Raw genomic sequence first — 140,430 nt, forward strand, 5'->3', positions numbered from 1 at the left:
ATTAGGAATCGGTGATCTCTACATTTTCCATTCTTTGGATCTAACCAATGGCAGGTGAACTTTGTTGCAACATCTTGGTTAAAAGAAGGGCGCAGCTGACCAGCAGGAAACCAGAGTGGGGTTACGGTATGTGGGCCAGTTATTAATAACGGTGCATGTGAGAGGTGGGCATTTGTGCCATCTTCTTTTTGTGAGCACAAAGACCCCCGAGTAAGGAGATTCAAATCTGGAGAGAACCCCTGAGAGGGTTAATCTCCAAGCCAGAGGAATTCCAAGCAAAGGTAGGTGTGGACAGAGACCCACAGCAGTCGTCCTGCATAAATCCCACATTAATTACATTTATTTTACGGCCACAGAGAGGAAAAAAAAGACCAAACAAATGTTATTAAAAACTTTTTATTTTTTCCATTTTTTGTTGTTTTCCAATAATTTCTTTTCCCCCCACACAATTGACCCATCCGGCCCAGTCACCCCCCACCCCACAACAGTCTGATTAAATCATCTGCACTGATTTTTCTTTTCTAGTTATATACAACCTCTATCCTCCTCTACAATCAAAACAACGTCCCCTGAAGAGTCTATACCGCAGAACAAAATGATGAAAAACAGGGACACGTCCCGAGAGGTGGGGATTAAAGCATCTGTCTGACATACTAACAGTGAAAGTAATGTTTGAAGAAGAAAAAGAAACCTCAAATCCAGCTGGTATCCAAACTACAAACATGGAGTGTTTGACAAACCCAGACCTTAAAGAGCAAGCTTGAAACATTCAAGGGATTCCCCAGAAAAAAGAAAAAAAATACGGCACCAGCTTAGCAAGAAACTGTGTATTTACAAAATAGCTGCAGCTTTTGTTCGTTTTGTTCCTTGTCAGAAATACACAGCAACCAGTGAGACTGACCTTTACAGAAAATGTAAACCCGAACTCCACCACCCACCAGCTGAGGAACTCACTGTGGTTCTTACAAGCAAATGATCGCATTGAGCTCATACATTCAAGCTATACATATATATACCTATGTACACAAAGTATAAATAAAACCACAACATGAGAACCCACACTATATTTTTATACATATCAAACACCCCTCAAAAAAACAAACAGGGAGGGGGTTCTTTATCTGCTACAGGGTGGGAAAACCAATCAAGCAAGTGCTCACTGTTGAGTAGACGATGTTTAAAGCGCTTTCCTGTGATGACAAAGTCAAACCTACGCTAAAAATACAATAAGTCCCTCCCATAATCCCACGTTTCATTCAAGCTTGCTTTTAAAGATCACACGGGCTGCAAATTCCAAACACCCGCCGGCCAAATGTACATTACATCTTCTTCCATTCTCGTTAAGACCTTTCAAAACCCCATAAAAAAAAGAAGAAGAAAGAGTTAGCTGTCGTACGTCTACACAAACGAGTTATTTTGATCGTAGAGGTAATACAGGTCAGCTATTGGACAACAAAAGGAGATCACAGATTTAAAGGGGCAGTATCTTTTAAGCATATTTTTAAAAAAAAAATTTTTTTTTAAATCAGATTGCACACTGTTTTACTAATCAGGACCTTGTTTTTTTTAGCTGGAGTGTTAGTAAGTGGGAGTGAAATAAACAGATGAGATTTGATTGCATAGAAGAAACATAAGTTAATTTTTTTTTCCCCCGGACTTTTACTCCAGAAGAAAAAGAATAGTTGGCTAAAAGCAGCAAATGTTTAGTATATTCCAATTAAGCCTTTTTTTTTTTTTTTTTTTAAATGGCATTTAGTTTACTTCCATGATTCCCTTTGAATACCTCTCTGCTTACTCATAAGTCAATGTTTGATGGGAAACACTCAAGCAGACGTAGCTTGAGCCTATCCAAGGTTGAATGTCTGTGTTTGAAGTTTGCTCCATTCTTGTATTAAATGTGCAGATACAACAGGAAATCTCGTCAGCGGCTCACTTAAACGTTTCATCGCTAACGGTGTGACAAATTAAAAGGCCCTTCTTAAGTGAAATAGCATTAAAAGCATACTGAATCCCGTTAAATCCCTTGGGTTGGAAAACGACGTTGGGTCAACTGATGTCTGCCTTCTGATGTTTCTGAACCTTCCTACCCTTCTCACTAAACGCCCAGCTCCTCTCAACCAGACTTGGATCCAACCAGAGACATCAATCCGTCCGTGCTCATGGACTTGGGACGCTCCAGAGGGAAGCCCAGCGCCCTACTCCACACGAGCTGGGCCAGGACGCCGAGGGCGCGAGACACGCCAAAAAGGACAGTGTAGTAGTTCATCTCCGTCATTCCATAGTACTGCGCACACGGGGAAAGCAGAGTCAGACACCCCTCAATCAGGATTAGCCTAATCTTCATCTGATGAAGATTAATGAGATGTCTCACCTGCAGAAGAACACCGCTGTGAGCGTCCACGTTGGGCCAGGGGTTCTTCGCCTTCCCCTGTTCCAGCAGGACATTGGGCACAATCTTGTAAAGCTGGGCAACCAGTTTAAACATGGGGTCATTGGGCAGATGTTTCAGGGCAAACTCGCGCTGACAAGTGTAACGCGGGTCGGTCTTTCTCAGGACAGCATGGCCATAGCCCGGCACCACCTACAGTGAGGAAAACGAAAGGACGATCTTGTCATTTGGGGAACTTTCTGTGGATTACAGCTAAATGTTTGGAAGTATTTTCTAAACTCCAGACAACAGATGAGGCCAGAACTGGCTTTTAAACACAAATGTATACTGGAAGTGTGAGAATCCAGTTACCCGTCCAGATTTGAGGGTGTTCCAGATGTAGTCCCTCATCCTTTCATCAGAAACCTCCCCGCCCAGCTCCTTCTGCAGGGCGGTCAGCCACACCAGCACCTCCTGTCCACACAAAACCACACAGGCAGCAGGGATGCATGAGGAATCCTCATAATGACGGATCTACATTAAATCCTGATCAATAACGTCAACCGACTCCTGAATGATGAGTCAGCTATTTTAGTAAATAAAGAACAACCGGGCAAATATCAAGTAAACATGTTTGCTTTGGAAATACAAAATGTCAGGGTTGTTGCTACAATCAACAAACACGACACTTTTGCTGTGAGGAGAAATGGACAACGACGCAGAGGAAGGAAGTACCGGTAATCTTTACTTTAACAGAAGTACATTTGTGTACCATTCCATTCCAAAGACTAGTTTCACAGAACCATACTTTGACTTAAAGTAAAAAACAGTTACAAACGTATGAATCAGTTTATATATTTCTTCTTTTTTTTAAATAACATTTGTTTTATGAATTTAAGAAATGCTTGACAACATTGGAATGTGATTGATATCATCTGAAACCACAAAATGATGATTAGCCGGCATAAATATTTCTGCTGAGTCATTCAGCTTTGACTATCCAGCATTAAATGAACAAATCATGTTAGTGCAGAAAACATAAAAATATAGTTTTCATTAATTTAAAGACTGAAGAGAAACTTGTTGTCTGGGTAATTGATTTTAAAACAATGGTATCATTGCTTTTTCCATTTTTATTTGCATCTTCCACTGTATGAGAAGGAACTTTATTTTGGAAAACACTTCTGCAAAAAGAGTTTTTAATAAAGGTTGGTGGAAAGATGTTGATTTATTTGAAAATAGGATCATTTGCTATGATGTGATCATATTTTATATAATTTGTTTGAAAATATTATATTTTATAAAATCTCAACAAATACAGAGCCACAAGACCTTAAGTATACATTTCCTTTTTCACTCTCAGCTAATCGGAAAACCAGATGTGTTTTCAGAGGCAACATTAGCCAACCTGTATTTTCCCCCCCAACTACCGGTAGCTAGTTTGGGAAAAATACCAGTTAGACAAATAACTCTCAAAGTTAACACAAAACTATAAAGCTTATCTGCATCCTTACACTGAAATTGGTTAATGATTCTTACGTTTGTAGTGTTTTTTTTTCACAGACTTGCTGTGGCTGAAACAAACACACAACATTTGTGTTGTTCTGGAGGGAAGGGTGTGTGTGAAAGTTGAGTACAAACCTGATTGGCCAACCCGTGGAGAGGACCGGCCAGACCATTCATGGCGGCGCTGAAGGACAGATAGGGATCAGACAGGGCGCTGCCTACGAGGTGGCTTGTGTGTGCACTGACATTGCCGCCTTCATGGTCACTAAAGAATGAAAAGACAGAGGAAACACCAAAGAAACGTAAATAAATACATTTAAAAAAAAAAACATATGGAATTTGATTAAGCAAACACAATTTCCATGATTTCTAATTCATATTATAGCAAAGTAACACAATGTCAAGAAAAGAAAAGAAATGAAGACAGACATGGGTTTAACCATTTCAGTTCTAAAGCACCAGCTGTTTAGGAACCATGTTTTCTTTTATACACCTTATTTATACTAAATATTACTTTAAGATAAAGTTCTGAATATGTGTCTTAAAGTAACAAGAATTTTCCCAAAAACTACTCTGATGAGAAACCAACTGTCGATAGAAAACTTCGAAACTTATGGGAAAATGATTTGTGTTACTGCCTTTAACAAACCTATTTTTTTTCTTTCTAATTATAAAATATTTATTTAAATTGACAGGGCTTTCAAAGTAAGGTGATAATTTTTCCCCAATTTATTTAAAATTTTGATTAAGGCTTCAAAATTTGTTAATGCTTCAAAAATAAAGTGCAAAAACATCTGGATTTAGCTAAATTTAGGCTAAACATTGTATTAATTTTTAAATGTAGCACATATTTCACCTAAAAACTGTTCTGACACAAACTTTCTGTTTTAAATACAGTTTCTCTGATGTAGGTGATTTAACAACAACACTAAAACCTTCAAAAGTACAACAACATCCAAAAGCGTGGTGTTGTGTTTTGAACCTGTGGATGGTGAGGTAGAGCCTCATCAGCTCAGTGAACTTTGCATCATTGTAGCCCAGCATGTTGGTGAAGTTATGGGACCAGTCCAGGTTGGAGTCGATGGCTCCGATGCTGCTGCCTTCGCGGTATAAGTTGCGGTAGATCTTGGCAGCAATGCAGGGCAGCTTGGCAATCAAATCCATGGAGTCTTCATAGACGTACTAAAAATGAATAAATAAAATAAATCAACAGAACCGAGTAACAAAAAACGATTTTAGCTCTGTGTGAAGATGGAAGATAACTTATGTGATGAACACAAAAAGGATTGCATTACATTTTTTTTCTTCATCTGTTTGAATACTTTCTAATCTGGTTAACGGAAACGGACTTGCCTCCCAGTACTTGGACTTATGGACTCCCTCAGAATAGGCCCGTGCAAAGCTGCTCTCACTGTTCAGAGCTGTGATCGCAGCACTGAACTGAGACATGGGGTGCAGGTTTGTGGGGAAGTTATCCAGCATGGTGACAACGTGGGAGGGGAGTGCTGCTCTCTTTGCCCACTCTTTGGACACCCAGTTGACCTGGAAAAAAACAAACAACATGCAATAAAAGTTCAGCTCATTGGCCGTTAGCTTCTGAAGACGACAAAACCCCCCGCTATAACAGTTAAACACATTCAGCAATCTGAAATGTCATTTTTTATTTTCTAAGTCAATAATTTACAACACCTTGTTCCTAAAAATGACATGCTGTTCATGCTAAGTGCAGCACGTTTAGTGTAACAGAAATGTCCAAGATTCAAGTTAAAATGTAACTTTGTTTTTGGCTAAGCACCTTGCTGAAGTCAATATCCAATTTGTCTAAATTTGGTATGAAAGAAGAAAAGCTCAGGAGGTTAAAGTGTGTATTTCAGCAGAAAGTTACAACCAGACGTTATCTTATCGTTCTTTAAGGAGCCTGCAGGAATCACGTTTCCCGTCATCAGACTGTCTCGTGTCTGAGCTTTAAAACTGCAGACAGCATACTTGTCCAGTTCTGCCTCTGTTGTGCTTACTGTGGATCCCTTTAGCAAATATAATATTATTTTGTGTGATATATTTCAGTCATTGCTTTGATTTTGATGCTGGTTACATTTTATTTTCTTCCCTATAGGAAAATAAAAATGTTTTTAAGTACAAATAACATTCATTTAATTTGACTTAAAGTTAGAAATGTATTTTTAAAATGTCTGTTACTGAAAAACACAAACAGCCAAAGTAGCTAGTTTATTTTTTACTGAGGTTTGGGTCATCCAACTTGGATATCTTTTTAAAAACTTGATTGAGCAATATTGATTCAGAAAATTCAAGAATTCTTTTTTGTTTAAAAGGGTATTGTTGTTTTTTGCTAGTTTGTCCAAAAGCCTCAGAAGAACCGCCACAGGAAACCATCTTGCCACACGCCATGAAGAATCATCCCTGTGCCAAAGTCAAACTGTAACTTGCTGCTGATTGATGTTTCTGCACCTCAAACCTCTAATATTGTTATTTTTTACTGTTTGTTGTACAAACTAATGCCAGTATGAAGCTGCTCCAGCAGCCAAATTTCCCAGTTTGGCTTTAAAGTATCTTTATCTCATCCGTTCATGTAAAAATTATGATTTTCTCAATGAAAGTTAAACCCTTGTTCCGTTTATATCACTACTTATATAAAAAACGGCTTTTTATTACTGAATAAAGTTAGTTTTAAATGAAAATAAAAAAATAAAAGATTTAGACTGAATATTTTTGAAGTGATAACCACTTTCATCATATTCTAAATAGAATTACCTCACAGTACTTCTGCTGTGACTATATTATTGCTGTGTTCGTCCCAGGCCTTAAAACAATCAGATTGTGTTTTTGAAGTTCCTAAAAAACATTTTGAATTGGAGGCAAACAAAGTTGTTTAAACTTTTATCTATCTTTGAGTAGCTGTGATTCTGCTTCTTATTTGCATTTTAGTCAGTTTGTGACCTCTGGTCTGGAATGATATCAACTGGTAAAAACAAAAACTGCTTAAATAAAGATCAATTCCTGTTCATTCATTGCTAATAAAGTAATTCTATATCTCTCCAAAGACTCTGGGAGCAACAAAAACACAAACCGATAAAAACCTTAAACATTTGTTAACCGATCCGTTCTCCTCTCCCTGAATCACCTGCTCCTCACTGGGGACCTGTCCTGTGACCAGCAGCCAGAAGAGACCCTCAGGCAGAGGCTCCTCACCTCCTGGAGCTTTGGGCAACAACTTCTGACACTCTGGAATGCTGTATCCCCTGAAGCGGATTCCCTGTGCAAGAACACACAGCAGGTAAATTAAAAAGAAGTCCTCTTCTTTGTAATTTAGGAGTATTCCAACTGGTAAAATGAATAAGCCTCGAAGAATTAACAAAAATGTTAGTACTGCACGTTTAACAGATGTTACAGTGCTGCAAACAGCTCTGACTATCACCAAGAAAACAAGCATCAAGGTGGTAAAGTTTGTGTCATGTTCATCCACGCTTTGCTCCTGAATAAATGCATCAACTGTGAGGCAAATGACAGAAATACAACAGACTATCCTGAGGATAGACATACAAAACGGTGTGGAAGAATTTACATTTCTGAGCGGGTTCAGCCCTCATCGACACTCACCTCGTCAGGATCCAACACAGAAGTTTCATAGACCAGACCCTTCATCCCCCTCATGCCTCCATAGACCTATACAAACAGGAAAAAAAGCATACATTTACAAAACATGTGCCTATATCACACTAAAATGTCACACAAGTTAACACAAAATAACACTTGTCTAAAAGCAGAGTTAACTTAGACATTTAAAGTGCAAATGCAGCTGACTATTTTTGCAGGTTTTTGCATTTACAATAAAGGACCCTACAGGCTAGGATGCAACATGTCGAGAACAAGTTCCAGAAGAGGGTTTGTGGTTCCATTTGAAACGGACATGTTACAGAGGAGCTGCGACATGTCTGATGGCGAGAATCGGCTCATACTGTGACCTCTGAGGGAGACGACCGCTCAGTGATACCTGACAGAGTAAACAACCCTGGGCAGGCCTAAACGGATTATGTGTGGCTACCATGCCATGCCATGCCTGAACTTCATCACCATCTATGGAGTAAATGCTTTTGCTTAAACCTAATAAAAAAAAAATTACAATCCACCATTGATTCTTGATAGATGAAAACAAAACCAAAATAAAACAAAAGGCATTGCTCAAAACATTTGCAACAAACTGCTTTGGAAAAGAAATTGCAAAATGCAAATTGAACATTTTCCAAATGTACTCACCATATCTACAGTAATCTGGCCTATGTTGGTTTTGCCATACTGTTGTTTAAAGTTCTTGATCCTAGTTTGTTCTTTTGGGATGAGGTCTGCCAGAACATCCTTTAGATTCTGTAAAAATAACAAGATCAGGAAGTCAGCAATTCCGCTCATTTAATTTTTAGGCTAAAAATAAAACCCAGTGACTCATTTTGTGCGGATATTTATGTAAACATAACAGAGAAAAACCAAAACTGATGAGGACATGCAGCTTCACAAAAGGTCAGAATGTTCCGTCGCAGTGTAAACCCATGCTTCTTCCTACTAAAGTTTGTTTTTTCCATTTTAACTTTAAACGGCGAAGAAATGATTCAACTTACTGTTGTGGATGCGCTTGCATTTCTGGCAGCCACAAACAACAAAGTGGCATTCTGCAAATAAAACAGGGGGAAAAAAATACATTTTCATTATTAAAACCTACAAATCCATGAAATTCATTCTAAATTACAACAGCTTGAAAATTAGTACCTGTTGAAATAAAGAGATTAAATCCAGAAAGAGACAATGCAGTAAATATTGATCATGCAATTTTCTCAATTCTTCTGTAATACTTCACTCTGAGCTGTGATAGGTAATGTACATTTATCATGAACCCGATCAAACAGTGTAAATAGTGTGTATTTACAGTATTGATCCAGGTTTCCATTTTTATCCCACTCCTCTGGATTTGGCCAAAGGATACGTTAAACGGAGAGGTCATCTAAAACTGATTTAGTCATGAGTCAAGAGCAAATAGTGAATTCTAACGGCAAATCCAATCATTTCCTTTTCTGCCACATAAAAAAATACTGTCATCACAAAACCTAGAGGTTTTATAGTTTTCCATTAATGTTTAGGATTTTCTTTATTTTGCAAAAACGTTTTAAACAAGAGTATGAAACAACTATTAAAAGAAAACAAAATCCACAGCAACGTCTACAAAGTCTACAGAGTGAATGACGAGTTAAGCTAGGATTGAATTTTTCCCCAAACATCTTCTCTCAACAAGCTTCCATTCCGGGGCAATTTAAGTCCTAACCAAGCTATTTAAAAAAAGCAAAGGTCATCACATTTTGGGGAATAAAAAGACTTACTTTGGTATACTTAATTTACTGGCAGTAGCACGGTAGGTAGAATTAAGAGGATAATTAGGTAAAATTTCCCAAGTCTTATAAATCTAACACTATCTGGACTAAGTATTGAGTATTAAGAATAAAGTTTGGATTATGTAATTAAAAATTGGATTAAATAAAGACAAAAAACTGTTTTTGAGACGTTCACCCCTGAATGGGTTATTAATGAACGAGGGCAGAGCAGCGGGGCCAGATCAAGATTCCTTCCGAGATTCCTTTGGAGCCACAACTTCATAGGATCAAGTCAGGGTTCCCCAAAACAAAGGATGTGTTGTTGCGTCACTGCACACTCCTCACACTGCTGAACAGTACAACAGAAGGGATTATGCAATACCTAATAGTCTTACATGAAAAGTAGCATCAGTTTCATAAGAAACCAATTTTAGCCTGAATATCAATGTGATTTTCCAGATATTGTGTCTTCCAGACTTCATATTCATGTTATGTAACTGGAAAAAGGCTGTTCCAATAAGCGTCATGAATGGTGATAACGAAAGATAAAAGCAAAAGTTGAGTGTGTCACAGGTCAGCTACTCAGGTATGATGCACTGCAGTTCAGACAAGGTGAGAAACCGCATGAAGATCATACTTTTTTTTTTAAATGTATGTCATTTTTAGGGATACATGACATGGTTGTTGTACCAGAGAGGTCTAAACTTGGAGGACAGTGAGTTTTAGTCTCTGGAAGAGTAAAGAAACAGTAAAACCCTCTGAATGGGAGTGTTTCAGCAGGTAGGGAGGTATAGACATTAAAACCACTGATTAAAATTGGGAAGAAAAGTCTATTCTCGGATTACAATTTAGACAGGAAGGTTGTTCTAGTTCTACCAGCTCTGATCAGATGGAGATAAGAACAAACAATAAACATTTTTCTGCAGTATTCTTGAAATGTTGGGTTAATGCGAGTTGCTGATGCCCATGTAAAATATTGACACACACTTAGAAATGTGGTTAATACACTAATAAGTGAAGGTCAGTGGGGTTGAGGAATCCACACACAGTTGGAATTGAGCAATCACAAAGTTAGCATAAGGCTGAGCACAATTCATCTTAAGAAATATATCATCTATATAAACTTGTGTTAGCCTGCAAATGTCACAGCCTGGTGGTATCCGCAGGAAACATGACAAGACTGTGACGTTCATGACAAGGCCAATCGCCCCGAAGCTAACCTCAAGACCCAAGTTCACATAAAACGGACATCTACAGCTGAACAATCATGTAGACGGTTAGAAACGTAATCGCATGTTAAGACGCTTAAAAAAGCAAGTAGAAACTTGTGTGTCGTGTTGTATAAGGGGTTTGGCAGACAGAGCAAAGCCACATACTATTAACACGTCTGCCATGATTACGTTAGCTTGCAAGCATAAGGTTAGCTTCTGTGTTAAGTTAATGTCCAAGGATTGGCTAAAGGCAAACATTCGCTTTTTTGTTCTCTTACCTTTGAACTGAGAAGTTTGGGCGCTAGCCTGCTGACTGAGAGAAAGGACATAATGTCTGTGTTTCGGAGTTATTTCCACTCTACAACAAAGAAAAGCCACTGCCAGTGCACCGCGGAACTGGTTGAAGGTGCCCCTCCAGAAAGTAGAAGGTTGAAGAGGGATTCGGGCCTGCAACTGGGAACGGTTTGGATTGGACGATGGGCTGGGTCGACGAAGTGACGTAAAATAATCTGATTGGTTAAGGGACGAACGAGGGCCTTCTGATTGGTCGTGGATTCTTAGCTGGAATCTGTGAGGAAAGTCGGAAGTGGCGAGGTGTTCAAGAGCAGACCTCAGCCATTTAGCGGGAAAAACCAGTAGCAGTGGATATGGTTTCCCTCATGACCTTCGTATGTGTTGTAAACGGGATGAAGGGACTTCGCCTTCAGTTTAGACCAGAGGACTGCAACCTTTTACACCTAAAGAGCTATTTGTGTCGATTTCTTACTAATTTGTAGGAGCTACAAAGTCCCATTTAGATAAACAAGACACTGATTTGTATTTATTTTATTGATTCTTTTGCGATATAAATTAATAAACAAATTTTTGGCATAAAAAGCATAAAGTGAAATAAGCCTTTTAAAAAGTTATGTAATAGTTTATTGCTTTTCACAGGTTCACATGACTTTTTTTTCAAAATAAAAGATGCCCTGTGTCACAGAAGATCATCTCATTGCGGTGAATTAGAAGAAGCAGATAGAGTAATGTCAGCAGAAATGAAAGAAAAACAGTTGATTTTAGAGTGTGGGGCCAAAAATATGTAAATCTAACTAAATAAAATGAAATCAGAGCTAATTCAGTGACTTTTACTAAATTTTCTGAACAATATAAGAAGCACATGAAATAATTGAATTTGTTCAGAAATATAAAATCAGCCTTATAATACGGCGCGCATTAAGTATGAATTTTGGTTGAGTTTACTGACCTTAGATTTATTTTCTGTGGTACACTGCACTCATAAATCTATTAGTGTTTTAGTTTGACTTTGGTCAACTATGAAGTTTTGATGCAATTGTTAGTAAGAATGAAACGCGTACTGTTCTTCAGATATTTGTGATTGAGCTGAAGAATTAAAGAATTGGGTTACTTTACTATACTTTTTTTTTAACTTTACTGTTTGCTTATTTCACATGTACTTTTTAAATCAATTTTTTTGAATGTATTTTAATTTTGTTTTTCTTTATTTATTTATTTTTTCTTTAACCGGCTGGACGGTGGTGCAGGGGTTAGCGCTCTTGCCTCAAAGCGAGGCATGGGTTCAAGTCCCAGCTGGTGGACCTGGAACAGAATCACCAATGGGAGACCTTTCTGTGTGGAGATTTCATGCATGGGTTTTTTCTGGGGACTCTGGCTTCCTCCCACCATCCAAAAACATGTTTCATGGGTTAATTGTTTACTTTAAATTGTCCCTTAGTGTGAATGCGAGTGTGTATGAGTGTGCGATTGTGGCCCTGCATCAGACTGGTGACCTGTTCAGGGTGTACTCCACAATGCCGGGGTAAAAAAACACGGGGCTCTGGAGCCTCAGGTTGCTGATGTCGGTCTAGATGATTCTGTTCTGTTCTATTCTGCTTGTCCAAACTAATCTTTTATAAACCATATTACACCACTTTGACCAAAGAAAAAATTTATTTCTGCAATCCACAACATATGGTTTAAATGGTGAGATTTCAAATCAGAAATGCCATTTTCAAATACAGCAAAAAGACACCTACACGTTCTTGTAGACACTTCTGAACTGGAGTTTCATGTATAAATAGTTGCATACTCATTGTTAATCACAAAATGCAAACAAAAGCAGTTTATAAAGTTCACAGAATGAATTTGGCACATTTAGAGTAATCTTTATCTCTCGATTTAACTTCCTGTAAGCTGGGAACACACTATAAAGACAATAAAACTGGTACTGATAGTACAGTTGCATCGCCGGGGACCAGGATTGAGATTGCAGTGCTGTCTTAAGCACTTTGTTTGTAATAAAAGAGTATACTTTGTACTAAAGATCATTTTTTAGTGTGTAGATTCAAGGAAAGTATTAAGCATTCAAAAAATGAGCCTTGTCCTGTCAAGTATTCTACAAAGTCTTGAAATGTGTTCCTGGCTGTTGGTTTATCTTTCTCTTCTAAACCTTGTGGGTGAAACACAAAATGCAGTAATCATCATCATGCAGCCATTACGACATGCATGTTTCAGAATCTTTGTAAACCAGTGGCTGAATCATTGGCTGTGTTGTCCACATCATCTTCTGCAAAAAATTGTAAACAAACCAGGCCTTGAATTTTCAGTTAAATTGCAGAAATTACTGTGCCCAACACATCATACAGTACATAGATTTTTTTTCCATGTCTAAAAAGAGATGTCCTCTGCGTTTGGTCCCCACCTTGCTACTCTTGTGCCAGAAAACCTGTAAATAATTGCATACAGTCCTTTTCGAGGGTCCATCCATCATAGGCGAGGCGGTAAGTCTGAGCTCAGTCATCTTCCTCTTCTTCCTCCTCTATAGGATCTGGAAGGGTGCTGTGCTTCAGGCAGCTTTGGAGGTAGTTCACCACTGTGCGCTGGAAGTGTTGAACGCTGCGGGATTCCCTCAAGATGTGGCCCTCGTCTGGGTACAGCTGCAGAGAGTAGTTGGCCTCCACCTTCACCAGGCGGCTCAGGAGCTCAGCACTGTGCTGGAAGTGTACCCTGGCTTTGAACAAACACAAGCATTTCACAAACCGATTTGAAATCAATACAATGATAAACTCTACAATATGTACAGATAACACCTCACCATCTGCAGTTCCATGAAGAATAAGAAAGTTCTCTTCTTTCAGCTTGTTAACTTCCTCCAGAAGAGAGGCAGTCTAAAATAATACCAATCACCACATGAATTATTAATTTGAAACAAGTCACAAGTACTTTAATTAGGCTTTAAAGCCTTACATCTTGTTTAAAACAAGATTTATATGAAGTTTTATATGATTTCAGTTGGAGGGATTGCAATTTACAAATGAGCGTTTAATCACACTCATTACTACTGTAAACATACATAACTACTTAGAGTGGACTATAAACAAATATAGCTACTTAAATTAGACTATAAACATATAAAATTGATTTGAATCTTACAGAATAAGCATGCTCCTCCTTTGCTGGGTGTCCAAGATACCTTTCTGAAAAAGCAGCACCTGTAAGTAAAAAAATAGAAAACGTTTTTTCATCTTAATGTCTCTTATTTTTTTAGTAGAGCCTCCATGGCTTAGCTATGCTTCATCATTTTATCTCACTATAAAGCCTGAAGTCAGTAATTGGTGCCACAGCAGCTGCACACTGGAAGAGCTTATCTGTTGCTGTTAGCATTTTAAGAGTCAGGTAACCTCCAAATGCCTGAAATGAAGAGCGAGAGAAAATAGTGCTAAAGCTTTGGTGACTTTAACTGGATCAAGTTGATGTTTAACTTCTAAAAAAGATGTTTGAACCTTTCCATAGAGGGCTATCCGCCGGTCATCAATGTAAGGCAGCTGCATCAATAACCTGAGAAAAGAATCAGAAGCTATTTAAAGTTCAGCTTTGTTCCAGGGTTAAGGGTGTTGTGCTTTGTTCATGTGTGCTTTGTTCATGTATAACTTTACTAACTCTACAACTCCTAGGTAATCTTTAACTCTCAGCGAGCCAAGTTTCCGTGGATCCAGGATGCCGGTCTTTTGTCCACGCCCAACCCCGCTCCGGCCGTCTACCCAGGCTAAGGCCACACCTTGCGTGCTGCAGAGGACCTCAGGCCAGCCGAGCGCAAACTCCTCTGTCACGGACTGACTTCCAGGAAGACCATCTCTGCATGACAGGACAAACAGAACCCATGAGTGGGGAGAAATAGTTTTGAATTTCAGGAGAAAAAAAAGTTGTGAGTCTGAGATGGAATCTGTTTAGGGAAACATACACAATGACGAGGAGTGGATGCAGGTTGGACTCATAGTTCTGAGGCAAAGACAGCTTCAGATGCAGATCTAAGGAAAGAAAAAAAAACAACCTGAGCGGCTGTTCAAACATTTCTTTGCATTATTCCATCATACTTATGCCTGAAAACACCATAATCTTTACACTTAGAAAAAAATGATACATTTAAAGCCAAAATTACCCACATCATCAATGCTGCACTCTTGTTATCAATAACTCTCAGTACAAAAATGAAAATAACAACAAGCAAGACAGAAATGTAGTCATGTATTTGTGTGTTGTACCGTGGTTTTCTGCAGAAAGTGTCCTGAACAGAGTCTCTGGGAGCCTCTTGTTCTCTAGAGCTCTAGACAGAGGGCTGTTATCCTCTAAGATGACATATCCTACACAAGAAAAAAAAAATTATCAAGTTCTTTTAGAAATGTATGAGGGATCATTCAAAAGTAGGGGTGCAACTATTCATTTAAACAATGATTTGATTCATGTCATAATTTGTGGTTGCTCATACGATTGATGGTTGACATGGGTTCAATTAACTGACCTAAATGGATCAAGGACATCTTTAGATAAAAATTCCACCATGTGACCCAAAGATTAATATCTTAGTACTGAACAGCGCAGTTTTCCAGATTCCTTGTATTTCTTTCAGGATAATAACTATGTGTACAAATAAACAAGTAAACAAGAAATAATGGACAATCAATTCACATTTTAGTTTCCTAAAGTTCAGTCCACTGTTGTTTTTCCACATCAAAATAATACAAACAGAACATTAGTAGAACGTTCTCTGTACAGTCACGTCTTTGCTAAATTCAGTGTTTCCACACATTCGGCTGTAATGATGGCTTGATCCTTTTTTGCTGTCATCACATGTGTGTTGTCTGCTGTGATGCTTTTGCTCGTTTTTATGCTATAGTAAAATAAACCTATAGTTCCTCAGTCCAATTGGTACTTTCCAATTTCGATTATAATCGACTGATTTAATTTTGAAACGATTTTATAATGGTATAGGTCAATTTAATTAACAACTTGCTTTAGACAGATTGATCTGCTTGGATCGTAGGAATAAATCAGTTCGATTGAGTCAATTAATCGTTACATCATTATAAGAAAGTGGTTGAAACTTTTCTTGTTCTAACAGGGAGCCACAGACAGAGGGCAGTGTTAACAAACTTCCTACAATTAGATGGAGGTGTTTCTTTCAACAGGATGTCAGATGAAGCTGCTGACAGCCTGGGAAGAAGGGTGGGAGACTCACTGGAAGGGTCCTTTGTGATGTGAACTGTCACCTTAGGGATTCCTGGACCTGGGAGATTTTTTAAAAGACAGTAATAAAAAACTGCTCTAACAGTACACCGTAAATCTGCATTTTTATTTTGACATATGTTATTTACCCAAACAGTAGAGGGTGAAATGAGTCTGATTGGGACTGAAAATAGCTTTGAAAAAGCTGCATCCATCAATGAGGTTACAGGTGATGCAGTGGCGCTGAAATACTCCATACAGCTCCACGCTACGAAATAAGAGAAGAGGGTTACTGTACAGCAAAAAACTGAATCTTGAGAAAGTAAAAAGACACTTTTTTCAAGGAAAAATGTCTTAACTTCTGTATGGTAATGGAAATAATCTTATTAAGAACGTTTTATCAATGGCAAAATACTCTTAGTTTGAGAAAACATGTCTCAATGACTAGAACTTTTTTCTTAAAATAAGAATTTTTGGTAAGACCATTTTCCTTTTGGTAGATTTTTTTTGTTATTTAAAGAAAATCTGACAAATCGAAATAAGTTTTGACTTATTTCTAATAGGCCTGTTTTTTGCAGCGTTACACCTTTCAAAAAGAAAAGGGTTTTGCTTCAGGAGAGGGTCAAAGTGATGAATACAACATGGAGAAAGTGTCTGAGGACAAACAACGTAGGGGGAGGGTTAACATTTCAGAAACAGTTTCTATATCAAACTGGACATGAAATTCATTACACAGATTGCTTTCCTGGGTTCCTTAGGGTCTCTAAATGTCCCTCTTGACTCCACTTTCTTAAGGTCTCAGACTGGATCAATCCTGGTCTGAGTTTAATAATGTCATCTTCTCTGCTCCACAACACTAAGCTGTTTTTGAAGCCCAAAGCTTTGTGAGCTAATAGAAATATTAAAGCTGCGAGGCTACAGAGGGACAGACAGGTGTGTTTATAACAGGCAGCTCCGGGTGCAGCAACAGGCAAAAACTTTGTTTTACTCATCTTCTTAAGAATAGTTTTAGTGTGTGTCTCAAAATATAAGCTAATAATTGCTCTAAAGTGGGTCATAGTGCTTGCTAATGCAGTTTTAGACACAGAAAAAGTTATTTTTTTCACAATAGATTTTATCACGTCAAAATTGGCTAATACAAGTGAATTAAAAAAATGTCCAAGCTTTTTAGAATTAAGTATTCCAGAGAGAGTACATTTTGGTAATCACAAGTAGGTCTGCATAAGGAAATTGTGCAACATTAGGAATTAATATTGCAATGACGATATGACTTGCAATACTTGAACAATTAGCAAAACAAAACACCAATAATACACCGTTTCCATTTCACTGCAATATTTTGTTTAAATGAAAGTCGACATAACTTAAATTATACTCCAAATGAGGCTCCTCTGCATAGGAGGCGGGCAGCTAACATGAAAGGGCTCCATTTGATTTGTCAACAATGGGTCCTTCCGATTGGTTAAATGGGTAAAGGACTGTTTTAGCAGATGTATAAACATTTAAAGTCGCACTCTGATCATCTTTTGATCGATTGTAAAGCCTTTTAACTATGATGATGCTGTTTTTAGCCCAAAACAAAAAATCGGTGTCATTTTCTAGGACATAGTTTCTGCAGAGCGGCAGTAGTTAATTAGAAATTCACCTCTGAGTTGAGGCAGGACTATTGGCATAGAGTGTGCTCTCACTTATCATCATACGTTTGTTTAAACTCTCTCCCAATTGCTTACAGCCCCTCACAATCCCAACTTAACATTAATAGTGCAATAAAAACAGCGAGCAATATTGGAGCTATTCAGCCGGACAGTTTTGAGTCAAATGCCAGATGAAAACAAAGACAGACATGGATCTATTTGTCTGCAAGTGGATGCATAGAAATGGAGCAGAGCAGGGAGGTTGTGGCCTGCTGACTGTAGGTTTTATGTAACAACTACAATCTATTTCAAAAAGCATTTTTATGTCTGCTCCTGATCTACAACAATTTAACGAAAGTAATACTCAGAAATGTAATTTTAAGCTTAAATTCCTTCATATATGGAGGAAAATGCTGCAAGAACATGTTAAAAACACAATTTTCATTGGAATAGGCCATTCATCACATTTATCTATTGTACGTACTGTACAGGTGGATATGATGGAAATGATAATAAATCGGAGATTTATTGTGCAAGCCTAATGCTAAAAAATCTTTATTGGTTAAAAGGGTGCCGTGCTAATTGCAGTGCAGGGTCCTTCAGTGTTTTGTTATCTTTTATATAAGTTAGTCTTATTTTGAAAGGTTTACCTGTACAGGTGTCTGCTTTGTCTTGACTCCTCTGTGCTCAGGAAATAACTGAAGGTTAGACACAAACACAACTTGTTACTTTATGATATTATTGTTCATACTTCATCTTGAATTAGTAGTGAAAATAATCTGTTGTTCTATCAATAAATATTCTTTTTTTTTAATCTGTCACATTCTGTTGGAAAAATGACAGTAAATCCACTTGTTTCAGACATGTTGACCGCCTCCTTTCTTATTCAACTAGCTGGTGTCCTACAGTCGAGGATTTTCCAATGGTAAATTGGAATGCGAGAAAGAGCAGTCCGGGTTCAAAGGGAGCTTTCTGTGCTCATTTGTGATGCTGACGCCTCAGTCAGTTGGTTCGTGCTTGCCCCCACAAGGATAAAGAGAGACTTATCGGGTAATCTGCTCTGCTCAAGTCTGAGTAATCCTCGGTTCTCTTTCAAGTCAATGACTTTTCTACCTCAAGTTCAGGCTTTTCCTTTTGCTTTTAGTTTTTAATTAAAATGAGTTATTTTAATTGAAAACATTCATACGACTCCACAGGATCTGACCAAAACATGGATTTTTATTCGTCACAGTTGGATTTTACACCCAATTTACAGCAAGGGGGATGATGGTTGTAGTGGTGATCATTATACAAGTCTGTCCTCACTGTCACTTGTGTGTTCCTATAAGTGAGAGTCGCAGAGTGTGGCTCTCACGAACATTTTTCCAGCCTTCTCGTCTAAGGCGCAGAGCGAGCTGACGTCCCAGCTCCCCGATGTCAGGAAGCGAGGGGGGACGGAGGGGATGGCAGTCTGCGTCAGACACAAACACACAGGGAAAGAGCAAAGCAGGAAGCAGTCACATACACCGACAAAAATAGGTGCAGCAGCACAGCGAGGATTTGTCAGACGGTGAGAACATAAAATTCAATCAAGACACTGGTGGCAAGATAGCAGCTTCAGAAAAAGCATTACTATTTAAATAGAACAAGAACTTTCAGAGTGAGGCTTTGCAGACATTGCTACTCGGATATGGATCTCATCAGAATCAGATCATCCTGATCACGATCTTGACTTACTGGACAATTATTCCACATTTATTTATACTTGTTTAATGCTCCATGTCTGAACATAGCAATAAATCCTGTAAAAGCTAAAGGTGACAAGCATACAAGGCTGTTGGCAATATGGTGATTTGATTCTGTTACAAACAGCAACCTGAACAGCACTAATACAGACTCACTGCTTTAAAAGCTTGTAAATGTTAAAAAGAAATGAAAATTTGTTTTTATTTGAGCTGTGGATCTCTCAGAACTAAATACAGATTCTTCTTAATCCTCTGGTTAGAGGAACACAATTAAAAGAAAAAGATATTTTGAATTTGATGTAAATCTAATAATTTTAGAGAGAAAATAAAGTTTGAAGCAAAAGATTTTGAATGCTTTGGCAGGAAAATAATTCGGATTGCTCACGGAACAACCCAAAAGAAGGGATGGAGAGGAAAGCAGCACCCTTTGAGCTCAGCATGAACGTGAATTTACAGTAGCAATCATGGACAGATGGTACTTGTGAATGGTTTGGCTCAGTTTTAGATGCCCTTTCTTTGTCATTTATCCTTGAAAACACATTTAATATAAAAAAAAAAAACATGGTTTGTGATTGCATATACTAACCGTAACAAAACTGTTACAGTTATAACTCTTTTTTTTAAAAATCAGTTTGGTGATTTCTAACATAGTAATTTAGTGCTGTAGCAGAATTTATTTTTAAAAAGATTAAGTAATCTATACTTTTAAGGGCTAAGCTGTAATATAAGTCCTCTAAAGGAAACAGAGTGTGTAAATATACAGTCAAAAAAAAAAAAAGCATTTTAATGCAATTTAATTTAGGAAAAAAATGTATCATTTTTGCACAAAAAAGGAAAGCAAACCTGGGCCGTGAGACCAGCAATGTGGTGAAACTCTCCGCGTGCGCCTTGTTTTGCAGGCAGGACCGTATAAAAGAGTGAGCCGTCTGATGTAAACAGTGGCACATCCTGGAAAAAAAAGAAGTCCCAAGTCCAACAACCACACACAGGTGCACAAACCGTTTCTGAACAGTTGCTTCACATACCTGTCGTTGGTTTTGCATAATGTCCATGACAAGTTTGTGTTTCTAGAAATGTTTACAAAATAGAAAAAATATCACAAACGATAGAATTCAGTAAAACGGTTTACTTTTATGAAGTCTCAAAGCAAGATTTGAAAGGAAATTTTCTTCAACAGCAACTGACCTTAAGTTTTTTTTTTTTAGTCAAGAGGATTATTTTTACTAATTATTATAATGTTGCCTTTAAAACAAAGTCTTATGGTTTATAAAATAATGTAACGTTTAAGCAGAGGTCAATTAGTTCACCTCCGACCTCTCACCTCCGAACATGCTCCTGTGGTGGCTTCACACACGCAGAGCACTGATTGGTTCTGGGCTCGGTTCAGCCAGCGAACTGCAAGTCTGGTGCTGCTGATCCAAGTCACCATGGAGATGTAGCTGTCTCTGAGGAGGTGATGCAGAAAATGATACCCACAGGGAGAGCCGGGGGGAGCAAAAGAAAAGTGGCACAAAGAAAGAGCAGCAGCGACAGGCAGGCAGTTATTTTTTTATTTTTTTTACAGGTGGTTTTCTTCAAATTTCACAAAGATGTACCTGGCTCTGAGGGAATCTAAGGGAGGCATCATCTCCAGAGTGTGAGCTGGACCGTAGAGATTCACCACAAACAGACTGACTGATGGGATGCTGGAGCCCGCCTGTAAGCACAAACAACATGGATATTCTCGTGAGTGAGGTTCTACAAGTTGTTTTAAAAAAAATATATATATTTTTTTCTCCCTGCAGTTCAGTTTATGCTGATAAAAACCATAGAAATCTCAACTAAATACAAAAGATCAAAAAGAATATAGAATTGATTATAAATACAATAAATTAACCACCATGAGGTTCACTTTTTGTTTTCAGAGTAAAATCTGCAGAGCTGCATCTAATTTTGGCTCGCAAGTATGAGAACTTACAATAAAATTGCATGACCAGAATTAAACGTTACTAACACATTTAGGGAAAGATTACTGTTCGCAGAAGCTGAAACTTTAAAGATTAAAAAAAAAGGAAAATGTTCAGTTCTTTTGTAAATTTTACAGCTGGGCTAAAGAGGTTCAAACCAAAGAAAAGTGAACTTTTTTCAGCTGCGTTCCTCTCAGACAAAGTAATGTTTTGATTGTAGTAAAAGCAAAGGGGAAGGTGTCCGAAGCATTTACGTTATTGCTGTCAAACAAAAATAATATTCCATTCTGTCTATGTTTTTTTAAAGATAATTGACAAAATATTACTTGCAAAGTTATTCTTCCAGTAAAAAAAAAAAAAAAAAAACAGTAATCAACAAACCCAAACAACCACCAAGATAAAGTTTCAAGCCATGGGTCCAAACAAAATGTAGGTAATAATTCCAACCAGTTTCACATATATAGTTCAAGGAAAATCTGCCCAAATTTACTTCTAAAATAGTTATGTTCACTTTATCTGCACATGTTATGAAGGACAGGTTAAAGCTTGGAGTTTTACCAACTTTTATAGTATGTAGTTTACATTACAGAACATTTTTGCTACATTTGTTGTAAATATATTAATCACAAATTGTGATTATCAAAGTGTTTAAACATGAAATAAATTAAATATAATTAAAATATTATTCACATTATTGACACGTGAAACTTTTAGAATGTTTCTTAATCATGTCTGATCTTTGTCACCAGACATTGTCATTAAGATATTAAAGAAATATGTTAACATCCATCCATCTTCAGAACCCGCTGTGTCCCTTTCGAGGTCACTGGGTTGCTGGAGCCTATCCCAACTACTGTTGGGTGAAGGTGGGGTACACCCTGAACGAGTCACTGGTCTGTTGCAGGGCTCCACAATCACATGTGCACCTAGGGGCAATTTGGAAACACCAATTAACCCATAAAGCACGTTTTTGGACTGTCGGAGGAAGCCAGAGTGCGCAGAGAAATCCTACACATGCATAAGGAGAACATGCAAGCTCCACACAGAAAGGACTCAGACAGGATTTGAAGCAGAGCCTTTTCACAGTGCCAACCACTACACCACCATGCAGCACAAATATGTTAACAATAGAAAAAAAAAAAGTACATTCTTCCATAAAATGTACATTTATGTTAAAAGTGTCCAATGTTTTATTTGAAACTGAGCTAAGAGTGCTTTAGAGTTTCTAGTTAGTTTTTGTTTTTCTGCTGAAAAGTGAAAACCCGACTTCTCTCCTCACTGCCGTCTTTGCTGCAGGGCTGACTTTAGCAGACAAGCAGAGTAAGTGGAAATGCAATATCACAGCGTTTACCTGTAAATGGTCACAATCTCCAAGAGTCCCTTATATTACATCTATCAGACCATTATTCTGTAAAATTATATCATTAAAAAAAGTTTAAATCCACCAGGGACAGTCCAGGTATTGGGTAAAAACTAAGACCAAAGTCTGTGAGGCCAGAGGCAGTTTAACTGTTTTGGAGATCTGATCAATTTTTATCATCTTGTGGTTTCAGTTTTTTCTTTTTCAGCTCAGCTCAGCAAAAATACTTTCAGTTTCAGGTCTAGACATACTTAAAACTGTTTTTTTTTTTTTGCCTTATCTGCCCAATGCAAATAATGACAACTACTTAGGCTTCATGAAGCAGTAAGTTTGTGATTCAGCATCATCAGTGGAAAAAAACTGTAGGTGATCCCCGGAATAGAATATCTAACTTTTTCTACTGTCTCATCTGAAATCAATTGAACATTCATGCTGAAGTTCATGTTATTACAACGAAGATCATTATTTTAACTGTCAGTGCTGATGATATTATTTAATACAAATGTATTCTTTTTTATATCTGGTATTTTTAGAACAAAAATGTGTAAAAGAAAAAAAAATTAAGCAGAAACAGTTATTAGGCTTATATATTTTTGATTATCTTAATTATTCTTCCACAATATTATAGAATAAATACTATCACTTGACAAAATAAAAAGTTATTCTGAAGTTAAAATAAAGATGAAGGACTTAAGGAGCGAAAGTCACGGGAACTCTGAAATTTTGAAAATGTTCTAAGCATAACTTTTTCTTCAAAAACAGCTAATTCTTAATTAGATGCTGTAATAATTTTTGTCTGTATTTTATATGTGAAAAAGGAAGTGCAAAAAGCTATGGTGTGGTGCCAGTCTTTACCTTTGGATAGTGGTAGAGCACATTGGATGGGTAGAGGCCACCTATGAAGTGAGGGATTTCCATCATAGGTGTCGCAGAGTTGTTGATGCTGAGGTATGCAAGCCGAGCGCCGTCCACAGACCACCAGTTGGCCGGGTACGTCAGCAGCACCTCCTCTGTTTGACAACAGCCGTTTTAAAGGATTTTAACCAGTGCGAGCTGAAATCTGGACCGCGTCTTACCTTCATACGTCCAGTCGGAAAGCCCGTTTACTATATTTAGCTGTTTGTCGGTTGATGTGAGACGCAAAGGTTTACTTGTCACGTTTGGCTTGTAGTAGATATTTCCATCAAAAACGAAGGCCTGCAAGCATAAACAAACATCAAAACCGGCAAACACTGCAAAATCAGGCCCCACTTGTTAAATTTCCTACTAAATATTGTACTGTGCATTTCTAATGATTGCATTTGAAGTCACATTTATCTGGTAAAGAGGAGATTTGCTCACCAGCTGGTTCCCCTGTGGTCCCCAGGAAGCATACTGCAGCTCTGCCTTCTCCCTTTCCGGAGGATCAAGCTCCAACAGATCCCTGAAACACACAAAATGTCAGACATAACCCCCTCTTCCATTAGAAACGAGTGTACGGTTCATGGGCCTCTGAAGTCCGTCCATGCTCTGCCCCTGAGAGAGCCACAGAAGGTAAAAAGAGCAAGATGCAGAAAGGGAGAACCAAACTGTTTCATGCAGGAATGCAACCTTTATTTCTTCATGTCTCCATCTGATCCAGGCAAACAAACTTTTCTCAAGGCAAACTCAAGCAACGAACGATGCTACAGGTCTTCCTGACATCCTCTCCTGAACCCTTCCTCAGATGCTCCGGGGATCACCTACAGTTTTTTCCACTGATGATGCTGAATCACAAACTTACTGCTTCATGAAGCCTGCAAAAGGCACTGATGAATAAATGCATGTCTGATAGAAAACATGGAGTTCTGAGTCAATGAGCTGCACTTTCATCTGCATGTCCTGCTTGCATCGGGAACGCTCATGCCCAGTGCATCTCATGCATTAGCATTCACAGTTGCACCTACCCATTAGCCACACTGTAGATAGCATAGGACGCTGTGAAGGACTGAGAAAACACCTGAAAGAGGTAAAGGACATCATGCACACAGGTGTGCCACATTGATGAAAACACGCTTTATTGAAATCTCATTCCTACTGACGTTTAGAGTAAAATGCAACTGAATTGCATATTTTAAGTGGTGAGGAAAACTTCTATTAACCCTATTTAACCATACAAATCATATTTGATAAATGCATTTCTGAGAGTCCTATTTCACTAGCATGATCCAAACTTTCCTTTAAAACCCATCGTGTAGAACTTGGTCCACGTTTTCTGCCCCGTAGTTCATCATCATTCCACTAGGGGCAGTAGAAGGGCTTTTCCTGCTCATTTCTAAATGGCTGCTTCCATGAAATCCCAAAAACCTTTTGGCAGGAAAAGTTTTGCTAATTTTCACAACTTTAGGTGGAGAATAACTCATCTATTGTTATTCATTTTATAATTGACTACTTGCTGTATTGAGAAAAAAATACATATTAGTTGATAATTAATTCTTTATTAAACAGTTACAACATTTTAAAAATCAGATTTTAGACAAAGGGGCTTTTCCCCCTGAATACTCATGTCAATACTTTTCATATTCAATATACCTTTCATATTCTAACATTGTTGTGAGTAAAAACTTACCAAATCAGCCAATGGATCATATCTGATTCAATCTATTTCTCTTTTTTTAAAATTGCTTTTTTTATCAAAGGGTTTAAAAACATCTTAATTAAGAAAGTAAGTTGATTTTTCAGTCAGTTCTTTGACGCAGTAGAGTTTACGGGTTAGTTAATTCCTTAATGCCCAGTTATCCTTAAGACATAAAAATGTAATTATTTTCTGGATATTAGAAAGAAACAAAACACACCAAAAGGCAACAAATCCATTTTTTCTGAAATTGCTTCCTCTGAGCAAACCAAGTGACTGCAGCAAAAGGTCAAACTGTTAACGTTTCTACTTTGATGAACCATTTTTGTTATGGTTTTGCTGAGCTCTGACTTTTAATGAGACAATCTTAATCTGACTTACAGCTTTCTGCTAAACGCATTAAACCACTGGAAGCAATTTCACCCGTGTTACATCATTAGGGTGATCACAGCTGAATGAAGTAAAGTTTGAGACAAAAAAACCCCACAAAATCTAAGTCGCACACTCTTATTAAACTGATTCATTAGAACGCCCAGTATTCATCCCGCTCAGCTGAATTGTGGCTGGCAGTTCTAGTACAAGCATCAGCACCTCCGAAAGATTGAATTAACGCGCCGAAAAGACTGGGAGAGCAGAATCAATGATGAATTTGTATGTGTGTCTCTGTGTTAATCGTAACACATCAAAGCACTGCCCGATGAACTTGAGGTAATGCATTGATTTCTCCCAACCCCCCCTTCTTTTTCAGGCAAAAAGGACTGGATTTGTGCCCGCTGGCCTCTGAAACCTCAGCCACTTGGAAAAACCAGTCCCTACAGAAATTAAATGTCACATCCTCCATGCAGCACACTTAGCAATGAAATTGGATTTTTTTTCTAGTGTTGTTTGAAAATGCACAGTTGGGGCGACACGTGTGTAAAGTTGCAGGGATAAGAGGAGGGGAGGGGGTTGATAAATTCCAAGGCTGCCTAAACGAAATAGAAATCTGATCGAGGTGCCAAAGCCTGGCTGTTTTTACAACACAAATAAGCAGGCAGGATATGGGGGGAAAAAACGGGGAGGCGTGAAATGGTCAAACACAAAAGGTGACAAAAGGCAACTGGATGAAATGAATAAAACGGAAAGGTACATTTTGCATCACACAGAGGGAGAGAGGCACAGGATGACTAGCACAAAAGAGGTAGCCAAAAAGTAGGAAATAACAACTAATCTTATCAAGAAAATCACTAGAAAGTAGTAAAATGATTTCCCCATGAAGCAATTTTTGCTCCAAAAGAAATCATGTAATACAATATCAACATCTAGAAACAAGGACTTCCAAGTTAAGTTAACTATCAGTTCTAATTCAACGTTATACAGCCCAATAATGTCAACACGATCTTTATGCAAGCTGGCCCATCTCAATAAACATAACATAAAACAAGCACTAATTCTTAGAATAAAAATCTACTTTTTCCCCCCCAAAATAATAACAATGCCTGTCAGTCTATATTTTATCAAACTTTAAAGTAACCATTGAACCCAAAATTACAGTGCAATTTCAGTTTTTCTGAGTCCTAAATCAAGTTTTTCTATTGTCGAGAGTATGAAGCAAAAGGATTTTGACTAGTTTTAAAAACAATTTCCTTATTTCTAAATTTTAGCTATCAAAAAGACAAAAACATATCTACTGTGCTGATTTTGAGAAAAGCTGTAGAGCAAAGGTACGTTAAAAGAATTGAAAACATCTTGAATATCTATAAAACAAGGCTTTTAGCAGGGATCAAACAGTTTGCAGTGCCATAGTTAGTCATCTTTTGATTTATTTTGAAAAGCCCGCACTGTAACAGTATGAGGCCTTTTGGTTGAGTCTGCATGCTCCTGTTGCTGCGTGTGTCTTCAGGATAAACAGAAAGGGAGAGCTACAGCATCTGTCCCGAGGAGGCAGAGGGAATTTGATGGCCGCTAACATGTCATAAATCATGCAGTTCTTGGGCTTGTCACTCCGTTTTAGTACTCACATCCTCCATTCTGCCAAAACAGATGAGACAGGGCACTAGGCACAGATTAAAGAACTGACAGATAATGTGACAGACATGGTAGGCAGAGTTTACAGCTATTTGCTGCACTATTTAATCTCTCAATGCAGAGATAAAAGAAGGCTTCCTATCGTTGCTCCCGCCGCACACCTCCACATTGCTCCTCAGTGTTGGCTGCGCGCTGCAGACACATCTCCTTTTATTTGTTCCTAAACTGCGCAGTCTTGGCAGGCTCCAACTCGGTTGTTTTAGCTCATCAGTTCCAAAAAAATAAAACCTCCACTGAGGTCTAGCACAGATTTTCCCTCTCTTCTCGTGGAAATTCTAAATACAAAACCTAGCTAATTAAGATTAATTCAAGGAGATTTATTTGTTTTCCTATTCAAATAATTTTGCTTTTTAATTTTCGCTGAACCAGCTCATCCCCCCCTATTTCAGATTGTTATCTTTGATCAGCAGATTGAACCTGAGATGAGGATAAAAACAAAAAAAAACGGCTCTCGTTTCTCCTCTGCTTTGTGTTTGTCTCTGCCACTCTGATCTGCTCCCCATCTAAAGCCGGTGGCTGCTGCAAAACCTGCCTCCGTCAGCACAACCCCCCCACCTCAGAGACAGACAGAAGAATGTGAGTGAGGAGGATGAGGGAAGGAGGGGAAAGAGGTGGCTCACCCCTGAAATCTCCCAAATGTTTCTAAAGAATCCTCTGATATCTCACTTTCTCATTCTGGGATGTCTCGGCTTCCATCAGAGTAAATATGCAAAGCAAGCCACAAATTGGGGCAAAGATTTGAGCCATTTTTCTACAGCGATTCGTGAAAACAGATTGAACGCAAGCCGGCTACTCAATAATTCAGTTAGCGTGGTTGCAGTGTGTTTGTGACGAATGCAGTAACACAGCAACAGGCTCATTTTGCCTCCCCACACACAGTGAAATGATATGCAGTGATTAAAAGAGAAGCCCGTCTCTGAAGGAGATAAAGAGGTAAAACCTCAGATTTCTAACAAAACGGAATAAAAATGTGCTTTTTTTTCCGTCCTTAGAGGTGGAGGTCGGAAACATTTAAGGACGGTGTCAAACACGAAAGGAGCAGAAAGAGCGAACGTTTTGCCTTATCTGATAACCACCTGCAGTTGTGATTTTCTGAGAGCTCCTTATTAAAATTCTGCACAGAGCGAGCGGGGCAATTTCATCACTGCCGCTCCAAATTCACTTCTTCATCCCACCTGATCTGTCCTGTCTTCCTTGACACCTATCTGCCACACACCTCCCAGGGATTCCTCCGTCTTTCTTTGCTCAGGGCTCCACACTAGATCCATCAGCCACTTTAAATATTCCATCTCTCATATGTTACCCCAGTCGTTTAGAGTGCAGCATTATGGAAGTGTAGACTGCTGCAGTGGCAGGAAGGGGGGGGGGGGAGAAAAAGCGCTCCAAAGCATAAACACACATTCTCCTTCATGCTGATGTTCTGTTGTTCCAATAAAGCTCTGATCAAAATTGCATGCAAGTGTTGTTTAGTGGCCACAAGTGGCCTGTTAGACACGTGGAGGCCTGTTAGGGGGGGGGGGGGGGGGGGGGGGGGGGGGGGGGGGGGGTTTGATAACCTGTTCTGCACATTAGTGGAAGCTCTGTGGCTGAACGTAAAGCCTATAATGGCACAGCCTTTGGGGCAAATCTGAGGCAATTTTGGGTTAAAGACAGTGAGACTTACCGGCTGAATGTCATACGCCAGGAGGACAAACATCTTATCTGCCGACACCTGGAATGTAGCTGCGGTCAGGTCCTGCAGGAAAAGATAGGAGCAGTGAAGGAAGTCATGACATTAAGAAGTAACACATTATTTATGGGTTTTATAAGAAAAAAATCTTAGCAGGTTTAAAAACCACCTCAATACTTTTTCAGAGTAATGTGTTCTTTTTCAGAACACATTACTTTTAAATTGATTTTTTTCACTGAACAAACTCTTTTCTGTGTATATTTTTAATGCATTTGGCTCCAAGATTATAATTTTTGCGATTTGTTTCTTCACAACTGGATCAGTAACCTACATGTTGTAATTCCACTGAGCTCAGGCAAACCTGACAGAAAGATATTTTTCAGTGGAAGGACTCAAGTGAAGTCTTAGATTTGCTTTTCAGGTCAACACCTCAGACGCTAAATTATTGACACGACAGAATTTCAAATTCCACAACATTTTCCTGGAAAGAAAGGTTTGTGCAATATTTTATGGAGCATTTGTTTTCATTGATTTGACCAATGTCTTTTATTACTTAAAGGTCACCTGTTTGTAGTTTCACTCTATCTTCTTCTTTATGGATTTCGGTCAGACATTTGCTGTTTCTTTTCTTGCAGATGAAGTCTTTAAGGTTTTAATAAGAATTGGGAAACAGCTTGCATTTTTTTATAAAGCTGTCACAGTACAGCAGACTGTAATGCATCTTGTGTTTCTTAATCAGACATCTGACATATTAACAAAAGGGGGGAGGAAACATGCTTGAGTTTAGGCTTGAACAAAGACCCATTCTGATGAAATTGTGTTTTTGGTGTTTGTGGCATTTTTCCCATAAACATATTAAGAAAATTAATCTTATAATTCCATTTCTGAGTATTTCTTTCTTTAAATTTTGGTGTATCAGGAGCAGACAAAAAAACTGAATGTGATGTAGGTGCTACAATCAGCAGGCCATGAGCTCCCTGCTCTGCTGCATTCCAAGTCATCCACTTGTAGAGAAATAGATCCATGTACGTCTTGGTTTTCTTCGTCTGAGCTGGCATCTGGATCAAAACTGTACGGCTGGATAGCTGCACCAGTACTGTTAGGTTGGGGTTGTGAGCTGTTAGCTAGCGGGAGAGCATGTAAACTGATGGATGACAGGAAGGGAAGGCAAATTTCTAAAAGTATGGTCACACCGGGCATGTGATGTAAGTTCAAAAAAACGCTAAACACGAGTTCTTAAATGCGGATTTAGCTTATCGTGTTCACACTGAAAAGCAGGGAGGGGCTTCTTCTTCTTTTTCTACCGTTAACTGACTCATGTCCACCACATACAGTTAGAAGAGGCTTTGCGCAAAATGTCGAAGCGTTGCAAATCTTGCAAATCTTCCTCCAGACGTTTTCTTTCACAGCTCTATTCTGTATATAAAATATTTGGTGTCATTAATTATTAATTTCTCTTCCATGATCAATCTTTCAACGGTTGGCACTTTAAAAAAAAAAAAAGGAGACGACATCCATGGGTCACTACCAAATCTGAGTCTCTGATTGGTCACAGTTTGACCTCATTTAACTTTCAGTGGCTGCATGTTTTGTACATAGATCCTGAAAACAGTTGTAGAAACTTGAGTAGCTATGCATGAGCGCCAGAGTTGTTAACACTGAAGCCAGAAGTGCGTGTTACCTAGACTGCTTGAACGTGCATTGCCGAAAGCGGTGTTAACATAGCTTATTGAACTTCTGTCGCTCTGCAGAAACTATGTTCTAGAAAACAACACAGGTTTTGTCTTAAATAAGAAATAACCATAATTAAAAGATCACTGGGAATGCTTTTACAATAGATCAAAAGATGGTCGGAGTGGGACCTAAATTCAGTTTTATGGTTTCTATGGAATTAATGAAAACGATCAGTTTTTGTGCTGTAAAAGATTAAAATGTAAATGTTGTTTTTGCATTTTGCCAATATTAATCTTTGACAATGAAAACACTTTTTGTGGTGTTTTAATATCCGCCACACAGCAGCAATTTTGTCTTCCTCTTATATCTACATTCAAGAAGAACAGCTTTGCCCGTCATCACTTTTCTTTTTTATTTTCTTTTTTCCTCCAAATTTGAAGCGGTATATGAGTTTAGGGGTAAAATACATTTTTATGCAAATTTCTTTCGCTGACGCACTATTTCCTGCCACCCTCCCCCCTATTTATCTGTGGATCCTCTTGTGGTTTTTGGTGTTCATAAAAGGAAATAAAAATATTCTTCTGAATTGGAAATGGCAGTGTGGATGAAAAGCCATATATCAACACTGAGTTCTTTCAGTGTGACAACATAGCTTTGCTTTAAGCCTGCCTGCAATGACCCATATAAGTCTGTCAGTGTTGTGAAGAGGCGGTGTTCAAAATGATGCCCTCGCCTGGAAAATTCTCTTTGAAGACACATGTTAAGGGGCTCATGGAACAGCCAGATTTTGGGGGTGGGGGTAGAAAGATACTGTAACCCTGCCAAATCTGTTTTTGTCTGAACTGTGGGATGTGGTGCACAGGGATTTCACAGCATCAGTGTCTCCTCTCACATTCAATTTTCCTTTTTTATCCGCAAATCAGAGTTAAAATCAAATTCTGCTGCTGCTACTTACCAGAGAGCTGTTGTCGAGCAGAGTTGTGGTTCGGTTATTGGTCAGGCTGAACGTCAGGACATGCCCCTCCCTGGTGCGCAGGGCCACTTCATTTTCTAACAGGGCCAAGACATTTCGGGAAAGAAGAACATCCGTCATTAGGTCAAAGGGTTTTTTCTGCAGAGGCAGAAGCAACTGCAACACGAGGAGTAATCACTGTCAGCTTTTGAATACTGGTGTTTTCCTGATAGCTAAAAATTAAGAAAACCACAACATTTTGACAAACAAAGCAACACCGACCCATTTCACTTGAGTAATGAATTTGGAAACACAATCAATACAAACCAATCAGTAAAAGCTCTGTTGAGATAAAGCATAGCGGGAGGTCGGCTGCTATTATGGTAAGCCATTTTGGAGCCACATAAAAGAACTGAAAATAGCTGCACAACCACAAAGCAGCCTGTGTGTGTGAACTCCCCATATCAGAAAAAAGCGACATGTGAGATCACCATTGAAGTGTCAGAATCAAGATTCACATTATGAAGAGCTGAAAAATGGCAGACCTCTGCAGGGGGGGCACATGGGTTGCACAGGTGACCAATAAATTATAGGAAGTGTCAGATGTGGCAAATGTTAATTCAAAATATATAAATATGGTCATTTACTTGTTTGTTTGCACGAGAAGATTTTTCCTATGTATCTGATAAAGTTTTAGAATAAATTATTTTTTCAAAAATGAGTGTTGGATTTTCCTTGCATTGTTGGCTCGCTACAAGAAGTGGTTGTTTTGGAGGCATATTTCAGAATTTCTCTTCGATGTTGATTTTTAATTGTCCTTCTAAGACGTGATGTTTTGTGCTGCAAGACAGATCCTTACCGTTTAACCAGGAGACACAGGGATCATGAACTTTAAACGTGTTGCTCTCCAGATCGTCCATGGTCACGTGGGAATGCCGTAACAAAAGGGACTCATCTTTACAAGCAGACATAAAGACTTAGTTCAAAACGTTTTTAACAAATGGTGGCCTGAACTTTATTTCCATCTCCCCATTTATGTACAGCCCAATTTGTCTAAAAAAATAAGGATAAACCATATAAGCTCACTGAGAATTCTAAATGGTGCTCCAGGTGATCAAAAATATTTTAAAAAAATGTCATTTCTAAAAAAAAAAAAAACAAATAGAAAATATGAAACACATATTTATATCAATAAATGTAACTGGATAATCAATAGAGTTGACTCCAACATTGGAGTGGTTATTTATTTTTGATAAATATCTTTCCTTGTAGTAGTATCTTTACTGTGAAGCCACTAATTTGAGGTGCACCAGCAATTTTTACTTTTTTTATTTCCAATCACACAAGATTAACTCCATTCCACCCTAAAATCCCCATATTTTGTAACTTGCACAAGACAAAAATTAGACTTAGATATCATAGCGCCATACTTTGATTTAAACAAAAAATTATTTTTGTTGTTTTTTCCCAATTGAGTGTTTTGCTTTTGTCTGTCTGTTTTTCTGTAAAGTCTGAATTCTATCAGGCGATTTCAGTATCTAAACTCTTATACTGTGTTTGGAAAAGTAGGAAATACACCCAAACTGTTTCACAAATGCACACGCTCCAGTTCACAAATATATATTTGTGCAAACACGTAATATAAATTCACAAATGCATCTTTTCTGTTTCACAGATATAATTTTGAGGTACACTCGGGTATAAACTCAGAGATTTTACAAATTATGATACTGAACTGTACCGATAGAATTCCTTCTGTGTATAAATGTTGCTTTATAAAACAAACTCATTAAAAAAGTTGAGAACCACTGATCCCATGTATTGCCAGGTAAAAGTCAATAGTTTGTTCAATATTTTATTAATCTCTCTTCAGTGATAAACCAAAGCCTGCATCTAATTAAGATCAACTACAATGGAAATAGTGGAAACAGCCAAAATGGATAAGAAATAACAGAACTTGTGATCAAAAACAAGAAAATAAAATAAAAAATCTTGTTTTAGGGCTTTTTAAATCCCATTTTTTAAACCAAAAAGTTACTCTTTCTGGGATTATTTAATCTCTCAGAGACTATTTTATGAAGAGGTGGAGTAACCTCCTGGAATCTCCCAGGTTGCTTGGCAACTGAAAAGAGCCAAAAATTAGTCATAGAGATTTGAACCCCATAATAAGTTAAATTGCTTTTTTTTGGGGTGGGGGTGGGGGGTGGGGGGTGGGGGGGTGTTACATAAACTACATAAACACATACATAAACTAAAAAAGAAGGTGATTAAACCAGCCTTTTTTTCTGTCCCAACTGTTTCCCTGAGATAAAAAAAAAACATTATTTTTGATTTCATGCAGTTCATTTAGTGCTCAATACTGCAGCCCATCTTCTTTTCATCTGCTTTGTCAGCAGTCCTACCAGGTGTGAGAATGATCACAGACAGAATGACCAGAGACATCACAGCCAGGATCACCACCATGGCAATCCCTATGCCTTTCCAATTCCGTGGAGGACCGTCTGAACTCCCCAGGTCCTGTTGTTGGAGAAAGCACAAATGAGCACAGCAGCAGAGAAGACATTACTGTTCATTCCTACAGTTACACAGACAATTCTCCACAGCTGAGGGATCAGTGCAATAGAGACTCTGGAAAAGGATTCAGAAGACTGACTGATCGACACTAAATTATACAAGGTTTTTTGCTGGAAAACTGCACTGCTGCATAAAGGAAAGATGCTCTCAAGTGCTGGTATTATAACCATAAATGTTTCTCCATCATCGCTTAATGTCACTTGTTGCAGTGCATGAACGATGGGTGCGAAAAACAAGGCAATGGATAAAAGAATTGTTTGTTTAATGGTTCAAATAAAAACAAATTTAGGAAGAAATTGAAAAGATTGCAGCATGCTGGCTTCCCATTTCCCAATTCCAACAGGTTTGATGTTGTGGAAAATATAAATGGGAACAAAATGCAACAATTGTGCACATCAGTAAAGTTATGTATAGTGGATAAGAATCTTTTAAGAGATGATGTAATATAAAAATGTAGAAACCGTGAGCTTATTACAAACGTAACATCCGGATTATGTTAACGTCACATCTGTTGGGATCATTGACTGTACATGAGAGCTGGACATAAAAGAAGAACCCGCTGGCTCCAAGAAGCCAAAATCCCATTGACGTCTATTGAGAAATAAACAGCTACTCCTCACTCATTCTATTTGTCAGCATAATCATTCTTGCTCTGTTACCATTTTCTTAACATGTTCTTGCTAACCCCCCCCCCAATATTTTATCTCTATTGCAAGTTATTCAAGTTATAAACTGACCAATCAGATGGCCTCAGGAAAAGCACGTGGTGCCCGTTGGCCCACCACCTCAAAAGTTTGATTAACAGATTCTCGCTGGCCCTCTTTCAGTGGAAAGGGTGTTGACTTCTAACAGGCGTACTCATGATTTAGGACAGTAGTTGCCCTGGAAACATGACTCAGACCAACTCAGATCAATCCCCGTCGACTGGCTCCAGGAAGTCGAGGTCCGTTTCGCAAAAAATAACGACTTAATTGACTTTATTTAGCTGGAGCCGGAGTTAAGGCTATTTCTATGGGTGACACCCGCTCTGTCCAGTTCTCAATATACAGTCAATGGTTGTCACACACCTGGTTGTGGGTATAATTGTTCTCCACTGTTGACCCATCCCCTTGGGCAGGGGTCTCCAAACTTTTTGCAAAAAGTGGCCAGATTTCGTGAGGGCCGACCAATCGTTTGCATTCTTTGAATTATTTTAAAAACATTAAATGCAAATGAATTATTTAATGAAAATGTTATTGCAAGTCATATTTTTCATTCCTTCACATAGAAAACCAAAACATCCAATTACCTTTTCTACTAAAAATTTCTGTCAATTTTTCTGTTTTTCACACTGTTCATTCCCAGTTAAACTATAATATAAATTGTCTTTCCCAAGGACTCGGGCAGGGCGCTTACTGAACAACTTTGATCACTTCATTAGATAGAAGTGGAAAGATTTTGCAGGAAAAAAACCCTACATGGTCGATGTTAAAATCCATCCCAGGCTATAGCCGACACAATCAAAAACATGGTGATGGCTCAGAAGAGCGTAATAGACTTAACTAATGAATAAAACAACAGACATCTCATTTTGCACGGGAAAAAAAGAATTCAAATCGTTTCAAAAATATTATAAGATTCAGGGAATGAGGAGAAATCCTTGTAAAAACAAGGGGAAAAAAACCCAAATGGCCCTGATTCATGGGACATTTGTGGAAGTTGCATTCAGGCACACAATAAAAATGATTGCATGGGGTGAAAAACCCATCAGAAACCTCTATCTGTGAACACAAGTAACCACGAATGCATAATAAAACTTTCAAATCACCAAATATAAAAGAAGGGGAATAAACATGCACACAGCTTTTCTAGACTCTAGTTAGAACAAAGTAAAGTATCGGTAGAAAAGTTAAAGCAGAAATCTTCCAATTGATTATATAAAAAATGCAGGCATTTCTTTCTGCTATGCCGTGTCTCTCATTTTTAACTTTCCCCATAGTTGCAGACCCACAAATACATAAAATCCAGTAAAATGTGCTCTTTGAAGGGGAATGCTCCTTTCATTTCATATCCCATAAAACCGAGTTCTGCAGGTAATTCCAGTGTGGCTCTATGACTGAATGGGGGTGCCAAACTGACTTCCTGCAATCCGCTCCTGCCGCCCATTAAAACAAATGGTTGCATTATGAACTGAGAGCCGTTGGGTAGCGGAAAAGGAACCATATCTCTTTAAAAAATATGTAATCCCTCTGCACCATGACTAACACTTAATGTGTTGCAAAAGAAGTACATGATCCTTTCTTGCAGTGATGAAATCTTTTTTTTCTTTTGCTTTTTTTTTTTCCATTTCCCTTCTTATTCTGAAGTGGATTCACATCAAGTAATCATCACGATTTAATGAACTGCTCCGGCTGAAGTTGTTAACAAGGCAATAAAAACAATGAGAACATTGAACTGTATTAGGATCTGACAAATCCAGTTGCTATGAGAGCAGAGTCTCCAGTTTAATCTCCAGCCCTTCTGTTGCCTCTGAGTGCAATCAAGGAGAACTGATGTAGCCTGCCTTAGTATCAGTCACAATTAAACACAACCATGCTGCTCCCAGGCTGAACTCCCCCTCCCCTCGTAATGAGCGGCTGGCTCTGTTGGAACCGGGGCGCCTGCTGGAGTGAAATGACAAAACCCAGCCTTCAGTGTGGCTGCCCGCCTCTCTGGCTCAACCTTGAAAACATCGCTGGACCCGAACACCTTCCTGCAGATCCCGCACAGGCGGACGGGAGGAGGAGGAGGAGCAGTGGTGCAAACAGATTGCCGCTTTTCCGCGCTCCCTCTGTGACACCAGCTGTCCCCAATTATGCTCTGTTGACCGTTTCAAACTTCCACCATTTAATCTCTCTGTACAAATATGTATCTTCCTTGTGCAGCATAGAGCTCTCTGATGACTAAAGAATTTAGTTCTGAAAACATTTGGGTGAAGAAAAACTTAAAAATGAAGATGGAAATGCCTCTTTGAATGCATTTTTTCTCTCTAAACCCTTTCTAGCACCCTCTATTCAACTGAGGTAAACAGGTTTACTGCATAGTAGAGTTGAGGAAAGGACACAGCCTCTCCCAGCACAGAACTCCAGCCAAGGTCTCATCTTTAACAGATCTGTTTGGCTGCAAACTAACAACATGATCAAATCAAAATCAGTACGAGCTGCAACTGCAAGTTGTAAGCGATGCTTGATCTTTCAGGGCAAGCCAAGGCAGGGTTGATAGATGTCCAGGGCTGTGTATCTTTTGGCCTTTAAAACACTCAGCTTTTATATTATCCTCCTCCCCGCTCAGCACACACTCCCTCAGGGAAGCAGCATAATCCCTCTGTCAGAGAAAACCTACAGTCTCTGAAGGCTTTGAAAGAATAAAAGTCCCCCTTGAAAGATTGAAAATACAGAATTTAAAATGAACACCTTCATAACGTAAGCTGGTTGCATGTTGGAACTTCAAGTCGTGATCAGATCAGTTGTGCAAACGGCAAAACTGCACTGGCATTGTGTGGAGTCTCAACAGGAACATTTTAAACTGGATTACTTGCTTGTCTGATTCCAACACCGTGTTTTCATTTCCACATGTGGCTTAGGTATTACTGTGAGTTGCAAGATGCTCCTGGGGGGGATGCATATCTCGTTCCCCAGAAGCCAAGATATTACTTCCAATTAAGGTCGTGTCAGAGAAAAATGGAGAGACGCACAACTGGATGAGGTAAGGCTTTAGTCACTTCCTGATGCTCTGAGCCAATCCCCACCAAGTGGAAGCTATAGAAACTGCTGAGGCTGAGCGGCTGCCAGTCACACTGAATTTGAAAATGTAATGCAGCGTAAACTGCCTTTGCACAGGTGAATGGATGACAGGCCAAGCATCGTAATGAGTTTATGCCATGGACATAAATACCTGGACAGTTAATCTTTGACGTCACCCGAAGGATTCTTAATGGCAGAAATGAGGGCTGAAACTGGGGCAGCCATACTGATTGGAGTTCAGCCGCTTAACTCAATAGCGGGCCAAAAAGCAGGTGATTAAGGGGGAAAAAATAAACTGAGAGTTTCGTTGAGTCTACCCATGAGTCCAACAACCTGCAAATCAAAGACACACTCCCTAATGAAGCAGAAATTGTGCTCCAATAAAATCAAAACAATCCGATCATCTCCGATCACCCAGTGGTCTCTTTATTATGATTTTGGCGTTTTTGGTCTAAATACAAAAAATGTGTTGTTTTCTAGGACATCGTTTCTGCAGAGTGTATTAGAAATTTGCCTCTGAGTTGTGGGTAGGAAAATTGGTGCCCCCCCACTTTTTGTCATCGTTTTGTTTACACTCTCCCGTTAGCTTGTAGCTCCTCACAACCCCAACCTTCCCCGTGAAATGAAAATGGTGAGCAATATCTGAGCTATCCAGTTGTACAGTTGTGGCCAGGTTCCAGCTCAGATGAGGAAAATGAAGACGTACATGGATCTAGTTGTCTTCAAGTGGAGCAGAGCATGGAGTTTGCCGTAGGTTCCACGTCACAGTTACAATCTTTTTCCACTGGCATTTTTTCATCTGCTTCTGATTGACAACTAACTGAATAAAGAAAAACTCTGTGATGCAATTTTAAGTTTCATTTTCTTTTTGTATGTCCTCCATTATGAGAAAATGCCACAAGAACATGTTAAAAGCACCAAAGGCACTATTTTCATCCAAGTGAGTCTTTAAAGGAATACGTTACAAATAGAAAACAAACCAATAAGCATCAAGAGAGTTTTTGAAACTATTGCCTACATATAGTTATTATTGGTGTAAAAGCTGACTTTTTAACCTGGGAGTTAGTGGGAAACTATTACATTATCAAACCTTTCTTGAGTCAAAGTTGAGAAGGGATTGCTAGGCTAAGTTAAAACCAGTCAGCCAAACAAAAAATAGCAGGGTTTTGTCCAAACCCGAGAGGAAATCCTCTTTGTCTGAATCTGCACACAGGTGTCAGAGAGCCTTCAAGACAAAAAAGACAAACATCAAAGAGTGAAACCTGAAGTCATTCCTGTCAAAGTTTTTTTTTTTTTTTTTTTTGTCAGACTTTGCAAAACCAAGTTAGAAAATAGAGAGTGGATCTAGCAACGTCGGGTGGTTTCACTCAAGCAAATGAGAGAATCAATAAGGTGTACAGTTGTAAAAACTCCACAGGGAAACAATTAATATTGGGAATACAGCCTGAGGGAGGCTTGTAGACATTCTCTCTGTGCTCCTTACAAAGAGTAACACCTAATTGAGGAACTCCAACACCTTTCCGCCACTTCAGCATAAAGAAGACACTCTCCAGGCTGTAAGCATTTATTAAACTGCTCACATCTGACATCTTTTTCTCAGAGCCGTAAACAAAATCAATCAGTATCAACCCTATTGATTGAGCTGGCACATTAAAAGCCAAACCCAATTACTCAATCTGCACAGCGTGCAGCACATCGAGGCTGCTCAGAATGCGGGCTGTGTTTAAAATTCATAAATTAGACTCAAGAGACCTCCTTAACTCCATCTACTGTGTCTTTGATGCGTCCAACAATAAATCACATGAAGGGGAAACGAGGAAACCAATCCCGGCTTTCCTTAGATTCTGGTTGCAGATTTGCATGCCTCTTTGGATTTGCAGCCCTCTCTCCACCCCAAATGAGGGCTGATGATGTTTACTACATAAAAATGAAATCAAAGAAACAACACACAACAGAATTGGATGTTGGGGAGACACGTGCTGCACTCAATGAGTTCCTGTAACTGTCCATAAAGGATGCAGATTTGCAAAGTAACCTAATTGAATTAATCTATCAGTATTTTCCAAAAGGAAAGATCTTTTTCTACCTTATTCAAATAAAAGGCTGAGCTCTGCACTGATTCATATCGATGCCGTCTCCAACAGAGGAATTCCTAGCTCCCATCACTGCACCAGAATTCCCACCACTTTGTCATCCTCCGAAACTCAGAGGGTGAATAGCTGGAATCGTCGCCCCGTGGGACTAACGGGGGGCATATATTGTTCCCCCTGAGGCTATTGCCAGACAATGCAGCAAAAGTGTTGGTGGAATGAAAGACCAGCTGCTTTCTCTTACAGCTGCAAGGATTCCCATCACACGCAAGGAAATTACAGTACAAAAGGCGCTGTGACAGAGAGCTCTTCCTTTGACATGTCCAGAGCCTCTCAGAGTGGCTGACTTTATGCCTCAGGAGGTGAGCGGCATCATGGGGGGACATGGCTTTAAAGTGAAATATAAAGAGAATGCCATTCATTGTGGCGGACTGCAGCTAGTATTTTGTAAATACCAAACACACTGCTGCAATAAATGAAGCTCCCTTAATAAATGTAAGTGTTTTTTTTGTTATTTTAAGTTAGCATTCAAACTATTCTTGCAATTTGAGTTGCACGTTCTGTAAAAACACACCACTTAAGTGCATTTTTTAAAAACACTTCTGATTTTTTGTTTTGTTAATTTAGGTGCGTGCCAGTGTTTAGTTGTGCCTAATTTGATTAAAAAGTGTACAACTCTGCTGCAACATTATTTCCACTGAAAAAGATAAGAAATAATTCTATTTTTTTTAATGGGAAGATTAAGCAAAATGTGCTGTTTGGAGCCTGTGGTGTGAGTTGACATTTGGAAAAGGTCATAGGTTTTCTTTGCGTTCTGCACCCATAACAAGTCCAGAGGGGGTAGAAGCATTCTGTGATTGTGAAAACACTACTTTAACGAAATTATTAACCACAAAACTATTTAACCCTTTCATGTCTAAATTTATTTTCAGCAATAAAAAAAGTATGTTTTTGCTTTCAAGTAGATGCTGAATAAAGCCAATGTTGGAGCTGAAGTGGACATTTGCATCAATAGGTGTTAAAGGGTTAAAAAATAGGTATTTGAGCACCACTCATTCATGTTTTATAGGAGGTTTGAAGCACATTTCTCAAGAAAGTTGTCAGTTTAAAATGTCATTTGTGATGCTTTACAGAAAACCTTGTTTTTAATATTTACTGCTCAATTCTTGGTGTGACTTGTTTCTTAAATCCCTTTTTATTTGCTTTACATGAACATGTAGTTTATTTTTCTGCTTTATATAAATAAATGCCATTTAATAGAATAGAAATCCTTCAAATTAATCTGGAGAAAACAGTAAGGAGAGTCTTTATTCATTAACAATACACATGCAGCAGAGAGCAGTTTTACGCGGGGGGTAACTGGTGGAAAGGAGGGGGAGTAATCCCATCTCTAGAAATCCAGCTTTAATGATGCAGAGAGATGCTCAAACTGGACTCAAGGACGATGAGAAAGTGGCACCGCATTGCACACCGTCCAGAGGGATGAGGAAGGGGGATGCGCGCGTGGAAAGTGGGGAATGACCCCCTTCAGACAGCCACGCTCTCCTCCTCTACATCACACGCGGGTGGAGGGGGGATGGAGTAAGGATTGCATGCACGCGTACATACCAGCTCCGTGGTCATATTCTGTTGAGTTGTGGCAATCATTGTAATCCGCAACACGACCCCCCTCCCTGACTGCAGCCTCAGAACCCACAGCCCCAGCAGCTGCACCGTGGCTTTGCGGAGCTTCTCCTGCACGCTGCGCTCTTTGCAAGTTTGTCCTCGGTGGGCTGGTGGTCCTTCCCCCCCCTCCCCCCTCCTTCCCTCCCCCTTTCTCATCCTCTCTGCTGAATGGGTGAGTCCCTCACTCATTCTTTATCTCCATTTCATCTTTTCGTCGTGGGTTTGATCAGGGAAGCACAGTCAAAACCTGGTTAACTTGCAGTTCTTGGTGCATCATTGTTTCAATTAAAATAAAAATCACTCAAAAAAGCAAATTGGGTCTTGGTTACAATAATCTAAATGTTAATAAAACACTTAATTAATTTGTGGTTAAACATTTGTAAATTATGAATGTAAAAACTTAATTTTCTAATAGAGCTTTTGCTAACTCAATTGAATTACGTGTTTAGATTGCAAGCATAACAGGTGGCAGAGGTCTAGCTCCTTTGCATTGTGGGTAATAATGTTTTGTTCTGCTTGTGATTGTTTCTGTGTCCTGGGTGTTAAAGTCCAACTCTGATCATCTTTAAATCTATTGTAAAAGCGTTCCCAATGGTCTTTTTTTAATGATGATGCAGACAGAGGACAGAGCAGAAGTAGTTCATCAGAAATTTCGGGGGACTGTTGGCGCTGAAGGAAGCCTCTGCTCGTTTCCCGTGATCCCCTTGTTTACACTCTCTCCCGCTAACTTGCAGCCCCTCACAACCCCAACCTAACACAAGCGTTGCAACAAAGCATTATGGGAGCCATCCAGCCGTACAGTTTAGAGCCAGTCACCAGCTCGGGCGAGGGAAACGTAGACGTTCATTGATCTAGTCATCTAGAAGGGAATGCATTGGAATGGAAGGAGCAGGAAGGTTGTGATCTGTCAGCTTTTGGTTCTGCATCACATCTACAAGCTTTTTTGAACGACATTTTTTATCTGCTCTCAATTCGCAGTGATCTATGAGAAGTTCTTGGAAACAGTTGTAAGTCTAACTTTCTTAAAATATGTCTTCAAGAAAAATGCCACAAAACCATGTTTAAAACACTAAAAAGACAACTCTCATTGGAGTGGGTCCTTAAGGGTTTTGTTGGTTTTGGTTGTTGCTCTGTTTACTGTTGCGATTGGGATGTTTGGTTGTGTGGTTGTTGTACTTGGCACCACATATTAGAAGGTTCCTCAAAGAAGTGAGATTGCACTGCCATTACACCATTAAGCTGATTGGACATTAAAAGAGGAATGTATGCAGATTGCACTAAAATTTTCCTATTTTGCCATTTTGTACCTCCCTTATGTCTGATTGTCCTGTGGTTTTGAGCATGTATGAGGCAGGGTCAGCAGAAAAACTGTCTAGTATAGTGGCTAAGGGTCACCAATTATAACACACCAAAACCCAGTGAGAGCCAAAAATACCAATTAGAAAAATACACTTTATTTATGTTTTTGGGACCATTGAACTATTCAATGTAGTGTTTATTTTATTTTTATTTTTTTTACAATATCTGAATTAGAACTGTGTTATATTTTTTCATTTATAATTACGATTCTAATTTTGCTTTTTCAAGTTCCTTCCAAAGTTGCCTCCTGTTGCAGCAGATCTGGAAGCAAAAAAAAAGAACATTTCTATCATTGTGACTTTGATGCACCATCATTCTTTTGCACCTTTTATGATTAACATTTAACAGTGTTGGTGTAGAATTTGAGTATCTATCAATGTGAATGCAATTCTACACTTAAATAACTTTGTCTCTCATTCTGGTTTTCAATCAAACTTGTTTTTGCTGGGGCAACACAATGTATTTAAACAACACTGTTAAATTAAGTCGATCCGACCTTTAAAATTCCAGTTGAAATGACCCAAGAGGATCATGTGCACACCCGTACCTTGGTTTGTTACAAATCTAGTAGGACTACTCCTCTGTCATCATGTTACAGCAACACCAATAAAATAATAAAATAAAAAAATAAAAAACTTTTTAACTACATTAACATATTTGATTCTAAGTGGAAATTTCTTCCATAATTGTATTATGTTCAGCCAACAATATTTTTTAGGACAATAGCGGTGTGACTTCCCCCTATAAGGGAGGTGACACAACTCACAAAGGGGCTCATTTGGTTTTTGTCTTAAGATTTTTAGATATATTTGACTGGTGTTTTGCACTGGTCTGGTGGTTTTGTGCATTTGCAGAAGTCATCCTGTTGCAAAATTGCAAAAACAACAGTACCTTTAAGACCAGAAACAAAAAAGAAGTATATTTGTGGCGAGTATGTACAGAGTGGGCCTTTGAAGGAGGAAAAGAATATGTTAGAGGGGCAATATAAACACTACAGGATTTCAAAAGAATTGCTACAGGGAGAAAAACTGTTCAAAGGTGCCTTGAATGAGTTTTGCTCCATTGCAAACAAAGACTGAACAGAATCTCACCTTTGAGGTGTTCCCACTGAAAATAAAAAACAAACTTGAACAGAGCAATTCTTTTTAATAGTGCTGTGCAAGTCACTTCCAAGCTCTACAACTTATGTTACTGATTTTCAAAAGAAATCCCTGACCAAACATTTCTGTCTCTGGATTGTAATGCATTACAGAAAGCACTCACTCTGTCACTCAGCTCCTCAGCACTTTGCTTAACCCTTGCTGGACTGTGATATTCTTTTAAATATTGTACTTCCAATTAATGATAATTTATCTTATTGTAGTTGCTCACCTTTCCACATATGCCATCAGGGGTCGCCAAACCACACAGGTGGTTTGGCTGAGGTTTTTTTTTCTTTGCTTTTGAAATTCTCTGTTTTTGTGGAATCTTATAAATCCACTTTGCAATTATAATCATGAAAACAGTATTATTCATACCCATGGAGTTATAATTTGCTTATTTTAAACAAATGAAGAAGAAAAAAAATAAGAGAAATATTTATACTGAGGTTTTTCAAACTTAAAATAATTAGTCAAGAATTGACTGGAGAGTAAAAAACTATTAAAAAGTAAAAGATAATAAAGAAATACGCTTAAATATCCTAAATATAGCCTAGACGTACACGTGTAGGCCTATCAACATACATTTATAGAAACATACACACGTATATACATCCATATTTATACAACATCATGTACATTATGTAATTATACTTACTCTTCATCAAGAATAGACATGAATACCGTACATGACACAATGAATTCATTAAATATTAGGTTTGTCTACAAAAGTTTAAGTACTGCTTGAAAAGGAGTAGGAAGAAGTCAATATTTCCACCCCTTTATATTTATGCTTTAATTTAATTGCTTAAAGGAGACTATGAGGAGGCGACGTAAATATATAATACCTACCCTTATTATGGGGAAGTCGTCTTCAATTTATATATTCTGATATATTTTGAACACCCACAACTTTGAACAACATTTTGTTTTAAAAATGAATGCAGGAACTTGTGTTTCAATCCTGCCTCTACGCTTATTCTATCGATGTTGCCTTAGTTATGTGTATAGTTTTAGAACAAAAAAACATACAAAATGTTACAATCATCTTGAACTGAAAAGATTTTTGTTTCCCATTAAGGTTCTTACTTCCTTGAAATGATTCGCTTCTGCTTTGTGCATTTTTATTTTGAAAAGAGCGCAAAGGACACCACCGGAAGTGCGATCCACAGTGTACTTCACCGATTGGCTAGCGGCGAAATTTGAAATGCAACGCGCTCGTTGTTACTTTGGCTGCACCAGGATGAGGCTGAAGCTGTTGACCGTTGTGGAAGGAAAAGAAAAATAACCTTTTACTAACTGAAAAGGAAAAAACGAACAGAGAAAAGAAAATCTTCCAGCAGTTTTAGAGTCTTCCATTTCAGGTAAGTTGCTAATGTTACCTATGAAATACCTGTGTTAGCCGGAGTGTTGAAAACTGTTAGCTCGACAACTGCCGTTTGTTTCAGTTATGATACTGTTATTGTTTTTGGGCGAATATGTATTGTTAAAAGATATAATGTGCTGTTGGATAACAAGTACAGCAATGTATGTGAACAGTAATGTAAATGTATGCATATATATTTGAAAGAAAAAGAATTCGAATCTAATCTTAAATAATAACTTACAACAGTGAGTCACCAACTACAGTCTTATTATTATTATTATGACAGAAAAGCATGGACACCACGGCGTTTAACCTCCAAGGCTTCTTTGATAAGCTGATGACACACATTGATCTTCTGAATGACAACATTGAGCCCAGTAAGTAGTCTGTGTCTTTCCTATTGTTTTTAGAGCTTATGGTATATTATTATTATTAATTGGATGACCACCCCTCCATTCTCAGATTTTATTCAGATGGCGCGGAACTTTGATGAGTGCCGCCGCAAATGGCTGAGCTCCGAGCAGGAGCTGGGGGCCTGCAAGGAGATGCTGAGAACCGCAGAGATGGAGAGGGGGGCTCTGGAGGTCAAACTGAAACACGCCCGCAACCAAGTCGACGTGGAGATCCGGCGCCGCCAGAAGGCCGAGTCTGACTGCGACTCACTGGTGTGTTGAATCAAGCAGCAGGGTTTTGGTGCTGAGGTTGTAGGTGATGCGTTCACTGCCGCCTCGTTTAACATTTTTTTTTAATGATGTGCATTCTTTTTTGTAATGCAGGATCGTCAAATTCAGTTGATCCGAGACCTTTTGACCAGTGAGGGGTCCACCAACAGCATACAGCTGAGTGCAGAGCAGAGGTCTGCACTGGCGTTCCTAAACACAAATGGTCAAGTGGGGACCAACCTGAACTCCAGTCGAAGGTGGGGGGTTCACAGAAGGCATATTGTGTTTACAACCACCTTTTTTTTTTTAAATCAATTATAATTGCAAAAATTAGAACAGACCGATAACCGAGTGAGTGATTTTATATATAAATATATCTATAGATTATATTTTACTTATGTGTTTGTCTTTTCCTACAGACTCGTGACCATAGATGAGTCCGCTTCCATCTTGTCAGATATCAGCTATGACAAAAGCGATGACTCTCTTGTAAGTAGTTCATTTTCTTCACCATTGTCTGGGATAAAAGTCAGGATGCTGCACTCTCCTTTTGTGTTGAATCTGACCTCCTGTCTTTCGATCTTTGGCAGGACTGGGACTCTTCCACAGTGAGGACAGTGCGACTCAAGAAACGGGAAAAAAGGGTATTGACAATATTTGTCTTCATTTAACGGCAAACCTGGAATGACCGGTCCATAACAATATGCTACATGTAGATTTATCAGTACAAAAATACTCTTATGTATTCGCACATTCATACAATCGATATTCTAGATGATGGAAGATTATGGATGTTATGTATAGATGGGAGGTTTATGATCTCTATAGTTTTTAAAAAGTGGTTTTGGTGCATTTGAAGTAAAGATGTCTCCTCATTTCAGCGCTCCTCCAGGAATCAGGTTGATGGACCTCCGTTGTCGGCTAAAAGGTCTCGATCTACGGGCAGAGCGGCAGAGAGGGTTGGTCCTTTTCTCTTTGTGTGGGAGTGATGCTGATATACGAATGAAGCTGCCGGAAAATAGAAACAAATGCTTTGTTTCTTTCTTGCATTTTCGTCTTTGTGACTATTTAATTATTGCTTTTTTTTTAGGCCAACGAGACCCTCGTGACGACGACAACAGTCACTGTGCCTGCGAACGGGGGGCCCGTTGAGGCTGTTTCTACTATCGAAACTGTTCCATATTGGACTCGAAGCAGGAGAAAGACTGGTAAGATCGTCTCTTTTACATTGCATTACATCGAGGTTTTTTTTGTTATTTTATTGTAAGTTATTTTGGACATTAAAAGTGATTTTAATCACAAATGTCTTTAAGAATAATTGCTTTCCAATTGTTTAGATACTTATGTTTGTTTTTAAAGTTAAGGATGGATTGTGAGTTTTGTCCTGCCTGTTAAACTCAAGTTTGTGAACATTTCCTGTCTAAAACATCCTCTCTTTTTTTGCATTTACAACGTGACATGAAGATCACCGCAATTGATAAAAGCAATTTCTTAAAGCTGGCATTTAATATGCATTTATTTTGAAAGCATTTCTCCTCGATTGTTATTTTTAAAAGCTGTTTTACTGAGATGCATCTTTGAGCTGCTCTGGGTTGGTGGGGCACACTGTTGAGATCAGTACTATGACGCGGTCACCATTTGTTTTCTTGCAGGGGTTGAAAGGATGGAGATTTTATTCCAACCATTAATTGCAGATTTTTCAATCTTTTTTTTCTGTATTTGCTTCGTTCTGGTCAAAATTGTGGATCTGGAAAGTGCAGATCTCCCAATAAATCAATAAAGAATTAATTTATAGAGGCAATGCAGCTGATTTCATCTTTAGGGGGGGAAAATCTAATGATTTTTTAAAAGCTTTTCAACATTTTTACCGCCTTCAAACAGTTATTTGTTTATTTGTTTGTTCTGTTCAGCTGCCATCCAGGAGGACTCTGAATCTGTCAGGTCTGAGGATGTTTTTAAGGCACCAGCTAACCCTGAGGTAGACGCCAGAGCCCAGCCCAGCACTCCTCAGAGCAAGGGAGCCGTCCGTCCACACGAGTTCGTGTCTAAAACCGTAAGTACATGAAAAAACAGTCTGGTTTTTGTCAAGGACACATTTTCTGTCATTGAAATCCTGATTATTGTGTTTTCTGGACATTTAAAACAAAAAAACCTCTCTGCCTGTAAATAAAGTTTTTAAAGCCTCTCCAAAACATGTCTTCTGTAGGTTATTAAGCCTGAATCCTGTGTGCCATGTGGAAAAAGGATCAAGTTTGGCAAGATCTCGCTGAAATGTCGAGACTGCAGGGTGGTGTCGCACCTTGAATGTCGAGAGCGGTGTCCCCTGCCATGCATCCCCAACCTGGGAGGCACGCCAGTCAAAATCGGAGAAGTATGTCACCCCATTTTTCATGATCATTTATATAAATGAACAGGCTTGTGCATCTTTTTTTTTTTTTAAGTTATTCTTCTGTTTACATGGGTTTTTATCTATTTATTTGATTCAGGGAGTCCTTGCAGACTATGTTTCAGACTCTTCACCGATGATTCCTTCCCTTGTGGTCCACTGCATCAGCGAGATTGAACAAAGAGGCCTACATGAGGTGAGTTTATGCAGTTTTCCCCTCAAAATAGCCATGAAGGAGTCTCAAGGAGAGAAAGGTCCCACATCCTAATAGTTATTCTAAGTCCTTTTCCTAAAATTACAGATGAATAATCTGTTTCGGGATGATAAATGTGAAACCGGACTATGGAAAACCCCTACACTTATTTTTATTCTATTTTTTTTTTATTCTGCATGCTGCATGTGTTAATTTAAAAAAAACTATGTTATCTTTATTTGGCACGGACCCAAGCATGTTTCCACTCTGACCTTCTCAAAAATTATTATAAAACCTTCAAACTTGGGACAAGAGGCTTGAAACGCCACCTAAACAATATCTTATTTTTTTTTTCTCTTGTGTATGAGGTTAATTATTTCTTTCTCTTTTTTGCAGGCTGGCTTATACCGGCTGTCTGGTGCTGATCGCACAGTGAAGGAGCTGAAGGAGAAGTTTCTCCGCAGTAAAACCGTTCCTGTGCTCAGCAAGGTGGACGATATCCACGCCATCACAGGCCTCCTGAAGGATTTTCTGAGGAACCTGAAGGAGCCTCTTCTTACCTTCCACCTCAACCGAGCTTTCATGGACGCAGCCGGTACGTTTGAGTGAGGCCAAGGTTGATGGATCTTGCAAAACAAGTTTATTTCCAATCATAAATATATGATGAATAAATTAAATCCCATTGCAGACACATTCAGGTATTGCCTCTCCACCACGCTTACAGAGAGTCATATGACGTCACATAATTAATTGATTGCAATATATTTGAAATATTCTATATTTTATATTCATTATATTTCTTTTATTAAAATTTTCAACTATATTTGAAACTATTTAGATTTATTATTTATTTCAGAACTTATCTCAGTAAACTGAATTTTGGTCTAATTTTCTTTGTATATATACTGGATAGCTTTACTTTGAAAATGAGAACCTTCATTGACACTTTACTTTGAAGATTTATTTACTTCCTGTGACAGTCGCGCATTCAGCTTTAGTTTATACACTATATTTAAAATATAGCATTATTCTGCATATTAGAGAGATAATTGCATTGCCTGAGTTGTATTTTTTATTAAACTCTCTTAAATTTTCATACTCCAGTTTTCGAGAACAGATTGCGAATATCAAATAATTATTATATTTGTTGCAGCCTTAAAAAAATTAACTGAAAGCTGTTTTTACTTGAACAAATGTTAAAATTACTTTAAAGAAAATTTGACTCTTGGATTTAATGAGTCAATTCTGCATCTGCCAAAGTAAAGGTTCATGTTTAAGTAATGTAGCTATTTTGAAATAACTGCCTTAGTTTGGAATATTACATGCTTTTGGACTATTAAAACCATTAAATAGTTTCTCTCTGTAATTCTCTTATAGCCTCTTAGTTGCTACAAATCCAAATCATGAAAAAATCCTCGTTTTTATTTTCTGCAGAAGTTTCAGACGACGACAACAGTAAAGCTCTCATGTACCAAACCATTGCCGATCTGCCACAGCCCAACAGAGACACGCTTGCTTTCCTGGTCATTCACCTGCAGAGGTAAGCTCCACCCCCTTCTGTTCCTTCAAAGGTGAGGCAACTGCATTCAGGTTTGGTGCTGTTCACCTTAAGAATGAAGGAAATTAGAAAATCCCTAAACTGGTACTCTATTTTGCTCAATTATGATCATTTTGATGTTGAAACAGAAATGTTGTGAATTTATTCTGGGGATTTTTGTTTTAATGATCATAAATATAACCATAACTAGGAGTAAAAACAAAAAAGTATTTTCAACATCCTAAATTTTTCTTGTTTTTTAACACAAAGCAACTATTTAGTGTCTAAAAACGACAGACTTAACTTTGCATTAGACTGTTGTTTTTCTTGTATCGTCTGCTTCAGTCACACTCATGGGAATTGGATTTCTTGCAGAGTTGCAGACAGTTTGGACACAAAGATGGACATCAGTAACCTGGCTCGGGTTTTTGGACCAACCATTGTAGGCCACGCCGTTCCCAACCCAGAACCCATGACAATTCTGCAGGATACCAAACGACAGCCTAAAGTAAGTCCTATACTGACCCTCGATCTCTGTTTTGAGGGTTTGCTTAAATGATTTGACAGTTTTTGACATTCCCCACTGACCCTCTAATAATCTTATCAAAATAGCTGATTCTAGGACCCATTGGATTAGTTTACATTATTGTCTCACTTTACTGTGGACATCAGTGAAACATTTAAGGTGATGCAATTAGTGTTGATTTTATTACAATCAACTCTATTTGTACTTTTATTAGCAATTTTCTACTTTTGAATTTGGTATTTCTGCTGTAAAGCAACGTGCTTTTATTCTGGCATTAAAAGGAAATGGCTCTTAACCAGAACAATCTTTAAATTTGTGGGCGTTTTTCTTATTAATCTTTTATTGTTCCCTTTTTCTTTTAGGTTGTTGAGCGGCTGTTGAGTCTGCCAGTCGATTACTGGGCTCAGTTTGTGAACTCAGAGACCGAACAGCCAAACTTGGACCAATTGATCATTGAGAACGCAAACTGCTACGCCACTCCTGAGAGAGGTACGTCCCCCTGAGTCTTTGTCGAATCACGTCAAATGAGGGCGGAGTCTGAGTTACTGATTGTTTTGTCACAGTGAGCATTCTCGGACCTCTGACCACGCCAGAGCACCAACTAAGCAAAACCCCCTCCTCCAGCTCTTTGACTCAGCGCATGAGGTCCACGCTGACACCCAGGTGAACAAATCACCTGCTTTGACTCTCTTCTTCCTGTTATTGATCCGTTTCTGTTTAATGGTCGCCGTTTCTGCTCATTAACTTAATCGTTCTTGCCTTTTCTCCAGATTTGGAAGCAAGAGCAAATCGGCTGTTGGGTTTTCTCACCAAGGAAAGTTCTTTGCCTCTCCACTCCTCAAATAGCACAAGGCGGCAACACAATACATGGATAGGCTTTATTTCACTTCAGAACATGTTAAGTTGTGGATATTGATTGTTTTTATGTTTTTTTTAAAGGGTATTTTAAAGAAAGTAGAATGTTTTTCTCCATCCGTACACACCAGCACACCATTGCAGTTGATGCTTTGCTCAACGGTAAGGAGGTCGGCCTCATTTCAGATGACAACATACGGGAAATTAACCATTTTCGAGGAGATGTGTTAATTCATTAAATGTACTGTATCCACAGCTTCCATATGCAACCATTTCAGTTTTTCAGCTCATGTCTTACTCAGCAGCTGAAGACGTTACCTTTTTGGCATTTAATTATTGAAGTCATTGAATGTGCGCTTGTTTGTTGCAAGATTTCATTGTTTTGATGTTTGTAAATGTTTTTGTTCATTAGGATCGTCCTTTTTAGCCAGTGATTTGTTTTGTAAATGCTGTAGAATCATATCTTCAAAAGCTTTAGTCACATGTCTAGATTCGGCCCTCTCTTGGAGGTGCAGAAAATTCTTTCTTTTGTATCTTTTGTAAGCTGGGCACTTTTTTTTTTTTTTTTGTCCCAGAAAATGGCCAAAAAAAAGACAATGTCAGACATTAGCTTCATGTTCTTCCTCTGGTGTTTATTGATCCTTAAAATGTTTGTCCTTATTTGCAGGGTTCCCATAGAAAAGGAAATTATTTTGTGTAAGCCAGTTGAGTCATTGTGGCATTATTTGGTTGTACATCATCACATTTTAAAAAGTGTGCTTTCAAAAATGCATGTAACTTATAAAATACATTTCAGACTTAAGCAATCATGTCTCCTGATTTATGCATTTAGTTCTTTCTCCTAAAACTTTTAGGGTAAGAATAGTTTAAAACAATTGCATTAAATTCCATCCATACTTCCTTAGAACCTGCTGTATCCCTTTTGGGTTGCTGGAGCCTATCCCAGCCACACAATAAGCTATGCAGCATGTTTTTGGACTGTAGGAGGAAGCCAGAGAGAATCCATGCATGCACGGGGAAAACATGCAAATTCCACACAGGATCCAGGGGGATTTGAACCAGGGATTTCTTGCTGTGGGGGTAGGGGGGTGCTAACCACTACACCACCATGCAGTCCCGAGACGTTAAATTCATTTTACTAACAGGAAAAACTGCTGCTTTAAAGAAAGGTTTTCCTTAAAAGGAAAAATACATCACATTTTTTTTCTTTAATTGCATTATCAACAGTGCATTCTGGGTAGTATTTTACATCCTTTAATAACAAAAAATTACTCTTAAGCTGGTCTGTTTCTGATGCTAAAATCAGATGATGGATCAAATGCAAACCAAATCCACAGTTCAGAATAAATGAATGATACACTTAACTTGGTCAAGAGTTAAAAGAGTAGAATGAAGGTTCTACTTTTTTGCATTTACTCTTCATAGAATTAAGTTGCATTTGTTGATTTCTGAAAAACTCCTTCAAATAGAATCTAAAATCTTTTGGACTTTTTTTCCTCACCGACATTTTTATTTGCATTCTGATAAAAGATGCTTAACTTATATGCTAAATTAAGGATCTGCATCGGAGGCCACATCCACCTCTTTTTATTCCTCCGTTGTGCACATGATTTGAATCAACTGAGTTCGTAGCCTTAGATGATTTTTTTTAGAGAATTTTTGCCATTTATGTTTAGATTTCTACTCATCAGAATACTTGGCAAAATGATATGTTTAATGCTCTATCCATCCATAATTACAGAAAATTCCATATTTGATTTCGCTTTTTTTGCATTTTTTATTTAAGTAAATCTGCTGCAGCAGGAAGACACAGGATGGATTTTATTTTGAAAAGAACTTGGATGTGCTGCTGTCAAAAGTAAAAAGTCAAATCTGTTGTTTGTTGAAATAAATATAACCCTGTCATGACTTAATGATTAAGTATTTAAGAGCGAAATGTTATAAATGAATAGCTTAATGACCTCGAAATCTTAAATTGTATATTTTCCTAAACATGAAGTGTGACTTTGCAGCTCTTGCTGGGTTTTGGTTTGTAAGAATTGCTCTAAATGGTTGTTTTATTGTGAAAGGTTGCAAACCCGTGGGCTAGGTTCCTAGCCGGACTACATAACATGAGTGGAAATAGAAATTGGCAAGAATATGAGTTACACTAAGTTTTATTATGTAAACATTGTCATTTGTTGAATTTAAATTGTGCACACAATTAAAGAGTGGGCAGTTTTGTGTTCAGCACATGGAAACAAAAAGTGGAATGATCAAAACTTCGGCCATAGCCAGAGAACAGGAGTGTTTTTGACGTATTCTTGAAAGGCTGGATCCGATCCCCACTTCTTCATGGCCTGTTTTTCCAGAAGTGGAATCCCGCTGACGTGGTTTAGCAGGAACCAGACGAACAGAGGCGACACCACGCTCAGGTACTGAGGACCCTTCATCACTGACGAGGCCGACAGCCAGAGCCCAGACCACTGCAGGATCTCTCCAAAATAGTTAGGATGTCTGCTGTAGGCCCACAGTCCACTCTGAATGAACTTCCCCTGGAGATGTGCAGGAAAGGACAGCTGCTCATTAGACGTCTCTGCTGTTAAAAATGTGCCCCGATAGGAATTCTGACTTACAGCATTATCTGGGTCTCGCTTGAAAAACCACTTTTGCTGGTCAGCAATAGCTTCTGTAGCAAAGCCAAGACCCCACACAGTCCAGCCAATGTAGTCCCTGGTCCCCAGAGGCACATTACGCTTCTCGCTGTTCAGCATGAGGGTTGGCAGCAGGGTCATAAATACCCACATGGCTGCAAGAAATCGAAAATAAGCAGAATGCTTTAATCTCCATAAAACAAACGTCGCTGTAAATAACCATTTCTGCTTTGAGCATAAATGTATTTCTAGTGGCAGAAACAAGACAGTGATTAATAAAGGGCGTACTTGGCTTCCCTTGGGCACGTGCTTGGTAACATAAGGGGAAAGTTGAGGCCATTTCCACCAACCTTGAACCGTCCAGTATACGAAGAAAGTCCCCGGGCTGTCTCTGACATTGTTAAACCTGCGATCATGGCCGTCCTTCAAGATCCGGAGAAACAGGAACGTCCCCAGCCTACAAAGAGCACACGGTTAACACACGTTCACATTAACCAGCGCATTATTCATTAACCGGAGTGACCTGACTGAGGTTTTACATTCATTAGTTACTCTTTTGACCTCTGGAAGGACCCAACAAAACTCTGCATGAAGCCATAATCTCTCCTCGCCTTGGTTGGACTTTACAACGCTGATATTTAGGGTCAGGGCTGTTCCGCTTACCTGAGTCCCCACGCTGTCACCAACCCCGTCTGCACCTTTTGACGGGTTTGGGTGGCTCCTCCCCAGATGCGGCTCAGGTGAGCGAGCAGTATAAACGTACCAGAGCCTGCAATAAGACAGATGCAGATTCATCGAAGCTGGGTTATAGGAACGACAGACGACTGAGCCTGCGGCACGGAAAAGGTGTGTCCAATAAATCTTTTACTCTGGATACTGCAGACATTTGGTTCCAAAGTTCAAGGGTAAAACATACAGGAGCTACGCAGGGTGGAGAACCAGAGGAGGACGAGAAAGGAAGAGTGGAACCGAGCACTTGGGAAATTTAGGAAGAATTTATCTACCGCTGTAATCAACAGGTGAGACACACTGTTCTTCAGAGGAAAATAAGAATGCATAAAGCTGTAAAGGTGCAGCGACACCAGAAAGCCTTCATTTTACAATCTATAAATCTGAAAAAAAAAAAATGGTTATTGACTGTGTACTCAGCTCGCCTTGCACTAACTTTAGTCTTCTAAAAAATGTAATGAGGGCAGAGCGGTGTTACTTTCCTATCAAAAAATGTTCTATTGTTCTCCCAGTGAATCGTATGAGAGATAATCAACTTGTTAATTTAAATTTCTGAAACCTATAAGCTACTTTATGTGGCAACAGATTTCAAAATTTTAAGTGATTACGTTCATAAAACATTTACGAAGAACTAAATATTGAAAGAAAACATGATACATGTCAGGAAACAAAAATTACCTTTTATTTTGTTCCTAATTAGCTTTTCATTGCTTTAAATTGCTTACATTCCAAATACTCCCCTCCCCCCCTCTTTTTTCAGTCATCTTTACTCAGTTTTTTTGTTTTGTTTGTTTTTCACTTATATTTATACAAATATTGTGCAATAATTTTGAGTCGGAGAAAGTAGGCAAGCACTTTTACTATGGGCACCTATTTGCTGTGGTCCGCCAAAAAGCTGGGTACGGCCCTGTGCGCGCATGCGCTGTCTGTATTAGCACGCTTGTAAACTGAGGGGAGGAGAGTTGTTTCACAACAACGCTCTTAGATAATGCAGATTTAGTAACCACTTTCAAATGACTTTGCAAAAATCCAACAATTACACAAGTTTAATGTTTAATTGCAGAAAAAAAACTTTTAACTTGAAAAGTGTTATTTTCTTTCCCCCTTGAAGTCGGTTTAACGTAAACCGGGTGCGAACAACAACAACGTGAAGGACAGGGCTGTTGACGTTACCTGCGAGGTCGTAGAACTTCTCGGTTCTAAAGGCTGCAGACAGAGCCCAGCCGGCCCACTGGATCCCCAGGTCGGTGACGGCACACTTAACCACGGTGCTGCCCATGATCCAGTCGTGCAGTCCGGACAGCAGCTCCGCCGTCTGGGAGCTGGTCATAACAGCCACTCCCCCAACTCACAACGAAATTCAAACTATTCGGATAAAGTTCAGCACTGACTTGCGCAGGAATTCTGGGAGTTGTAGTTCCATATAGGTTCTTCAGTCCAGCTGACCTGTGTAATCAGATTACACAGAAAACGACGTCGTTTGCATAACACAGGACACTTTGTCAGTTTGGTTTTTACATGTTAAATGCGTAGGAACAAGCATTTTTATGGGGAGATTATTATTATTATTTACATAAGCTACTAAAGATAAACATATATTATCCGGTTTCTTATATATTGCAATTTTTTGCCCATCTAACTAGTTGTTTTTTTTAACCTTTTTTGGCCATATTAATAAGAATTGTATTTATTGCTGTTCAAAACATTTATGTTTAGCGTAAAGCACATTTTCCATCAGTAGAATAATGATTAATACAAAATACAACATCTTTTCAGCAAAAGTAATAATTGAACCATTCTACATGAAGAAATAATCATTTTTGTGATGAAGAAATAATCATTTTTGTGATGCTTTCACAACAGTATTTTATTCAAGGATAATTTAAATAGGTTTCAGAGAACTTATTTAAAGGAACTAAAACTAGTACTTTGTAACAAAGAAGAGCTCGGACAGTATTCTTTGTGTGTGTGTGTGATTGTTTGTGCACATGAGCAACATCTAAATATCTTAATTCTTTCAGTAACTAATAGTTTAAATATAGAAATCTTGCAGTGAAAACTGTAGTTTTTGTTTTTTTGTTTTTGAACAGAGACAAGACTGAGAATGGCAGAAAGCACAAGTCCAAAAAGCACTTCTGGTGACTTTGCAAAAAAAGTCCAAAGACAGCTGAGCAGAGGCAAAGAAAAGGTTCACAGTCTGTGTTCAAATGTTTTTTAATATCAGGAAAAAGACGGTAAATAAAGATGTGGATTATTGTTTCATGTTATTTGCAGGTTCTGCAGAGGCTGGGGAAGTCAATAGAAACCAGAGATGATCACTTTGAGCAATTACTCCAAATTTTTTATGATCAACAGGTAATTTATCCTCGTGTATGAGAAGCATGGGAAATTAAGCTTTCATGACTGTCAAAACTCTTCTGAGAGGCTGAACCCTAGAAAGGTTTTGACTAAAAACCTCTCACACCTGTTTAATAAAACATCATATAAATACGAGTCACAGCCAACAGCCGCAAGCTTCTTCTGTATTTGCAGACTGATTGTAACCGGATATATAAGGACTTGAGGAACTACATTAATGCAGTGAGAGGTAAAACAAAATGCTGGTGTTGAGATGCTCTAGAGTTGTGGATTTGTGCCCTCTGCAGGTCTGACATAGACAGTTCTCCTTTTTCCACAGACATGCGTGAGGCTTCAAGGCGTCTTTCTCAATCTTTGTTTGATGTTTATGAATCCGACTGGGTTGGAGAAGAGGATTTGGGAGCTATTGTGGAGGTAAAAAAATAAAACGCATCACAAGGGGCACAACATTCCATAATTTTCTTATAGTTTCGCGTATTTAAAGCCACCGCTGCCATTTTTATTGAAGGGAGAGGATCTCCTGTGGAATGACTTTGAGGTGAAGCTGCTGGATCAGGCCGTGCGCACCATGGAGTGCTATGTGAGCCAGTTCCCGGATGTCAAGGTGAGCAGAAGCAAACAGAGCAGAAGTGAAAAGGCTTCGGGGCAAACACACACAACACAAAGCGCAATTGTTAATGGAGCAAACCCCTCGTCCAATGCTTCATTTCGTTTTTGCAGGAGAAAGTGGCCAAGAGGGGAAGGAAACTGGTTGATTATGACTGCTCCCTTCACCACCTGGAGGCCCTGCAGACGGCTAAGAAGAAAGACGACGTCAAGATAAACAAGGTCAACTTACCGTCAACTACACACCCTTTACAAATAGTTAAATTATCGTGGAGAGGCTGTTTTCATTTCTGTAATTTCCTTCATACAATTAAACATTCATAGAGTATAGATTCAGGCCCCACTGTTTAATCGATTTCAAGTATTTCTTTTTACTTGAATTAGGGCTCCAAACCCACAAAAACAGAACATCTGAAAAATGAGAAATCCTTATTTACTTGTTTTGCAAAAAAGGAAACAAAACAGACACCATGATCACGTTGAATCTAGAAAGTAAAGTATTTTCAAAAGGATATGTCCATTTTCATGACATTCTCCATCCAGATCCTCAGCAGAAGGAATCATGAAGTCCTCTTGAACATTCTGATAGACTGTTGCAGGGATTTTGGATTGGACTGCTCCTCACCAGTCTCCCTCCAAACCTTTGGACCTTCATTCCCAAATGACAGACACACTTTATTTTCATCAGAAAACAGGAGCTTGGACCACCGGCCAACACTTCAGTCCTCCCTCTTCTTGGCCCAGTTGAGATGTTTCCTCTGTTGGTCCAGGCTCAGAGGTGGCTTGACTCGAGGAACCTGACAGTTGTAGTCCATCTCCTGAGTGCGTCTGAATGTGGTGGTTTTTGAAGCTGTACCTCCATCTCCTACCATTCTTTCTGGATGTTTGCAGCTTCTTGAATTGTGTCCTTCTGATAATCATCTGAAGCTCACTGTCGCCTCTGTTGCTGGTGCATCTTCTCCAGCCACATGTTGCCCTTACATTAGACTGATCTGCTTTGGACACGGCGCTCTGTGAATAGCCAGCTTCCCTAGCTATGAACATTTGTGGCTTAACCCAGACTATGGAGGGGATCATTCTTTTAGATAGCTGTCAAGTCTGAAGTTTTCCCCACATTGAACCAAACTGAGACAATTGAACCAAATTACTGCCATCTGGAGAACCTGTGCGAGTGTTCAGTAGATGACAATTTGGTGAAACTCAGTTTAACATTCATGCCCTGCAAAATTTGGACAGATTTCTCCACAGTCTGTGATTTTTCTGAAATCCTGTTTTTTTGGGGTTTTATGAGCTGGAACTTTAAATAAAATTAAAACTGAATCTGTATTCTATGGAAGTTTGGATGTATTAAATTGAATTTTTGAAATTAATACACTTTTCCAAGTTACTGTAATTATTGAAATATGATTTTTGGTCATTTAAAAAAAACCAACATATATTGAAATGTTCTACCTTTGTAGGCAAAAGAAGAAATGAAAGCTGCCAAACTTGTCTACGACGGCATCAACAGTGAGCTGAAGGAGGAGCTGCCTACTCTTTACGAAACGTCAGCCCTGACAGACTTTGTGTTATCACTTTGAGATTGTTGTGACACAGTTTTTGTTCTAACTTTTTTTAAATTGCATTTTCTTTGTCCCCCTAAGCCGTGTTGGATGCTACGTGACCGTGTTCTCGTCTCTGTCAAATTTACGAGACACCTTCTATAAGGAACTTACCACGGTACGACGTCCCCACATGCAAAATCGATCATCTTAAAAGAGTGTTTTCTGATTCTGCGTCTTCTCTTTCAGCTCAATCTGGATTTACAGAATGTGATGAAGGAGCTCCAGGCTCAGCATCCAGACAAAGGGTTTGCTCTGAGAGGACTGCAGAGGTCCGATTCTCATTTCAGCTTTCATTTTTAGGTAATAGCTCATTGAAGGCAAGGATTCCACAAACAGATAACATTTCTGCCTTTTACGTTAGGTATGGCTCCCTGAAGAGACGGTCTCTGATGTCCCCCAAGGCCTGGAAAGCCAGTTTTTCTGAGTATCACAAAAACTACAACCCCAGAACTGTGGAGAGGCACAGCTTTAGGTCCCCGGACAAGCCTCGCTCTGGCACTCTGTCCAGAGAGAGCAGCCTGCTCGGAGTCTCCTCACGATCATCACCAGAGAAAGCCCTCTCTGAGTCCAGGGAGCTGGACGCCGAGTCCTGCCACAGCGAGAAGCAGAACTCTGAAGATCTTGCAACAGGGAAGCCGGAAAACGACCTGGAGCCCGGCGAGGCCGAAAGTCAAGCCAAAGACGAGAAGGACTTGAAAGAGTCAGATCAAAAAGAAGAGCCGAAAAAAGATCCACCAAGTGAGAGCAGCTCTGAACTGAACAACTCATGTGATTCAGAGAGTTTGGAGCTCCAGCTGTCTGCAGCCGACAACGGGCAGCTGCACATCGAGGAGGAAGACGAAAGCCCTGTGACCTCTGACCCCCCGAAACCAAACAGACTAGAGAATGGTGCTGTGAGCAGCTCTGACACAGGAGACCTGAGCATTCCTCACAAGGTTTGTTTTCCGAATAAACCACCGCTAAGGCTGGTTATAACACCACTCTTTCAAATGTGTGTCTCTTTTTTTTTTAGGGTGCTTCTGCAGAAAAACAAGACTCAAAAAGCACAGACGTATAAGGTTTTCTCCTTTATAAATACATATATATATGAAACATAAAGTGAGTGTTTTTCATTCACACCTATCTGTTCTTAATGGTTGTGTTTTCTTATGAATCTCAGAATGCCTGACATGATCTGCACATAGCGACTGAAGGCGACAGCTGCTGGAGAGGAAAGAATGTGAGCCCAGCCCCACTCATGACTGTGGATTCAAGACTGCTGCTGTCTGCTTTCTCATTTATCTGTTAATGAAATCACTCTTTTAAGTAAATCACGGTTTATATTTTTTATAGCAAGATAAATTCACAGTTTCTTTAGTCAGTACATTTTGAATGCATTATGGGTTTACACTGTTAAAAACTGGCCTCAACACACACTGTGCAATGATATGCTGTGTTGACGTCCTCAGCTACACTCCAGTCTAACTTTTTTAAAATTTATCTTCTATTTTTAACTTAATTGTATTATATTTTTCCAACTTTGCGGTGTTAAAAAGGGAAAATAATTTAATCTAAATTAAATTTTTGGATGCGCTCTTAGATCTAATAATGACGATTCAATACCAATAGGAAAACCATATAACAATCCAATTCAAGCTCAGCTTGAATTCTGTAATGAAATCTATGTTTAATAAGCAATAAAAATGCTTTAGTTAAAGTTTTTTGCAGTTTATTTGTCTCTCAGCGCCTCTGAAAATGATAGGAAAAAAAATGAGAAGCTCTCACTCAGACCAAAATTTGGGCCGGAGGCCTGCTTCATTCAAATATGTACACTGACCTCAAAAAAATCCACAACCAGTGGTTTATTGATGTTTACAGTTGCAACCAAAAACTTGCACACATCATTTTTTTCCCCCAGGGTGACTACAACAGTCCAACCTGTTTGTGTAATATTTGTGTCTCTGGCATTACTCTGTCTTGTCCATCAATTGATGCTCCCTCATCTTTTTGTGCCCGTCTTGTTCACAAATAAAACTTTTTCTGTCAGGCTAATAAACCAAATCTGTATGGATACAAATATTTGTATCCATCAATAGACTCAGTAATTAGGGTAAACACATACTGAAAATTTGATCCGGATTATCAGGGAAAAAGAATTCTGGTTCACTTTAGGCGAACCAAATGTGTCCAGCATGATTACACTCTCAGACTCATTGTCATCCAGGACGTTCTCCCTTCACATTTGATTCCATCTCCTAGTTCCTCCCAATTGCATCCATGGCTTGAAAGTTTCATTGAAGCGCGTACATTTTACTACGCAGGTCATAATGTGTGAAGTGGTTCCAGTATCGACTATCAAGCCGCTCTCCTTGATGTCGCAAACCAGCCGCTACTGGATTTTAACGTCTGCTCCCTCAGTCCTGAAGTTGGAACCTGTCTGAGCAGTTCCAGATTCGTTGCCACTCTTGTTTGCTCCATCTGTTTTGCCTTGGTGCATACAAATTGTGTCATTGAGTGTGTTTGCCTTACAATGACTTTACAACATCTGCATGCTTTGGCAAGATGGTACACTGCACTTAATTCAGTGTGTCCTCATGTTTCAGGCCCTTTATTATAATGCCTACAACCAATCAGCTTTGACATAACTAGTGGTTTAAAAATGATTAAAGATGGAGTTTTAATTAAGATATGTCCACCTTAAAAACTAACACAACTTGTTTTTTTTTTTGCCAGAAACAAAACATTTACTTCAAAGGGAAAAATAATTTAAAACCACACTCTTCAAATTAGAGAGAGATTTGATTGAAATAACTTTTTAACTCAATCCTGGTTATTTAAATAAAACTAAGTTTTATTAGAAAAATGTGCCTCCTTTGACAGGGTAGAATTGCAACCATGTCAATCACAAATATCTTTACTCTGACTAGGCAATGGGGTGTTTAATTACATTTTGTTACAATCTAACTCTTTCATAATCATCCACATTTTCAGAATTGATCATTTTGTAACTGGTAACACTGACAAAGACACCAGGAGAGAGCGCTGTCATCTCCTTCACACATTTAGCCCTTGTGTTATCCTAGGCACTTTAACATTGGGAGTTGGGTCATCTAGACCCACTAGACAGTGCGTTCAACCTTTTTTCTTCAATGATTTGTGATCTTCACTGGTGTCCATGGATTACATGAAATCTTTCAACCTTTATCCACTTTTGTCATGGTAGGGAGAACACGTCAATGTAAGGGTGGGGTCATCTAAGATAGCACAAGGGTTAGGGAAGCCATGAACCAATGGATTTAAGCTACGGATAAGAAAACCGACTAATTAAATCAAAACAACCTTGCAATGGACATGCAACCCCCAAAATATCAAAAACCATACTGTAGAATCTATTGTATTTGAAGATTTGGTTATTATATATTGAAAAGAAAATTGCTGGTATTTAGGAAGTTTGCAGACGATGTGTTTAGTGTCTAAAAGAGTGGGAGAGACGCATTCTCAAAGTTCAATTCAAATGTTTTGTTTGGATTTATTCGACATGAATACATGTGTAAGTGTATTTAATGCACTCAAGCGGAAGATGCCAAGTTTATTTTTCATTACTTTAAGGTGCAGCTTTAGAGGTCAGAGCACATTTTATGTCATTATCATTTTTTTGTGTCTTTTTTAATTTTGAGCTTAAACATTACTGAAATCTATTTGGGAAATCATAGGGAAACTGGCAGCCCCATCGACTGTGCTCCGGCCACTTTTTAACGCCCCCCCCCCCCCCCCCCCCCCCCCTTTTGAACATTTCCACAGAAAAAATATAGGAAAATTACTGAGCCCGTGTCCTGACATTAAGATATAAAAATATATCTTGTTCCCACAGATTAATATCTTGTTCCCACAGGTTATTATGTCGTTCGCACGAAATACTATTCCGTTCCCTCAAAATACTATTCCGTTCCCTCGAAATGATTAACTCGTGCGAACGCAATAATTATGTCGTTCGAACGCAATAATTAATCCGTTCGAACGCAATAATTATTCACGTCATAAGTCATACACGCGGATATGCTCTCTGTATGCCGGCAAAAGCCGCTTTCAGCGGTAACTTCCGTGTCTCTGTGACCCATATTCGTTCAAAAAAGGAACATGAAAAACAAAAATGATCACTTTATTACCGTCTCAATGAATATAAGAAAAATATCAATAGATTTATGATAACTAGGCTGCTTTGTCATAAGATAGCTCCTGCTAGGCTACTACTAGCGCCGCCGCAGAGCTCTTTGATGTATGCCGGCATTTGGGCAACTGGCTGGTCTGTTGTCAGACAGCTGATATTGTAGTTTAGGGTCGAACAGGAATAATAATATTCAGGACTTGTCTTTTATTAACTTTAGCAGTCAGTCGCTTTACATTCGAAGGCTATAAGGATACATGCTAACTGACTAGCCGATCATTGATCCTGTTATTAATTTACGTCATAGATTTACAGCAGATACCTTCACATTTCTGTCTGTGTGTGTCTCATTACATTGCATTGAAGACACGGAGGATGTTTAGAGAACAGATTTATTTATTTCAAAAAGCACAAAGCATTCATCGTATTCACGTTCATTCACATGATGATGATCTCTGGTACGCCCTCAGTCATCTTGCTGCAAAAGCCGCTTCCTGCCGCTACTTCCGTGTCTCTGTGAGCATTTAATAGGGGTAAAAATAAAAGCAAGAATGGTCGATCTGTTATTGTCTCGATGACAATCTGAAAAATATCATATTAAGCTGGCTGCTTCGCCGAAAGCACTTACCTTTAGCTTGTAGCATAACAACAATGGCAGTACGTCACGTTTCCCAGAATGCTTTGCGGCCAACCATTGGTCTTGTTGTTAGACCTTGGTCACAGGGACACGGTGATTGGCCAATGATTGGCAGGAAAGCATTCTGGGAAACGTGACGTACTGCCATTGTTGTTATGCTACAAGCTAAAGGTAAGTGCTTTCGGCGAAGCAGCCAGCTTAATATGATATTTTTCAGATTGTCATCGAGAAAATAACAGATCGACCATTCTTGCTTTTATTTTTACCCCCTATTGAATGCTCACAGAGACCGGAAGTAGCGGCAGGAAGCGGCTTTTGCAGCAAGATGACTGAGGGCGTACCATGATGTGAACGTGAATACGATGGATGCTTCTGTGCTTTTTAAAATAAATAAATCTGTTCTCTAAACATCCTCCGTGTCTTCAATGCAATGTAATGAGACACACACAGACAGAAATGTGAAGGTATCTGCTGTAAATCTATGACGTAAATTAATAACAGGAAATGATCGGCTAGTCAGTTAGCATGTAGCCTAATAGCCTTCGAATGTAAAGATACTGACTGCTAAAGTTAATAAAAGACAAGTCCTGAATATTATTATTCCTATTCGACCCTAAACTACAATATCAGCTGTCTGACAACAGACCAGCCAGTTGCCCAAATGCCGGCATACATGATCAAACAGAGAGCTCTGCGGCGGAGCTAGCCTAGCAGGAGCTATCGTTTGACAAAGCAGCCTAGTTATCATAAATCTTTTGATATTTTTCTTATATTCATTGAGACGGTAATAAAGTGATCAATTTTGTTTTTCATGTTCCTTTTTTGAACGAATATGGGTCACAGAGACACGGAAGTTACAGCTGAAAGCGGCTTTTGCCGGCGTACAAAGAGCATATCCGCGTGAATGACTTATGACGTGAATAATTATTGCGTTCGAACGGATTAATTATTGCGTTCGAACGACATAATTATTGCGTTCGCACGAGTTAATCATTTCGAGGGAACGGAATAGTATTTTGAGGGAACGGAATAGTATCTTGTGGGAACGGAATAGTATCTTGTGGGAACGGAATAGTATTTCGTGCGAACGACATAATAACCTGTGGGAACAAGATATTAATCTGTGGGAACAAGATATATTTTTATATCTTAATGTCAGGACACGGGCTCCGTAGAAAATATCAACTTTGAATCAAAATTAACAAATGATCAAACAAAACCAATCACATCATAATTTGTACAACAAACGCACCATTCCAATGCAAAGCAAATTGTTTTTAAAATTCAACTCAGTGCAGAAATTAATGTAATTTCAGGTGTAAAGCAGAGAAGTAAAACATTTTTAGATCTATCAGATAGACGATCTTTGTTAAGGAGGGGTAGGAAAGGGAGGGGCGGAAATCGAGTCCGTCTGCTTGACTCACGAGTGTGGCGTGGGGCAGGATCACTTTTTAAGCTCGTTTATGGACACCATTTCATCCTCAGAGTCACGAGGCCTTTGAATTTCACGCGGAAAACAGTACGTTCCAGTGTTCTTCATCTTATAAACTCTGCGTCAGGAAACAGCCGTTGGAAGTTTGCTGTGGTGCGTTCAGAGGTAAGCCGAAACGGCAGCTGCGCAGGAGCGAGGCTTGATTGATTAGCCTCTGGTTTCAAAAGAGTTGTGTTAGAAGTGTTGTTAGCACTTTGTTGTCGACTTACTGTATATTTTTGAAAGATAAATGTCAACAGTTAACGTTAGACTAAGTTAGCTTGACTATTTTCAAAGGAGTCTAACCAGTTTACTAACACAGCATAATTTTTTTTGTTGTGTTCCTAACAAAGCAGGAAATGTGTTAAATGGTGGCGTGTTACTTTAAAATCAAAAGACATACATTAACACACTTTTAAACCCTTGTGTTGGTTTTCCTTTCTTTTTTTCAGGTTGTCTCACAGAAACAACACCAACCATGAATGGTAGGTCCATTTCTACATTAGTTGTTGTTGACATTTGACACCTTTCTGGTGATTTTTGTACTTAGGTTTCTGCTAATTTTGTTTTTTAAGGAGTTCACCTGGGCTTATGAGTTGTTTTAGTTCAAAATGAATGTGTTAAATGAGTATGGTTCCCATTTCACCCTCGCTAACTTCCACCTTACAAAAACAGCTGGCCCTTAAGTTCCATTTTTGCTGTAGGACCTTCATGATGTTTGTTCAGTTTTATGCAAACAATCTAAAATCACACGTACTTTCTGTTTTACTGTAAGTAAACTGACTGTATGTACTTTCTGTTACGTGACAGGGTATTTCATATAGTTTTTAAAATTGCTGTTGAAATACAGCTTTAACCAAGTAAAAGGATCAATTTAAGTAATGTTTTTGGTCAATCTTTGTCTTTTCAAAAGGTAGATTGGTTCCTGAGTATATTTCTATAAAAGTCTATGGTGATATAATGTTATAATTTGCATCCAAACAATTTCTTTTGTCTTTGTTTTACATTGAGCCCAATTGGAGGCAGAATATTTATTTATTAACCCTTTAACTGCCTGCTCAACCCAAAACGAGAGCACATTGTGAAATTATATTTTTATTGACATTTATTAAATATTGTGTATTACTTGACTGAGGCAATAAAAAGTGATTGTATTTATTTATTTTCTTGTTTAAATGGTTAAAGTTTTAAAACTATAAAAAGGATAAAAAAATTGCAATCATACGTTTAATTCATCCTTTAAGTACTAAGATAAAAAATAGTTTGTGTCAAATGTGGTTTTTGTACTATTTGTATTTATAAATGTTCCTTTTGGTATATTTAAGACTTTGTTTTTATTTTTAAAAAGATCTAAACAGAGTTTATAAATCTATGAATAAATTAATGCATTGAGAATGTTTCAAATAAAAAACTAAACTTTTCAACAAAATGTTCAAAAATACATGGGAAGAAGCCTGTTCTTGTTTAAACCTATCTGCCTTTTTTATAGTTACTATACATTTACCTATTATTCTTCTTTATGTCCAAGAATTCCCCTAAATTTTAAGTTTGTTTTTTTTCTGTTTTGTTGGTCAGTTTTTATTTAGTTTCACTCTGACTGTCGTTCCTTATTCTGACACTTCTAGCCCGGTTTCCTTCGGTTTCAGTCTTTTGTTTGTGACCGGGCTTCAGAGATGAACTCGAGAGGTAACAAATGACCTCGTAGTTTATGGTGCCTTCAGGGTAACATAGGAACTGATCCAACTTGTTTTCTTGAGTCTCTACCTTAGTTTTTGATTACATTTATTGGAACCACTAGGGGGCACATTTCAATGACCTCGGTATCCCGTTCATCTCCAGACCAGTAATGAAAGAATTTCAGTGTTTTTTATTTTGAGAAGTAGAAACTCACCTGACTGCTGACATGCTCTGCTGCAGAAGATGCGACTGAAGAGGAAATTCTAGATTCTGGTCTCAGTTTAGACCATGATAGTTACCTGTGAATAAAAAACTTGTTTTTCTGCAGTGATTTAAAATTAAACAAATATATAAAATGACTTGCATTTCTGTTTAATCATAAGGCTACTGATAAAAAGAACTGGACTGTACAGCACCTCTTCATTTATTTGATGGGACCAGACTTTTGAGCTCTCTAGATGCAAGTTATTGTAAAGAAAATGAAGGGTGCCAAAGGACCCCCCCCCCCAAAAAAAAACTTGGGCTGCTGTTCAGTTTTTTCAACATTAGAATTAATTAATTAATGAGGAAGAGTACTCTTTTCACCAACAGAAAATTCTTGATCCAAAAGAAATTGGCAATCAAGAACTTGGAGACTTTGCTTATTTTAGTCATTAATTTTTATATGATCTTGCTATTGCTAATAGAATGTGTTCAAAGTATTGTGAACTTTAAAAACATCAAGAGTTGCAACATAGTACTAAAAAAGGATAATAGGTTCATTAAAGATCCACTCAGATGAAAAGTATGTTTTAACATGGTCTAGTGGCATTTTTCTGCTGGTGGAGGACATACCTTAAATAGAGAAAATTAAGTTAAAAATTGCATTTTTAAGTTTTCTTTATTTAAATCAGTAGCAGACAAAATAACTGTTGTTTGAAAAAGATTGTATTGCGATGTAGAAAATATGCTGGGTGGGCCACAGGGGTGTAAACAGCATGGCTTCCCTTTAGTCCCTTTCTCACCACATGCTCTTTGGAGCCTTAGTCACACTTAAGACGGACGGTTGATGCAGGGCTGTAAACTTACGCCACATTCTAGTCATTAGTAAGATGTGTGCACTTGCTCCTTTCTGACCGTGCACAGGGTGTGTACGTGATACATAAGACCTCGTGGGATGGCTACACAACCACAAAGTGTAGTTTGTCTAATTTCCTTATTTCTAAGTTCCCTCATCACTGGAACAACTCTAACGGGCCCCTTGTGGAGTGCACAGGGTTTTGCTCACCGTATGGTCTATGACTTTGATATTTCCTGCGTGCCCCGTAAAGGTTTGCCCACTTTTCCCCCGCAGACAGCTTGTATCCACCAGCGAGGGCAGTTGTGACTAAGGCTTAAACTGCTGTTGGAGAGCGTGTGACGTTGGTAACGTTTTCCTTATCTTCCAGTAACAAATTGGAATGTCTCCACCCCCTCTGGAGCAGAAAAAGCAATGACTACAAGTGAGCTCTTGGTGTTGATCCGATCCATTTTAAATGTACTTTAAAACCTGCGTTACGTCTGTTCTTGATCATTCACTGTTGTTTGTTTTGTCAGCACCAACTCCACTGCCCTCTGTGGTAGTTTCTACACAACCACACATCACCTTCGCTCCAGGTAACACTGGGACTTTAGATTTTAACGTCTTCTATTTTTGGTAGTTTAGTGAGCGTATGGCAGTAGTTACAGCACACCTCATGTCTTTCTAAGTTTGATAATAGATTGGGATCTTTCTACTTTGCTGGGCAGCTGTTCCTCAGAGTTTTCAACTTTGTTCTCCCCACAGTGGTAACAACAGAAGCTCCATCTGGTCCAGACTCTGCCATCGTCGGAGGTAGACACAGCCGCTTCTTGCCTGTTACTTTCAAAGGTGTTTTTTCTCGTGTTCCGAATGTTCTTTCCTTCTGTTGTAACAGTGGTCGTAGTTGTCATCCTCGTGACGCTGGTCGTTTTCGGAGTCCTGCTGTATCGCTATTTCTGCCACAACAAAGGCGACTACAGGACAACGGGGGAGTTGGCTCCTGGAGATGATCCCGACGAGTCTAGCAACCAGACCGCGGGGGAGAAAAAGGAATACTTCATCTGAAGCTGGGATTGAGACTGTAGGGGGGGAGGAAAATAACTATGTGGACTTGATGTTTTAGGGTTTTTATGTTATGTGGTTGAAGGGAAAGTTGTTACTGTTGAGTTGGCAAAGAAAAACTCAAGCGAACCCAAAGATGGGAATCGTAAGACTTGATGGACAGAAAGCAGGTGAAGCATAAGTGGGTGTAGTAGAACCAGACGTGAAACAGGTGCTGGGATTTTTTACATTTTTTTATTTTATTTAAAGGCTTCACTCACTTATCTGAAATATATCCAGCAGCAGCCAGAATGTAATGCTGGTGTGTCTGTGACACTCATATGGTTTTTTTGTATCTGAATTTGAAGTTTCTTGTTGTGTTCACACGACCAGTATTGTTCCCAAACTGCAGTTGATGTTTTTGGCACTACCGTGTGGCTTTTAACCTTTTATATCTGTTTGATTTTTAACAGTTCTGTGATAAGCTTGTTTAAAGCCATGTCTGCTTTAGGACAGGTCAGGAAAAAATGTTTGTCTGGCTTTTGTGCACCTGGTCTTATTATTTTTTTTGTATAAGCTATTGCCTGAAATTGTTCCTGATGACATTCTTAGTTACACTTTGAAGGCAAAGCTCTTTTTTTTAAGCGTTTGATTTATCAGAAATGTGTATTTTACATGTTTTGAAGTTCTGTATTTTGTGTTTAAAAAAAAAAGAGAGACTTTGGTCTTTGTTTACGCCTGTGACAACGGTCCCAGATGAGCAGATGAAAATGGAAAATAAAAACTTTGGTTTAAAGTCAAGATAAGTCATTATCATAAGATGTGTTTATTATGTCACACATCTCATGCTTCATATTATTTAGATAAGACCACTATACTTGGGCTATTTCCAAGTATTATTGGGTCATCCATGGGGCAAAGACTTGTGAAATGTGAAAAAAAGAAAGTTACAACTAAAAGTTTTGGAAATTCAAATTTGCTCATTGTAGGTGATTTTTGCCTGTAAATAGAAAAACATTTCATAGGAAATGTATTTTACAATCACTTTTTATTGTAGAAGTATGTTTGTGGAACACTTGTTCGTGTACGGCAGGGGTCTGCAACCTTTAACGCCAAAAGAGCCATTTAGCCTCGTCTCTTATGGACCGAAACTCAGCAAGAGCTTCTGAACCCAACTTTACTGTATAGAAATTATAAAATGTAGCTTTAAAATATTTAAAATTATTGAATTTTAATGATGCAGCAGTATGTTGTTCTATAAGTTTTAAATTAACAGTTGACACCAGCACTACCACTTCTTTTCAAAATAAAATACTTGTCAATGAAGACAGATCTGCGGAAGCACATTTACAATTCACAGGAATAAAACTGCAAGAAAGTTACGTCAAAAACGACATTTTCTATCATGACTTTGATGCACCATTATCCATTTTGAGCTTTTACTATCAAACATGATCATGACAATATTGTTGTAGAATCCACTTATTTTGAAATTCACCAAAAACTGGAAACACATTAAGGTACATCGTTGGCCTTTTTCTCAAAGCCAGAGAGCCACAACTGAGGGATAAAAGATTGGCTCTGGAACCACAGGTTGCAGAACCCTGATTAAAGATGTTCATCGTCCAAGCATAAACTTTTAACCTTCTTTTCACTGGAAAATTTAGTTATGAAATTTTACTTTCCTTTTTGTCTTTTCAAAACCAAATTCAAAGGCTGAAGTTTTAAATCATTACATGTACAAAGGGGGGTGGGCGGGGGGCTTAATCACCTATACCCAACCAACCAAGTGTACTCCACAAAATGTGTAATGAGCCATCTTCACCTGTAACAATCTTTGTTCTAATGTAAATTTCAGAAAAATCAAAGTATCTCGACCTTGATGATGGATCTAGAGAATCTCAAAAATGAGAGATAATTTAAATGTAATTAAGATATTTCTTTTTATATTTGCTGTAGATATTTTTACATAATCCGATGATAATACATTCAAGATTTTCTAACAATTTATGAAATTAGAGGAAATGATCAGAAACTCACCTTTTCAGTGTGATTGATATGACACTAGGTAAAGCAATAAAAAGGCCTCAGTGGTGACAGAAGTCAGGGCTACATTATGACCAGCAGATGATGGCTTTCATCTTTTTTTTCAACGCATTGTAAACTTGTCAGTGAAAATAACACAGTAAACACTAATCACGCAGACAGATCCATGGGTTGTTTATAGACCCCCACCTCTCCACTTCAACGCTCTGTCCATTAAAGTTACAGGCTCCTCCCCCGCGAATGTGTGCTGTAGAGGGAGTTTACCCGGCAACAGAGTAGCAGCACGAGACCGAAGCCTTGAGTTTAGAACAAGCCCCGCGGAACTAGTCCTGGGGCCTGTTTCAGAAAGGAGGTTAAGTGTAAACTCTGAGTGCATTAACCCTGAAATCAGGGAAACCCTGGGTTTTCCGTTTCAGAATGGGAGGTTTGTTAAACCAGAGAAAGCAGAGTAAGTCAAACCCGTTTCTGAAAGAGAGGTAACTTATACTCAGAGTCAGTATCCATGGTTACTTATGCTGTGAACCTAACCTGGTCGGGAGCAGGTTTTATTCTCCAAACTCGAAGTTTCTGCTGGTCCCCTCCCCTTTTTAAAGACGAACGACGTATTTTTCGCTTTAACCTTCATTGCCCACATTTCCGTCACACAGAGACGGTCTAAGTGACAAGAATGGCTTGTTCTTTTTTGGAGGACCCAATAGACGAGGAGGCTGCATTAATTCATAGAGAATTATATTTACCTCGTACGAGGATTTTGAGAAGACTCGATTTCTTTTTCACTTTTAACTGCTGCCATGTTATTTAAATTCCTGCAGGATTGCATCTACGTGAAAATGAAATCAGGGACATTGAATTAGATTAATGTAACAATTATTTTTATGGAAACACAATTTTCTAGCACTGCTTACTTTCTTAATCCCGTATAAACCTATACCACTTGATCAATACAAGGGTAGTGTTGCAGCGTGTGTGTGTGTGCTGAGCGGGGTGCGATCCACGAGAGACAAGGGGAGGGGTGATTGCAGGTGCAGATGGGGGGGGGGGGGTGAGCACGGAGCAGAGGTGTGTGCGGGGAATATATTGTGTGTTCGGAGGACGGAGCACTTAGTTAAATAAAGAGGTGTCATTCCCAGAATAACTGTTTTGGAGTCATTCTTAATCCGCTCTGGAGGTTGAGGGTTTCGAACGGGAAGTGAACCCCGAAGGAGAATTCCCTTCGGCCCTGAAGGAAATCTCCCCTGCGCTTCTGACCACGGTCGGTCGGAAAGACGAGAGAAAAGAAAGGAGAAGTCTTCGCGCAGCGAAAGGTTCAACAGTAGACAAAAGTTCACTTTTAAAAACACAATTGCATGTATTAATATTAAACTGACCAACGTTTGCAAGAGGGGAAGGTTAACAAAAAAGTCCTCTAAACATTACCGACGTTAAAGGCATTTTTCCCCAGATTGGTTCTGTACACTATGCAGCATTTCATGCATTTACACCAGGAATAACACTTCAAAAGTACTCCTAAATATCACCATTTTTTATTTCACACCTTACGCTATTTAAAAAGTTATTACAGCCAATATTTTATAACAATGATTTAAATGCAAACTTAGGCATTAACTTGAGCAGCTATGTTTTCCCACGCTAACTGTCTCTGTTTTGCAGATGCAGTGGTGTTGCTTTTCTTCTGGAATATGTGCTCATATTCACTGTAACTCTGCAGCAGCACGTCAAGTTCAGCTGGCGAAAAATATGCAGACCTCTTTTTTTCACGGTTGCCATGGTGACTCGTGATATCTGCGCTCCATTGATAATGGCTTCTTATAGTCGCGGTGCTCACGCTCACCTCCGAATCAGTCCACTCAGAGTTGATTGACCTAACTCGGATCAGCTTCTCTGAAACAGAAAACTCAGAGTTGTTAATCTCCCGATTGACCAACTCAGAGTTCAAGTTCAACCTCAGAGTTGGTCGAACTTCCTTTCTGAAACAGGCCCCTGGACTCCCTGGTTAAATGTAAACGTATATCCAGTACGTTTATCGCTAGAATGATCCCATGTATTACTTGGGAGGCGTGGCTTTTTTTTAGCTGGTGGGAGAACCAAGAAAACTTCACATGGTGTTGGAACTTCGTTGGGTAGGTGGAGGAAGTTCCGGGATCCGTGCGTCTCCCACTTCCGGTTACAGAATTTGTGGCATTTTTCCCCATGATAGAAGACATTTCATAGAAAATTACACTTAAAGTGACATTTTGCAGGATTTCTTCATCTAAGTTGTTGTAATATTCAGAATTTTTAACTGAGTTTTCTGACTTCCTATCGACTATTGTCTTAGATTCTGATCAAACTATAATATTAGGGGATTTTAATATTCATGTTGATGACCCCAGTGACTGCCTAGGAAAGGCTTTTGCAGCTTTATTAGATGATGTTGGTTTCACCCAAAGTGTGAATGAACCCACTCACTGTCATAAGCACACCCTGGACCTTGTTCTAACCCATGGGATAGAGATCAGCCAGCTGAGTGTCCTTCCTCTTAACCCCATTATTTCCGATCACTTTATGATTACCTTCCAGCTTACACTGGAACATCCTTCTGCCCCAGTGAATAAGAAACAGCTTAGAAGAACCTTAACTGACCGTTCTGTGTCTGAGTTTAAACACACAGTTCAGCCAGTACTTAGTGATATTCTGAGAAAATACTCTGAGACCAGCTCCCATATTATCAGTCCTAATATAAATGACCACTTTGTTAATGATGCCTTACAAGCCCTCAGGAGTACACTCGATGTTGTTGCCCCCTTGAAACCTAAGTTCGTCAGACAAAATCGAGTAGCACCGTGGTTTAACGCTGAAACTCGTTCTCTTAAACAAGAAACCCGTAAGTTGGAAAGAGAATGGCGCCGCTCCGGTTCAGAGCAGTCTCTGGATATCTGGAAACATAGCCTATTAAATTATAAAAAAGCTCTGCGTAGAGCTAGAAGCCAGTACTATTCAACCTTAATATCAGAGCATGGAAATAATCCAAGATTTCTTTTTAGCCCTATAGCTAAATTAACTCGCAGTCAGAGCTCAGTAGAACCACATGTTCCTGTTTCTCTCAGCTCTGATGATTTTCTTACATTTTTCGACAGTAAAATCTCAAATATTAGACATAAGTTAAATCAAGTTATTCCTACTATCAGCCCAGAGCAGGCTGAAGCGGTAGAAATGGAGGCATCCATAGAAACCTCTGTAACATTGGACTGCTTCACTGCTGTGGATCAAGCGGAAATAACATCAATTATTACGTCCTCCAAATCCTCAACGTGTCTGTTAGACCCAATTCCCACTAGACTTTTTAAAGAAACTTTTCCCCTAATTAATGATCCCATATTAACAATGATAAATGCCTCTCTGGAAACGGGTTACGTGCCACAGTCTTTTAAATATGCAGTTGTTAAACCTCTTCTGAAAAAGCCCAGTTTGGATCCTAGCATCTTGGCCAACTATAGACCGATATCAAACCTGCCCTTTATTTCTAAAATCCTAGAAAGAGTTGTAGTTAAGCAGCTTTACTGCCACCTACAGGACAACAGCCACTTTGAATACTTTCAGTCGGGGTTTAGACCCCACCACAGTACGGAAACTGCACTAGTTAGAGTCTCTAATGACTTGTTATTGGCCTCAGAAAAGGGACTACTTTCTATTCTGGTCCTGTTGGACCTCAGTGCAGCCTTTGACACTATCGACCACGGTATTTTACTCCATAGATTAGAGCAGGACATAGGGATCTGCTCTCCAGTGGTTTAAATCCTATCTGTCCGATAGGTATCAGTTCGTTAATGTAAATGGCCATTCCTCTCAGTGCACTCGAGTCAACTATGGAGTCCCACAGGGCTCAGTCTTGGGACCCATCCTGTTTACGCTTTATATGCTACCCCTAGGAAACATAATCAGGAAACACAGCATTACTTTTCATTGTTATGCCGACGATACGCAGTTGTATTTATCCATGAAGCCTGACCAGAATGACCAGATAGAGAAACTGAACGCCTGCATCAGTGACATCAAGACCTGGATGACAATTAATTACCTCCTCTTGAACCCAGAAAAAACTGAGGTCATTATACTTGGTCCTAAAAACCTCAGAGATGCTCTGTCTGCTCAGATAGTCTCCCTGGATGGTATAAGTATAGCCCCCAATTCCACAGTTAGAAACCTTGGGGTTTAACTTGACCAGGATTTATCATTTAAGGCTCACATATCTCAGGCGTGTAGAACTGCCTTTTTTCACCTGCGGAATATTGCTAAGATCAGAAATATACTTTCTAAGAGTGATGCTGAAAAACTCATCCATGCATTTGTTACGTCGAGGCTGGATTACTGTAACTCCTTGTTAGCAGCGTGTCCTAAGAGTTCCTTAAGAAGTCTCCAGCTTGTTCAGAACGCAGCAGCTAGATTGTTAGCTGGAACTAGCAGAAGAGATCACATCACTCCTGTGTTAGTTTCGCTCCATTGGCTCCCAGTTGATTCCAGAATCAAGTTCAAGATCCTCCTGTTAACCTATAAGGCCTTACATGGAATGGCCCCGTCCTATATTAAGGACCTCATAGTCCCTTACCATCCAATGAGAACACTTCGCTCGCAAAATGCAGGACTGCTTGTGGTTCCTAGAATTAGTCAAAGTACGGTTGGAGGTAGAGCGTTTAGCCACCAAGCCCCTGTCTTATGGAATAAACTCCCAGCTCATATAAGAGAGGCCGACTCAGTTTCTACATTCAAAGCTAGACTGAAAACATTCCTCTTTGGACAGGCTTATTGTCAGACTAGTTAGTATTCAGAGATTATTTAACTTAATGTTAATTTGTTTAAATTAAACTTAATAATAACTATTTCTTTTAAAAGGCTGCTAGAAGTTGAAGCTGGGGTAACTATGGTACACTGGGGTTCTGTCCTCTTTCCTTTTTTTACTTCTACCCTTCCTCTCCTCTATTCTTGATCATAATTTATCATTTAGTTCTCCATGCCTCTGTTTGGTACAGTGCGATTCATGTATTGTCCCTCTTTTCCTCTCCCCTCCTGGGGAGTGGGAGTGCTTCCAGACTCCAGTTGGCTCATCCGTGCTCCAGTTCCTGACCGTGTACCTCGCCTTTGCTCCCGCTCCTACACCTGGCTGTGGATCCTGCCTCTGGCTCATCTCTGGCTCGTCTCTGCTCTGTACCTGACCGAGTACCTCGCCTCTGCTCCTGCTCCTACACCTGGCTGTGGTTCCTGTCTCCGGCTCGACTCGCGCCTTTGACTGTCCCCACAACCACGGCTGGATGAAGCTCGTCTGCTGGACTTTTATATATGTAGTTGTAGAGTTAGATAAGTTAATTCTTCTCTAAGAGTTTTGGTAAATCGCCTGTCCGTCCTGGGGGAGGATCCCTCCTTAATGTGGGCACCCCTGAGGTTTCTTCATTTTTTCCGGAATCCGTTTTTTTTAGGAGTTTTTCCTTACCGCGAAGGGGGGTCTAAGGGCAGGGATGCCAGTATAGCTTAGTCAGTTTGTTAGTTCATTTTAGTATTTTTCTATTGAACTCTTTGTATTCGTGATCCTTTTGATTTCATGTTTTACTTCGAAGCCCATCGAGACGACTGTTGTTGTGATTTTGGGCTATACAAATAAAATTGAATTGAATTGAATTAAATTGGGAGCAGCAGAAAAAATGTTGTTGGAAAAAGCTTGTATATGCGACGAAGGTGCTACAATCGGCAAGTCACAAGAAGCTCCCGCTCCATTCTGATCCATTCTCGTCCAACCTAGGATTAGGCTCAAAACTACAACTGGATCACTCAAATATTGCACACCACTTTTGTTGGACTAGTAATGTTGTGTTGGGGTTGTGAAAGGCTGTTAGTTAGTAGGAGAGAGGGTAAACAGATGGATGACGGGAAGTAAGGGCGAGCTTACTACGTGCCAATGGTCCCGCCAACAAGTCAGAGGAGAATAATTAACGCCTACTGCTCTGCAGAAACTAGAAAATGACAGTTTTTTTTTTTAATTTTGGCTCCAAAACAGCATAATCACAATTAAAATAGAGCTGGAAACAGCTTTAAAATAGATTTTTTTTATTATTATTATCTGAGTGGGACTTTTATCTGGGGAGCGGTTTAAAAGTATTTAATTAGGTTGGATTTCTTTGTGTCTTTTACTTTTTTTTTTTAGTTAAAACATATAAAGTTGATAAATTCCTCCACTAATTAATTCAAACAAGACTTAACTTGAAATAATCATTTATGTGTGATGCAGTCCAGCCTTTATAAGCAAAGTCATTGATCATAAAGAAAACCTAACGTGTGCAGCCCCACAAAAAAAAAAGAAAAAATACAGTAAGAAAATAAAAATACACAAGTAAATTAACAGACCAAGATGCCACATTTGAAATTTCCAAAATAACCTTTATTCTAAACTTACATTTTAAATTTTAAGTTTAGTATAAAAAAGTTAAGTGCACCTTTTTCAAAGTATTCCATCTTTGACATGTCTCAGCAAACTGTAGTGACACTCATCTCCTTTAGTAATCTTAAAAGATAGAATGTGTACCCAAGTGAGTCTGGTCACTTTAGCACATACATCTATTTTACAAAATATTGTAAAGAGAATCCCTGAACTATGAATGTCCATAATCCTTCAACAAAGAGTGTTTTCATTTGCTGGCTGTGGTTGGCATAGCATCGACCGGATAGTAGTTTACGGCACTTTACCTGAGTGGAGTAAAGCCACCGTAATACTCCCGTACCAAGAGAGCAGAGACACAGAAAACATTTCAAGTGTGGAAGTTTTGGCAGCTGTGGCCTTGCCGACGTTGGGAATGAATGGATACTAAAGTGTGTTTTCAGACACTGCAGCAACATTTCAGTCACGTGTTTGGATTTCAGGTGAGGCTATCATTAAATTGAATGAACGAAGCAGACTCGCGGAAATGTTTCATTGGAATAAAAATAACACTGAAGTCACCTGAAGCGTGCTCTTTCTTTTATCGGAAGCCACAGCTGGTAAAACTTGACGTTTTATGTCGGATACCCAGAAACACACCACACCCAACACCACAAAAATGAACAACCCCTGATATTTACAAATGTTACTTTATGGAATCGATCTCCTTTTAAATGCTGAACTAAACAAAGATTGCCAGATGCTGTGCTATGATAAGACTTAAAGATATTTCAGAGAATTAGAAAGTGCCCAAGAAATGACAGTCATGTGTAGATTTTATTTCAAAAAGGTTTGCTCCCACTTTTAGCTCATTAAACAAAAAGCGCATGACAAATTTAAAAGAAGAGAAAATTGAGCTGGATGTACATCAAAGTCTACATGTGTCTTTCTTTAAGAACACCTGAAAACAGAGTTTTTAAGAGAATAGCCCCATGTCTGCAGCTTCTCAGTTTTGCTTAGCAGTGCATCTTAGATAAAAACATTGCAAAAAAATAAAATAAGGGTGCAAAAGTATGCAGCAACTCATAAATGAATGAAACCCACAAGGAGAGAAGAGCGACCGTGGATATGATTGCTTTTAAGTTGACGTTACGATTAAACTAAAATCCACTGAAGATACCAGATCTTTGGTACAACCTTCTCCTTGGTTTTGACTTTCAAATACATTTGTGTCAAAATCACGAAGACAAGCAGTCAAAAAGCCAATATTTGATGAAATCATGCTAACAAAAGTTCCAAATGTCTTCTAATAAGGTGTACAGTACATGAAAGTACATGAAAAAAATGCGGTACTATGTAACACCAAGTGGAAACAGAAAAAAACCCAATACATTTTAAAATCTTTATGATTACACACTTTGTTAACAAACTGGGTATCCGACTGAAATAGAAACTGGATACATAAAAAGCTAAAAATGTTACACCAACCACCCTCCTTTACAATGTATCTTTTTGGATTGACTTTAAATTTCTTTCCTTTAAGGTTACTGAAGTTACGTTGCTTCGGTTTAGGGCTAACCCCAGTGCTCTTTGGCACTTGACTATGTTCATCTACAAGTTGCCCAACAAGGTACAGTAAACCACTTAAGATATTGCATCAAATCATTATTATTTTTTTATATTTAAGTTTTTATTTTTTTCCATTTACAAGCAATTTAAATAGAACGATCTGTCAGATTGTTCCATGTGCAACAAATTTGATTTGGGTATTTTTGTGCAAAAGACAATGCGATGCTAGCTAAAAGCATCCAGGATGCTTTGTTGATGTTGTTGTCTTCCCCATCTTAACAGTTGAGATGTTTCATCTCTTGATCATCAGAAGAATATTTACAAGGAAGTATTACACATCTAACTACACGTTTAAGGATTTTTCAAAAAAGACAAGGTTTCTTTTTAACTAACTGCAACTTTGCATTTCACTGTCACCATAAAGCAGCTAAACTATAGTAATGCAGTATGATATTTCGACATTTCAACTATTTACTTTCACAGGATTACAAGGACGTCTCCATTTAATTTGTAACATTGGATCATAAGAAAAAAGCGGGTCACTTGAGCAGATACGGACGCCTGGTAGAGTTCCAATATGGAGGTTCGATTCAATGGAGGATTATGGGATGGGTTTTCTCCAGGTGGTGTCGTTTTTATCGTTTCATTTCCAAGTCAGAAGTGGAGTACTGTACCTTTTACAAGGGCTCTAAAATATTACATTCCGTTAGGTGATATCAGTATTGTGGCATGGCCAAGCAGCCTAAAGAAGGAGGCGTATGGGATGGGGGAGTAACAGGGGTATCATCGGGGTGGAGGGGGGCGGGTATGGTATAGGCATAAACAATGAGGGACTTGCTGTTACCAGATGGTATACCCTCCATTGGATCCGCCCATGAAGAAGTTGTTCTTACGCTGCGTCATGACAACGTTGGCGCCTTGCATGGCGGCCAGCTGAGCTGCGTTGGGGGGGTGTCCTGGAGGTGGTGGCTGATGAGGGTTGAAAAACAAAAAAGAAGAGTTGTTAGGGACAGCTTAAAAACTTTTGCAGTGGATGTGGCTTTTTCTGCAATGCTGGGTACTCACTGGGATGGAAACGCTACTGCCAGCTGAGAAGCGAGCACCAGCATCAAAGCCACCTTCAACCATTACTGTTGATCCAGGGGAGTACATTGTTCCCATGGGATAGTAAGCCATGGGGACATTCTGGCCCACCGGTCCAACCTGCATGTGTGGCTGCATGGGCATGTACACCTGGGCGCCAGGATAAGGAGAAGACATCTGCGGCACCTGGCCAGTCATCTGAGGTGGAAGCACATACCTGGGCTGGTATATCTGCAAAGAAGGAAAACAGGTGTTTTAAAAAAAAAGCAACAACAGGTTTTCGTCTGTTAATAGTTTAGGTTATCAAGAGGAGGGCTACCTCAGAATACGCAGGTGGTGTATCCGTGTAGGGGGGTGCCTGAGGAGACATTTGCATAGCAGGAGGGTACACAGGTGCAGTGCTCTGCTGAGGATACACAGCCTGCTGTGGATATGAACCTGCAAAACAGCATTTCAACAAATTACAGTACCAAAAGATGTATTTTTACCAACAAAAACATGTCCAAAACAAAGTATCAGAGCAAGAGTGATTATTCTGGCAAAAAGAATGACTGAGCTGTTTATTTGTCACTAGAAGTCTATGGGATGTGGGCGTAATATTATTATTATTATTTCTTTTTTTGGGGGGGGGGGTTATTGAAGCCAGCGGGTAGTTCCTGTTTGGAACGCAAGGAGAGGAGTCAGTCCTATACTCACATACAATCAGTGGATTCACCTAAAGAAAACCTACAAACCCCAAACATTTTACTTTATATTATAAAAACCTCTATCTGGTGCATTAAGATATTAAGATATTAAAAATAAACATTTTTCCTTGTTATAAAAGTTTAATGATCTTAAAGAATATGTTTACTATTTATTTGTACCCCTTTGATCACTATATACTACTATTTAATATCAAAATGCATATTTGATAGAGATGTCACAGTTTTGAACTGAAACCAAACCTTATGATAGACCCCTGGCCAGAGTAGTGGGGAATCAAACCGGTGCGTCCCACCTGCATACCAGTGTGTCAGACACGTGTTGTGCTAAATTTAAGAAGGATCTATAATTTCTTGTTTTATTACATTGCACCAGTCTTAGTATGAGCCAACTAAAGGGGTTTTCTTTCATTGTTACTGGCTTATTAGCAAATTAAAAATCTTTTTTTTTTTTCATTTGTAGTTTTTGCTTGCTTTGTAATACAAAATCTAAATATCAAACCAAATCAAAACCATGGCTCAAAAATAAAGGTTTGGATCGAATCGTAATGTATATCTCTGCATCCTTGATTGTTAATATGATTTTAACAGAAAATCCTCATAAATTATCTTTTTTTTAATGTAGAAATCATTATTTTTATAAATATTTTTTATCTGAATCTCTCGTTCCTTGTCAATGTGTATTGTTTAAATTATTTTAAAACTTTAAATCTTCGAGCAAAGCAAGAAAAAAGGGAAATTTCAGAGAGACATCTGTATAGAAGACAAACTACAATATAACAAATACCTACAAAAATGAGACAAAGCAACTATTTTGTTTTTCTAAGATGCCAGACAACACTGAGCCCTGAATCTAAAGGGCCTATACCAGGCAAAAATCAAAATTTTGAGCTTCAAAGTGTATTATAATGTTCATTCCTTGCAAAAAAGAACCCCCAAAGTGGTAATTTGACCCATTTATGAATTTCTGAGCATTCCTGTAAAAACCTGCTCTCTGAGCACCAGCCCCTCCCAGTCCACAAAAACGATTGGGTTCTCACATTGTGATGTCACAAAGTGAGGAACAGCCCCTTCTAGGAACAGTCTGCACTGCCAGCTCCGCCCCCAGGCAAACACACACACGCAGCCTCACTTTCTCCGCCAAGCTAGTTGTAATTGGCTAAAGGCTTTTCCTTTTATATGCACAACAATGTGCTCCTGGGCCGTTGTGACATCACAAAAGCTAATTTATTCTAACAGAGAGTCTTTGCAGCAGTTTGATTGACAGCGATTTAAAAGGACAAATACAAAAGTGAAATGATTTTTTTATTACATTAGTTCTCCTTCATAAGAAAACTGCCACAAACTTGTCAAAAACTCAAAACACATGATATTCAGAGGAGGACTAGAAGTCAAGCCGGAGGAAAGTCTTGCACCAACATGAGCTGTGAACTGTTGCAGGAAGAGACCAGTTGACATGGGTGCGAACAGAAGGAAAGATTGGGAAAATGCTGGCGACTCGATAACGTCTTGAAAAGACAAATTTTTGTTTGTAGATTTGCTTACTTAAACACATATTCCCTCAAAACGTTATTTTCTTTTAGAAGGAACCCAGGACAGTCTGAGTTCGTTAGCAGGTGTTAACAGGCAAAGAATGATCTTTGGGATCACTACCTCCATGAAACTTGGAGTTTTATGATGAAATCCAGAGGCTCCACCCATCTACTTTTTTTTTTTTTTTACAGGGGGGGGGGGGGGGGGAGACAAACTATTACTAGACCACTTTAACTGGCTACTAAGAAGAGCGAGGCCATTTGCTTTATTTTCCTCATCTCCTGGATGACAGAACTCCTCCTCCTCCTCTGCTCAGGAACAAGCTCAGCCACCCTTCAGCAGAAGCTAAATCTGGCTGCTTGCTTTCATGGTCTCAGTCTTCAGGTCAATATCCAGAGCTCAAGACCATAGATGGGAGTTGGAACAGAGATCAATGGGCAAACAGAGTTTTGATAGTTGACTCAACTCTGTCTGGTGGGACTCAAATCTACCCGTCAAACCATTTGGACCTAAAAAAAATACTGAACGATCTATACAAGCAAGTCCATTCTATAAATGACAAGACTCTTGCATTTGAAAAATTCCCCTTAGACACTCGTCATGCTAATGCATTAACCTGGGATGCCAAAGGTCACTGAAATGCTGATTTACTCGTTTGGGTAAATGCCTGGAATAACTGACCTCCAGATGCGACAAATAGAAACAATTTTAGTTTGTCGATATAAAAAATACAAATCACTAATAAAAACTGGTGCAAAGATTTCCCATTCAAGTCAGAAATACAGAGCTTAAAATACAAAAAATGATTCATTTGCATAGCCAATTGATTCTCTTTAGGATAAAAAAATCTAAATTGTTAGATAAAAAACAAATTTTTGTCTAAATAGAAATTCTATTGAGACAATATTGAAAAATGGTCAGCTAATACAAAAGGGCTTTAAGCCATTATGTGATAATTATGACAGGTCTATTAGCCAGAAAAAAGAAATCTTGATAGTTTCAGAAAGCTCCAGGGAAATTAAAGGTTCACATTGTATAGTAGATTAGTTTTCATACCATTTTATACCATTTGTTTAACTTCTATTTTAATTGTTCTGTATTTCTTATGTTATTTTTATAAATGGATTTAACGCAAGCCGTAATTAATAATACAATTTTTACAGAAATTACGTATCCAAAAATCTGCCCAAATCAAAAGAAATAAAGAGAAAAAGTTGAGTTATAAAATTGATAAAATGGTTAATTGATAGAAAACAAAACCCATTTAAAATAATATTTCATCTTCGAATTAAAATTGGCAAAGGTTGTGTATTTTTAACTGAAAACATTAACTGGCTCTTTTCACCACATAAATTATAATTTAAGGTTATATTAAACTTGAGAATTTGAACCGTAGATGTTTTTCCAGTAAGCTAGCATTAAGACAAGCACTATAGCCAAATTAGCAACTAGCACCATTTCCAGTAAGGTGGACTCAAACATAGGTGATTGGTCGAATAATGTAATTTTTTTAAATATTAAAACAATAAGCGTTTATTCACGACCAACAGGAATAGCCACCAAACTAACTAACGTTACCGTAAATTATCATGCGCTGATGTTTACATGGACAAAAGCAGGAAACAAACAGTGATCCTTAACAGTGAAATCATGTGAGCTTCCCCTTTAAAATCATGTTAGCTGGCTGGACAGTATGTGACCTGCTTAGTAAACGGCAGAAGAATACAATGTGACACTAAATTTACATTGCTAACAGTTTCTGACGGTTTGGGAAAAAGTCTAGGTTCGGCGAAGGTGTTTCCCAGAAGACGCCAGCGTATTGTTATCTACGTAGCTAACGTGAAGTTCGCATCAGATGCCATAACGATTAGCTCCCCGTCTCTGAATATAAACGCCAGCGTCGTTAAAACGAACAACTGGCTAATTATTTGGTGGCGGTCTGAAGGCATACCTTTGTTATTCATAGTTGTGGATTGATCCGGAGGTTGAAAAATATCTGGTTTCACTGAACTCAACGAATCTTGTCACGGCCTTCTTATAGGTTACGGCTTTACACAATCATCCACTTCCTTGTTTCTCTGCTTCTTGTTGTTGTGGAAGTGGTTACGTCATTCTTTCTTTATCTGCGCTCGAACTGCTCACAGTTTGATCTGCACTCGCGCGCCGCCACCTGGTGAACTATGGAACTGTTTTAAAAAAACAAAATGAATCACTCCATCTTCTATTTGTAGGTTAAATATAAAAGAAATACTTGGTGTTTGATGACTGTAAAATTTACAGTTGATGTAAAACTTTTTTTGTCAACTGGCGCCAACAGTAAACTAATTCATACAATTGTAATGGATATTGATCATTTAGATTCTTGAAATATTAAAAGACAGCACAGCTATCAAAATGTAGACATTAAGAATTTTAATTTTTCATTTTAGTGTATAGTTAACTGTTTTTTCATAAGAAAACATGTTTTTAAATTAACCAAAAACTTTAACCAAAACTTTAAATAATTTAAAAAACACACTAACCAAGAAGGCTGCATGAGGAAACGAGTAAACTTGCAATGTGCAATATAAGTGATCAATATTGCAATTACGAAATGACTTACGCTACATAAAAAAAAATAACTAATACATCATTTCCAATTCACTGCAAAAGTTTTACTTGAATAAAAGTCAATGCAACCTAAACGATATTCCAAATGACCCTCGTCTACACAGGAGGCAGGGATCAAACATAAAAGAGGTCCATCTGATTGGTTAAAGGACTTTATTTCATTTGTCAAACACTTCAAGCTGCCATAATATTGCTTTCACATGTGTGTAAACATTAAAGGTAACTATTTATTGCAATTTACGCTGTCTGTAGCAATACGCATATTGCACAGGCTATTGCGATAATGATAAATATGAAATTTATTTGGCAGGCCTACTAATGAACACATTAAAAAGACAAAAGAAGAAAAAACACATACAGTCCTCTTCCTACACTATTTTATTCTAATTTTTAAAAATCCAAATAAGCCCTAATACCACTTTAAAGTCCTTCTCCGATAATCTTTTGATATATTGTAAAAGCATTCCCAGTGGACCTTTAATTAGGTTTACGTTGTTTTTACACTCTCAAATATTTACTTGCAATTTAACACAATACTATACTACACTATACTATATTCCAAATGAGTATTTTTTATTTTGTAGGAGTTATAAAATGTATATATTTTTAAAATTCCAATTGTCCCTAAAACACTAATGATCATTTTTGTCATTCACATAGACAACAAAAAGCACACAAAAAAAAACTAAATAGAGTTTTGACAAACACATGACAGCTACTGATTATTAATCCTGTTTCAAACTATTAATATATAAGCATAACTTCAGGAGGCTCTTTGCGGTGGAAAATTGCACATAATCCTCGAATGAAGAGTTCTGGGAAGCATCTTTGGGAATATTTGGTTGGTGACACACTCCGCGCGCGGCCTTCGGGAGGAGGCGCGGCCCCTTTAAGGGAACCATGGCACCGCTCGAGTCGAGGCAGACATCTTTCAATGCAAGAATTTTCCTTGCATAAATTATGTTCATGACGTAGTGCAAAAGGGCACTTTTAGGGCAAAATTGTCCAATTTTACAGCTCAAAAAGGGACTCAGTGAGCCACCTAGGGGGATTTTCGGTCATTTTGAGTGTCGCGGGGAGGGCGTCGTCTTTGCATTTAGTGGGGAGAAGCCCGTCGTTGCAGCCCTGCTTATCAATGCAAATGCCTCTCTTTTGTGTGCAGTTACAGCGCCTGTCTGGGAGCTGAGGTGAATTTATAATGATGCGTGACTGAAACAAGCGGCGACAAGGAGCCCCTTTGAACGCGGCGGAGTGCGGAAGAACAGGCGGCTTTTGCGGTAAGTTGGAGAAAATAGAGCGGGGCTGTGTTCAGGCTCGGTCCTCCGCGTCGCAGCGAAATGGCGAGAGGAAATGAGTTTGGGTTAATATGCAATGCTCGTAATTAGCATAATTTATATATTTATGATAAAGAGAGGGAAATATCTAATTTTCAGTCTCGGCACGGGTTCAGAGGGCTTCCTGCTGTCCGTGCTCGGTGCTTTGCCTCTGAAGTGGCCGACGCAGAGGGACTTTTATTGGCCGGGATGGGGGTGGGGTGCCCGTCAACCCCCGCTGAAGTTTTGACAGATCCCCTCCGCTCCTGACCGAGCTCTGCTGCAGGAAATAGTCCTCTACGGAAGCTGGGATAAATTTGGGTCACTTCGTGCCTCTTTGGAGGCAGTTGTCTACATTTTTTGTGCATTTGAAACATTTTTTGGGTCTATTTTCAGGACCTTCTGGTCCAACAACCACTAAGCATTTTCCCCATAAACATACAATAAAGTCAGCTCTAAAGACACACTCCAATCAAAATTATGTTTTTTGACAAAATCTTGTTGCATTTTTCTCACGATTCGTCATATGACGAAAACTAAGATTAAAATTGTGTCTCTGAGTATTTCTTGATTCAAATCGCTGTAAATCAGGAGCAGATGAAAAAAATGCTTTTGAAAAAGCTTGTAGACGAACTACAATCAGCTGGCCAAAAGCTCCCTGCTCCATTCCGATGCATCCACTTATAGAGGACTGGATCTATGAACGTCTTCGTTTTCCACATCTCAGCTGGAATCTGGCTCAGAGCTGTACAGCTGGATGGCTCCAATGTTACTCGCCAGTTTTTTTATGCCGGTTATGTCATGTTGGGGCTGCGAGGGCCTGGAAGCTAGCGGGAGAGCACGTAAACAAAGGCATGATGGGGAAATAAGTGTAGGCTTACTTTGTGCCAACAGTCCCGCTCACAACCTAATGAAATTCTAAGCTCTGCAGAAACTATGTACTAGAAAATGACACAGGTTTTTTTGATGTTTGGATCGCAGTGGGGGTTTAAGGGACTTGGGAGTTGTATGTTTTTACATTTACAAAGTCTGCATGACGAATGAGAGGGTTTTGCATGATTTGTTTATGCAGGACGCCCAGGAGAACTGCAGCGGTTCATCTCGCCATGAGCTCCAATAATCCTCCTTCCAAAGATGCCCCTCTGACTGTCAATGAGCAGGTAACTTCCACCTGTCTGTCACAGTACAGAAGGACTCATCCATCCGTCCATCCATCTAGGCCGACGGCCTGTTGCTGTTTTCCCCTCATGTCCCATCTCACCACATGATAATGGGACGATTAACTGCCACCCGTCAGCTTTCTATGTTTTATTACCCACAGCTTGGTGCCACGTTATCAGTCTTTAAACTGTTGTTTTTAATAGTCTTTTCCCCCATTCCTCCTCTCTACGTACATTTTTGTCTTCAAATCAACACAATACTGTTTTGCTGAAATAAGCTTGAACCATTGACTGTATATGAGAACTGGACTGAGGGACTCCCCCCCCCCCCACGTTCCAAATGTTAAAATGTGATGCCTTTAGCATCCGGTGTTCACACCGGACCGTCGCTACCAAACACTAGCATGTGTATCTACAGTTGACAGAGGCTTAGTGCGGAATGTTGAAGCGGTGCAAATCTTCCTGCAGTCTTTTCTTTTTCACAGCTTTATTTCGACATATAAAAGACTTGGTGTCCGTGCACAAACCACAATTGTTCATTTCTACGGCATGATTGCTTTTCAAATATTTGGCACAGCCATGAATTATAAAGGATCCTACCCATACACCACTACCAAATCCGAGTCCCTGATTGGTCAAAGTTCAAATGGCTTAACGTTCAACGCGGCTTTAATGGCCGTATAGTTTGTACGTAGGTTCCTTTGCTCCAATTCTCTTCTACAGTCATTGACTCAAAAGTTGCTTTGCTTGACTCTTTTTGTTTTGTTTTTGCTTGTTTGTTTGCCTGGGATCATCCCGTCCTAACACATGCTCGGCTTCTCTGTTTTCCTTAGCCATTCTCTGTCTGAAAGCAGGCGTCTTTTTTCTGCCATTAAAACCCTCCACTTTGAAATTCCCTGCCAGAACAACCAGGTATGCATCATCTTCCTGCATTCGGCCTTTGCACCCTCTCCCCCTCTCAGCTGTCTTGTGCTAGTCTTGTCTTTGCTAGGCCTTTCATGACCTCAGATCATTGACTATGTTGTTATTGAGATCGCTGCATCCCGTTAGAGGTGGGGAAATGCTAAATTTAGTGAATTGAATGACCCCAGCGATGTGAGCCTTCACGCACATTATTCAGAAACAACTTTAAAGTGATTCTTTTTCTTTCCAGCTGCATTTGAGAGATCTGAGAGATTGATTTTGCCGCAGGTGATTGTCATGTCTGGCCATGAGACCATACGGGTGCTAGAGGTGGAGGTCGACGGATCTCAGTCGTCGTCTGCATCGGATGGGAAGAGCGAGGGCAAAGCTGATGAGGGCAGTTCTGCGGCTGGAGAGCAACCCGCGGCCAGGAGTGCCCCCAAAAGCGTCACTGTGTCCACGAGTGCAAGAGAAGCAGGTAACAATATTAGAGATTTACACACAGATTGTGTTGAAATACATGCACATATCTGCCCCACTGTCTATACATACATCACACATCAGCTGCAGCTTGGATAACCCCTTTTCCTCCTGAAACATGCAAAAAAAAAAAAGTGGCACAAACTCCAACGTTTTTAAATAACTAAAAGACGCACAATAAAAACTTTTAAAAAGTGGATTGCTATCAAATTTTGAGTTAGTTTCTTGTCATTTTGGAGGTCAGAAAAATGTTTTATAGTTTTTTAAGAAAATATATGGAGTGAGAATAAAGTTATCAATGATAAGAATAAAAACTGGTCATCATTGAAAATTCCAGGTGTTGCAGCCGCACGAAAAGATGCAGAGAGGCAGGAGCTAAACTGCACTTGTCTATAGGATCTCATGCAGACCACGACTGTCCCATAAAGACATTACATCTTCTGGTTTCTTCCAAATAACCAGCGGTGACCAAGGTCCCATTCATTCAAATATTAACAGTTTGTAACATTTTATTTGATGTCCACAATGGATTTTTATGGGACCTAGAACTCACATAGTCATAATAATAACTTTATAATGTAAATAACCTCCGTCTGCACCGTTCACACACCAGACCCTACAGGCTGATCACTTATAGGCTTCTGTCGAACAAGTCTGCTTTGAAACACGGACGACCTCTTTGAAAATAAACTCCTAGAGGTTGGCGGAAGTTGACTCCTGCTCTGATCCCGCAGCGATGGGCGACCAGCAGGTGGTGTCAGTCGGTTCTCCTGCTGTTCAATCGCTGACTCCTGCCGTCCCGATCAGCGTCTCACTGCCTCAGCCTCAAGCCGCCATGCCTATCACCGTACAGGGCTGTCCGCAGGTACAAACACAAATCTCTTGTTTAAAGTTGCTTCATTGTGTGCAGGTTCAAAACTAAAAAATAAAAATGCTGCTGTTTAGTTCAGAAGTAGAAGTGAAAATAAGGAGCCAAAGCTGCATTTTTCTGTAGATCTAGACATAAATGTTAATCTAGATTCTCGTTTGCCTCACTAGGTGCTGACGCAGGAAAGTCTGGCTACTCTTATGACCGGGATGATGGCTCAGACGGGGTCACTGGGGCAGCCTCTGCTTATTCCTCTCAACATGTCTGGCTCCATTGGCGGTCAGGGTGGCTTAGCGGTTCTGACTCTCCCCACCACCAACGTTGCCACCCTACCCGGTTTAGCAGCCACAAACGCAGCTGGAAACCTCATCAAGCTACCCTTTACTGGCCTTCAAGGTAAAAAAGTGTGAACACTTGAAACACGACAGGTGTTTTATTACACACATTAAGCCTCGTTGAGACGTTTTCCTCATTAGAGAATGTTCATTAACTTCTTCAGCTGCAACCGTCCTGAACTCCATTCAGCCCCAGCTGCAGACCAGCGCGCAGACGGTCTTTCAGCCTCAGACGGCCTCCATACAACCAGTGCAGACTGCTGTGCAGCAGGTGACACCTCAGCCAGCGCAGGTGACCAATGCTCAGGTCGCAGCTGTCCAGCCGAGCTCTGCTGCCTCCACGGTGTCGCCCAACATTTCTGTCGCAGCTCTTCAGACTGCAGGACTGTCCATTAACCCCGCCATTGTAAGACTTGAAAAACGCTCCTCTGCTTCGACTTTTTTTCCCTTCACAGCCCACCCTGAGAGTTTCAGCTTCCTATGTTTAATTTTTCACAGATCAGTGCTGCCTCTTTAGGAGCGCAGCCACAGTTCCTCACTTCCCTCACCTCCACACCCATCCTCAACAGTGCCATTTCCAGCATGGCTGGCATCACCAGCCAGCTCATCACAAACGCCCAGGGACAGGTAGGAGCCGTACTTTTACACTTTACCTCTACCAAAGTAGCAGCGCCGGTTCTGACTCGCTTTGAATAACCGTAGCTCTTTAACCATTTGTGCAATTCCAACAGATTGTGAAGGCTGAGAAAAGCAGCTTTGCGCTGAGATGGAACACTTTAAAGTTCCACTCCGATCATCTTTTGATCTATTGTAAAAGTTTTCTCAATGGTCTTTTGATTATGAATTTACTTTTTTTAACCACACCCTGTGTCGTTATCTGGGACATACTTTCTGCAGAGCACCACTCATTCATTAGAAATTCCCCTCTGAGCTTTGGGTGGGACTGTTGGCACAGAGAAACCCTGCCTCCCTCTTCCCCATCCCACCGCTGAAAGCTCTCTGTTTACAGACCCGTTTACAGGCCTTCACACCCCAGCCTAACATTAACGGTGCATCAAAAATGGCGAGCAAAATCGGAGTCATCCAGCCGTACAGTTTTGAGCCAGATTTCAGCTGAGACGAGGAAAACATAGACGTACGTGGATCTATTTGTCTCCAAGTGGATACATCAGAATGGAGCAGAGAGCTTATTTTAGAGTATTTTTTCTATGTAACAAATTTTATCTTTTTCAAATGGAATTCTTTTGTCTGCTGCTGATTCACAACAATTTTAATGAAAAAATACTCAGAAATTAAATTTTGAGCTTAATGTCCTCTTATATATTTATGTCCTCCATGAGAAAAATGGCACTAGAGCATGTTAAAAACAATATTTTCCTTGGAGTGGATCTTTAAAGCTTTCAGAATCTGTTGGAATGACGTTATTTGAGCAAAACAGTCAAAGAGTTGCCGTTCATTAAGTAAGGGTTAATGGCCGACAAAGTGTGCATTATTACTTTTTAACGCACTCAGTAGAAGCCTGAAGCAGTTGCTTCCGCGGTGTGTGTTAAAAAGTAATGACGCACACTTCGAAAGCCATAAACACACTTATACCATGGTCACTTACAAAAGCAATACATATTAACCAGTTTTTAGTCCTTAATTCTTGTTTTTTTTCCAATTTGGATTGCTTTTCTCACAAAAAGCGCCGCACCACCGATGCAGTCAAGATGCGGTGATATATATATATATATATGCTGATCTTTCCGGTGGGTTGAATAAAGCATCAGTTCAGAGAGAAAGTTCACCTTTTATCTCTAGTTTTTGTCCAAATGATGACGCAAAAGGTTGTTTTAAAGAAGCCGGCGCAGTGACACAAAACATTCAAGCTAGGTGACCGGAACCGTGCGGTTATCAGGTTTTAACGCACACCCAGCAGCCAATCAGAATCGAGTATTCACCCGGACCATGGTATAAAAGTGTGTTGTTTCCTGTCTCTGGGACAGCTCAGATGATAAAGGGTTAACGTGGATGCTATCAGTGTCGCAGATAAAGTCGCCACACATCTTGTTTTGTAGATTAGCAGTTCATTTTCCCGTCGATGCTGATTCTGAGCTCGTCTCTTACCGTATTTTCCGGACTATAAGTCGCTCCGGAGTATAAGTCGCACCAGCCCAAAAATGCATTATAAAGTAGAAAAAAACACAGATAAGTCGCACTGGACTATAAGTCGCATTTTGACGGGAAATTTATTTAACAAAATCTGAGACCAAGAACTAATAACTTCCACAACCTCATATGACACAATCATAGCAGACTGTTTATCTCATAATTTCACAGTAATTCTTTCTCAAACTTATTTATTTATTCCTTTCATGAAGCATCATTGGCCAACTCATACTCTGTTTTCATCCTGTATTTGTAGAAACAGTTGTCATTTTTATTGCATTTCTGAATCTATGAAATCATTGGAAAATAAAATATTATGTTGTTAGTCTTCAAGATCTTGTTGTAAAAAAAGTTTACTGATTCTCTGAGTCACTTAACATACTCTTAACACTTAACATACCTCATCCATCAAATTGACCCAGGAACATCATCTCTGGTCGTCACAAATGAACATAACAGGAGGGTTAACAATGTATTTATTTCAATTTATTTCTAATATAAGTCGCTGCGGAGTATAAGTCGCACCCCTTGCAAACTATGAAAAAAAGGGCGACTTATAGTCCGGAAAATACGGTAATGCTTCATAACTGCAGCTCCTTCAGGAACCGTGTGTTTCTTCTTGGCGGGCTGCGTTTATACAGTTGAATTTAGCATCCATACAGGCATCATGTTAAGAATAACTTTAGCTTCACATGCTGAACACGGTTTAACTCACATTGGAAGGCTGCAACTAAATCAATAGGTCAGCATTTTGTTCCTAAACACGTGAACCTTTTTGATCGACTCTTTTTCTTGACCTCAAGTTAGAAAGCCTTTAAATGTTATGTTCATGTTATTTATTCAGCTGCTTTAAGAATCAAAACACACACACACACTCTTGTGATTTGATAGAAACTAGCTAAACAAAGCTTCAGCACTTTCTGGAGCTAATGTTCCTCCTTGCTAGCAGTAGGTGTGATCGCTCAGAGAAGCGGCCATGGATGTGTTAAGAGGAAAGTAATTCTGCTGCATCTGAAAGGCAATTTAGTTGTTTGTAAGCCACGCTCAGAAGCTCTGCTGAGTTGGCTGTTACTGCTCACGGCCCAAGAACAACATCTTTTTTGTAACACTGCATCCCCACTCTGAAAAAAAATTTTTTTTAAGTCCATTTTTTTAATGACTGTATGGCAGAGGTTGGAGAAAAAACTTTGTACTGACAACATAAGGTACCTGGCAATTCAAAATACTTTCTCTAATACGTTGTTTTATTTTGAAAATATGCCACCTTCAGCAGTTGACATGAAATTAACTTAAAATTAGGGTTCATTTTAACACATTACACTTTAGTATGAATGTAAGGAAATTGATTACTTTTAGTGATGAAGAGCAGCTTTGACCAGAATAATTGTTTCTTTAGAATTGACTAAGCAGAAGTGGGTCTAAGAAAATAAAAGTGGGTGTGGCTTAAGGTGGAACTCAGTTCAGACCAAACCTAATGCAGGTGCACATCACACCTGAGGAAAACTCTCCTGGTTCAGGATCAGAAAATTCTGTCCACAGAGAATGTAGTCTGTCATAAGTGCAGGTAGAAGAAACTGAATACTACAACACTTGAAATGTAATTCTACTATTTATGTTTTAATTATACCAGATTAAAGTTCCCAGACTGTGCATGTTCTGGACCTTTTTTGTTTTTAACTGACACTTTTCACGCACTTTTATTTTGAAAAGTTGGAAAGCTAGAATTAATCTCGGTTCAGCATTTTTGGAAATGACAGATACTGATTTTATAAAATAAATGAAAGTATTTAGGTTACCAGTCATAAATGTTCCAATGTAGCAAATAACAAAGAAAAGAAGGCCCAGTTCTACTTTTTCTACGGTCGTTCATGATATCTCAGATGTTTGTTTTGACCTATATAAACATAATTATTTAAGTCAATGATGCAATCTGACCATCAACAGACCAAGAACAGTTTTTTGAACATGTACCGTGTGTCCCTTCTCTTCTTGTGTAGCAGAATCTGATGGGTTTTCTGTTTTCTTTTAGAAAAGGGGCAGGCTGTGGTTGAACTCAGCATTTAAAATAAATCAATACTTCACTACCTTAAGGGAAACTTATGGAGTACGTGGATTGTCAGGATGAGACACTTGAATTCTTGAAATACTTATGCAAAACAGCATGAATGTCATTCATTTAAATCATGCTGCAAACAAGAATTCCTACAGTGGGGCAAAAGGGTATTTATTTATCAGTCATTTATCAGTCACCATTTCTGCAAGTTGTCCCACTTAAAAAGATGAGTTTGGTCTTTAATTTTCATTATAGAAGCACGTCAACTGCGAAAAACAAAATGTGAAATAAAAAGAATCCAGGAAATCACATTGATTGATATTTAAATAATGTATTTGTTTAATGGAGCTGAAAATAAGTATTTGGTAAAAAACAAAAGTTCTCCTCAGTAGTTTATTGTAACCTTGGTTAGTTATGATAGAGGTTGACGGTTTTCTTAAGGTCTTCTCCAGGTTTGAATTTTAGCTGCTATTCTGGTCCATTCTTCCATTCAGATCTTCTCAAGAGCTGAGATGTTTTGGGGCTGTTGCTGGGAAACTGAATTTCAACTTCCTCCACACATTTTCTAGATCAAGGCTGCTCATTCCTGGTCCTCCAGATCTACCATCCTGCCTGTTTTCCAGCTCTCCCTGCTGATTACCTGGACCAGGTGTGCGCATTCAACCAGAATGCGGAGACATCTGATTGAGATGATCAGCAGGACCAGGAATGAGCAGCCGTGCTCTAGATCCCTCTGGGTGATGTGTTTGGGATCATTGCCCTGCTGGGAGATCTAAGCGTGTTTAATCCTCAATGATGGAAGGAGGTTTTTGCCCAAACTCTCACAACGTCATGTGTTACTATAGTAACTTTTGTTACTGTTGTCTCAGCTCTCTTCCCCTGTGTAGTTCTGGGATTATTCTTTTTTTTGTTTTAATTTTCACCATTTTGCATGTAACTTGGTACTTGGCCAGGTGAGATCTTCCATGGAGCTCCAGGTGGAGGGGGGTTTTAAGTGATCTTGTTTTTTTTTCTAATTTCCAATAGTTGCTCCAACAGTTGATGTCTTCACATCAAGCTGATTGCTTATTGTAGGTTGGAAGAGCTTCTTTTTTATGTGATTTCGTGGATTCTTTTAAGTTTACCTTTTGTTTATTTTACAGTTTACAATTCAGCTTTTTAAGTGGAGCAACTTGCAGATTCAGTGACTTTTTTTGTTTCACTGTCAGTTTCAGAATCAATTCCAAAGAGATTCAATTGGCATTTGTCTTATGTGATGTTCAAATCCACTTTGAACTAATGTTACAGGTCATTGGGACCCTCCCCTTGTTGGTGAACCCAGGTTCTTTAGCAGGAGGAGCCACGACCTCCACCCTCCCCCTCCAGGGTCTCCAAGTCCAGGCTGTAACTCCACAGCTGCTCCTCAACACCCAAGGCCAGATCATTGCTACTGTAGGGAACGGACCTGCTGCTGTTGCAACCTCTGCTGCAGTGTTGACTAAAGCTGCTGCTCCTCCAGCTCCTAACAAGCCAAGCACGCAGGTAAGTAAAGGGACTTATGACAAATAATTCTCTAAAAGCAGCAAATCAATAATCGGATCATTAAAAACATTTTGTTGTTGGGAATCAGCCATAAAAGGAAACATCCAAATCTATTTTTTTACCATCCCCTTTCTCCCAGGCTTCAGTGACAGCTGCCACTCAGTCGCCTGTGGTCATTGCTCCGCAGCCGTCTATGTTGAAGACCGCCGCCACACACCCCTCCATGGCCCCCATCAACTGTGGAGAACTGGCTAAAGTGGGCCAGCTAGTCAGCAGTACGTATTTCTGGCTCTCCTGAATCGACAAGAAAGACATCAAAAGTTTCCTTTTAACATGACTCTTCACCATCGCAGAACCGCAGCAGACGGCGAGCAGCGAGGAGGGCATCAATCTGGAGGAGATCAGAGAGTTTGCCAAAAATTTCAAGATCCGCCGGCTGTCCCTGGGACTCACGCAGACGCAAGTGGGGCAGGCCCTGACTGCGACTGAGGGGCCGGCCTACAGCCAGTCTGCCATTTGTAGGTAAATGACATGCCATGTTGCTTAACCTCATTAAACGCTGTGGTATGTGAAGCCGGTTGTGGATCATTTTCAGGGCAGCTTATTTAGGTGTCTGAAGCAGAAAAGGCAAGAATAAAGCGCTCTGGCAAGTTTTTCATTTGAACTTTACTCATTTCAGAAATGTGCTGCTTTAAAATGGATGATAACCCTCCCAGTGGGATTAAGAAATGCAGCTTTATGAAGCTAGTGGCAATGAGAGGCCTAATTATAAACCATTTCTCATGAAAATAAAAATAAACTCAACTTATCCCATCTAAAAGTGCAGTGTTATATAAAGTTGGAGTTTGAAATCAGCTAACCAAAGTCTCATTTTTCTTTTGTAATCTATGGAATTTTTTTTTTTTTTTAAATACAGGTTTGAGAAGCTGGATATCACCCCTAAAAGTGCTCAGAAGCTGAAGCCGGTTTTGGAGAAATGGCTCGCCGAAGCGGAACACTGGAATCAGAAAGGCCAGCAGAATCTGATGGAGTTTGTCGGCGGCGAACCCTCAAAAAAACGCAAACGCCGCACCAGCTTCACGCCGCAGGCAATCGAAGTTCTGAACTCGTACTTTGAGAAGAATGCCCTGCCCACGGGGCAGGAGATTACGGAGATTGCAAGAGAGCTGAACTACGACAGGGAGGTGGTGCGAGTGTGGTTCTGCAACCGGCGACAGACGCTGAAAAACACCAGCAAGATCAACGTCTTCCAGGTTTAGGAGCTGTTTTTTTGGAGAGCTCATTGGTTTTCCCTCTCGGGGGTTTCTCTGTGTAAGGAAGCAGCATAGATGCAGATTGTGCTCTGAATTTGAAGAAAAATGGTCCGAGAAAATGAAGGACATCATGCGTGTCATGAAAGAGCCCTAAAGAAGAATTTCTACTGATGTTTTAGGGCCGCACATGGAAGACACCGGGTCAAACTAGACGGTCCCGTCATGTCATGCAGTATTTAGAACTTTTTCTACAAGTGGTTTTATAAGCTAACTCTGACTTATCTCCAGTTGTTGCATTCGGTCATTTTAGTTACAGTCATGTTCAACATCAAACGTTGAAATTCTTTTGACACTCTAACGGTTATTTATTTAACATCTGTGTTGTGTTTGTCCTGCATGCACGCTTTCTTAGCCGTCATAGGAGTGAAGACTTTTCCAAGGCAAGAACTCGGGCACTCTTGAGAGGGACGGTCTTTCATCTTTGGACTCATAAACCTGCTCTGCTGTTTGTGACAATCATCCCATCTGCTGCGTACACACTGGGCACGTGGAGCGCTTCCAAAAGGCGCTGAATGTGGGTTTCTGAACGCGCTTCTAGCAAACGGTGTTCACACAGGTCTGTTGATACCCGATACTAGCCCAAGTACCTACAGCTGGAAGAGGCTCGGTGCAAATCTCGTGAATCTTACTCCTGGGCGTAGTGGGAGGGGGGTCGACCTCCAATTGTGGGTTTGATTTCTGCCTTGCAAGGCAAGGTGTCGAAATGTCCTTGGGCAGGACACTGATCCCCACCTTGCCTCTCTGGTGGAAGGTTGGCGCCGGTCTTCAGCAGCGGAGCCGCCACCAGTGTGTGGATGTGTGTGAATGGGACTGTGACTGTAAAGCGCTTTGGGCCTTAGAAAGAACTTTGTGTGATAGAACTCCAGCCGGGGACAAACCAGAATTATTCATTTTTCCTTTGTAATCAATTTTTTTATTGATTGACACTTCCGTGTTTTGAAAAGAATGTCACTACCAAATTCCAGTCCCTGATTGATCAAAGCTCAACTGGTTTAACTTTTATCGTGCGTGTAGTTGCAGCGTGTTTTGTACGTATGGTCCAAAAACAGACTTAAAAGCTTGCCTAGCGGTGCGTGAGCGCGGAAGTTTTGAACACGGAAGGCAGAAACGTTCACATGCGTGTTTAGATAGACTTTTCATTGAAAGTGGTCGCTCAAACGCACTGTTCCGAGCCCGGTGTGAACGTAGCGTAAGACTTTTTTTTTTTTTTTTTTTTAAGATAGTGAGACAACCGCTGACGTTCTAAAATCATTTTCCAAACTTGTCAAACATTCAAACTGTTTTTGCCGCCCTAAAATCTACAGAACGGGGATGAAAAGCCATGTGGGATGCTCACAGAATAGCAGATTAATTGCAATAATAATCCATGGTGCCACACTAGAAACTATTATTTTTTGTTTTGTTATTTTGCTTGTTTCATATGTGACTTGTGTAGAAAATAACTCCTGTGCTATAAGTTGTGTAATTTCACCATTGTGTCTTGTTTTACACTTTTTTGGTACTTTTTTTTGGTGTTCACTGCTTTGTCTTTTCCTTCAAAAGCCCTATCCTTTTTTTCCGCAACCTTTTTTTTTTTGGTTTAATTTATCTTTTAAAATCTGAATTTCATTGGCCAAATATGAAATTGACCTTTATAAACTTTCATGTTGCCTGGAACATTATTGCTTGAGGATGTTTTGACGTAAAAATCAGTCAAACTGCAGTGAACTATTCAGCAAATATGTTTGTTTTATTTGACTGGGAAGGAGTTTGCAGATAGTTTGTATATGCAAGGTGCAATTATTTTTAGTAGGGGATACACTTTGGCAAATTTCTCTATTATGATAACAGAAAGTTTAGGATGTTTGCACTTTAACCCCAGAAATTAGGAGAGATACTCATGAGACCTAAATAAAAAAGTCATAATTTCTGTCAGTAAGAGACTTTTTAGTAGTTAAATAAAATCAAATATTTGACCAGAAAGAAGCTCTGCGAAATCTTTCAGAAATGAGGAAATAGCGAAATCTTCTTGTGTAGGCTAACTGTAGATTACAACAGAATATATAAGTTAATATGCATTACTTAAAAAAGGCCTGAGCTCATAAGAAGAATGATGTATTTTGTGCTCTTCTCCTAATTTGCCTCATTTCTTAACTTACCAATCATGAAATAATGACACGGACCTGCTTTATCATATGTATAGCTTCTATTCTTTATTGTACTCATACATTATATTGCTTATTGTGCTATGTTATTAAGAAATTGCTAAGTTGTAAGAAGCTACCATTCATTTCAATTGTTCTTTTTTAAAAGAAAAAAACAATTGAAGGCCTGATTGAAACAAATGAATGCTAATGTCGTTTTCTGTCTGATGAATAAACCCTCTTTATAAATCACTTCTTTTGTGTTCAAGAATTCAGTTTGTCCAAAAATGAAACCAAACCACACAAGTTGGGGTTGTCCAGAGGAAGTGTTGTAGTTATTATGGGATGGCAACAGGACCTATAGCTTGACCACGAATTTGTGGCGAAATGTGACATTTGCAGATTTCTTAAAATGTTCACACAAAATGAGAAACAAAATGTTTGCGAAATCTTCGTGAAATTTTACACACCATAAACAGCTGTTTTGTTGACCTTTGACCTCGAAAAGAGGCAGTCAGTTTTCAGAAAAAGAACCCTTTTACCAGTTTTGATCTTTTGGCTCCTCTTTGAGCATCCTTGAAAAAAGTGTTGGTTTTAGACGTTGCAGATTTTAGTGTGGTAAACTCACAAAAGTGGTGTTACTCTGTTGCTTGCAGTTTTTGCCAGAAGACCGTGAAAATTGAATACACAAATCACTGGCTCAAGCTGAATGAAACGATATAAAGCACGATATGAACATATAAGAAATGTGGGCGTGGTTAACAAAAACACTAAGTTGCCAAGGAAATCCAAAAGTAAATTTTTACCTTTTTCGCCTCAAAATTTACGTAGACCTGCTCGTCACCCCCAGGTGACCGAAAAATGAATTGATTACTCTGGAGAAAAAAAAAGCCAGTATTTTGAAAACAGAGGCAGAGTGAAGGGCCCGAAGCAGCCCCTCAGCCAGTGAGGGAAGCTAAACAGAGGGCAATAAGGGGGGGGCAAGTGCTAAGTATCACCCTGGGGCCGTACAACGCAGCTGTATGCTAATTTAAATTGAGTTCCATACAAATATGATGCCATAAATTCCATAAGGACATTTATTCATTGAGTTTATTTACTTAATAACATGTTAAAATGACTCCCAGCTGTCACTGTGAAACAGTTTACAACTCACAGCTCAGCAGCTCACAGCACTAGTTAGTTAATCATCACCTGGGTAAAAACAAAGTGCTGTTTTGATATAAGTGTTAACATTTAAATGAAACAAGTGGTGGTGGAAATCAAACATGAACCTATTTGTTTAAACTTCTGAAATCACTAATTGCTAACAAGTTAATAATAATCTAAAATCTGACCACCATGCAAAATGATAGATTTTGTCAGATTAGTGTTTAAAGTAATGTCAATGCAGAGACTGCTATGAAAAACTATTAACACTGAAATAACATCTTCTGGCGAAGGACGTGTGATGATGCGAGGCTGTAGCTCCATGACTGGAAAACCAGACTTGCTCTCCTTGGGGGTAATCTCAATGCAAAGACAAATTGAAATAAGATTCTGCTCTTAGTGCCATTTATCTCTACGATCTCAGCCAAACTGTTCATCCTAGATGACAACACTTACAGTTTTATCCTTTGAAAGATGACTTCTAAGATAAGATAAGATAAGATAATCTTTATTGATCCCATGTTGGGGAAATTCAATTGCTACAGCAGTTCAGTGCAAAAAAGTCTAGAGTTTTCATTTTTTTAAATCTAAATTCAATGAAAATTGTTAGTCTGTCTTATTTTTTCTGCAAATCAACGACACAGAAAAAAATCACTTTGCTTTTGCATAAATATTAGGTGATTTTTTTTTCTTTTTTTTTCTTTGCACAACCTACAGATTTGTTTTTCCTGTTCATTCTGCAAATGGTTGCACTCAAACGTAGTTTGAATGTATCTAAAAGCAACATTTTACAGGGCACTTATTGTATAAAATGAGGTGAAAAGATTACATCTTTGCAACTAAAGGTACAATTTTAAACACACATTTTCTGACCTTTCGTGCTTTTTTTTTTTTTTTTTTTTTTTTTTTTTTAAACTTGTCCTGTCCAACAGCTAGGCAGACAGATGAGAGCTGAGGGCCTCTTGTGTTGGACATATTTTACTTTAACAAGAGGGGTTATTAATCTTCAGACAAGCCAAAGGTATGTCTGAATAAACCCCTTTTGTAATTGAGGCCAAACTTTATTAATTTCAATCATGTCTGAAAATCTTTGGTGTTGGACCGGACGGAAAAGGAAAGAGGGGAAGAAGAGAGAGGGACGTTAGAGAGAGGGGGGGTAGGAGGGTGATAATAGGAGGGGAAGGGGGGTAAGACCATGAAGCAGCATAAAGCAACAAGTTTACTGGTTGTTAATCATTATGGTAAGGTTCAAATGTAGTACAAAAAGGGCGGGGCCTATCCACACACACACTCAAATGTTATAAACACACCTGCTAGCTGCAAAAATGTCCACCTGTCGACATGTACACAAAACAGATAGTGTTCACATGCATACTTATGCCTTAAAACCAACTAGTGTGAAATATTTCAGTCATTCAATCATGCAAACTGTTAGTGCAAAGGTGAGCTAACACCTGTGCTCAGGTGAGTGTTTATGTTCTTCTAAAATGGATGGTGGAACGTGAAAAGAAGGAGGGAGAGTGCCCAGCCATCCCCACCCCAAGACCCCAACCGCAGCAGCAGCGGCAGCCGAAATCCCCCCAACGCCACACGTCGTGCTTTTTTTTGGCTTATTGCTTCTACGACACATGGGCTGATTTAGAAAGAATCCATGCCAATCGTCGAATAGAATGTTTAATTCATTTAATTCCACCCAAAGCTTGGTATAAAACAAACTCAATCTTTAACTTTAACATAACTACATAAAAATGTAAAAAAAAAAAAAAAACAATGTACCAAGACGAAAAAATCCTTCAACTGAACAGTAGTGAGCGCTGTGGCTTCCACGTCTTCCTGAAAGACTCAGAAGAAGAGCTCAACCCGGAAATTGCGGTACCTGCTTCTTCCTTTGCGAAGGCGGATAAACAAACTAAAAGCATGCAAACAATTTTTTATTTTTTATTATTTTAAACATTTTTTTTACGTCCCCGTAAATTGAAAGATGATTTACTTCCATAACCTGATGTGGTGATTTTTCTGGAATAAAGGAAGAAAGAGAGTTAGCGTCCCAGCTGCTGTGAGAAGCTGCAGCTAGCGTAGCTAAGCTGTTAGCTGGACTTGTTTATTTCAGTGCTCGTTCGAAGGAGCGCGACATGATGGCATGAAATCGACGCAGGGATAGAAAACTGCTCGATTTTTAAATTAGAATTAAAGGTAAGCGATTAAAAAAATATTCATTATTCGTCTTGACGAGCAAGAAGAATTATCTATATATGAATGTAATCACTGGCATTAAAACTATTTTAACATACAACGACTTAACGTTAACGTGGCACCTTGTCCGCTAACTTGATCGTGTTTACAAATTTCATTCATAAATCTTTTACATCGTTTTGAAGCTTGAACGTTGTGTCGCTTTAAATGAACCGTTTCAAAAACATTTAACATCGCATTGTCTGAACTTTGGAAGGTTGTGGGGAAGCAGGTGTAGAGCTCGAGTTGACTTTTGACCGGAACTTCACTTCACTTCGTGAAATCCTCACACCGTCACCATGGCGTGGGCTCTGAAACTGCCCCTCACGGATGAAGTGATAGAGTCCGGACTGGTCCAGGACTTTGATGCCAGTCTCTCCGGCATAGGGCAGGAGCTTGGTGCTGGGGCGTACAGTATGAGGTAAGGTAGGGGTTTTGGGGAGGATGGGCCTCGGGTCGTCTTTGTAATACTAGACTAGAGTAAAGCTGCTGTTACTGTACATCTAACTAACCAAGACTTATTTTCCTCAATTAAGATAATTCTACCTGCTTAATTACATTAAAGTATTTATGGAAAATAAAATGATTTACATCTTCACTTAAGAGTTATTGTGTTATTAACCAGGCCTGCGTTTTGTTTAAAACCATGTTATCTAAAATAAAATAGGAAATTCTGAATAATAATTGCTTTATTTATGCAATGATCTGTTTCTGCTGCTGAAATTTAAAGGTCAATACTGTAAAATATCAGAAAAACGCAGATAAAGTTAAAAAAAGAAGAACATGGAGAACCTTTGATTTTATTGTAACATGGTACAACCTATTTTCTACAAATTTTTTAGTTTGCTCTGTTTTTACTTAAAATTGCATCTGTTTTAGTTTTTTTTTTCTGATTTGTTTACCTTTTATTTATTGTTATGGTTGGCTGCTTCAGCACTCTGAGACGTGGTAGCTTGTTAAAGAAATGTCTGTGTTGAGAGGAACAGCATCGACACATCGATGGGAGACTTTGGTATTTAGTGTTGCCTGCAGTTTACTTAATGATGTGTGCAGCCAAAAAAAGAGCCAGCTTCATGCTTTGTCTAATTAGGAGTCAAGGCTCATGTTTAACACGTAATTTTGCAATTGATGGAAATTGTCTTTGGAATTCAACCCCTCTAAGCGTTGTTTACCTGTTGGGGAAGAATTAAAGTATCTCACTGAAGTATCTCTCTTTTTTTTTTACTACAGTGTACTGACAGTAATTCTATTTCTTCTCTGTTTCCTAGTGATGTCCTCGCCCTCCCCATCTTCAAACAGGAGGAATCCAACCTGCCTGCTGATAATGAAAACAAGATTCTGCCGTTCCAGTATGTTCTGTGTGCAGCTACCTCTCCAGCCATTAAACTGCATGATGAAACACTCACCTACCTCAACCAAGGTCAGTTTGAGAATCCCAGCCACCGCAAACCTTTCAACTTTGTGTAAATTAAATCTAAAAGTCCAAAGTCAAAAGCCAGCAAAGGCAAATCCAACTGCTTTACTCTTAGGTAACAGATAGAATGAAAAAGAATAGTATAGAACTGTAAGAATATTGTACATTTTCTGGTGCGTTTTTTATTTATTTATTTTACAACCAAAGACGTTTAGGGACAGATATTTAAAAAAATAAACGTAGAAATGTGCTTTTTTAGTTAAATAATCTTTATTTAAATATTAAAAATAGCGCATAGAACAACATTATTTTAATGTGTTGTTGCTTTCCTTTTTTATAAATGATTACTATCTGTTTTTTTTAATTCACTTTATATTTTTAGCTTATTGAAAATCTTAAAGAGCTCACCTACATGTAGACATTTACCCAAAATATTCAGTATGATCAGTGCAAGAATTAACGAGGGAAAAAATACTGTCTGCAAGGAGAAAGTCCCTTAAAGCCACATCCATACTTGGATGATTTCCAGCTGAATTCGTTGTACTTCAAGCAATCTTACAGGACAAAGAAACAAAGCAAAGAAGCATCTGCAGACACCTGGAGCATATTTTTGAAAGTTTTTATTGACATAATAATAAAAAAAAATTTGTATATTAAGATTATTATATTATAGTTTGTAATTTTCACCCAATATAGAAAATTTTATTACCTTTTTTTTACTTAAAGACTCATTCTGATGAAAATTCGTTTTTTTGGTGTTTTTAACATGTTCTTGTGGCATTTTTATGATGAGTATTTCTTTATTCAAATTGTTGTGAATCTGGGGCGGACAGAAAAAAGAAGAGCGTATTTGTGACATAGAAAATTCGCCGAGCGGGCCACGAGCTCCCTGCTCCGAGCTCGCAGCATCGGGGATGGTAAAGAGGGGGCGGGGTTGCTCTGCACCAACAGTCCCGCCCACAATTCAGAGAATAATTTCTGATGAAGTTCTGCCGCTGTGCAGAAACTATGTCCTGGAAAACGATACACGATGTTTTGATTTTGGCTACAATGTTAATTAAAAGACCACTGGGAAGCATTTTAGAATACATTAAAAGACGATCAGAGTGGGTCGTATTGTTTTTTCTTACTCATATAAATCAAAAATGTGCATTTTGTTGTGACCAAACTATTTTTCTGCTGTAACGTTTTGAATCTGCTCATGTTGATCTTTGCATCATTTACGGTGTTGAGCTTTTTAACATTTTTTTTTTTAACTTGCCTTTGCAGGGCAGTCCTATGAAATTCGAATGCTTGACAATCGGAAAATTGGAGAGCTTCCAGAAATCACTGGGAAAATGGTGAAGGTGAGAATCGAGTGGATATATGTGCAAGTTTCTTCTCTGCCATTATAAAGCCAGTATTAAAACAGACTAAGGTGCTCTTATGGGATTTATTCGTATCAACAAAGAAAATGCCGGACATTTTTGTTTCCAGAGTATTATTCGTGTGGTGTTTCACGACCGTCGGCTTCAGTATACTGAGCACCAGCAGCTGGAAGGCTGGCGCTGGAACCGGCCGGGAGATCGCATCCTCGCCCTGGGTGAGTGCTAAACCTCTGTCTATCCTTGGTTGTGTAGTTCTGTGTTTACCATGAGGCTTGCAGAGGAACCCGCCTCTGAATTTAGCCTATTTGGGTGGTACAATCATTAACAAGGATTGGGATTTTGACCAAGGTGTCTGCAACTATGCCGTAAACTCTTAAAATAATGGCTCATTTTGCATCGATCCATCTGCAGATATCCCCATGTCGGTGGGAATTATTGACCCCAGAGCCAACCCCACTCAGCTCAACACTGTGGAGTTTCTCTGGGACCCTTCAAAAAGAACCTCTGTCTTTATTCAGGTAATGGAATGGCTCACGTTGTGGTTGTCCTCTTGAAAAGAAAAAAAAAATGTATGATGAATCTTTATTTCTGAATGATCTGAGTCGAAACTGGAATATCTTTTTAAAATACGGTGAGGGTAGCAGACATAACTTCTGTTCATATGAGCAGTACGCATCAGATAGACAAATGTTACAATCCCAATTTACAAAAATACTAGAAAGAAGATCTGTAAAAAAAATAGATAAAGTCTTTAAAAGTATAATCTGTTACGTACTGAACAGTGAAGCTTTAGAGAAACAGATCTTCCTCAATGCTAGTGATACATTTAGTTGAACACATTGTCAGTGCAATAGACATTGTGAATTCCACAGTAGGCTGTCTCAGGACTTAAAGAAATCTTTTTTAGAGAGATTTGAGGACCTGACACACACCAGTATTTTTATTATAATGACAAAAAACCCGCAATGCTGAAGGCTTCTTGCAAGGCTTTCAGCGTTCCCGTGGCGGCCCCTAAAGGGCGGCCCCTAAAGCTATAAGGAAAGGCAAACATTTAACAATCAGTCTATTAAACACATTTTAATTCAGTTGAAAGCTTTAAAGTTCTATGGATCTTGTTGGTCTGCCGACTGTGCCGGGAACGTTAAACATGGTTTTTTTGCTAAAGAACATTTTCGTCTTTGTATAACTACAATAACTGGGATGTCAGGGTTGTGAATGTGTTAAAAAAACACACAGAAACCAATTGGAAAAATGAGCAGCATTTCTGTTAAAGGTGTGGAACAGCTGTACAGTATGGAGATGTAACTCCAGTTGATACTTGAAGAAACTCTTCAAAAACGCAATTAGTAGAAAATATGGCAAGAAAATATGGAGTTCTTGTTTTGCAAGTAAACATTTGTTTGATAAAATATGACTAATCTTTGATATTATTTGTCTGGTATAGGTTGACAGAAATGTGGGCCCAGTAACAGTTTCAGCCTTAATTTGTTGATTAAAATGTTCTCTGTAGTACTGATTAAAAGGAAAACTTGTACTTTATATGTACTTACTGTTGGAATGATGTGTGCAAACGATTTCACCGAAACAAATCAATTATATGACTTTGGTATGATGAACATGGAGAACTGATAGAAAGAAAGTTTGCAAACTTTAGTAACTTTAAGGGCAGAAGCAGCCCGAGCTTTGTATTAACAAGAACTTTTAATGTCTTTGCATTTAATTCATACTTGGATGTAGAGTCGGTCTCCATGGCAACACTACCTTTGCTTTTTCCTGGAAAGCTTTTCAAGGTCTTGCAGTCTTTCTGTGAAGATCTGTTTCAGTTCTCTGTGTTGAGCTTTTTTTTTTTAGGTCAAGTTCTGATACTGAGCGAGACGGCCTTGATTGTTTTTGCTTTCAGGGCTTTGAAAGGCCAGACGTGCTTTTTCGCACTAAATGATCCAGCTTTGCCTCAAAGCTTTTAAGCTTGCTCTGTTATTGTTTTTAATGACATTTTGTAAAAATCTTTTTGTGAGGGGAAATAAAAAATTTTAGCCCAAACTATGAGCAATGGCCCTTACCATTATACTCTCTCAGCATATCCAACTTAATTTCTTAAGTTTTAATTATAAATTGCCAGTAAGCACGAACAGGGAATCAGTTCATCTGACCTAAGTTATGAGTTCATTCTCGTGTAAATTTCAGGTTCACTGCATCAGCACAGAGTTCACCATGCGCAAGCATGGCGGGGAGAAAGGCGTCCCTTTCCGAATCCAAATCGACACGTTTAAGGAGAATGAGAGCGGAGAGTACACTGAGCATCTCCACTCTGCCTCCTGCCAGGTCAAAGTCTTCAAGGTCAGAGGGGCAACACAACGCTAACAGCGCTCCATTTTTATCAGACTGACCCCATGACCTTTATTTTATGACCTCTGACAGCCCAAAGGCGCTGACAGAAAACAAAAGACGGATCGGGAGAAGATGGAGAAGAGGACGCCTCAGGAGAAGGAGAAGTACCAGCCTTCCTATGAAACGACCATCCTGACAGAGGTGTGTTTGCAGAAACATTCAAATGTTCAATGTGTGTCACAAAGTGAGGCCCATCTAACTTACTAGTTACTCTGGAAGATGAGATTTGTATTTTGGTCTTTGTAACAAGTTTGCTGTCATTAAAATCCAAGGAAACGTCTAGATTAGGGGTCGGCATCCTGAGGCTGTGGAGCCTCGTGTAGCACTTTTCTCCCTTCATTATGGCTCTTTGAAAGAAAAAAAACTAACAATATAAATAAATAATGGGCTTTTAGTTTTGGTCATTTTCTTCAAGTTTGATCATTTATTTGTGTACATTTTTAACATGTCAGTTAACTGAGCAAACTCATGGTAAGAAGTTGGATCTAAAAGTTACATGTACAGATTTTTTTCCAAATTAAATTCTACAGGAATTTTGTTATTTTTGATTTGTAAAAGGAGAAAAGGGATGACGGCAGACCAAAAGTCACAAAGGTTTTTGACTTGGCTTTCTTAAAATTTCTGTAACAGAAGCCTCTTATTCAACACGGGTAGTAATTTGTATGTTCTGCTGCCAAATTTTAAATAATTATTTACATTATTTTTTTAAAGACTTTTATGATTAAATTCTTGTAAATATTTTAAAGCTACATTTAATATTTGAATGGCTTAAAATTTTTTATTATTTATGGGTTTTGGTCAGTAAGAAACTGGACCAAATGTCTCTTTTGGGTTGCAGACCCCTCTTCTTAACTTTTTTTTCTATTAGACTGAAGGAACTTACAAATATTAATTTGAAAATGATTAGATTATCATAGCTTTTTTAAATATTATTCAAAACCATTCAATTCAAGATAACCAACTAGAGAATGGCGACACACATTTACAGGCTGTTATGCAAACAAACTGTCTATAATCTGTTTTAAAAATGGATTATTGTGACATATTTGAAGAAATGCATGCGTGATGCTGGTCAGATGCCGTAGTAACAGCTGTGCTGGCCCTCCACAGTGCTCTCCTTGGCCTGAAGTCACATACGTAAACAACTCTCCATCTCCTGGCTTCAACAGCTCGCATAATAGTTTTCCTGTTGCTGAAGGGTAAGAGTGTTGTATGGTTTCTGCCAGAGCTTCATGAATAATGCTGCCTGAGCGTGATGTGCAGTCAAAGCTAAAGTGGGGAGGGGAGGGAATCTGTTTTAAATGGTGTTTTATGTCGGTTTCTTTATTCTGTCATCCTGTTTTTAAGGAATGGGTCACCGAGTCACCAGCCTGAGCCTGTTGTTCCGGTAGCAGATGTAAGTTCACGTTTATTCGTTTCTGCTGTTTTGCTGAACATTTCCAATACATGCACATATGTAAAGCTAACGGGGCTTTTATAGCTCTGCCTCATAAACAATCAAACAGTAAATCTGGCCTGTTCTGTCTGGATGAAGGAAGAAAAGGATACAAATTCCAAATGTAAAACTGCCTACATAAAACCTTGATTCATTAGTTAACCTCCTAATGCAACAGCCTATCTCAGTCTTGCTGCTTCTGCAACATCCAGTGCTTTATGTTAACCTTAGGACCACTTATAAAAAATGCAAATAATGTTACATTAAAAACAGATTTTATGTGTTTGTAGATTCACTAATTCGCTCACCAAAGCCCAGAGGGTTTAAAAAGAAATTAGATTTAGACTTTGGTCATTTTGTACTTGAAAAATGAACTGTATTCGCTGTTTCAATAGCTGCCTTTCCATTGACTATGAAATTGCGCAAATTGGATTTGCGATTAAAAAAATTCACCTAATGGAAACAAGACAATTTTGGGGGGAAAAAACTCACATTTATTGAAAAAAAGTTTTTGTGCTTGGAGGAGGCGGTTTTTGAAAATGACATATTTAGCAAAACTGCAATGGAAACACTTTTTTTTTTGAATGAAATGAGTCAGACAGTGATGGGAATGCACTTCTTGGTAGGGACTGACTGCCTTGGGCACTGCGCAGGAGCACGCACTGCTACAGGAGGTCTCACAGCATCACACAGTTCATCAAAAGTTGAGTGCGTCATGCGGAATTTGTGATTTAATAGAAAAACAGTGCAAATGGGAAATTGTGTTTTTTCTGCATTTTTAGATTTTTGTGCATACGTGTAATGAAAACACAGCTACTGAGTCAGATTTCAACTAAAGCCCAGTGCAGTTTTTGTTCACCAGCAAATGTGACAGAAGAATCTGTGGGAAAAGTAATTTAGATTCTATTCAGGACTGCAAAGGATGATTAAATCTATAAAAATATAACTTGACAATAGGATGGAGAAAAGGGTTTGAAAGGAACTTGACACTTCTTTCAGTGTTCTTCAGAGGTCCAGGAGAACGCGTCGACAAGATTTTTGTCTTTGGGAATAATGTGTTGGTACCCGTCACCTCAGTTTCTCTTTTGTCCTTCAACTCATAACCTTTGTCAATTTTAAATGTTCTCCCCCTGTACTCTATTTGTTATGGATGAATTTTTCCTCATCAGACTTGACCAGATTTGTTGCGACTAAAAATGACCATTTTATAGCGGATTTGTTCTCTAAATATTGGAGTGTTTTGTAAATTAATTTTCATGTTTTTTTTTTTTTCTTTATTAGAATTTGTTAGGAACAGCCACCCCACAGGACACACAACAGTGGCTTCTCAGAAACCGCTTCTCCCCATTCTGTCGTCTCTTCACAAACTTCTCAGGTAACAGACGGATTATTTGCTCCCCATTCATCCGTTTAGCTTGTTTTTATTTAGTTACTGTCTTATAGAGAGCTGCGTAAAGTTCCACTCTGATTTTGATCTGTTGTAAAAGCCTTCTCAGTGGTCTTTCAATTACGATTTTGCTGATTTTTGGCAAAATTAAAAAAACAAACAAAAAAAAACTGTGTCCTTTTGGAGTACGTAGTTTCTGCAGGGCAGAGGAGCAACCCCGCCCCCTATTCCCCTCTTTGTTACTGAGACCTTGTAGCAGGGAGCTTGTGGCTTGCCCAACATATTTTCTATTTCACCAATACGCTCTTTTCCTCTCTTTTTTTTCACTAGGAGCAGATCTGTTAAAGTTAACGCGAGAGGATGTTATTCAGATCTGCGGGCCGGCTGATGGTATTAGACTCTTTAATGCGCTTAAGGGACGGTAGGGCACTTTTTATGATTTATAATATAAAAATAAAATTAATTTCCTAAAATCAAATACGATTAATGTGTATTGTCACATTTATTGCCGTTTTGTTATTTGACTCTGTGCTTGCAGGGCCGTGCGTCCAAGACTCACCATCTATGTTTGCCAGGAGTCCCAGCAGGCTCGGGAGCAGCAACCAAAACATGAAAACGGAGATGCTGCCAGCACTTTCTATGGTCAGTATGAGCTTTGGAAAGGGGCCACGAGCAAGTCTTTAACAATCTACACTGAAAATAAAGCAAATGAGCAAAAAAAGTGGGCTCCAATAGGAGTTTGAAATGCCACAATTGAAATATTTTGTAGAATCAAAATAATAGAGTAAAATATTTGATCACAGATTACACAACTTTGAAGCAAAATGTTTCTTACCAGAACATTAAAACTTATATGATTGAATATATAAGGTCATCTGGTAAAGTGAAAGCGCTCAGATGAAAAGGTTTAATCAATTAAATTAGACATGTTTAAGGTTTTATTTGAATATTCACTCGCAAAAACTTTCATCTAAATATTTAAACCCAATCTGTTTATAATTAATTTATCAAAACATGAAACCAAAAGATCATTGTACAGATATCCAGAATAAACTGATTCTAGTTTAGTGCTATTGAACTTTAGTTACCGTATTTTCCGGACTATAGGTCGCCCTTTTTTTCATAGTTTGGCAAGGGGTGCGACTTATACTCCGCAGCGACTTATATTAGAAATAAATTGAAATAAATACATTGTTAACCCTCCTGTTATGTTCATTTGTGACGACCAGAGATGATGTTCCTGGGTCAATTTGATGGATGAGGTATGTTAAGTGTTAAGAGTATGTTAAGTGACTCAGAGAATCAGCAAACTTTTTTTTACAGTAAGATCTTGAAGGCTAACAACATAATATTCTATTTTCCAATGATTTCATAGATTCAGAAATGCAATAAAAATGACAACTGTTTCTACAAAAACAGGATGAAAACAGAGTATTAGTTGGCCAATGATGCTTCATGAAAGGAATAAATAAATAAGTTTGAGAAACAATTACTGTGAAATTATGAGATAAACAGTCTGCTATGATTGTGTCATATAAGGTTGTGAAAGTTAAAATGCGACTTATAGTCCAGTGCGACTTATCTGTGTTTTTTTCTACTTTATAATGCATTTTTGGGCTGGTGCGACTTATACTCCGGTGCGACTTATAGTCCGGAAAATACGGTACTCTTTTCTCATTCACTTATACCAGTCAGCTTAACAATTAGAGTTAAGTTACGGAGGATCACTGCAGGATCATTTCAATTGTTTAAGCTTCTACAGTATGAATTTGTTATGAACCCAAATATCTTTTTTTAGGCTTCTTAAACAGGAGAATTGGGATTTCTGCCAGCATGCATCACTGTGCTCATGAATTATATTTTGTTTGACCTACAAAATGTGACTCAATACATATATTACTCGATACATTTTTTCATTTTACCTAAATTAAATACTATAATGATTAAGCACTCTCATACCCACACCATACTTAGACTTTACACCAAACTTGAATAAATGTTTCTACATGATGCTTTACTCAAAGACTGTTTTTTCAGCAGGCTCCTGGCCATTTTAATTACTCCTCGGGTTAATTAACAGAATTGGCAAATCCTACTTTATTTTTAGACTTTTAACGCCATTTTTCTCCAAAGATTACAACAAAAAAATGAAATGAACCTCCCCACTTGTGTTTCTGTCCCCAAAAATAAAAGCTGCACGACAAACATATCCTCTAAAATTGAGAAACCACTCGGATCTCCTCTCGTGGGAGTCATTCTAAGCAGCACAACAGAGGCTTTTACTAAACCAGGCTGACACAGTCGGTCCTGCAGAGTGCTTCTGTCCTGCCCCACTGAGGCCTGCTTTGGGGTATTGGAGTCCAAGACATTTTGAGATTCTGAACATTTTCCGAAAGAAACGTCAAATACAAATGAGGACATACTCAGTCATATTAAAATAAAGTCATTCTTTGTGAGACAATTAAAAAAATGTATTGTTGCTTTTCTCTGCAGTCTATCACGCCATTTACCTAGAGGAACTCACATCTACTGAACTGACTGAGAAGCTTGCTCAGCTCTTTAACATTTCACCCAGACAGATAAATCAGATCTTTAAGCAAGGACCCACTGGCATCCATGTACTGGTTAGCGATGAGGTAACCAGCTTTGAAATTCACAAATGTTTGCTGATGAAAGTCATTCATGCTAAAGGATATATGCTTGTGTTTTTTTCTTCTAACAGATGATTCAGAACTTCCAAGATGAAGTTTGTTTTGTTCTAGACACAATGAAAGGTATTCAACCAATTCATGCAAAATTGTCCTTTTTTTCTGTATCAGCTTATCTTTAATGTCTTTCTTTTAACTTTTTGCCTTTTCAGATGAAACGAGTGATGCCTACCACATCATTTTAAAGTGATTACTAAGCACGATGACGTCCCAAGCTTTGGTTTTGTGCTTGTAGACCTGCTGTCAGCACCTTTGAAGCATCATGCATCATACTCCTTGTTGTTTTTGGATGATACAGACTCTAATTGAAACCTTTTGTGGCAGCTAGGCACAACATGCAGATGAAACATCTGGCACTCTTACTTCATATACCTTATTGTCTTACTTTTGAGGGAATGGCTGCTACTACAGTGATGTTAAAGTCCCCTCCATTCCCTGCCAACGTCAAGCGGTTGCATATTCATGTGGTTCACGAGTCAAGAAAAGGTCAGCAGCACTGTGATGGCTGTTGTAAGATTTTAGCATCTGGTGTGTCGTTGATTTATTGTGGTCTTATTAAAAAGCCTGAAGCGGGGAGGAAAATAGATGCTAATACTGACAGTACTTGCATTTCAGTATGAGTTCTTGTCCTTGTATTAGATTGTTTTAAAAGAAAAAGTGTGAATCTGGTTAAAATGGCTTAGACAGTCAAATATCTTCAGGTAGGATCCACAAGAACATCTAAAACAACCAGATTGATAACAAAAATTGTTTTTACGAACTGTTTTTTGGACATTTCTGAAAATGGCTTATTATTTAAAAAGTATTTTTAAAGCAATCTGTTCCATCTTATTTGTGTAGACAGCTTAATGTCCATGTGGTTGTTGATGACTGATAAAACGGCCTTTGTTGTTAGTGATCACTTTGGCTTCACCAGCAAAACTTCTTAATTGCTTCCTGCATGTTCCACCTTTTCAGCTCACTAGCTTTTCTGTTTGTTTTTAACATTTGCCAACTTTAATGTAATTGGCGTCATTGTTTTAAAGTTGTAATTATGATTGTGTTTGACCATACTTTTTTAAATATTTGTAACAAACTTTGTAGGTTTGTCTCTGGATGATAACACTGTCAACTTTATTTTTATAGTAGTTTGCTGGAAAAGGCAGATCTGCAGATAAAATGGTGTGATAGAATTGGTTTCAACCCTTTGTAAATTAAGTTTATAGTTTGTTATTTTATCTAATTGCTTCATCTCAATATTAAAATGTTTACCAATGTAAGAACTGTTTTGGTATCCTTAGTAACATATAATTAACATTGTAAATTAGGCTGTTTTACAAAGACAGAAAGTTTCGGTAAAACATTTTAGAAATGCTATGAAGCTTAACTCTGCTTCTATTAGTTAGAAGTTAGTTAGTTATTCTGCTTCTGTTTATTAGTTAAATAGTTTTTAAACTGTACGGAGACCTGCCAGTGACAAAAAATAAATTGTTCAATCAAATTAATATTTTGTTCCCATGAATTAGTATTTTGTGCGCATAAATGAGCTTTAATATGTAGAAAGTAGTATTGGTATAATCAATTCCTACAACTAGTTTGTGGCTATAAATTAATAATTTAAGCGCACAAGATTCTAATTTGTGCCAACAAAACACAAATTTCTTTGCACAAAATGCTAATTTGTCCACAAGAATGTTAATTTGTGTGCCCAGAATACTAATTTCTGTGCAGAAAATACTAATTTCTCTGGACAAAATGCTAATTGGTGCACAGAAAAAGCTAATTTGTCCCTACGAAATACTAATTTCGATGCACAAAATGCTAATATGTTTGCAGAAAATACTAATTTGTGGGCAAAAATTATTAAATTTGAGGGAACATTATTATTTTTTGAATGTCATGTTTAGGGCTCTGTAATATCTGAATATTTTGGTTGCGTGAAAGTTTTAGCTATTTTAGCCTCTTTGTCAGCAATATATTCAGCTATTTTTGAAGATTCATGCATATAATCTAGTTTAAGTAACCTTTACATTTTTCAAGTTTTTAAAAAAAAAAATTAAAATTGGACCATAAGGACATTTATAGTTCATTTTTAATGTATTTATTAGCTTGAACATAACCATGTTTGCCTTATTGGAAAAGGTTGAGATTTTTCTTGTTGGCTTGAATATGTTTTTTTCCTTTGATAAATCATTTCAATGAATAAACTCAACTTGAAAAACGGAAAAAACAGATTAAAACCAATAAGTTATATAGCCTAAATACTGTAACTCATTGGATAAAAGCAAAAGCAATAAAAGGCGACTACGTTTCCCAGAATCCTTTGAGACGTCCATGCCTTAGGCGTCACGACTATATATACTGCACCAGAGAGGAATTTCTTCCTCCATTGTTACGTTGTAACAATCGGGGCCGGGGCGAGCCGGGGGAGAAAAGCGTCTTCTCGTTTGACATTTTGCAACTATTTAAGACCTCACGAAAAAGAGCAACCCACGACCTCATAGCGAGAAGACGTCGAAGTGATCCCTGCCGACCGAATCCGCCCCGGTGAGGAAAAAAAAAAGGTCAGACGAACACAAATGTCAGCGGATTTCTCCATTACAACCACTTAAAAAAAGGCGAACATCGGAAAGATTGACGACATTCAACCAAATAATTGTGCCAAAAATGTTCGGAGTTGAACCGCAGCAAACCAGATCAGATGACGCCCCTATCTTTCCGTGTTCGGTCATTTAAACGGAGAGGTATGCAATATTTAAATAAAATCCGCCCTTGTGTTCGCCTGCTGTAGATTTTCCTCATCTTTCTTTGTGTAAAACAATGAAACCAAGAAGTAGCCTGATCCAGTGAGACGTTGCAAAGCGACAATCAAGCAATAATCAGTGGGTCACCAATGCTCCGCGGCTGCAGTCCGGATACAGACGCGGCTCAGGGATCTCGCTTTTCGGGGTACAATAAGCTTCTGAAAGGGCGTTGAAAGATTGATGCGCAGTTGGTACTGGGAGGAAAAACGACCCCCCGAGTCGGCTGGATCAAGGGTTGCCCCCCGTTTCTGCTCGAGGTAAGCGGGTTCACTGCGAGTGCTTTGTGTGTGTGGATGAGACGGAGAGGCAAAATGGGGAGAGCTGGGTTTGAATGGGCAAGACCGCTCCATCCATGGGCTTATTACGCATGAAATCCAAGCAGTCCCCCACTGCGCACGGTGTGTGCGGAGGTAAAACATCACCTGCCCCACTGCCCGCAATTACAAAACCTGGTCCAGATTGTACCCTGTCAGTCTGAAAGGATCAGCCTGCTTCTCACAATGGAAAATGCACCTCTGTGGAGTTGCAGCCTTGCAACAATGCAGTCCCGGTTACATCCGGTCACACAGCAGCCATCTACTGCAACATCACAACCTCACACAGCTACAGCTCCCAGCTGCAGGGGTTCTCCAGTAAATGGGAAATAATACAACCTCCTTGCTTATCCATGGGGTTGTAAGGATGAATCGATTTCTGTTCCTACGATCCAACCGGATCAATCTGTCTGAGGCAAGTTGTTAATCGAATCGACCCATGTCCTTAAAAAAATCCAAATGATATAAATCGATTATGATCAATATGGGATAATAGCATTTGGTAAGTTTATTTTATTATAACGTCAAGACAACCAAGTGCCATCACAGCAAGGCTGGATATAAAGGGATGGGCATGGGGGGGGGGGGGGGGGGGGTTGTCCCTCTAAATGCAGTGATTGCCCCCCCCCCCAAATGTGATGTCCTGTAGAAATAAAAATGACAAAAACCCTCAAAACAAACTGAAACCCCATAAATAAACGACAAAGACACATAAGGACAGACAGACATAGAAAGAAAGAATCAGAATCTTTTGATGTCATTATGCAGTGCACAACGAAATTATTTCCAGCAGCTCTTTTCAATAAATGCCTTTACATAATAAGAAAGACTGTACAGTAAAAAAAATGATAAGCAAGAAAAAGATAAATGCAGTCTAAACAGGGCACAAACTAGTGATAGATACATTGATAGGTGAAATGATTTGATGGTAGCATGGTTTTGTTTGCATTGTTGGGGCTTGGAGGGATATGACAGCCCAACCACCCCCCAGATATTCATCACAGCAGACATGTGATGAGAGCAAAAAATAAAATAAAAATAAAGATCAATCCATCATTTCAGCCCAATTTGTGGAAACACTTTGAACTTCACAAAGACACGTGACCATGCAGTGTGGTAGAATGTTCTAACAATGTTCTGTTTTTGTTTTTTGATGTGGAAAAACGGCAGTGGATTTGACATGAATTCTTGTTTACTTGTGTGTTTGTACACATATTTAATTCACACTTGATTATCTTACAAGAATTACAAGGAAGCTGGAAAACGACACCAGCACTGTTCAGTACCAGGTATTTTTCTCTGAGTCACTCTGATTGAAGTTTTGTCTTAAGATGTCCTGGATCCATTTTAGGTCATTGAATCGGATCCTTTAAAAAAACGACTGTGAATATTTCCGTCAACCACTGATTATGATATGAATCAAATTGTTGTTTACACAAATCTTTAATCATCTTTCTTTGTACTTCTTGCTTGGTGAAAAAGAAGCTGCATTTTTTAAGTATGGCGTTAATGGGGTGTAATTTTAAGTAATGTTATTATTGTTTACAATTCTTGTCTGTGAGACCTAAATCCTTGACTTTGATTGATCTAAAGATTGGATGGATTCTGCTATTAGCAACCTTTTGTTGGTTTTTTTGAGGGCTTATAGCATAGAAGTCATTTTCTGGCAGGCTGTTTTCATAAACCAGGCTTCCCTAGTTGCCATAGTTACATTTCAAGGATTTGATAATTCATAAAGAAAAACATTTTTTTTCATAGATGAGAGGTTAAAAAGATGGAGGTGGGATACAGATGACCTGACCGCACTGATGATTGTGGTCTTGGATGACCTAGTTACCCAAAAAGGATTTTTTGCACCCTGTTTTTAAGTGTTTACTAGAGCAGATTGTGTGTTTTTGTTGTAGCTCGACCTGTGCTGCTGCTTTGTCACCCTGAGACACCAGGTTTCCATGGAGGCAGTTTCGTCCCTAAGCCTTAAACGACGATACGAAGAGGTGGACAACATCTCTCCGTGCTCCACACCTAAAGACTCAGACGATGACATCTCCAGCAGCGAAAGCGCTGATAGCTGCGACAGCCTCAACGCCCCCTCCAGCACCACCTTCACCCGTGAGGACCGCAAAAGCCATAGCACAACTTCTTTTCACAACTTTGCCATTACTCACCCGCTTCCCCGCTATGTTTTTCTGCCGTCCTCAGCCACCTCCATCCTGAGGCAGAAGAAGCCGTCGCTCGGAGGGAAGCGGGTCCGCTTCGATTTGGTCACCGTTTATTACTTTCCCCGACGTCAGGGCTTCACCAGCGTGCCCAGTCAAGGCGGGAGTTCTCTGGGCATGGCCCGACACCACTGCTCCATCAGGCACTACACCCTGGGCGAGTTTGCACGGGAGCAGGAAAGCAGCCACCGGCACACTTTGAGGCAGCACATGCGCCAGGAGAAGCTCAACGCCCGCAAGATGAAGGTACAGCTTTTTTCCTTCTACAGGATGCAGTACTCACCACGGGCAAATGGTAAATGGCGTATACTTGTACAGCGCTTTTTCTACCTACAAGGACAAAGCGCTTTTACAGTCACAGACCCATTCACCCAGTCACAAACACATTCACTCACACATTCACACACTGGTGCCTGCTGCACTGCCAAACACAGGCGCCCGCCTACCACCAGAGGCAAGGTGGGGTTCAGTGTCTTGCCCAAGGACACTTCGACTCATGGGCGGGAATCGAACCTGCAATCTTACGATCATGGGTCGACTGCCCTACCGCTGCACCACGGCCGCAGGATTGGATGCAATTTCAATGGGATTTTGCATCTGTCTGCAGGTTCACAGCTTTGACAAATCTGAATCGACCCTTTTTGGTATATTCTACAAGCTTTTTCTACCCACGACTCATTTCTTACTTTTAATGTATGCAAAGTCACATTAGATTCATGAGGTGAATGTCGGAACCTTCCAGAAATTCAACCCACACATAAAGCAAATAACAGACCCCCATCAATCATGATATAGCTCGTCCCATTTATCAGGTGGCCTCTAGAAGGGGTCAGACATAAAAGCTGGGAGCTACTAGACCGAGTGCTCTCCCATGTTTTGATTACTTTAGAAAGCTTTGAAGGTTTATAAATGTTAATTGTTTCAATTATATTTTTAATCGTCATTTTGAAACGCACGGTTGCCTTAACGAAAGCTCCCGTCGCCCACAGCTGACGAGAAACGGAACAGTAGAGTGCGCTCAGGCTGATCTTCTAACTCTGGACGATGTGTCAGACGAGGACCTCGATGTGGAAGCTGTGGAGGTGGACGACTGCTTTTTCCTGCAGCCGTTGCCCACAAAGCGGCGCCGGGCTCTGCTGCGGGCCTCCGGGATCGCCCGCATTGACGCGCGGGAGAAGGCCGAGCTCAGAGCCATCCGCCTCTCCAGGGAGGAGTGCGGCTGCGACTGCCGTTTGTACTGTGACCCCCGGCACTGCGGCTGCAGCCAGGCGGGGATCAAGTGCCAGGTAGGACCAGACAATTGGGTACAAAATGCAAAAACTAAATGAAATTCTCACTTCAGTCATCTCCTGATCTATTGTACAAGCGTTTCCAGTGGTCTTTTAATCATGAATATCCCATTTTTTGCCAAAATAAAAAAAAAACTGTGTTGATTTCTAAAAGATAGTTTCTGCAGAGCGGCAGAAGTTCATTAGAAATTCGGTTCTGAGTTGTGGGTCAGACTTTGTCACCCATCGGCTTACATACTCTCTCCCGCTAACTTAAAGACCCTCACAACCCCGACCTAATGTTATTGCTGCAACAAAAATTGCAAGAAATGTTGGAGCCATCCAGCTCTACAGTTTTTTACCAGATTCCAGCTCAGACGAGGAAAACAAAGACGTACATGGATGTATTTGTCTGCAAGTGGATGCATAAGAATGGAGCGGAGCAGGAAGTTTGTGGCCCACCCAACGAATTCTATATCTAACAAATACGATCGTTTTCATTCAGCATTTTTCGGCTGCTTTTCGTTCACAACAATTTGAATAAAGAAATACTCTGAAATGCAATTTTAGGCTGAATTTTCTTTATACATGTCCTCCATCATCAGAAAAATGTCACAAGAATATGTTAAAAACATCATTTTCATTGGAGTGGGACTCAAATATCCAATTCAGAAATGGATCAAATCAAAGATGACTTCAGTTTCAGTCACTGAACTCTTTGGGTCCATGTGTCACGATGCACGGGTGGCTCGAGAGCCGGTAGGACCCAGATGCAGAGGCGGAGGCACGAGGATCAGGGACTAGTGGTTTTAATACGCAAAAATAAACAAAAGGCGCTGCAGAGCAGGTTCACAGAACAAAAACAAAAACTTACTTGGCGTGGCATGAAACATGGACGAGGCAAGAAACAGGAACATGGACTAGACAGGCCAGGATGACATGAACACCATAACAGAGCTAATGGACCAGCACAGGAGGAAGGCAGAGACAAGACTTAAATACAGACAGGGCAGACAAGACACAGGTGAAAACGATCAGGACAGATGGGGACCAAAGGAAGGAAAACTCAAGAAACAAGACAAGACAGGAAACCTTTCAAAATAAAACAGGAAACAGAAACAAAACAAGACAGAACAAGAACTAAAACGAAAAACAAGACACAACAAACTCAAACCATGACACCATGAAAGGAGTGAATCATGTTTGCAGAAGTTTATGTTCTCACGTTTGTGTGCAAGTTGACGGTGAATCATTCAGAAGTTGTTTATGATTAAAGAAAATGAGAAAATGTCCATCTAACTTTGTTATAGTATTTTTTATTCTACTTCATTTGTAATAACATTTGGTTAAAGTGAATTCAACTTGATGACATTAAATGACAGTAAATTACACAGCATGCTGACATGAACCATGTTTGTTTTGTTACAATCACTGACTATACTGGTCTGAGTGCCCCCCACCCTCACCCCCCAAAAAAATACAAAGCCAAAACAAAATCCCAGTTATTACTCACTTATTCTATTTGTCAGAATAACCTTTTTGTCTTGATAATCCTACATTTTTATCAATAATATTTTTGTGCAAGTTCTTCAACCTATAAACTGACCAATCAGATGCCTTAGTAAAAGTAGATTCCGTGTCGAACATTCCAAACATTTAATTGACAGATTCTCCTAAGGCCACTAAGTGGTGGGGGTGTGGCCTTCCAACAAGCTCAAGAGGGGTTGCCATAGAAATGCTGACTCAGACCAATCACAGCTTATGAACCATTTCTGGTTCTAACTTTGCGACGTCTGTACTAAATGGAATTCTATGGGAGCCAGAATTAGCCATTTACTATGGGTGATGTAACATTCACTCAGTCCAGTTCTCATGTACAGTCAGTGGTTATAAACCCCAAACATCTGATAGGAACTTTTTTTTGCTCAGATGTATGTCAGATCATTTTTTAGTTGGGGCTAGCATTTGGGGCATCGGATGTCTTGGAGGGTATCGACCTTTGTTGCGATAAACAAAAGGAGTGAAACTTAAATGACCTCTTGCTTTTTACCGCCCAGGTGGATCGGATGTCATTCCCGTGCGGATGCTCGAGGGACGGCTGCGGGAACATGGCGGGCCGCGTCGAATTCAACCCCCTGCGCGTCAGAACTCACTACCTGCACACCATCATGAAGCTGGATTTGGAGAAACGGCGGTTGCTCATAAGCGAGGCCGGGGAGCAGTATGCCGAGTCAGACCCCACCTCCTCCCCCTCCTCCACTTGCCCCACGTCCCCGACTCTGTCCACCAGCACTGGGCTAGACTCAGAGCTGGAGGAAAGCGAAGTGCAGGCGGTGGAGGAGGTCCACGATTTCATGGCGGCGCAGGATATACTGGAGCGAGAGAACGAGACGGCCGTGCTGCACCTGCAGAGTGCTGTGGAGCAGGAGAGGAGGGAGAGGGAGGAGGCAGAAGGGCAGGCAGTGCAGCGGGAGCTGAGTGCTCCCGCGCAGCAGCGCCTGTGCCTCCTCCCCAGTGCATTAAGGGAGGAGCTAACCAAGCAGGGAGATGTGCCAGGTGTAGATCAGGTCCTCCTGCAGGGGCCCTTCCCCACAGGGGCCACTGTGCTGTGCATCTCTGATAACCAAGAGGAGAGTCCCTCTGACCTCCTCAAAGACTCCACCCCTCTGCTCTACTATCAGCTCAGTCCCATTGAGCCCGGAGCCTTTGAGACGCTGCCCAAACCGGAGGAAGAGGAGCAGGAGGCGGTGTTTGCAGAGAGAAAACTAGAAGAAGAGTTCAAGGGAGAAGGAATCAGCTCCAGCAGAGGAGAGGAATCTTTGACCAGCGTGGTTTTCCACTCAGAGGAGCGTGCAGCGGCCCGCACGCCTGAGCAGAACGTCCAGAAAGAGCTGCAAGAGCCCTGCTCGGAGAGAGAAGCTGACCCACTGCCTCCAGAAGTTTAGCATCAACTTCTCCGTAGATATTTTGCACAACCGCTTCATCTTAGAAGAGAAAGTTTCATTATTCCACACGTATTACTGCTTTCATCGCCACATGTTCAAGTGTAGTCGCTGAAATATGTGCAGAACGAAGCGTTGTTACGATCCAACAGAGGAGAGATGCTGAAAGCACATGCAGACAGATCACTCCCCAAAAAAGGAAAAAAAATGCGTTTTTTAAAGGCAGCATTGGTGTATGAGAGGTTATTATGGGGCCTTAATGGAAAAAAAATGTATGAAGGAGTGCAGCATGTTTGTTCTTTTCCAACACAGTGCGGACATAAGCCTTTCCCTGGGCGGTGAATAAAGATATCGACACTAAACACAAATAGTTTTTTGGCGTGCTGAGATTCCTGCCGCCTCACTGTCCGTTAACAGCACGCCGTGCCGAGCCAAAATGAAGGCCTCTGATTAGTATCCTCTGCTAAATATAGACCTAATAATCCTGGAATTACTTGTCTTTGTGTACTGTATATGCATTTGCAATGTGCAAGAGAGCTGCTTTTCTGACCTGTATGCACATTGAGGACAGACAACGTTGTGGCGCCGGATCAGCACCGGCCTTAGCCGGCGCTCCGGCTCACGTGGACTGCTTGTACGAGTGCAGTCTATTTGTCAAGAAATAAAGAAAAAAAAAAAGACGAAAAAATGTTACTTATAGTTGAAATCCAGATGAAATCTTTGGTTATTATGTCTATTGTGGATTAGTTGCTGTTGAAGGAGATGTTTTTTTTTTTTTTTTTTTGGTTTGTTGTAACGCCATGTGCTGAAAAACCACGTTAACTGGGATGTTTGCGTCTCCGAGAGCTGATTCTGAATCAAGCCAAATGTCAAGATGAAGACAATAACGGGAAGAAGAATCCAAACTGCATCTCTTTACTCTAGGAAACACAAATGTGACGCCACTTTTGGTTTTGTGCAACTGTTGTGTGTGGCATATATGTGTCTGTGCTCTTATGTGTGTGTGTGTGTGAACAGTAGAGGGGAAAGGAAGGAGTGTGTGCCTGCGTGTGTGTGTATTCGCTGTTTTAGATTTGGGGCTTTAAAACCTGGAAGGTGCTGATGTCGGAGATCTTCTCCCTGCCACCGTGACATAATGAAACTAGAATGACCCCAGAGCCCCCTTCTGGAGGGAGGGGGGTTCAACGCAATATGTGATTAGAGACTGAGCTCTTTTTTCGTGACTGACTGTAAATGCTAGCGTGTAACTTTTTTTTTGTTTAAGCGTCTTTTTGAGCTACGTCTGAGTAATACTGATCTGCATAAGCAAGCCGACACTTCTTACACCAAGTCAGTCCTATGTTTTGTTGCCTGAGGTTCCTGCTGTCGCCCACGGCAACGGCTCGCCCGACACAGGATGCACTTCTGTGTATAAGCTGTCTGATGTATTTGTTTGCCTTTTTTATTGTCTTAATATAATCCTGGTTTCAAACCTAACTATGTGATGCTCCTATCCTCCATCAAACTTTAAAAAAAACGTTTTAAAAAAAATGTTTAAAAAATTGCAGCCTCTGGTCGTTGTGGTGAAGCTGCAGATTTATTATAGCCCTTTTTTGTTTGCGTGACTTGACTTGATATAGTACCATCTTTGAAGTGACGATGGTGACACGCTGTTGTGATGCTTCTGTCTTTGGCTTTCTACTAATAGATTTAGGTTTGGGACCACTGCGCCTCATTTGCAGCAGTACTCTGTGACTGTGTGTGTTTCTACGTGTGAAAGCGGGTGTGCGAGAGACTTCAGTTTCAGAAAACTTCATTTAAAAGCTGAGATCTACTCTCATAATAACTGTTGCCTAAAGTGGCCAAAAGGGTTTTTATACAAAACTAAAACAAAAAAACAAAAGAGAATAAAGTTCACTTTGAAAAAAGAAAAAGGTTGATTTTGTGTTGTTTATGATTTCTTAATGTTTTGGATAGCTTACATGTACACTGTGGAGGAGTGGTTAACACTGTTGCCTAAAAGCATAAAGGTCCAAGTTTGAATCCCAGCTGGGTCCTTTCTGTGTGGAGTTTGTATGTTCTCCTCATGCAAGAGTGGGTTTTCATGCTTCATAGGTTAATTGATTCTTTTAAACCAATGTGTGGCCCTTCAAAGGACTCCCACATTGTCCAGGGTGTACCCCTACTTTGCCCTAAATCAGTTGGGATAGGCTCCAGCAACACCTGTGACCTTACACAGCAGGAAGAGATGGTGATGGAGCACAGATTTTTGTATGCAATTAAATTCCGGAACCTTTTTCTCATGCACAATTTTCTGGTTGCAACTATATTTTTGATGCTAACCAAGCTGATATAACACAGAGACGAAATAAATGTGGGCTGCATGGTGGAACAGTGGTTAGCACTCATGCCTGACAGCGAGAAGACCCTGGTTTGAGTCCCAGCTGAGATCTTTCTGTGTACAGTTTACGTTCTCCCCTTGCATGCGTGGGTTTTCTCCAAGCACTTCCTCCCACAGTCCAAAAACATGCTTCATAACTTAACTGGTGTCTCTAGATTGTCCCTAGGTGAGCATGAGTGATTGTGTGTCCTGCAATAGACTGGCGACCTGTTGAGGGCATACCCCTCCTTTGCCCAACAGTAGGCAGGACAGGCTCTGATGACCCTGTGACCCCAAAAGGGACATAGTGGGTTAAGAAGATGGATGGATAAGATAAATGTGGGCACGGCAAATCTACAGAGCAGCATTTGCTCTAATGTACACATAGGGACTAAAAGTAAAGGTTTATTTCAAAATCATCAAATTATAATTTTCCATTTTGCCTTTCAAGTATCTTATTTTGTAGTCTCCATGTTGAACTTATAACCTGCTTGCCAAAATTACAATAGAATAATATTGTAATGCACATTCTTCTAATTTGGGACAGAAATTGTGCTTTCAGCTGCAATAAAACCTCAAAGGTGCATTGCAGCAGTTCTACCAAAGTGTGACCTGCTGAGAGCAAAGGAAAAACATTTGAAGAAAATGTAAAAATGCTGTCAGCCCACGTAACTCGTGTCACCAGGGAAACAAGAATCCTAGTCAATTGACAGCCTCAGGGATATTGGGAAAAAAAAACTTTTCTGACTTCTGAATCATAAAAAACTAGCAGGAAAGATATCGACAACAGGAATCAATGTGATGAAAATGTCAGGAAAAATCAGATTTATGAACAAAAAAATCCTTAAAGATTACAGAGTTTGACATTTAGCTACTAAAAGCCTTCCAAAACAAACACAATTTCATTAAGAAAAAAACTTATTTTATTAATAGATATAAATTAATCCGATCCACAATCATTACATCAAGTTGAATGTACTAAACGGTGTTGAATCATCATTCTGCTGTTTCCAGATCGAAACACACTCTTCTCCATAGTAAGTTTATGTCTATTATTTATGTTCTTCAGCAATGTTGATTTTAATAATACCCCTTAGGTTATCTTCAACATTTATGTAGTTTTATTAAAAAATGTTCATTACAGTGCAGTCCCTGCAAAAAGTAAAAACAGTTTCACTAATAATTCTTTAAAAATTTCCAACAACTTTCAGTGAATGGATTTGTTTAAATGTACAAAATGAAAATAAGTGGAAAAACATTATTCAGTAATCAGAATTTTTTCCTCCACTATATGCACATGTCAATGTTCACATAAGACAAGTTATGCAATATGCTCAATGACCTCTAGATGGCAGTATGAGAGCTTCTCTCTTCAGCGCCATTGTTCAAAGGCATTAAGACAGTTTACTGTACTGTACATCCTATGGATCCAGTTTCCACCATCAAGTCTAACAGACATCTGATTGATTTTAGTATAAAAAAACAAGTAAACATGTCCAACACATATCTACTTTACATTAGAGACTTTGGAACTCCCTTTTAAAAACATAAAAATTCATCTACACTTTTCAAATGATAAAGCACTGTAATGTCAGATTTTACTATAGTTTTGCCGCTCATTTAATGTATCAACACTAATTTTTGCGTAAGACATTACCCTACACCTGAACATTGAAATGATACGGGTCATCTGAGGCCAATTTCCTGAAGGAATGACTCATGAGCTTTTATTTTGTCAGTTCTTGACTACGTGTCATTAATTATTGCAAGAAAGTAAAAAAAGTTAAGAGGCAAGAAACCCCTTAAAACCAACTTCAAATTCAAAGGTGCTCTAACTGACAGAAGAACAAAAGAAACGTTTATACGCCTCTCATGATGGTTTTTTAATTAAAACCAGCGTGCAGCACATCCATTAGTACGGTAATTATTTCTGGGATGAAAACAAACAGGTTTTTAAAAATGTAGTTTGTTTTTCACATTTTTGCCATGTTCAGCTGAAAGAAAAGGTCAAAAACAGAAACAGATGAGCTCTGGTACCTGTGGAACAACAACGGTTCAGAATTATGCATCACCATCTTTTATTTGTTTATTTTTCTTCCCCTTATGTTTTACTTCTCCAATAGCCAGAAGGATACTTGGTAGTTCCAGGCTGGTGATTGATAAAGTCTGAAGAAACATTTTATTTATAAAATGAAAAAGAAGAAAGGGAAGACAAATAGAAGTCTTCTAAAGAAAGTTTTTCTTCCTGACAGCATCTTTGCAGGGCTATTGCGAGTAACGGGTTGCTCAGTGACGTATGTGAATGGAAAGTTGCCTCACCCCCTCACTTCACTCTCCAAAGCTGAAAGCTCCATAGCAGCGCCTGGAAATAATGCTTTTCCCCTCCTCGTCTGTGACGCCAGCACAATGGCATCATCAGACCTTCACTGAAAGCTGGTCTCTCTTCACTGTTAAAACAAAAAACAAAAAAACCTGACTGGTGGTGTTTTCTCTGGTCGGAAATTCTGTTCACATCCTAGCTCAACTGAGGGAAACCCAGATCTTTGGCTCAAAATTCACTTCAGTCTCAGGGGAGGGGTTTGAAATAACTCGGATAAAGAAACTGATAAAAAAAATCAACACAGAAAGTGAACTGCTTACGTTTTGCTGCCTAACTCCAAACAAACAACCATTGAAAATGAATACTTTAGGCGTTATTAAGGCTTTACATATATATTAACTAACATGTTGTTGATGCAGACAGAACACTAAGCAGTTGCATAGGGAATCTTTCATCAATATTCTTTTTTTTTGTATTAAGGATGAGTAAACATGAATTAACTGTTAACTAATACATTCAAAAATACACTTAAAGTGTCTGTTAACACTTTAATTAATGCTTAATTATGCGTTAACTAATGTTAATAATTGGACCATTATTACAAAATATTACCCTGTTTGTTTTTCAATCATCTAAGAAAAATGAATCAACGAAGGCATACATGATGCCTACAGAAGACATAAAGTTTACACCTGGGTTACTTTGACAGCTAAATCTAATTGAAAAAACCTTTTCTAGACTTACCAGCATTCAGAAGCTGAAGTGTTTGCTCTTCATTTTTGGGGAAACAAATGCCCTCTTAAAAAAAAAAAAAGCTCAATTATTTTTCTCTAAAACCACAAACCTTCCTTTTAATCTTTTGTTGTTTTGGAGCTGTTTGTGGATGGATTTAGTTGATTTTGTAACAACAGAGAGCGACCCTTGTTTGTTGATACTGCCCACTGATAAGAAGGGTAGAAGAACTATGAGTTTTAAAATAAAATACTGAAAAAGAAAAAAAAAACTTTTGGTAAAGTTTCCCAACAGAACATCGGCTGCCACAGATTTGAATGATATTGACAGAAACATGGAAACATTCAAACATCCAAACCCTGTGAATTTACAAAACTGTAACTACTGCACGAGTATCATAAATAATAACATAACCCAATCATTTACAGACAAGATTGTATAGTTTATGTGGTGAAACATTAAAATCCTGTAGTCAGTGTTAAATGGATTCATCCCATTTAAAACAGCTTGGTGCGTGACACCTGTGCCTCTTTTGCACTGTTCATTTTCTTTCCATCCTTCTTCAGAACTTGCTGAATTCCTTTCGGGGTCACAGGGCTACGAGGCCAGATCCCTCTTTGTGTGCTTTTCAGAATCATGAGACTGATGTGGCCTCGTGCAGAGTTGCCTGAGCCAACCCAGCTACTGTTGAGCAAAGCAGGGTACACCCCGAACAGATCGCCAGTCTGTTGCTGGGCCACACACTCACATGCACATCTATTAGAGACGCCAATTAACCTAAGAAAACATGTTGTTGGACTGTGGAGAAAACCAACGCATGCACTGGGAGAACAAGCAATCTCCACACAGAAAGATCCCAACTGGGATTTGAACCGAGGCTTCCTTACTGCGAGGCACCATGCAGCCCCCATTCACTTTCAATGTAATTTCTGACTGCAGAACATTGTTCTTTGTATCAATAAAATGCTTAGCCATGTAAAACAGAAAGACTGAAATGAAAATCTACACTGAGTCTTTGAAATTTTGCCCAATTTTTAACTGAACTGTCAAATCTGACACAACTTTCATCTTGATTGATAAAAACTAACAAGAAACCACAGGAACTTCAGCATCTAAAGTTCTGTTTTTAGCAACAATACTTTAATTTAATACATATTTTTTGGAGTTCAACATTGTGAAACTTTCTGGATCAGAAAAGGAAACACTGTTACGGAAACACAAGACTGTTTTTTAGAGTTACATACGTGCATCCTCTTCAGTTACACCATGTTTGACATGCAGCCCATCATTAGCCTTTTGTTCTGACATGAGTAAAATGTTGCGTTTAATTCCTCTGTGATGTGCAGCTGCGGCTTTGACTCAGCTCTGGAATGGGTTTGAAATTGCAACGGCACACCAAAGCCAAAAGCAGAGGATTTCTATTATATCCTCCTGCTCTGAGATGGTACAGCTGGAAGAAGAAAAGAGAAAGCAGTGCCGGACAGAACCAGAAAAACAGCTGCGGACACACAGCTGGACGAAACATGCTGCAACCAGTGCTGCCTACTGGTATGCAGAGACAGGTTTGTTAGTAGCAATTATTATTATGAACTAGAAAAACCTTTTTTTATGTAATGTAATTAAAAAAAACCTACAATTGAAGACCTTGCAACATGGTTTGGTGTCCGTAAAGTGGAAGCCTAAACATTAGTTCACTCGCAAAGCATGAAGGAGAGCAGTCAGTGACTCACCTAACTGACCCCAGGGACAGGGAGCATGAAGGGGAGCTGTCAGTAGCTGCGTTTACATGGACAAAAGTAATCGGAATAAACACCTAATCAGAATAAAAATGCGTCACGTAAACACGCCGTTTGGAATACTTTGGCCCGATCAGACTCATTTGGATCAAAATTTCTTTCCGATCGAGATATGTGGATTATGCCGATTGATGATCAGATCGTGGTGCATAAGCAGTTGTGGGTCACTACTGCACTGGTTTTACGTCATGCATGGACGGTGTGGCGTTCTAGAGAAGGCTTTGGAGCGCAAACAGGGCCGGTCACCTGCTCCACCTATGCGAAGCATGTCTCTGAGCAGAGCAGTTGGACTCGTAGCTTTGTGTTTGCAAGCAGGAGAGGGTGCTTTGTCACAGTGTGTGTCTTCCGACCGCAGTTCGTCGGGCTGCTCTGCATGAACGATCTGCCGGACTCAGAAGAACCGTGTCTACCGCGAGAAATGTGTCTCCAAGCAGAGGAGCGGCTTTAAGACATGTGTGAGCTAACAGGGGCGGCTTTTGAATGCAGAAATGCAGCACAGTCCTGAGAAACCGTGCAAACAATTATGTGAATTCATGTTTCCAATCGCTTGCAGACAAAATAAACGCTGATGTTATTCCCACATAGTTACGTGCAGCCAAGATGCACATTGCATCATTGCCCGCACGGATTTTAACCGCATCCACTGCTAGATGTTGTTAGCACGTATTAGTCTAACCCTAACCCTTCTTCCAGCTCCCTTGCGCCAAGAAAAAAATCACGGATTAAAAAAAATTATGAGCGAACAAGCACTTAATAACAATAATAACAATAATAAAAGCACGTTTAGAAGATCATCTCACTCTACACTGCAGATTTCTTTGTTTACAACAGAACTCAATGTTTCTTTCTTCTACGGTTGTTTCTGGTATTTTAGAGAGTTCTGCTCATCTCCATCCAAATGATTTATTCCGACCGAAAGTTTGCTGTATGTAAACGTTTCTTTTAATCGAATAAGGTTTTTTGGGCCCATGTACACAGTTCATTTCGAATCCACATGTAGCCACAGCTACTGACTCACCTCACTGACCCCAGGGTGAAGGAGCATGAAGGGGAGCAGTCAGTGATCCCCCCTCACTGACTCCAGGTACATAGAGCATGAAGAGGAACAGAGACCTACCTCCCAGACAGCTAAGTTGAAGAGGAGCAGCCCTTGTTACTCTTCCTGGGAAGAAGACACACAAAGAAGTGTGACCCTGGCAATGCCTCTCAGGAACAGGTAAGATAATGGCTCAAGCAAAGTTGCAAGAAATCTGGCATGGTGTGGTGTAGAAAGAATTTCCTAATCAGTTTCAGGTTTAATCGGTTCAGGTCGTTCAGAGGTGGTTAATGACAAATAATTCAACCTGTTTCGGATCCCATCACTTTGTTCCTAACCGCGTTATCTGATGAATTTCATGAAGTTTGCATACATTTTTGTGGCAGACAAGAAAAACCTTCATTACTGCTCAGTCTGTTAAATGGTCAAATTTTACATTCAAGTGTCTTCATCTGCTCTGAAAGAATGGGTCGTTCTATTTAAAATGATATTAAACTCAGCTGTCAAAAATCTGGAATTCTGACAACAAAGTTGGGACATTTGTGGAGATCTATCTTTGTATTATGGAAGACGTTTAAAAATCTGGGAAAGGATGTAGAGTCACTTCCTGTCTGTGTGGCCCATTCCCTTTTGGACCATTAAGTGAATCACGTAAAAGTCCCAGCCTGTGGCAAATATCTAACCTCTGCCACTGCAGTCAAGCTGTTTTCGCTGAAATTTAAGCCATATTACAACATTTTTCCTGACTGCTTTCTGATAAAAACTCAGTGTGAGACATTTGTGCAATGTTGCGCTGGGAAAGCAGCATTTTTTTCCCCATCAAATGGTCATAGTTGAAGAAACAAGCGGTAACATGAAGATGTTATCAAAACGTCTTCACAAAACACTCGCCACATTTATTGGGATAGGTAAAAATACTAAACTAAATCAATAGTTAATAGTCATAAACAGTATCAGAACACAACCCCACACTGAGGGCAGAGAAAGGGCTCGTTTAATAGGGGGCCGACAATTAGAAAGGTGGAGATGACTGTAACTGTGAAAATTAGTGTTTTGGCCATTAAGGAGGGCTGCCCTGCTTGAGTAACAAACTACCTTGCTGTTTGATGGTGAACTGACTTGGTTCCAGTTTTGATTGTTTTTATTTAGCTTTAAACATCTCTGCAATCCGACTCTGCTGCTCTATCCATGAATAAACCCTTTTTAGGAACAAACAAGGATCTTCTGACTTTTCTTAAATTCATTGGGTTGTACTAAAGAAGACAAAAGAAACAAAATACTCGAATGATGCAACAAAACACAACACTATGGAGCGGTCTCAATAAAAAAGGAAATATTCGTAAAATGACCATTTTCTGCCCTTCCCTTTACCTTTCCTCTCCTCTTCTGTCCTTTTGCTTATTCATTACTTTCTTTATCTTCTTTTTGAGTTCCTTTGGTTCTGTTCTTCTTTTTCCTGTTTTGTCTACCTGCACGATAGTTGTGTTGTTGTGTAACTTACATTGTTAGAATTTTGTGTGAGATAGTTTTCTTTTCTTTGATTAGATTACAGTATAATGATAATGATCATTTCAACGCGTGCCCTCTTGTCTTATACGTAGAGCCTGAAAACTGACTTTGAAATGTTTTTTAGCTACGAGTGGATGACAGTTTTGAACGTGGAAGCCTGAAACACAGATTTAGATGCGTTCAAATTGAATTGTCATTGGAAGTGGCCGCTTAACCCTTGTGCTATCCTATGGGGTTAAGATTACCATTGACGTGTTCTCCCTACCATGACAAAAGTGGATAAAGGTGGAAAGATTTCATGTAATCCATGGACACCAGTGAAGATCACAAATCATTGAAGAATAAAGGTTCAGCGCAATGTCTAGTGGGTCTAGATGACCCAACTCCCAATGTCAAAGTGCCTAGGATAGCACAAGGGTTCAACGCGCATTGCCCAAGGCAGTGTGAACGCAGCTTCACTGTTCCATTGGAACAGACTATCAAAAGTCTCTATTATTTGTCATATTACAATGAAATGTTAAACAGATCCGCTTATCCTTTGGATTTATCCACAACTGTTCATTCTGTTGGACATCTGCTTTTTGTCAGATTCTATCTTTTTGTCATCACAGCCAAACAGAGAACTAGAAGGAAGTCCGACCAGCAGGAATATTCATTCATTTCAAGCGATAACTGAGACTGATGGGGCATTCCCGAGAAACATCAGAGGACACTGATGTGATCTTGACACAGATTTACTGGACTCCCATGACAGTCGACATCCTGGGAAATGATCAAATGCTACAGTAGAAACCCAAAACGCCTTTTCCTGGGGTTGAACTCCTGGGAAGCGAGACTACGACTTCTGAACAGAGATGTGGAGCTCAAACTGCCATAAATTTTTGAAGTAGGGACATGAAATGGAGAGCAGCAAAGTAGTTAATGAATAGGTCGTGATGTGCCTCACTTCACCCTGTGGAGTTGTTTCCCACAGGCTCACTTGCTTCTTCAGGTCATTGCTTGAGAACTAAAAGCTCAAGTTGTGACCTCAAAGATCCTTTAACACATTCAATTAGAGTAGTTCTTCCTGAAGCCTCAGAAACAAAAGAACTAAATCTGGGTTGTAAGTCTGGAACTTTTAGATGTTTTGACTACTGTAGTTTTAATGGATCCATTTAGCTCATTACGAACCCTCTCATGTAAAGACTCTGTTTCATATCACACTGAGAGTTGAGTGCTTCATATCTGTGACGAAAAGACCCCCCCCCCCGCTCTGCTGTTAATCTGCTTCCTGTACAGGAAGTGTTTTACAGGATAAGTCAGCTGCATGTTCCATTTGAAAGGGAAGCTGACTTTTTGAATCAAAACATGTTTTCCTTATTGTTTAGTTCTGCCACCATTGTGCACAACCCCCAAAAATGTTGTGTTCTTACTAATATTTGTCCACTTTGTAAATGTCACATTTTTAAAGACCCACTTTGATAAAAATTGTGTTTTGGTGTTTTTATCGTGTTTTTGTGGTCCATTTTCTCATTATGGAGGACATCTATAAAGAAAATTAGGCACAAAATTACATTTCTGAGTATTTTTCAAAATGCAGTTTTGAAAAATATTGTATTTGTGATGTAGAAAATATGCCAGGTGGGGTTCACTCCATTAATTTACAGACAAAATGATCCATGTAGGTCCCTGTTTTCCTCATCTGAGCTGGCATCGGACTCAAACCTTTTCGGCTGATAGCTCCAATATTGCTCGCCATTTTTGTAGCACCAGGAATATTCAGTTGGGGGTGTGAGGGGCAGTAAGCCAGCAGGAGAAAGTGTAAACAGTGAGCTCTCAGTCACGGTAGATGAGAAGGGGGAGGCAGATTTTCTCTGCGCTAGCGGTTTGGCTCACAACTCAGAGGTGAATTGCAATTGAACTCCTGCTGCTCTGCAGAAACTATGTTCTAAAAAGGGATGCAGATTTTAGCTAAAAATGGCATAATCAGAATAAAAAGACCTCTGGGAACATGCTAAAATTAGAGCGAACAATGAACGAATTGAAACTTAAAGGCTGGACCAGCCATCTGTTTAATCCTTGAACAGAAAATAGCTGGAACCTACTGGTAGCACAATGATAATCCTTTTCAAAACCACACTTTGCATCTCCATTTGCATGCCTATATTGAGGTTCAAAGTTTGCCAGCCCATTTGGTTGCCGTATAAAATGTTTGCAAAGTGCATGCATTTACATTCTTTTTGTAATATTTAAAGACTATTGAGTTAAGGTCAATTTTGTCTGTGAATAAAAAATACTTCTAATGAATTTTTGCTGCACTGAAAGGCAGCTAGCTCTTAGCTTTGTCTTCAGTTCTCAGTGTCTCAGGAGCTGGTGGGGTCGGACCCAAATATGCAGGAGACTTGGTTTGTTGGCAGAAACTAAAACATTAAATAAATAAAAGTAAACATGACAAAACTATGGGAGCAACAAAAATGTGGCAAAGCAGAAAAGATGACCGGACCGAAACGAACACCAGATACTTACTTACAATTAATTACAGGTAATTACAGGTAGTTACATTAAAACAGCTGTGGAAGAACAACCTGAACCTGGTGAGACTATCAAGGAAAACAAAACATGACAAAAAACCCAAACACAACTGAGAAAACCAATCAAAACCACAGAATCTTCATTCAGTAGTTCCTGAAGTGTAGCATGTGTGGGAATTCAGCAGGAATCATGGGATTGGAAGTTTTTATGACACAAGTGTAAATATCCAGATTGGTTGGTTTAATTGAATTTAAAACTAAGGAAAATTCTCCTTATCAAAGGTTTAATTCTGCTCGATCTGTTTGATGAAAAATAAATTGTATGTTGCTGCTTTTGGGGCATTTCTGACTTACATACTCTACATGACTAAAACAGCTCCAGTCCACTGGAATTTACTAAATCTCTATTAATTTTGCTGTCTTGAGCACAGAATGTAAAAAATGCAATTTTTTGGTAAATTTTTTAAACTCAATCATAGAGGATATTCACTTTCTAATATATAGTACGTCTGTGAAAACCCTACCAGAATAAAAATCTTGTAAATTAATGCAGTGGCAGCTTGTGATCATGTTGAACAGTATTAAGGAGAGGCTCACGTAAAAGCTTTTGCTTCTGTTAGAGTAAAGCAAAAATATTTAACTATTCAGCTTTCTGTTGAACCACTTTCTACATGGCTGAAGTCTGTCACTTCTGTCATCATGTAACAGGTTTGGTGGACCCTGGTCTCTTGGTCGATCCATCACAGGACCACACAGAAGTGAAGCATGACAACTATTTCAAATGCTTACATTTAGAGTCGGGAAAAAACACTACTTAGAAAACACTACCTGCAAGTATGTGTCTGTGAATTAATCGGGTAAATTATGGCTGCTGCACCTTCCAAGGCAATGAATGAAACTGTGGTAAGTTTTAGATCCATTCGCACAATTCTGTTTGGGCATCCTGGTAGACAGTCTGTGCCCAAATATGATTCTTTTGGCGGGGGTGATTGCTCATTGCCTTGCTTGGAAACAATTGAGTTACCAGTATCAAAGTCTGCTTGCATGGGTCTAGTGCTCTAGTGTCCCTCAGGATGGTTTGGTATGAACGACCTTGTGTAGGTAGAACTTTATCACCAGTTTAGTCAGATAAGTGCAATAAATAGAACTGAACTAAAGAAATCTGATAAATATTTTTTAAAATGTGTGCTTTCATCCATTATAAGATTTTTTCAGAGCTTGTGTTCAGGTTTGAACTATCTGAAAGTTTTTTTAACAATTCAATTCAATTTTATTTATATAACCCAATACCACAACAATCGTCATCTCAATGGGGTTCATACCGGCAATTGTATAAGAACGTGTAATCATTCTTAAAATACAATAGGTAATGGCTAAACTAAACTAAACTCAACTCAACTCAACTCAACTCAACTCAACTCAACTCAACTCAACTCAACTCAACTCAACTCAACTCAACTCAACTCAACTCAACTCAACTCAACTCAACTCAACAGACTAAGTTTGACTGGGCATCCCTCCCCTTAGAATCTTTGTCTTGGCAAGGAAAAACTCCTAAAAAAATGGATTCTGGGAAAAAGAAGAAGAAAGGGATGTCCACACGAAGGAGGGATCCTCTTCCAGGATGGACAGGCGATGTTTCTCAGGAAGAATTAGCTTATCCAACGCTACAACTACATGTTTAAATAGTTCAGCAGATGGGCTTCATCAAGATGGAGTTGGGGACGAGCCAGAGGCAAAGTTCACGGCCAAATACAGGAGCAGGAGCCCTGACGAGCCAGAGATTGATTAGATCTATATATTTAAAAATAATTTTGACAAGTAAAAACAAGTGTAGACAAGACGAAACAAGAAAAGACAAAAATTACATAAAACAAGAAAGCAATATAAAACAAGACAAGACAAAATTATATAAAGAACAAAAGTCCAAAAAAAGTGTGAAAAAGAAAGATCTTGAACATTTTAAAAACAACAAAAACACATTTTTCATCAAAATGACAAATCTGTGTGAATCAGATTTCTAAAATATAAAATAGCTGTAGTTTTTTCACACTTGGGTTTTCGAATGACTTAAGATAATGATCTGATTTTTGGTGTGCATGTAAAATGGGTAACCTAAATCCACATTCTCTGTTCCCAGCCTAATCCTCACTACACTTCCCCAGAAAGCCATGTCATAACTTGCTGGAGACAAACCCTTTCTATTGTTCAAAACACAAAGGGATCAAGTTGTCTCTATTTACAATGAACTGGCTCTTTCAAAAGGCTCTCCATCTAAATCATTTGTGTACACATACTCAGAGACATACACACTTAAGACTGGGCCTCTGCCCCCTCTGTGTTGGGTGTCACCAGATTAGAGACTTCTGTGGTTTCCCTCTCACATAAACCTCTGAATCCTGCAGGGCTTCCTTTGCATACGGGCTATTCATTAGTGTCCTGCAGAGTGTGACCACTCACCCATGGGAGGGGAAGGTCATCTCCCAGCCTCCGACTAATCATGGCTGCGAGAGGCACCCCCACCATCTACAGCTGACAGGTGGATCAACGTGCTCTTTGTCAAATCACCTGGAGGTCTGTGTTTTAGTCTTTTTTTCTTCTTCCACTGATTATGGGGTAAAGCCAATGAGTCAGAAAGAAACCCTTGTTGGGTCTTAACAGCTGGTCTTCACTCATTACCTTCATATGTTCTTGTTTTTTTGGGGGAAAAAGATGAAAGAAGAGTCTGACTTGTGGAGGGTAGAAGCTAATGAAATAAAGAGTAGACAAACATAACAATTAATGCTTAGCTTTAAGTTAGCGTTAAACCTGGGTGTGTCTGCATCAAAGGGAAAGAAAGGGAGGTATAGCCCCCGCCGTGTTAATTATGGTACATGATGTCTTTACTCTAAAGGCATGTGGAAAGGGGTGCAAGAAATTTATTCTAAGCGTTAAGGAAGTCTAAAGGATCAGCAAGAGTAAGTCCTACCAGAGGAAAATGTTCCACATCTTAAGAAAGAAAATAAGTGATCCTGGTGATTCGCTTGATTGTGTTTTAGGCTGAAACTGCGCCATGTTGTAAAGTTACTATGGAGACTGTAACAGGACTTAAAAATGTACCCCTGCTCTCATGAGGTCACAAATTCCACCTAGTCGCGTGGTTCTAAAGCTCAGTTGTCCCCACAGGTTATCTTGTTTGTTGATCCATGAGAGCTGCTTGTAGGTGCATTCTGTTTGCTGACTGCTGATAGGACCGGGCTGGCTGTTTCCCATTGTTTAACTGTTGACAAGAAAGATAACGCTGTATTTACCTAAAATTGTTGAACTACTTAAACCAAAAAGAATGCTTGAATTTGACTTGATCACTGGGCATCTTCACTTTGAAGAACCGTCACATACAAATAAAAGCAGTTTAAAAAGAGTCACCTGGATTTACTATTGGAATTCTAGCAGATAAGAGAATTGATCATCTGACTTTGCTAAAACTTTCACAGTGTGCAACACCTTCTTGGTTCTTCCAATAGAAAATACCAAGGACTTTAGCCTCCTATGTCAATGTACATATGAAAAACACTATTTGGTACGGAGTATTTAATCCTATTGGATTTGTAGGATCATCTCTAATGTGCCACACATCAAAACATAGGGGCATGAAGGTTGCACGTTAGTCCAATGGTTAGTGTAAAAACTGTTTGTGTTGCTTCAGTTGCACCTCCGAGGAGAGGGACCAGGCTGCAGACAAGATGGCGCTTGACATTATCGGCTAGAGACAGAAATTATGGAACTTACCCCAACCCAAACGAGTTCAGAATTGTAAAAAAATATATTAAAACTTAAGTTAAAATAAGGTTTGCTTTGAACAATATTGGGGGAATCTCCAGCTCCGTTTGAGAAGTTCTGGTTCTGGCTGTTGATGTCTGCAGCCAGGTCCCATTGCCTCTGAAGGTATGTCTTTTGTGTTTTCATAGTTTTCCATAATGCATTTTAGTCCTCCAAGGTAGATATCAAAGCCTGCATTAGATGCTGTTCCTTGGTCAATTTGGTCCCTGGTTTCACTTTCTCCGTGTAAAATCCTTGTTTGCTTTCCTATTGGCTCTCCCTCAGACTAAACCCTTTTTTAGTCAAGTGTTTTGGTGCCGTTCCTGCCTCCTGTTCTCTGTCATTTGAGTTCTTTGAAACCATTCAGCCTCACAGCCTCTGTATCAACTTATGTGTCTTTGCTAAAAGTGTCAGCGATATAATGGCATGCACTGAGAGAATGTTCCAGAGCTGTCCCTGCCTGAGTGCATTCAGGGAAACAGTGAGCACCAGCTCTCGTTATCAGGTTGGCAGTGGATGCCCACAACTTCCACTAGTGGGGAATTGGGGTAATTTTCCCCCAGTAATACCTGTGGAAATGGCTGTCCAAACTCCCTTCTAAAATGGCTGGTTGTGAGTCTAAGGGCTGGACAGTGCAGTGTTTAGAACTCACACCACATGCAAGAAGACAATCGTTTGAATCCCTGCTGGGACTTTTCTGTGTGGAGTTTGCATGTTCTCCCCATGCATGGGGATTTCACCAAGCACTCCAGCCTTCTCCCACAGTCCAAAAACATGCTTCATAGATTAACTAATGATTCTAAGTTGCCCGTAGGTGTGCATGAGAGTTTGTGGCCTTGCAATGGTCTGGTTGTTGAGGGTGTACCTGGTTTGGCTCTAGCAACTCATTGACTCTGGAAGGGATTCAGTGGGTTCTGAAGATGAATGGATGGATGGTTGTGAGTCACACAAATCCCAGCTTCAAAACAAAGTATGCATGCACACAGGAATCCAAGT

The 140,430-nt window shown here is 39.3% G+C and overlaps 10 protein-coding genes and 1 long non-coding RNA gene across 16 annotated transcripts in view; 7 read left to right on the forward strand and 4 right to left on the reverse strand.

Moving 5' to 3' along the window:
• Nucleotides 1–1,530: 1,530 nt before the first annotated feature.
• On the reverse strand, nt 1,531–10,903 carry cs (citrate synthase). Its single transcript, XM_004070888.4, has 11 exons — nt 10,736–10,903; nt 8,503–8,553; nt 8,147–8,254; nt 7,490–7,555; nt 7,014–7,145; nt 5,228–5,416; nt 4,857–5,056; nt 4,010–4,139; nt 2,741–2,842; nt 2,372–2,581; nt 1,531–2,284 (listed from the first exon to the last, which is right to left on the reverse strand). The coding sequence occupies exons 1-11, from the start codon at nt 10,784–10,786 to the stop codon at nt 2,114–2,116; spliced, it is 1,410 nt and encodes a 469-aa protein (XP_004070936.1). The 5' UTR covers nt 10,787–10,903; the 3' UTR covers nt 1,531–2,113.
• Nucleotides 10,904–12,385: 1,482 nt separating this feature from the next.
• LOC101157536 (inactive dipeptidyl peptidase 10) lies at nt 12,386–41,890 on the reverse strand. The gene is made up of 25 exons (XM_023956823.1): nt 41,609–41,890; nt 33,978–34,092; nt 32,435–32,530; nt 31,579–31,673; nt 28,944–29,015; nt 24,546–24,598; nt 23,962–24,043; nt 23,697–23,817; nt 23,476–23,630; nt 20,910–21,010; nt 20,636–20,759; nt 20,340–20,381; nt 20,158–20,262; nt 18,949–19,040; nt 18,241–18,288; nt 16,106–16,224; nt 15,970–16,017; nt 14,996–15,094; nt 14,695–14,761; nt 14,394–14,588; nt 14,237–14,291; nt 14,045–14,144; nt 13,887–13,945; nt 13,549–13,621; nt 12,386–13,464 (listed from the first exon to the last, which is right to left on the reverse strand). Exons 1-25 carry the CDS (start codon nt 41,852–41,854, stop codon nt 13,247–13,249), a joined length of 2,580 nt encoding a protein of 859 aa, XP_023812591.1. The 5' UTR covers nt 41,855–41,890; the 3' UTR covers nt 12,386–13,246.
• A 3,425-nt stretch (nt 41,891–45,315) lies between these two features.
• Nucleotides 45,316–52,494, forward strand: racgap1 (Rac GTPase activating protein 1). Of its 2 annotated transcripts, none has more exons than XM_011477537.3 (17): nt 45,316–45,527; nt 45,816–45,906; nt 45,992–46,194; nt 46,306–46,448; nt 46,611–46,680; nt 46,782–46,835; nt 47,073–47,150; nt 47,282–47,399; nt 48,102–48,244; nt 48,398–48,562; nt 48,678–48,773; nt 49,167–49,365; nt 50,205–50,310; nt 50,683–50,815; nt 51,196–51,322; nt 51,397–51,496; nt 51,604–52,494. In XM_011477537.3, exons 2-17 carry the CDS (start codon nt 45,822–45,824, stop codon nt 51,677–51,679), a joined length of 1,896 nt encoding a protein of 631 aa, XP_011475839.2. In that variant the 5' UTR covers nt 45,316–45,527; nt 45,816–45,821; the 3' UTR covers nt 51,680–52,494. The 2 variants fall into 2 exon arrangements, with proteins under 2 accessions (XP_011475839.2, XP_023812592.1); XM_023956824.1 differs by having other exon boundaries at nt 45,316–45,525; nt 45,811–45,906.
• A 1,332-nt stretch (nt 52,495–53,826) lies between these two features.
• LOC101156655 lies at nt 53,827–56,440 on the reverse strand. The gene is made up of 5 exons (XM_004070890.3): nt 56,224–56,440; nt 54,985–55,090; nt 54,672–54,778; nt 54,304–54,476; nt 53,827–54,222 (listed from the first exon to the last, which is right to left on the reverse strand). The coding sequence occupies exons 1-5, from the start codon at nt 56,378–56,380 to the stop codon at nt 53,944–53,946; spliced, it is 822 nt and encodes a 273-aa protein (XP_004070938.1). The 5' UTR covers nt 56,381–56,440; the 3' UTR covers nt 53,827–53,943.
• bin2 (bridging integrator 2) lies at nt 55,088–61,314 on the forward strand. Its single transcript, XM_020704867.1, has 14 exons — nt 55,088–55,167; nt 55,251–55,340; nt 57,141–57,238; nt 57,325–57,405; nt 57,583–57,637; nt 57,728–57,822; nt 57,917–58,012; nt 58,129–58,236; nt 59,475–59,560; nt 59,658–59,733; nt 59,805–59,887; nt 59,980–60,553; nt 60,631–60,676; nt 60,778–61,314. The coding sequence occupies exons 3-13, from the start codon at nt 57,155–57,157 to the stop codon at nt 60,673–60,675; spliced, it is 1,383 nt and encodes a 460-aa protein (XP_020560526.1). The 5' UTR covers nt 55,088–55,167; nt 55,251–55,340; nt 57,141–57,154; the 3' UTR covers nt 60,676; nt 60,778–61,314.
• Nucleotides 61,315–65,772: 4,458 nt separating this feature from the next.
• LOC101156894 lies at nt 65,773–70,440 on the forward strand. The gene is made up of 6 exons (XM_004070891.4): nt 65,773–65,996; nt 66,323–66,355; nt 68,975–69,028; nt 69,123–69,182; nt 69,352–69,399; nt 69,482–70,440. Exons 2-6 carry the CDS (start codon nt 66,349–66,351, stop codon nt 69,649–69,651), a joined length of 339 nt encoding a protein of 112 aa, XP_004070939.1. The 5' UTR covers nt 65,773–65,996; nt 66,323–66,348; the 3' UTR covers nt 69,652–70,440.
• Nucleotides 70,441–78,057: 7,617 nt separating this feature from the next.
• dazap2 (DAZ associated protein 2) lies at nt 78,058–85,069 on the reverse strand. The gene is made up of 4 exons (XM_004070892.3): nt 84,896–85,069; nt 81,027–81,145; nt 80,690–80,938; nt 78,058–80,593 (listed from the first exon to the last, which is right to left on the reverse strand). Exons 1-4 carry the CDS (start codon nt 84,906–84,908, stop codon nt 80,465–80,467), a joined length of 510 nt encoding a protein of 169 aa, XP_004070940.1. The 5' UTR covers nt 84,909–85,069; the 3' UTR covers nt 78,058–80,464.
• A 1,392-nt stretch (nt 85,070–86,461) lies between these two features.
• pou6f1 (POU class 6 homeobox 1) lies at nt 86,462–100,024 on the forward strand. Of its 2 annotated transcripts, XM_011477539.3 has the most exons (12): nt 86,462–86,831; nt 87,940–88,027; nt 88,861–88,939; nt 89,219–89,408; nt 90,145–90,275; nt 90,449–90,674; nt 90,778–91,019; nt 91,112–91,240; nt 96,102–96,335; nt 96,475–96,610; nt 96,689–96,857; nt 97,252–100,024. In XM_011477539.3, exons 2-12 carry the CDS (start codon nt 88,020–88,022, stop codon nt 97,592–97,594), a joined length of 1,887 nt encoding a protein of 628 aa, XP_011475841.1. In that variant the 5' UTR covers nt 86,462–86,831; nt 87,940–88,019; the 3' UTR covers nt 97,595–100,024. The 2 variants fall into 2 exon arrangements, with proteins under 2 accessions (XP_011475841.1, XP_011475842.1); XM_011477540.3 differs by lacking the exon at nt 88,861–88,939.
• A 2,736-nt stretch (nt 100,025–102,760) lies between these two features.
• tfcp2 (transcription factor CP2) lies at nt 102,761–115,110 on the forward strand. Its single transcript, XM_004070893.4, has 16 exons — nt 102,761–103,113; nt 103,370–103,573; nt 104,421–104,572; nt 105,836–105,912; nt 106,043–106,148; nt 106,345–106,451; nt 108,118–108,270; nt 108,352–108,462; nt 109,432–109,520; nt 109,669–109,717; nt 111,038–111,131; nt 111,474–111,564; nt 111,682–111,785; nt 113,637–113,779; nt 113,866–113,917; nt 114,004–115,110. The coding sequence occupies exons 2-16, from the start codon at nt 103,452–103,454 to the stop codon at nt 114,039–114,041; spliced, it is 1,488 nt and encodes a 495-aa protein (XP_004070941.1). The 5' UTR covers nt 102,761–103,113; nt 103,370–103,451; the 3' UTR covers nt 114,042–115,110.
• Nucleotides 115,111–116,187: 1,077 nt separating this feature from the next.
• Nucleotides 116,188–125,287, forward strand: csrnp2 (cysteine and serine rich nuclear protein 2). Of its 4 annotated transcripts, none has more exons than XM_023956825.1 (6): nt 116,188–116,891; nt 118,192–118,237; nt 118,853–119,057; nt 119,148–119,410; nt 120,154–120,450; nt 122,490–125,287. In XM_023956825.1, exons 1-6 carry the CDS (start codon nt 116,815–116,817, stop codon nt 123,375–123,377), a joined length of 1,776 nt encoding a protein of 591 aa, XP_023812593.1. In that variant the 5' UTR covers nt 116,188–116,814; the 3' UTR covers nt 123,378–125,287. The 4 variants fall into 4 exon arrangements, with proteins under 4 accessions (XP_023812593.1, XP_023812594.1, XP_023812595.1 ...); XM_023956826.1 differs by having other exon boundaries at nt 118,892–119,057; XM_023956827.1 differs by lacking the exon at nt 118,192–118,237 and having other exon boundaries at nt 116,190–116,891.
• Nucleotides 125,288–138,049: 12,762 nt separating this feature from the next.
• The window catches only part of LOC110015309, a 4,763-nt gene continuing 2,382 nt past the window's right edge, over nt 138,050–140,430 (forward strand). Inside the window, exon 1 of the long non-coding RNA XR_002290485.1 lies at nt 138,050–138,210. This is a non-coding gene — a long non-coding RNA (uncharacterized LOC110015309). The remainder of the gene's footprint in view (nt 138,211–140,430) is intronic.

The sequence above is a fragment of the Oryzias latipes genome, chromosome 7, assembly GCF_002234675.1.
Source record: "Oryzias latipes chromosome 7, ASM223467v1".
Taxonomy (NCBI): Eukaryota; Metazoa; Chordata; class Actinopteri; order Beloniformes; family Adrianichthyidae; genus Oryzias; species Oryzias latipes.

What these genes read in the sequence shown, in the direction of transcription:
- bin2 (XM_020704867.1), top strand. Translation starts at nt 57,155, where the DNA reads ATGGCAGAAAGCACAAGTCCAAAAAGCACTTCTGGTGACTTTGCAAAA. An exon ending in CTACATTAATGCAGTGAGAG is followed by an intron (nt 57,638 to 57,727) that starts GTAAAACAAAAT and finishes CTTTTTCCACAG; the next exon opens with ACATGCGTGAGGCTTCAAGG. An exon ending in CTGCCTACTCTTTACGAAAC is followed by an intron (nt 59,561 to 59,657) that starts GTCAGCCCTGAC and finishes TGTCCCCCTAAG; the next exon opens with CCGTGTTGGATGCTACGTGA.
- pou6f1 (XM_011477539.3), top strand. An exon ending in ACCCTTTACTGGCCTTCAAG is followed by an intron (nt 90,675 to 90,777) that starts GTAAAAAAGTGT and finishes TAACTTCTTCAG; the next exon opens with CTGCAACCGTCCTGAACTCC. An exon ending in AGCCAGTCTGCCATTTGTAG is followed by an intron (nt 96,858 to 97,251) that starts GTAAATGACATG and finishes TTTTAAATACAG; the next exon opens with GTTTGAGAAGCTGGATATCA.
- dazap2 (XM_004070892.3), bottom strand. An exon ending in CACCACCTGCGTATTCTGAG is followed by an intron (nt 80,939 to 81,026) that starts GTAGCCCTCCTC and finishes CCTTCTTTGCAG; the next exon opens with ATATACCAGCCCAGGTATGT. An exon ending in GCAGTAGCGTTTCCATCCCA is followed by an intron (nt 80,594 to 80,689) that starts GTGAGTACCCAG and finishes AACCCTCATCAG; the next exon opens with CCACCACCTCCAGGACACCC.
- tfcp2 (XM_004070893.4), top strand. Translation starts at nt 103,452, where the DNA reads ATGGCGTGGGCTCTGAAACTGCCCCTCACGGATGAAGTGATAGAGTCC. An exon ending in TGCTGCCAGCACTTTCTATG is followed by an intron (nt 111,786 to 113,636) that starts GTCAGTATGAGC and finishes TTTTCTCTGCAG; the next exon opens with TCTATCACGCCATTTACCTA. An exon ending in ATGTACTGGTTAGCGATGAG is followed by an intron (nt 113,780 to 113,865) that starts GTAACCAGCTTT and finishes TTCTTCTAACAG; the next exon opens with ATGATTCAGAACTTCCAAGA.
- LOC101157536 (XM_023956823.1), bottom strand. Translation starts at nt 41,854, where the DNA reads ATGAGTGAGGGACTCACCCATTCAGCAGAGAGGATGAGAAAGGGGGAG. An exon ending in GACCACAGGGGAACCAGCTG is followed by an intron (nt 23,818 to 23,961) that starts GTGAGCAAATCT and finishes TTATGCTTGCAG; the next exon opens with GCCTTCGTTTTTGATGGAAA. An exon ending in CATCCACTCCTCGTCATTGT is followed by an intron (nt 14,589 to 14,694) that starts GTATGTTTCCCT and finishes CCTGTCATGCAG; the next exon opens with AGATGGTCTTCCTGGAAGTC.
- csrnp2 (XM_023956825.1), top strand. Translation starts at nt 116,815, where the DNA reads ATGCGCAGTTGGTACTGGGAGGAAAAACGACCCCCCGAGTCGGCTGGA. An exon ending in GCCCCCCGTTTCTGCTCGAG is followed by an intron (nt 116,892 to 118,191) that starts GTAAGCGGGTTC and finishes TTATCTTACAAG; the next exon opens with AATTACAAGGAAGCTGGAAA. An exon ending in CTCCAGCACCACCTTCACCC is followed by an intron (nt 119,058 to 119,147) that starts GTGAGGACCGCA and finishes TGCCGTCCTCAG; the next exon opens with CCACCTCCATCCTGAGGCAG.
- racgap1 (XM_011477537.3), top strand. Translation starts at nt 45,822, where the DNA reads ATGGACACCACGGCGTTTAACCTCCAAGGCTTCTTTGATAAGCTGATG. An exon ending in TCGAAGCAGGAGAAAGACTG is followed by an intron (nt 47,400 to 48,101) that starts GTAAGATCGTCT and finishes TGTTCTGTTCAG; the next exon opens with CTGCCATCCAGGAGGACTCT. An exon ending in CTGGTCATTCACCTGCAGAG is followed by an intron (nt 50,311 to 50,682) that starts GTAAGCTCCACC and finishes GATTTCTTGCAG; the next exon opens with AGTTGCAGACAGTTTGGACA.
- LOC101156894 (XM_004070891.4), top strand. An exon ending in AGAAAAAGCAATGACTACAA is followed by an intron (nt 69,029 to 69,122) that starts GTGAGCTCTTGG and finishes TTGTTTTGTCAG; the next exon opens with CACCAACTCCACTGCCCTCT. An exon ending in AGACTCTGCCATCGTCGGAG is followed by an intron (nt 69,400 to 69,481) that starts GTAGACACAGCC and finishes CTGTTGTAACAG; the next exon opens with TGGTCGTAGTTGTCATCCTC.
- LOC101156655 (XM_004070890.3), bottom strand. Translation starts at nt 56,380, where the DNA reads ATGACCAGCTCCCAGACGGCGGAGCTGCTGTCCGGACTGCACGACTGG. An exon ending in GAAGTTCTACGACCTCGCAG is followed by an intron (nt 55,091 to 56,223) that starts GTAACGTCAACA and finishes GTCTTATTGCAG; the next exon opens with GCTCTGGTACGTTTATACTG. An exon ending in CGTATACTGGACGGTTCAAG is followed by an intron (nt 54,477 to 54,671) that starts GTTGGTGGAAAT and finishes GATTTCTTGCAG; the next exon opens with CCATGTGGGTATTTATGACC.
- cs (XM_004070888.4), bottom strand. Translation starts at nt 10,786, where the DNA reads ATGTCCTTTCTCTCAGTCAGCAGGCTAGCGCCCAAACTTCTCAGTTCA. An exon ending in ATGCAAGCGCATCCACAACA is followed by an intron (nt 8,255 to 8,502) that starts GTAAGTTGAATC and finishes TTATTTTTACAG; the next exon opens with AATCTAAAGGATGTTCTGGC. An exon ending in CTGTGTTGGATCCTGACGAG is followed by an intron (nt 7,146 to 7,489) that starts GTGAGTGTCGAT and finishes GTTCTTGCACAG; the next exon opens with GGAATCCGCTTCAGGGGATA.